Source organism: Coffea arabica, chromosome 1e (assembly GCF_036785885.1).
Source record: "Coffea arabica cultivar ET-39 chromosome 1e, Coffea Arabica ET-39 HiFi, whole genome shotgun sequence".
Lineage (NCBI taxonomy): Eukaryota > Viridiplantae > Streptophyta > Magnoliopsida > Gentianales > Rubiaceae > Coffea > Coffea arabica.
In genome coordinates this window covers 43,096,859-43,213,766 of record NC_092311.1, presented here as the reverse complement: position 1 = coordinate 43,213,766, position 116,908 = coordinate 43,096,859, and the positions used below count along the sequence as shown (strand labels likewise).

Below are 116,908 nucleotides of genomic sequence, written 5' to 3'. Positions count from 1 at the left end.
TCAAAATTATGAAGCTCATCATACCCAGGTACCAACTGCAGAAAATTTTCTTCTTTGGCTTTTGCCATGCAAAACTCATGCAACAAATCATGAATGCAGCAAGTTTTAACCCCCCCCTATGGAGCTTTTTTTGGCAACCATAACCAAGGTTCTACTAATAAGAGCCATCATGTTGTCCTCTGCCATCTCCTCCATGCTCTTCAGCTCACTCTTCTGCACGAATCCCTCAGCAATCCATAACCGCATTAACCTCCAAACCGGAATTTCTTTGTCCACCAAAAATGCTCCAAAATAAAGAAGGCATCGTTTTAGGTAAATAGGTAAATGCTGGTAACTCAACCTAATATACTCATGCACTGGTCCGTCCCAAACACGATGTGTGAACTGAGCCTTTCTGCAACTTCTTTCCAACCATCTAGCTCCAGAGTTCCAAGAATACCTACTATGATTACAACAGTAAGTGGTAGTTCATTACAATTTTTTGCTATTTGCATCCCAAGAACCTGTAAGGCAGGAGGATAGCCTTCTTTGCGCATTAGCTTCTTTTGTAGCAATTCCCAACACTCAATTGTCAGTAAGCTGGCGAAGAGGATAAGGTTTACCTGTAGGCTTGATTAGCAAAGCCACCTCGAAAAGTCGGCTTGTCAAGAGAATTCTACTTCCGTTGGCATCATCTGGGAATGATCTTTCCAGAAGATTCCACACCTCAATATCCCAAACATCATCCAGAACAATGACATACCTTCTACCCTTCAATCGTTTGTAGAGTTGTTCAGCCAAATCATCTTCATTCATCTTATAATATTTATCAGAATTTGTCGAAGCAATACAAACCAGAATGTCAAGTAACAAATCCTTCTTGCAATCTACTTGAGAAATACAGCACCATGCATGAATATAGAAGTGAGACATAATTGAAGGATCATGGAAAACAGTTCTAGCTAAAGTTGTCTTACCAAGTCCAGGCATCCCCACAATGGAAACAATGTCCAAATGCATTGAAACTCTTGTAAGTTGATCAATTATTGCTTGTGTCTCATCATCCAAAACTACCACAGCTTCATTGATTGTTGAGATAGTACCTTGTGATGCCACATGTCTAGGGGTCTTCAAATCTTTTTGGGTTTCCAAGACATAGTTATTGTCAACAATCTCCAAGGTCCTATTTTTTAGAAGCACAATTTCTTGTGTAGTGGTATCAAAACTCACCACAGAAGATGAAAATATCTCTCCAAGCATTAAGGTATCAATGACTAACTCTGCTTTGTGCCCCATCTCTGCAAAATGGCACCAGAGAGCTTGAAGCTGCTCATGCTGGTTGCACTGCTCCAAAATATTCCCAAAGAAAGTCCTTAGGATCACAAGATCTTCTTGGACGGTTTGTAGTCTATCCGTTGTAAAAGCAGTTGAAGAAACTTCATGGCTTGCCAGTTCATTCAAATTTTCTAGTATAAGATCAATGAAGTCCACCTCACTGGCACTAGGATAGTTCAGTGCTGACTTCACCGGATACTTTTCTGCTACTTCTGCCTTAATAATTTCAATCTGTTGTAGTATAGTGAACAGAGCAACATCTATTTCCCTGGCCGATCCTAATTCCATTTCCTGTATATAAAGCGAGAAAATTACAATCCCTGCCTCTTTAATCACACCTTCAATAAGATCCTTGGTTTTTTCATGTACCACAGTAAACTCCTCTTGCTGGTGCTTGAGAATGTTGTTCAAGAACTTCAGTCCCTTATAGAGCATTTGCATTTGATACTTGGCAGAAGCCACAAAAATATTACTGTTATCCTGTAACTCCCAAAGGCAGCCTAGGAGAGAATCAACAAAATTCACCAGGATGCTACAATTACCTGCCTCCACAGTGAGAGAGTGTGATATTTCAAACGACTTTGAATCCATCAAGACATGGATATAGATCTCGCGGACTTGGGGATCAACAGGCTTGATCTTCTCTAGAATCTCAAAGACCTCTCGCCAGTCACTTGTGTCGTGAAGGAACAGAGCTGAAATGACTGCCACGGCTTCACAATGAATCAGAAGTTTTTCCAGTTGACTATGATCAACCCCTCTGATCTCGATGAAACAGATGAAATTTTTTTAAAATCTCAGCTTCTCTTCAAGGGGTTCGATTTCATGCAAAGAACTAAAATGCTTTTCGCCCCAGCTGACAAAATCAACCAGAATCTCCAATAAGGAATCCAAGAATTCCATGACTTCATCTCTGAGAATAGTACATTTACAACTGCAACTGGAACCGGCTTGCTGCATCATGAAATCCATGAAGTTAACGTATAACTCACTAATTCCTGGGTTAAAAGACCCGATCTTTTCTCGAAATTCAGCGACCCTGTCAGGAAAATATTTAGAATAGCATTGAACTCCATCCTCCATTCTATGGGAGTTCAGAGAGTTAAAAAGGTGCTGCCCATCATTCTGAACAGAATCTCCAAGACTAGATGACAACCTGGAACTTACATCATGTTTGCTCCATTTTTTTGCACAAAAAGAGAGAGTTCTGAGAAGTCTTACCTCCAGCTACAGCCCAACCAAGTCCACATCCTTACTGGGGTGGCTGTCCAGCAACTCCAGTTCATCTAAGATTGAATCAATGCAAATGGAGGCCATAATCTCTCTTGGGATGGATCTGCCTTTTATTTTCCTCAGCTCTCCAATCTATGTGTAAAAATTTCATGACTACCTCTGGATTATTGGGAAGAGATGAGGCATATGTTCGCGTCGCACTTCCCACCGCTCCCCTTGCTCTTTTGGTTACTCACTACTCAGAAGTCAATCAATATGTTGTCTTCTTTAAGGTTTTTTATAACTAGTAATAGTTGACGTGCAAAGCACGTGATTGTAATATTTTAAAATATATTATTTTTTAAATACTAAAAATTTTGATCATCAACATCATAATATAGTATTTTTATGTTATTTATTTTTTTAAACTAGTTACTTTTAAAAATTTTATTAAATGAAAAGAGACAGAAAACATTCCAATGTAGTTGACATATCCCTTAAGATTAAATTTAAAATCACGAAGAAACACTTTTTGATTTATAACTTGAACTCTAACATATCAAATATTGATAATATCATGTTTTACCAAAAGTATTGTATATTCATGACATTATTGCATATAAACCACAATCATCAAAATTTTTTATCAACGAAGAATATAATTAAGTTAGAGAAATAAACATACATGTAATTTGAATTCTTTGTATTATGTTAATTCTATTTTTGTCAATAATGGAGTATAAATAATAAGTTTTTTTTGCTTGTACATTCTAACAATTGAATTTTATAGATAGAGATAGTTGGAGTTTTCCTATTTTCCTTTTCTTTTATTCATGTTTTTAGCACAATCCAATGCGAAACAAGAGCAACAAGTCTACTTTTTTCATATGAGGACAATATTTTTTATTTTAATATTAGTTTTTTTGATGATCATGAAATTGGAATGAGAATTGTGGCTAATTAATAATTTTAATATTAAGTTTTTGTATATTACAATGTTTTAGTTTTTAATTGCCAACTTTTAATCCATAACCGCTATCATTATTATCAATTATTGGAATGCATTAAATCTGTTTAATTACAATTATAATTAAAAATTCCTCATTAAAAACTATTTACCTACCCTTGGGACTCCATCTCCTATTATTATACATATCAAAATTTTTTAATTGGGTAGGGTTGGATTTAATTTTTCAAATTCAAACCCTAACTAGACCCAGATCCAATAAAAGAATCATGAGTCTGGATAGGGTTTAGGTAGGATCTAATTTTTCATGATTTATATCCAATTTAAAATGATAAGAGATTTGTAATTTACGCATTTTTCAATTGTTTGAGGCTTAAGGGATTTGGTCATCTTCTTCAGCAACAAAAAGTTTTTGTAGACGCCAACATTATGGCTAGAATGGAAACTTAATTAACGTTGTGCAGTCAACCACTGCTGATTGGGAGGATTAAATACCTACACTCATATTGGGGCGAATTTCTTAGTATATTGTCAATTTTGAAAAAGTTCACAAAATTGGGGGTATTCGGGGTGGAATGCTGAGTAAGGGGTCGCCGCAATTGAGAGTTGAGTCTACTAGTAAAAACACTTTTAATTTTCCTTTATTTTAGTTTCATGTATTTTGGGTCAGTTTTTGTAAAAAAAAAAAAAACATCTTTGGTCAAATCGCTTCGCCGCTCAATTGATGAGCAGCGAAGCTTTTGTCCTTACTAGTGAGACGGCCTGCGCGTTGCGCAGGAGGACTAATATTTCCCGTGTTAATTGTTTTTTGTTGTATGAGTTTATTAGTATATATCTCTGTTATTATTTAATTCATGCGGATCATTAGGGAATTATAATTTTTGTTAAAAGTTAACTATTATGAAATATATAGAATGCATGAGAACAATAATATATAGAATGCATAAGGATAAATTAGAAAATTGTATAAGGTTATTTTGCATTTGGATCAGGATAATTAGAAAATTGTAAAGTGAATCATTCCCAAAGAGTATTAATCATTATTGACACAAAAAATAGGGGATCCTGAAAATCAATTAAACACTTGAACCATAGAACTTGACACTGCTAAAAATTAATCACCACATGTCACAATAATAAAACCCATTTTTTAAAGTTACTAAAGCCAACAATAGTTTATTAATTGTTTCCTCAATAATTGTGCATTTATAGAACACTTAACAATTTTATTCTATGTTAACCCAACAATAATTTATTAATTGTTTCCTCAATAATTGTGCATTTACAGAACATGTATCAATTTTATTTCATGTCACAGTAATAAAAGCCATTTTTAAAGTCACTAAAGCCAACAACAATTTATCAATTATTTCCTTGGTAATTTTGCATTTTCAGAACACTTCAAAAGCAAATAATTAACCACAAAAAATCAACTTTCATAGGTTTCACTTTTTATACCACCAATTATGAATTCAGTCAACATGTCCAATAAATACACCAAAACTATAGCAGCTGTTAAAAAACAAACAAATAATTGATGAAAATAGCCCTAACATCCAATAACAATTGCAGGATAACCGCTTGACAAAAAAAACCACTGTGCATAGGGCAACTTTTCCTTTATATTGTTAGATATGTATATCTCTATTACTCACTAAGTTCAATAAATATAGGCCTATTTCTTTTTCCATTAATATTAGATCATTAATCCACAGTAAAAGACGTGTATTATTACATTATTTTTCAAATTTATAGTACTTTAATTTTCAAATGTAAGAAATAGTCTAATTAATGTTACATGTTTAAATAAATAATATAAAAAGATCAGCACACAATATCGCTTTTCAATTTACAGCAATTTAGAGCTATTAGAGAAAACAAATATGTTAAAATATTTTATAATAATTATATATACACTAAACATGGATATATTAGTAAAATAACAAACTAATTATTCTTTTAAAAAGGAAATAGACTCATAATGTAGCACACATAGAAGACAAAAGTAAGCTCATGTTTATAGAATATATATATATATATATATATATATATATAGAATGAAAAGTATAGTAATAAAAATAAGGGAATTAAAATTTTTCCAATAATTATATAGACTAAATATGTATATATAGACTAATATATATCCTTCTAATTGTACGTTTGAAAAAGCTATAGAATTAGAAACCATTTTTAGTTGAAACCTATGGCATCTTAACCGATTTTGCTTACTTATATGATGATAATGTTGGACTTGTTATTTTTTCCCTCTAGCTCAAGAATTACAGCATAATCGCTTGACCAAAATGGAGTTATTCATTATTCAATTCTCCCTTTTATATATTTAGATTAGATATATATATATTGGAGAGCCTGACAGAGATTTTCTTCTTTTTTTTTTCTTTTTTTTCTGGTTTTCTTGGTGAGGCGGCCCGGGGTGGGTTGTATTGGAGAAGATAAAAGGGCATATGGCAGAGCTCTAAAACAAGGCCTGCAGCATTACTTACAATAGAGAGCGTACAGGTACAGCTCTCTTTTGTGAGTCCTAGCCCCTGTAGCCCACATAGCACAATAATACAGCTAACAAGCCTCAGCCACAGCCAGACCTTTTTATTGAAATATAATGCCAAGAGCCATCTTAATAATTGTTGTCTTTTTCCGGCAAAAGAGAATCAATGAAATAGCCAGCTTAACCGATTCTTCCTAAAGCCAGAGCCAGCCACATGACAAAAGACCAAAATGCCGCTTGACAATTGCCCTCAAAGTTGCCCAAAATTACGTGATAACCGCTTGACCAAAATTGCACTGTTCCTTCTCCAACTCCCGCTTTTATATAGTTAGATGTTCTAGTTTTTTTCCTTTTTTTTTCCGAAGCATTCTTCCTACCCTTTTATTATTTTTTTTCGAAGCATTCTTCCTATCTTTTTATTATTTCATATGTAACTTTTAATAAGTTATTTATTATTTCATATGTAATTTTTAATAAGTGTCACCGCTCATTCTAATTTTTTTTTTTTGCGAAGCATTCTTCCTACCTTTTATTATTTCATATGTAATTTTTAATAAGTTATTTAATGTTTAATAAAGGTAGCGCGACCAAGTTTTTTCCTGCCCTTTTTACGTAACCCTTAAATAGGTGTAATTAGAATTTTACGTTTTACATGAAATACTAATTTTCAAATTACAATGTAATACTTTTTAAATTAAAATTCTTAAATCATATTACTAAAATTCTATTATAAACCAAAATCATCAAAAATTTAAAATATGATATAAGCATAATGAGAAATTTATAAATTAACATGATAATCAAGTATGCTATTAAATTACTAATAAAATTTACTTAAGTCATATTTTTAAATTTTATAATATTATTATCGCAATCAATAATGATAAATAATACAATATTTACAGAATGTAATAATTAGTATATAAACTTAAATAATAATAAATTAGGCATAGTTAGAGTTTAGGATTTAAATAATTGGTATGGTATTAAAAATATTCTAAAAATTTACGTAAGCCATATTTTTAAAAGTTTTAATGGTAATGCTAAATTGAATAATAATAAATAATGCAACATTAAACAATATTTATAGAATGTAATAATTAGCAATAATTTGCATTATGTATTAGCAATATTTATAGAATCTATAAATATTGTTTAATGTTGCATTATGTATTATTATTCAATTTAGCATTACCATTAAAATTTTTAAAAATATGACTTAGGTAAATTTTAGAATGTTTTTAATACCATACCAATTATTTAAATCCTAAACTATAATTATACCTGATTTATTATTATTTAAGTTTATATACTAATTATTACATTCTATAAATATTGTATTATTTATCATTATTGATTGTGATAATAATATTATAAAATTTAAAAACATGACTTAAGTAAATTTTATTAGTAATTTAATAGCATACTCCATTATCATGTTAATTTATAAATTTCACATTATTCTAATATTATATTTTAATTTTTTTATAATTTTGATTTATAATAGAATTTTAGTAATATGATTTAAGAATTTTAATTTAAAAAGTGTTACACTGTAATTTGAAAATTAGTATTTCATGTAAAACGTAAAATCCTAATTACGTCTATTTAAGGTTACATAAAAATGCCAGGAAAAAACTTGGTTGCTCTGCCTTTTGTTAAACATTAAATAACTTATTAAAAATTACATATGAAATAATAAAAGGTAGGGAGAATGCTTCGCAAAAAAAATAAACTAGAATGAGCGGCGACACTTATTAAAAATTACATATGAAATAATAAATAATTTATTATATATGAAATTAAACATTAAATAACTTATTAAAAATTACATATAAAATAATAAAAATTAGGAGAATGCTTCGAAAAAGGGAAATTTGACCAAGTCACCTACTCGGTCCCATCACCAAATTCACCAAATTCGATTAGCAAATAAGGACAAAAGCTTAGCCGCTCATCTGATGAGCGGCGAAGCAATTTGACCAAGATTCCTTCGCCGCTCGTGAAGGGGTTTTGAAAAGAAAAAGAAAAAAAAGAATCGATCCAAAATACATGAAACCAAAATAAATGAAAATGAAAATTATTTTTATTAGTAGCCTCACTTCTCACTTGGGCGACCCCTTATTCGGCAATTCCCTCTAAATAACCCTAATTTTCTAAACTTTTTCAAATTGAACAATATTCTAAGAAATTCGCCTTACAGTGGATCATCTTATCTTGTAAAAATTTAAAAAAAAAAACATAGAAATACTGCAAGCGAAGGGTTAGAGAAACACGACAAGACACTAGGATAAGTAACATTATCTGCCTAGTTCCATCAGGCCAAACAAGAAGGCTTAGGTAGAAAACACCAAGGAAATTCCGTTACTGCACAATTTTGTCACCTGTAGAAGTGTTTTCTGTTGCAGCTTCCTTGTAACATTTTGAGAACTTATTCATCAACCAACCAAACATAATGAAGTTACATCAAGAGTACATTTCTCTTACTTTGAGAGACAAAACAGAAACAGTAAAAAACAAAGAAAATCACCAGAGTGAAACATTAAATAGAAAATAAAATGACAAACAAGCAATGAAAAACTAAAACCAGATATCAAGGAAACACTCTGATAGACCAAGAAATCTGATCATTGGTGAATGGCTTGCTAGACATAATTTCTTAAGAAAGAATATGACACCCTGGAGTAGAAACTGCTGCAGATGGAGATTTCTTCTTGTCCTCTGTCGATGAACGATCGCCTTCTATTTCTTTATGTTGCTGGATTGGCAAACCAGGAAATGAACCATCCTCTCGACTGTTAGATAAGAATTACAAATTCCCAATAATACTCAACTTGCCAAATATTAAGAGCCAAGGTCCTCTGTTGAACTGTTACAGGACAACAACAACTCCTTCCAATATGTCTTCAGCTCCTCGTGACTGACTTTTTTGTATCTTAAAGCCAAAGTAAAAGCAACATATTGATCAGTGTCAAGTTATTACAAAAGTAATCACCTATATCATAACATGTAACACAGTTATCTATTGCGTGAAACGAAGAGATTTTTAGAGATTTTAAGAAAAACTAATGTGCAGCTTGATCAGCTGTGGAAATGTTGTGCTCTTCCTTAAACAGTGGCTATTTAGACAAACAAGTTTGGTATGGTCTGAGTCATGCAATACCAAAAGGAGGATATTTGGTCCTTTTTCTAGTATCCCCTCCTGCAGATTGAATGAGAAAGAAAAGAGGCTGGAAGATTTACAGGAACATGGCTTCAGGAGAAATCGATTCATCGTTAAAATTAACAGATTGGTTTGATGCTAAAACGGATATGTTTATATAACTCTTACAGTGAAAAAAAATTAGCCACAAATTCCAGAGATGGTCATCTAGCCCCAAAATTGTGCAAGTTCTTCTTTTCTCTAAATACAAAATCCTACTAATTATTTACAAGCTCTAGCATCTCATGCGTTAATATCACAATAAAATTCATGATTCAGTGAGTAAAATCTAGAGAAGATACTCAATCTCTTTTTGTTTCCTCCTCCATTTTTCTGTCTAACAAAATTTTGAGTATGCAAGATACTCCTGCCAAATATCTTCTTCATGAATCAAAAGCTAGGAATGATTTTACCACTTACATCTGACATGAGTACAAATTTATTCTGCTTCAGAACCGCTCTTCTCCTCTGGAATGATGTGAACCTTGAGATCTTCATTTCCCATGCTCCTCTGCTCATCCTCAATCTCGCATACTAAGCTTGTAAGAAAGTCAGAACACTGCTGCACCATGATAACTTCAAGAGTGGAAGCATACCATAAGCAAGACGGGATCTCTGTCAGTTTTTCACATCTCGAGAGCACTAGCTTCTCAAGACAGGGAAGGCTATCATCACAAGGGAAGGCTATCATCACATCCTATCCATCTCAATGTGCACAATGCGCCCATTCTCAAGGTTTTGAGTTTAGGGAATTCCCCTTCTTTCATTTCCCATATTTTCCAATCATGGGGTCCATAGGACAAATTGAGGACCTCAAGATTGGGTAGTTTTCCAAGTGTGGAGACTGTACCACAAGGGAAGTAAGAAAGAGTCAACTTTTTTAGATTCAAAGGGAAATGATACTCAATCTTACATATTGTAGCATAGTCATCATGAATAATATTGAGGGACTCCAGTCTATTCAGAAAACTTAAATCCACAATGCTGCCTCTGTTCTCAGTAGATGCCGCTAATTCCTCATAATCGAGCTCGCATTTTAGTTCACGGATATTTGGGAACTTTCTCACAATCTTTTCAATGCCTTGTCCATAAGAAATCCATGCAGTGCTCAAGGTGTCTAAACTATGAAGAATGGATGAGCTGTCAAGATTGACTTTCTCGAAAGAAAACCTCGTATGCTGAGCAATTGTGTGAAGATGCCTCAATTTGTTCATGTTCAATATTGTATCGGGCAATGCAGCATCATTTGAATCCAACAGAAAAGTTTCCAAATTAGAAAGGTTAGCTATGGATGATGGGATGGAGCGCATGGTACCTTTTATTGCCAAAAAACGCAACTCCACAAGCAATTCTACTTCACTTGGAAAACAATCACCTACATTGAACTGCCCCAAATCCAATACCCTGAGGAGTTTGAAGATGTGAAAGACAAATGAGATGTTTGGCTGTTGAAATGGGTACCTGCAGCCATCAGCAGAGAGCAACAGACAGCGCAGTCGAGGACAAAATAGGATCGACCTCTCGAACAGCTCTAGTTTGGAGTAAATGCCCAAACGATGTATATTGCTTGACACATTATAGATACACGAGTCATCATTCCCATGCAAGAACCGCAAAAAGTTTTCTTCTTTAGCTTTTAGGACACAAAACTCATGCAACAGATCGTGAATATGGCAAGTCTTAATCTTGCCTAGGGATCTTCTTTTGGCAACCATGACCAAGCTTCTGTCAATTAGATCAATCATGTACTCTTCAGCCACATCCTCTAAACTCTTCATTTCAGTTTCTTGCACAAACCCTTCAGCTATCCATAAATACTTCAACCTCCAAATTGGAATTTCTTGGTCTTCTTTAAATGCTCCGAAGTAAAGAAGGCATCGCTGCAGATAATCAGGCAAATTTCTATAGCTCAGCTCTAGTATATCCCTGCACTCTTCTGTGCCCAAAACAGTGTAGGAGCTCAACCTTTGAGCAACTTCTTCCCAGCCATCAGGCTCTCTCGTTGCAAGAATTCCAGCTATGATGATAACTATAAGAGGTAGCCCCTTACAGTTTTTCGCTATTTGCACTCCAAGCTCATGTAGTGCTGGAGGACACTCCTCATTATGAAATACCTTCTTTCGTAACAATTCCCAGCTCTCTTCATCAGTGAGTGAGCGAAGATGGTGAAGTTTATTAGTAGGTCCAACATTTAAAGCCACCTTGTGATTTCTACTTGTTAAGAGAATTCTACTACCATTAGCATCATCAGGAAATGATTTTTCCATGAGTGTCCAAGCTTCACCATCCCACAAATCATCCAAAATTATGAGATACCTATTTCTCTTCAAACGCTTGTAGAGTTCTTCAACCAAATCAACTTCTTTCATTTTAGTAGGAACAATACAAACCAAAATCTCAAGTAACAAATTTTTTCCGTTATATACTTGAGAAACCGTAGACCAAGCAAAAGTATGAAAATGGCATCTGACAGAAGGATCATTGTAAAGTTTCTTGGCTAAAGTTGTCTTGCCCAGTCCAGGCATACCCAGAATGGAAACAATTTCCAATTTCTTTGATCCTCTTACAAGTAAAGTGGTCACTATCTCTATCTGATCAGAGAGAGGTACCATAACTTCATTTGTTTTTGAGATACCACTTTCTGATGGCACAGAACTCGAAATCTTGACAGCTTTCTTGGATATGAAGCCTTGTTCTTGGTCATCAATCTCTAAGACCTCAGCCTTGATAAGCTTAATATCTTCTGCGATGGTGTTAAAAGGAATGCAACAAGAATCAGATAGATCTCCTCCTCTCAAGGAATGAATGACAAACTCTGCCCTGATTGTCACTTCCATAATGCTACTCCAAAGAACTTGGGGCTTTTCATGCTGGTTGTAATACTTCGCAACATTCTCAAAGCGAGATTTTAAGAATTCAAGATCTTCTTCCACTTCTTGAACTCTATCCTTTGTAAGAGAAACTGAATAGACTATATTGTTTGCCAGTCCCTTTAGATTCTCTAGGAGAAGATCAATGAAGTCCAGTTCTCTGGTACTTGGAAAGCTGAATATTGATGTTCTAGGATAGATGGGGGCTAAGTCTGCCTTAACAAGTTTGATCTTTTCCAAAAATTCAGTGACTGCCAGATCCATTCCCTTGGCTATGTGGTTTGGAAAAAGAGAGCAAATTATAATCCCTGCCTCATTGACAACAACTACGATAAGATCGATCATTTGTTCATCCAACTCATCGAACTTCACCTGCTGATTCTTGAGAATGGTTCTCAAGAATCGTAGTCCCTCATAAAGTATCTTCATGGAAACCATAAAACTCCTACCGCAGTGTAGTAGGTCCCAAATATTTCCCAGGAGAGAATCAACAAAGTCCCCCAATACACTGCTGATTGTCACCAAATTCAGAGTGGGCGGTGATCCTGATAATCCTGGAGCAGTCAGGACTTGGATATAAATCTCATGGGCTCTGGGATCAATGGGCTTGATCCCTTCCAAGAGGTCAGAAATCTTCAACTTCACTTTATCATGGACTTCTTCTTCATCCTTGTCAAACCAACACAGGCAAGAGAGGTATGCTGCATTGACAGCTACAACTTGAGAGTGAGCCAAGACATCTGCCAACTGCCTTTCCTCAACCCCTCGATAAATGGCAAAGACAATAAAACTTTTCAAGAATTTTATCTTTTCTTGAAGAGCATGAATTAGTAGCTGCACATCTCCATAACAATCATCCTGTAAGAGAATATTGACTAGATTCTCTAACAGGGAATCCATGAATTCCATGAGTTCATGATCTCTTAAAGCAGCCGAGCTGGATTGCGATAAGCAACCCAACAAAGTGATGTAGAATTTTTCAAAATCTTGTTTAAAAGAATAGATGTTATTTTGACAATCCTGGACCAACTTAAAGGCATCACTAAGTAATGAGAATGCATCCTCTTCCAGTCTAAGGGAAAGAGAGTGCGACTCCATAGCATTTTTTTTAACAGAATCTTGGTGGCTAAACAAGAAAGATCCCAGACGTACCAAACGATCAATAATCTTCTCTGCAGGTTCTGGATTGCTCCATAATATTCTGGCACAGATAAAAAATGTTCTGACAAGTCTCAACTCCAGCTTCAGGACTTCCAAATTATCTTCTATCTCCAATAGCTGCTCGAATGCATCGATTTCTGCATTGTTATCCAGCAACTCCTGAACATCCATTTTAGCAAAAAAAATCTCCAGATTGAGTAAGATCGAATCAACACAAGTGGGGGAGAAGGCCATCAGAGATTTTCCGTGCAGCAATACAAGAATTCAAAATGCCACACTTGTTTGGTCAACCCTTCTGTTTTCAGAGTGAAAAGCTCAGTGGAATGATGATTCAATATCATCAAAATGTGAACAAAATCAACAAGACAAACTATATCAGGCAATTTCTGCCACCCAAATGGACTTTCAACCACTGAAAACATTATTATATTAGTAATACTGACTATATGAAAGGAATTGAATGATTAAGAAAGACTAGAGAAAGATTAACATAGAAATCACGTCAATTTGTTGGAAGGAGACATATAAGCAAAGGTCACTGCCAATAGTCTAATACCATAAAATAGTGTCCACTTGATTTATTAAAATTAAAAATCTAGGAGGAAGGAAATTAGCAAACACGTTTCTTTTGAATTATTTTCTTTTGGTTCAGAATTTCGGCCGTCTTTTCAACACCTAGCAGTCAATAATGTGTTATGGATTTTACATAGTTCTACTGTATATGCACCCTTTTGCTATGTTCATTTTTTCATTTTGGTTCTTTTTTTCTTTTCGTTTCCATTTTGAGGCAAGAAGGTGAACTGAGTCTCTCAACTATAAAATTGAAGCTACATCATTTCTGTTTATCTGGATTTGAGATGCTACTAGTCTGTACCTATGAGGTAGCAATACAATTTAAACATGTTATACTTGTGTGTTGCTGTTTTTCTAAGAAGCGGCACATTTTAGGCCTTCTATAGGCCATATCTGAGACATGTATCAATGAAGGAATAAATGAAGGAAAATAATAAACACTAATTTGCATTACCGATCAGCTGAGATTGTCAAAAACAGCAAAAGAAGGAAAGAAACTTAGCAAACATCTTCCCTTCTATTTCCTGATATACACATCAGGATTGAGAATAAAAAGGGACTGGATCTAAAATGTTTGACGGTAGGTAACTAGACAGAACCAGTCTATGAAAAATTGATTATGTAGAGGAGCGAACTTATTTTTAAGTTTTGAACTTTTGTATGTTACTCTTTGACATTCTTTTGAACCTGGCTGAGTTGTCCGTAGAATTTTTTATTTGCTTTTGCAATTGATGGTTCTCAACATCCACCAGATAAAATAATATGAACTCTACACATTTGATATTTTCAATTTTGTCTTTCTGTGCTGGTTCAACAGTTCAAGTACAACTCCCAGCCATACTTCCATTGCAACAGGGTTGATGTTCTACCAGCTGAGCTAGATTTAAACAATTTACCACACCACTTTTGCGGTCAAATATGAAGTGCTAGTTTATGTGCATGTACAATGAATTCTTTCATCCTTCTTCTCATACAGCAACAATTGTTTTGTCATTTTAACATTGAGGATGCTCACCTCGGCAACCCCGCAATTCCGAGGCGAACCCACCTCGTCCCTCATCGGAGCTCATCCGTGTCTTGGGCATATCTCCTGAGCTCGGCCGGATCCCTAGTCTACCGTGTAGGTGACCTCGGCACCTCCACCTCAGCTGCACGCTGACGAGGTCAAGCCACCTGACATCACCCGGGACCAGTGCTTTATCTGAAAAGCACTGGAGGCACTTAATGGCACCTGCACAATACTCTCCGTCATCATACCCAGAAGGCTACAGTGTCAGAGTCAGGCCACCTGACAGGGAGCAGAGCCGTAATGGCAAGGCATGGGTCCCACCGGCATAAGACCCCTGTCCTGCCCTCCACTCTCACTCTATAAATACCCCTCATGTACTCCTAACAAGTAAGCACACTGTTCATTCTCATATTCTACTATCTTTCTCGTTCTCATACTAACTTAATCGTCGGAGTGATACCAGGGGAGAAGCCCCGCCATCCACTTTGAACGTGCAACCTCACTTCATTCCACCCGAGGTGAGATAATCGAGTCCACCTCACCACCTCAACAAGAGAGCTGATTTCGGTTGGACTAATTACCCGCCAAAAATCACCTCTTCAACTGGCGCCGTCTGTGGGAACGAGATTACCGTTAAAATGAGATCCACGCGCTCCAGGAGTGGAAGAGTTCCCTCAACTGGGGCTGGGCAGGCATCAGGAGCCCAGCAAGATCATATTTCTGAAGAACAAGGGTCCCCAAGGACCCAGCCCAACAACGAAGATGTCATCGCCAAGATGGCCGAGTTCGTGGCTGATAACCCAAACATCTTCGAGGAACTGGGGAGGTACTTCAAGAGACAGGGGAAGGAGAAGGCTGAATCCTCCAAGAGGAGACCGACGAAATCCCCTGAAGTGTCTTCCGGCGAAGATTCCGATGAGGGGCACCTCTCTCGGAGCACTTCCAGGCGCGCCTCTTCCAAGGCGACCTCTAAAATCTTCCCGGACATTTTCCCGGTGTCTTCTGGGAAAACGAGCTGAGGACCCACCTCGGCGTCCCGGAGGCTTAGCAGCCGAATACCTGAGAGCACCGCCCTTCACGGATGACATCAATAGGGAGATGGTCCCCCCAAATTTCAAACTTCCCGCCCTACGTTCCTACGATGGCCGAGGTGACCCCGAGGATCACCTCCGCACCTTCCTTTCTGCATTTCGGCTCTATTGCGTCCCCGACGCAGTAATTTGCCGAGCTTTCCCCATCTTCCTACAGGGCACGGCCCGAAAGTGGTTCTGGAGTTTAGAACCGAGGAGCATTGCCTCACTAGATGAGTTGATAGATCGGTTCATCCACCGCTTTGTATCATCTCGTCCGATCACGAAGACTTCGGCCTACCTCTTGAACCTGCAGCAAGCCCCCGGCGAGTCACTGCGCTCCTACGTGCAGAGGTTCAATGAGGAAAACGTGCAGATACCTGATCAGCATGAGCAGGTAACCATAGCTGCCTTCACCAATGGGCTGATCGCGGGAATCTTCAATACTGAGATACACCGGGATTACCCCCGCACACTTCGGGAACTCTGGGATCGAGTAGATCAGGGAATCCGAAGTGAAGATCTAAACCGCATGAAGCGAGAGGCTCAAGCCACTCGTACCGGGCAAGATTCCCGGAGGAAAAAGGATGCCGGCCGGGCCGAACAAGGCCCCAGCGGATCGTCGGGTCAGTTCCGAGACCGCCGAAGTGTCTTTGATTGGATCGTCAAAGGCAGGTCGTCCACCTCGGACGCCGAGCTTACACCACTCAACTCCAGCCGTACTCATGTCCTGACTGTGATGAGGCAGAATCACATCGGCCGAAACCCACCTGAAATTCCGAGGAGGAGAGATAAGAGAAACTCAAACCTCTACTGCGCCTACCACCGGGACGTTGGGCACGAGACGGAAGACTGCAATGATCTGAAGCGAGAGATCGAGAATTTGATCCGACAGGGATACCTGAAGCAATTCGTCCGCAAGGATGGAGGCTTCAACCGAAGAGTCTCCCACCGGGAGAACCGGGGCCCCCGCCGAGACGACCGGCGGGACACGAACATGCTTTGCCGAGGTCCCGAAAATCGTAAGGAGGACAAGCCGCCTCCACGCGATGGATCACCGGGCTACGGCCCCAACATCGTCGGGGTGATAAACACCATCGCGGGAGGACCAACGGGAGGAGACAGCCAGAACTCCCGGAAGCGGACCTACCGCCAGGCCGGGATGGAGGTGGCCGAGCCGAGCTCTCGGCTGTCCGAGGTCATCACCTATGGTCCCACTGACCCAGTTCCTGCGGCCTCCAGCAATTACGAATCTCTTGTGATTGAAGTCCTCACCAATAACTACATAGTCAAAAAGGTCTATGTTGACCCCGGAAGCTCGGTGGACGTCTTGTACTACCGAACTTTCGAGAGTTTGAAACTGACCAAGGAGCAACTCACTCCTGTCAGAACTCCCCTCGTTGGATTCGGGGGACACGTCGTCCATCCGGAGGGCATGGTGACCCTGATGGTAACAATCGGGCGACATCCATGCTGCCGAAATGTGCCTGTCAGTTTTGCGGTGGTCAAAGCAGACTCTCCCTACAACATGCTGATAGGCCGGCCCACGATCAACGCCTTGAGAGCCGTATACTCCACCTACCACCTGAGTTTTAAATTCCCAACACCTGAGGGGGTGGCCGAGGTGAGCAGCAACGTGGGTGCCGCCCGGGAATGCTACCTCGCCACCATTCAAGCAGCAGTCACACCCCGGCCCTCGCCGAAGTCAGAAGAAAAGAGGCCAGCGGTCCTCTCCATAGACTGCATCGACCCTCAGAAGGCAGGAGAGCCCAACAGGCTTGAGCCTGGGGATGAGGTGGAACAAGTGGTCTTGGATGAAGCGAAACCTGACCAAGTGATCCAAGTAGGGGCCGGACTCCCCTCACCCCTGAAAGAAGAAATGATCTCCCTGATCAAGGACCACCGAGACGTCTTCGCGTGGTCCGCAGATGAAGTGGTCGGAGTGCCACTCGAGCTCATGATTCATCAACTCAACGTTAACCCACAGGCGGACCTGTGCGACAGAAACGAAGGCACTTCGGCCCCGAACGTAGCAAGGCCATATCGGATGAGGTCGACAAGCTCTTGCCTGCCAAGATGATTCATGAGGTCCAGTAACCCACCTGGCTGTCCAACCCTGTTATGGTCAAAAAGGATACCAGTGGATGGAGGATGTGCGTCGACTTCACCGACCTTAACAAGGCCTGCCCCAAAGATTGCTACCTCCTGCCGAGGATAGACGCCCTCGTCGACTCAGCAATGGGACATGAAGTCCTCTGCTTCCTAGATGCCTTCAAGGGGTATCACCAAATAGGAATGAGTGAGGAGGACCAAGAGAAAACGGCATTCTACACCGACCAAGGTGTCTACTGCTATACCACCATGCCGTTTGGGCTAAAAAATGCCAGGGCAACCTATCAAAGGTTGATCAACCGCATCTTCAAGGATCAGATCGGGCGAAACGTGGAAGCCTATGTGGACGATATCCTAGTCAAAAGTTTAATCACTTCGGCTAGCTTATCAGATGTCAAGGAGGTCTTCGGCGTTCTGCGGGACTCAAGGATGAAGTTAAATCCCAAGAAGTTAAATCTCAAGTGGTGTCACCTCGGGAAAATTTTTGGGGTATCTGATTTCCCGCCGGGGAATTGAAGCTAACCCCGACAAATTCAAGGCCATCCAGGACATGTCCCCACCTCGGAACCTCCGGGAAGTCCAGAGGCTGAATGGACGCCTGGCTGCACTGAACCGCTTCCTATCCCAGTCCGCAGAAAAAGCTTTGCCCTTTTTCAAGGTGCTTAAGAAGGCCGATCAGTTCTCCTGGACTGAGGAGTGTCAGGCTGCTTTCGACAGGCTGAAGCAATACCTGCACTACCTACCCACCCTCGCTTCACCTCGGCTCGAGGAGAAGCTGTACCTCTACCTCTCCGCAGCGGACGAGGCTGTCAGCGCTGTGCTCATCCGGGATGAGGGCACTCAAGTGCCAGTCTACTATGTCAGCCGAGCTCTCCGTGGGCCGGAGACTCGATACACTCAAGTGGAAAAACTTGTGCTAGGACTAGTCCACGCCGCCCGACGGCTGAAACCCTATTTCTTAGCTCATCCCATCTCCGTCAGGACCGACCAGCCCCTCCGACAGATACTGGTGCGGCCCGATGCCTCCGGGCGCCTCACTAAGTGGGCCGTTGAGTTGGGGGAGTACGACCTGTCGTATGAGCCGCGTACCGCCATAAAAGCTCAAGGCTTAGCTGATTTCTTGGCCGAGCTCACCTTCACGGAAGGTCGAGAATCCACCTCCGCCATTGCCGAAGTGTCCACCCCACACCTGTGGACATTGTATGTGGACGGATCCTCTAATGGAGATGGCAGTGGAGCAGGACTGCTCCTGGAGGGCCCCCAGGGTGAAGTGTGCTCGTACGCCCTCCGCTTTGACTTCCTGGCCACCAACAATGAGGCCGAGTATGAGGCCTTGATCGCGGGGCTCCAACTAGCCCGCAGGCTTGGTGCACAGCGGATCTACGTCCGCAGCGACTCCCAACTCGTAGTCTGCCAAGTCCATGGTGAGTATGAGGCCAAGGACGAAACCATGCAACGGTATCTATCCAAAGTCCACCAACTCATCGCATACTTCGAATCTTTCGAAATTCAGAGAATCCCCCGCTCCCAGAATAGGCGGGCCGACGCCTTATCCGGGTTGGCTTCCACCTCATTCTCTGACCTCAACAAGACCATTTTGGTGGAAGTGTTGAGCGAGCTGGGATACATGGAAGAGGTAGCCTGCCCTGTGAACACGGGAGAAACATGGATGAGCCCGTTCATCCTTTTCTTAGGACAGGGAGTCCTCCCCGAGAACCGAGCCGAGGCGAGAAAGATACAACGCAAATCTGCTCGATACGCGCTCCGCGATGGAGAACTGTATAAACGCTCATACCTTGGCCCATGGCTGAGATACGTCACGCCCAAGGCAGGACGCCAGGTCCTCCGTGAGATACATGAACGCCTATGTGGGGCTCACGTCGGCCATAGGATGTTAGCCAGAAAGACCTTACTTCTTGGGTACTTCTGGCCTTCCGTTCGACAGGACGCTCAAAATCTTGTTCTCAGCTGCCCGTCCTGCCAAGTCCACGCCCCTGAGTTTCACCAACCCTCTAACTTCATTGTTCCAATCACCTCACCCTGGCCGTTTGAGCAATGGGGGACAGACATCATCGGTCCTTTCCCTAAAGCGGTCGGGGGCTATACCTTCCTGGTAACCGCTGTGGATTATTTCACTAAGTGGGTTGAGGCCGAGCCTCTACGGACCATCACAGGGCTGGCCATTCAAAAATTCTTTTGGAAATGCATTATTTGCCGCTTCGGCGTACCCCAGATCATTATCTCGGACAATGGGAGACAGTTTGCCGAGAACCCATTCAAGGCTTGGTGCCAGAACCTTGGCATCAAACAACATTTCACTTCGGTAGGCCACCCTCAGGCCAATGGTCAGGCAGAAAATTTCAACCGCACTCTCTTGCATGGCCTCAAGACCCGACTACACCGAGCTGGATCATCTTGGGTGGAGTAACTCCCCAGTGTTCTGTGGTCATATCGGACCACGCCGAGGTCATCCACGCAAGAGACCCCCTTCTCCTTGACCTATGGAACCGAGGCTGTCATCCCTGCGGAGCTCCTCACACCCAGTCCTCGGCTAACAGCCTATGTAGCCGAGGTGAACGGAGAGGAGAGGCAGCTAGATCTCGACCACATTGACGAGAAAAGAGACCTTGCCTCAGCTCGGACAGCTTCCTACAAGAACACCCTGACACACTACTACAATGCCCGCGTCAAGTATCGGCGATTCCTGCCAGGAGACTTGGTGCTTAGAAAAAACTCGGTCAGCAGAGCTGAACTACAAGGGAAATTAGGCCCGAAATGGGAAGGGCTTTACCGAGTTGTGGAATCTAGTCTAAGTGGGTATTGTAAACTAAGTTACCGAGATGGCACTCTAGTGCCGAGGACTTGGCACGCCGAGAACCTCAGACTGTATTATGCTTGAAAATTTTACTAAGTTATCACTTCAGCCGCTTAGTTATTTTTCAATACCAAGATGCTACACATCCGCTATTCAAAAATAAGGGGGACAAATAGGGGACGAAGCAAGAAATCAAAGGAGTCGAAGTGAGAAGAAATAAATCTTTCATTCAATAAAGAAAAGGCATTACAAGAAGAATATAAAAGACCGAGGTCAGGAGTATTCTAATAATCTCCCCACCTCGAATTTACATTTAAAGCCCTATGAGCTAAGCTTCCGCCTCGGCTCCCTCTTGGCCAGTTGCCTCCCCGGCTTCTTCCCCGCCGGGGTGAGCATCTCCTCCTCCTCCTCCTTGCTCTTCGGCACCCTCCTCGCCGACGTTGCCCCCAACTTCTTCTCCTCCTTCCTCCTCAAAGACCTCGTCGAGCTCAGCTAGCCATTTGTTGAACTCATCTTGGATTTCGGCCAAGTTCCTTCCGGCTTGGATGCCCTCGGCCATCCGATCACACAGTTCCTTGGAGTCCTCGTTATAGTTGGCACTGTTCCTCAAAGACTCCAAAGCCTCAGAGGGTAGATGAGCTGCGGCCTCATCTATAGCCGACGTGAAGCCAAGCATGAAGTTCGGCCTTGTCAGCTGGCCGAGATCCCCAATGAAGGTCTCGGACCTCCGGAAATCTTCTACAGCCGAGGTCCTCGCACTCTCGAGAGCCTGCTCGTGGGCCTTCTTCGCTTCCTCTGACCTCTTCTGCTCTTCTTCCAGAGCCGACCTCAGGCTGTTGGCAGTGGCCTCGGCCTCCTCCTCCTTAGTCTCGGCTTCTTGAAGGCGTCTCTGAAGCTCGGACTTCTCGGAATCAGACACAACCAGCTTTTTCTTTAGCTTGGCAATCTGATCTTGTATTTTGCCGGTGTCCTGCTCCTCGAGCAGTTCACAATACCGATGTGCCATCTCGGCCACAAAGGCGGTGTTGGAGGCCGTGGTCACCATGACGCTTTGGAGCATCTCGGCCGGAGTCAGCTTCCTTGTGAACGCCAAGTCCCTCGGCAAGGTGGACTGCATCACCAGGTATTGTGCGACCCGAGGATGGCTGCATCGGTCGTTAACCTTGAGCGACCAGTCCGGACACCAATGCTCACCGGGGTGAGATTTATCTTCCCCAGAAAACATTGGGGGGCATTGGTAACGGTTCCATAGTGAAGACGCCGTCACCGCGTTGACTGGAGCCTTCAACTGTTTGTCTCGGCCGTGTGGAGGTGGAAGTGCCGTGGTCACCCCTAATGGCACCCCTTCCGGAACTGAAGAAGTGGACCCTGTGGCCGCAGTAGCCGAGCTGCTCTGGTCTGCCGTGGTGGGGGTGGTCTTCTCCGCCGAGGTCTTAGAAGATTGCCCTTGTGATTTCTTCTTGGGCGGAGGCGCCGATGTCTCGTCCGAGCTCTTCCTTTTCGACCTCTTTGCCACCTCGGCACCTGAGCTCGACGTGATAATGTCCGACAACTTAGTCACTGCACAAGAAGCAAATATTATCATATGCCTTAGCCGAAGTAAAAGGAAAGCAATGAAAGAAAAATTACAGGGTTTCTTAAGTTTAATGGAAAAGAAGGGAGTCTTGTTGGGAGGCAGTAGAGCTCGGCTAATTCCCCCATCGACCAGCACGGCCTCGGGGTGGTCCCAGCTGAAGATCCGAAGTCCGGACCCCATCAATTTCTGGAAAGACTCCTCTTCGAGATCCCCCGCGGAGGCGTCGGCCTTCGATTTGATGGGCCTCCACCAAAAACCCCGTGGGAAGTCCACGGCCGAGACGAAGATGAAGTCACGCTTCCAATTTTTTATTGAAGTGGGGGCGCCGATGACTAGCTTCGGGATGGTGTTGTTCCGGTTGCAGACGTAGAACCACCCCTTGTCTGTCCCATGCGCCTTGGAGGTGTAGCATCGGCGGAATAGATCCACAGTTGGAGTCACTTCTTGATGTCGGCACAGCATCTCGAAACCTACGAGAATGCGGACCGCGTTTGGGACGAGCTGAGTAATCCTCATACCGAAGTGACGAAGTGTGTCCCTGAAGAACCTCGACGTCGGCATCCTCAGCCCGGCTTCCAGTTGCTGGATGTAGACTGCCACCGTCCCCATGGGGGGCTTCTCGGCTGAGTCATCTGGTCCGGGCGAGGTGATGATGTACCCCGGTCTGAAAGGGTACTTTCTTATCACCTTCTGAGCCCTGTCTTCCCCCACTCGACTTCTGAACTTCGGCATCTTGCCGAAGTCAATCTTGGCCGCGTTTTTCGGAGCTACTGGCTCCAGTACTCCCTCATCATGGGGTATCTGAGCTCCGTGCTCGTTATTGAAGACAACCTCGGAACCAGCTTCACTCATCTCGGACGACTCTGACACCGAGGCTGCCTCGGCGATCTCCACCTCGGTTGAACCCTCCGCAGCACCGGACGTCGATCCCCCAGAGCTGGATGAAGTCGCTTTTTCCGAAGTGTCAGGCACCACCTCGGCCTGGTAGCTCGGTTTCACGGTCTCCTTATGGATTTTAGCCGTTTTGGCCATATGTGAATGATGAGATGAAAATAGAAATACTTACTGTTGACTACGGAATCTGACGAAGTGGATGGCTTCGGCTGTGATTTCGCCTGGCAGAGCTGGACTCACCTCGGCAACACTCGAGAATTTTACAAGTCGAAGGCTGAAAGATAAAGTGAGGGGCCATGCGGTGAAAAGGACCCCCTATTTATAGGGATTCGGCGAGAATCCGAAGAGGCGGCAAGAAGGCGAAAAGGCAGCCACGTTCGAATTTGAAAAGACGTGCTTCCCTCTCTCTTCATTAATGCCCCGTCCTTTCAACTGACACCCTCTGCACGAAACGTCCCACTACTTCACGACGCGACGGTTACCAGTGACCACGTCCTGTCAACTGACTCGCCCACGTGTCTCGTCCCCGCATCTTCCGGAGCAGTTTCGGGACCCCGACTCTTGACGACTTCGGCACAAAGAAGCCTCGGTACCTCCCTAGCCCGGAGCTCCCGAGGCTTGGGGGGCTTATTGAGGATGCTCACCTCGGCAACCCCGCAATTCCGAGGTGAACCCACCTCGTCCCTCATCGGAGCTCATCCGTGTCTTGGGCATATCCCCTGAGCTCGGCCGGATCCCTAGTCTACCGTGTAGGTGACCTCGGCACCTCCACCTCAGTTGCACGCTGACGAGGTCAAGCCACCTGACATCACCCGGGACCAGTTTTTATCTGAAAAGCACTGGAGGCACTTAATGGCACCTGCACAATACTCTCCGTCATCATACCCAGAAGGCTACAGTGTCAGAGTCAGGCCACCTGACAGGGAGTAGAGCCGTAATGGCAGGGCATGGGTCCCACCGGCATAAGACCCCCGTCCTGCCCTCCACTCTCACTCTATAAATACCCCTCATGTACTCCTAACAAGTAAGCACACTGTTCATTCTCATATTCTACTATCTTTCTCGTTCTCATACTAACTTGATCGTCGGAGTGATACCAGGGGAGAAGCCCCGCCATCCACTTTGAACGTGCAACCTCACTTCATTCCACCCGAGGTGAGATAATCGAGTCCACCTCACCACCTCAACAAGAGAGCTGATTTCGGTTGGACTAATTACCCGCCAAAAATCACCTCTTCAAACATCAATATAGCTTTTGTAAACTTGATGAAAACATCCAGATCAATTCATCTTCTGATTTACAGCCATCCGCAGGTTTATGAACCTAATACTACAGTAGTGAAACACCATCAATTCTGTTCATCCTGTACATGAAGAGTCATCTTTTAGTTATCTTCTTTGCTTGGACCATTAGCCTTACAGCAAATGAGGAAATAAATCACGTTAAGCATATATACTTAAGCCAGCGAGACTGCAGTAGTAATAATCATAATGACCTTTATTGACATTGATTGAAATCTAACTTTCGTTTCCTCCTCGTTTTGCGAATTCATCAATGGTGTTCATAAGAAAACATGCAACCAAACTTGCCACAGACATCCCAAGTGTGAACAAAGTGGAAGCCACACTTGAAATGCTACTGGGAAGCTCAGAATAGTAGAACTCATTTTGTACAGCTACACTCAAAGCTTCACAGAAGCCGAGCAGGAAATATTGTGGAAGAAGCCAGAGTGCTGGCATGTCCAACACTGCTTCTGGATCATCTGAATTTCCTTCACTTATAGCCAGACTACGTCATTTACCCTCTACAATTGCTGTCGCTATCATGGAGAAAAGGGACAGGAGCATTCCACCTCCCATTCTTTTCCTTGTCGAGAAATGAACATGTTTCCCCATGATTCTTGATGTAATAGGAAGGATTATACGATCATAAAGAGCTACCCAATGTATTAGAAAGATAACATTAAACATACTAAAAGAATCTGCTGATATTTCAAAGCTTGAACCAATTTTCCGATTGATGGACTTTGCTTGAAAAAAATAGTTCTGGCTGATATTTGCTGACATTATCATTCCTGAGGACCCTAATTTTTCTTTTTTGGGTAAATCATACTTAAGCCTCTTGTAGTTCATCCTTTTTCGTATTACCATCTCATAAATTTAGGATAACATTTATCACGTTGAAACTTTAATCCAAAGTATGGGGCAGTTATCCATGACATTTGCTTCAAACTGCTTTCCTTTAGTTTATCATTAACAGCTAGACAAGAATTAAAAAAAAAATCTCTTTTTGGAATCACTGCTATAAATTTGTAATCCCTAAAAAATTCCCGTAAGAAAATGGAAAAGAAAAATCCGAAATCGGTCAACTTTTTGTTGAACGAAATAATATGAGGCTTACGGGGCAATAATGAAATGTAACATCAAAAGAGAGGGTTCAAGCCTAATGGGTTTTATTTGCTGAAAAAGAATGATTAAGGGAGTGAATACATAATCAACGAGACTGAAGTTTTAGAAACTTTTGCAGAAGTGTTTTTTCACGCATGTGCATGGAGAGAAATTGTTCCTGAAAATGAAATAAAGAAACAAAGGAAAAGATTCCAGCTAAAATACCTCAATGTCTACATAGAGTCTTGCCTGTTAATGAAATCAGTAGAACCAGAACAAGGAAAGGGGAGGATAAATGTCCATGCTGTGGGGAGGCAACAGAAACTTTGGAGCACATGATGTTTTTCTGCCAACATGCTGAATGGATATGGAAGGCTGCACCAATTAAGTGGGATGGTTTGCTTTCCTTTAGGCAGAATTTCTGGTTATGGTGGACCACTTTGATGGAGGCAAAGGGAAGAGAGGATGGCGAGCAACATAGTGCATTAACTGTAAATATCCTGTGGCAGATATGGAAATCCAGGAATCAAATGCAATTTAAAAAGGTAAGGAAATGTCCGGCTTGACAGCACAAAAGGCAACATATGAATGGCAGGAGTATAGGGGAGGATCACGAACAAGATGAAGAAGAAAGCAAGCAAGGAGCTGGAATCAGAGGAACAACACCTGAAAGGAGGGTGATAAAGATAAATACAGCAGCCCTCAACCAAAGGAAGGAAGTGGCAGGGTGGGGAATTGTGGCAAGGGATGACAGTGGTAAGTTAGTGTGTGCTTGGGCTGGCAAAAAAGTGTACTGAACCAGTAATAGAGGAAGCAACCGCGATTAGAACTGCCCTGTTAAAGGCCAAAAGGTTGGAGAAACATCTGGATACAATCAGACTGCAATGTGGCTGTAGCAAGGATTGAAGAAGACTGCACTGGGGATCCAGTGATTGGAACGATAGTCGAAGACATCCAAAAGCTTAAGCAAGAGTTCCAGAAATGTTATTTTTCCTTTATTGGCAGGGAAGGTAACTATTTTAGTCACCATTGGCAAAGTTTGCCTTAAACTTGGTTAGTGAAGTGAGTTGGGAACAATCTTTCCCTCTTTGGCTCAGTAGTCTAGCCAGAAATGATGTAGGAGCAGTTGCTCCAACTTTGTAAGTTCATTTTATCTGCAATATAAGTTCTGCTATCGTTTGGAGAAAAAAAAAAAAAGGCACCTTTTGGAGAGGAAAGAAACGGATGGCAAAAAATGACACTATGGAACAGAGGGGACAAGCTATACTATGGACGGAGTATTTGAAGCCCTTTCTTTTTTTTTTTTAAGGTGAAAAATAGACAGAAAGTACCTCTGTCTTTTATGATTATAAAATTCAGTCTGGACACTAATCCAATGGGGTGATTGGTCGACGGGTCAACAATGGTTTTGATAGGTGGGTTGATCGGTTGATTCAGTGATTATATAATATAATAAAGGTTAAATTGCTTGTCATCCCCATGTGATTTTACACAATGCTGGATAATTTACCTAAAGTTTTAAAATAATCACGTAACCTTCTTGTGATTTTATATAAATTGAAAAATGAATTAGTTACGGCATTTATATCAAATGTACTTTTAAAACGCGCATTATAAAATCTTAATATCCATATAACCCTCTTATAATTTATATAAGTATCCACTTTACTCCTTGTGGCTTTTACATTTATCAACGTAATCTTTCAATACTTTTATACAAGGTGATTAAGTGGTCAATTAATTTAATATTTAAGTAAGAGTACTATTGGTATTTCAACTAATGTCTAACGATGTTACATAAGTTATTTTCTATTAATTTTTTACTTTACATAAAATTATAGGAGGTGAGTTGGATATTTTGAAACGTTACACGGAGGTTATATGTAATTTAATCTATAATAAATAATATATTTAACTCATAATAATGTTTGAATTAGGGGTTCAATTGACAATTCAACGGTGTTTTTTTTTCTTTTTTTTTTTGAAATTTTACCGGTAGAATCACCGACTTATGGATTGATCAATAGGTTTATTCCTTATTCGGTCTAAAAATATTCACCTGAAATACCACCTATGCCTTTGCTCAAATGCTTAGTATAACAAGGAGGTATAAGTGAATATTATTGAACAATAAGGTGCTCACCAGGAAAATGTGAAACCATAAGGGTAACTAGTAATTCAACCAAAATTATTTCTCTCAGTCCAGCCAAAACACTGGAAAATTATGAGGAAGACGTTCTGTTTATTAAGAAATGTTTTCTTTGGAGAACATGATAGGAACTATGTTACATCCAACCAAAAGAAAAAAAAAATCAGCCTTCAACGTGGAAGAAGCTATGAGCTTCTGATGAGGATAAATGTTTGTGCCAAGGAGACAGTAAACAAGGCAATCTCTATGATTCTGAGGTGAGGTAAGATGGGCCGGCAACGTAGTCTGAGTTTTGCCCAGACTGATTGACTGCTAATATTGACATCTTCAATTAGCTCATGAAGGTAGCATCTGTCCATGTCAAACACAAGTTGCTTAACAAGGCTGTTGAAAAAATTCACTACTTCTTCTTCATCATTCTCTGGTTGTCTGATGATCCCTGCTTTCATCAGAACTCTAGCATCATCTCTTGAGCACAGCAGATTGCCGAGGAAAACTACTAGGGACGTAAAATATGGTGCAGAACCTCTATCACCCTGCTCATGAGCCATCAAATTTCTCAACACAATGCCTGTGTTATCATCAATGAACAATTGGGAAATCTTCAGCACTCCGTCCTCGAATTCCAAATCTAACATGTTACCGGACTTTTTCTTGAATGTCAGCCCACAAAGGCTGAGTGATTTAGCGCTGTAGATCCAGCCTTTCCCACTATATGTATTATAGGTACAGGACCTTCTTGCTTGGGTATTAGAACAGTAAGTTTCAGTTGGAGCAAAGCTAGCATGAAAGAGAGCAAGTAAATGTGTGTATTTCCTGTCTGCATGATCAGTTGTTTCGCTGGTAATGGCATCTTTCCCTGGCCTGAGCGACTCGAAAAATTGGAGAGCGAGCTTGTTGAGAGAATCTTTTTCATCACCCAACCTGGTAAGATCAAAAAGCCTTTGGAGTACAAATAGAGGAAGTTGATTTTCAATCAGCAGGAGATCAAGGCCAAGATTGGATGGCATCCAACGAGTAGCAAAGATGGGATCATCTGCCAGCTTTCCCTGTTCAAGAAATTTTTGTCTTCATATAAACCCACTTGGAAAAGAACAAGAGTGTGAAAACTTGAACCTAAAACACTAGGAGATATTAAGACTATACCTGGTAACTTTTTCCACCGAGGCGCAAGAGCTCTATCACAAAGCAACCATCAACTAGCATCATTTTTGTGAAGCTATCACTGTCAATGTGTGTTAAGTCCTCTGCATAGCATTCTCTTGTTTCTGCTTCCAATTCTTTCATAGCATCACTGAGAACATTGAGTACATAAATACCATGATGTCTGCCTCTTTCCAAAAGGGAATCAAAAAGTCTCAACTTTTGAGCTTGCATAAACTCTAAACCAGGCCTCTTGTGATGAAGTGGACCAATGGAGACTAATCTGGGAGCATAAGCTTTCTCGTTATCTTCGCGAACGTGCAATGGGATCCTGCAGATAGGCCATTTTCTGCAAGGAAGAGGCTCTTGCCTGACAGGATCAATGCTGATCACAGCATGAGCCTTGCCACCTGCTTCTTTGATAAGCGGAAACACTGAGTGAGTTATTTGTACAGACCTATTTTTGCCATTGGTGAACTTGGAACTCTTCGCTTCCGTGAAGGTATTCTTCACGATATCCAATACTGGACTTGGATCCATTTTTGCTGACAATCCTGCATCATTCGAAGTTCTATATAAAGCAGCACAACCCTTTTTTTCTAATCCAAAAAGTTGAAAAAGGTAGCATATATAAATACACGTTATTGCACACAAAGCAGCTTTTTGGCTGTAAAGTTGCACCATATAAAGTAACTACAATATTAAAACACGGGATTCAACACGTTGAAGGTTATTTTAATTCGCTATCCTTTGTACTATTTCACTTTTAAAAAGCATGTCAAACTTCAGAAAACGAAGAAAAAGCATGTCAAAGTTAGGATATGTCGTCTCTGTTTCTTTTCCGTCCTTGTCTTTTTGATTTCCGGACTGGTTTCCAATTTTGCTGTAAAAAGCGGTAATCAGGAACCAGGAAGGTGGAGATAGGAAGTTTCCATTTACACATTCTTGTTAAACAATTCCAACTAAATTAAATTTGTTAGAGACAGAAAAGTATCCTGGTTGAACATCTTAATGACTGTGCGTCCATACAGTGCTATGCTTGGAAAGATAATGAGTGGACTGGCTGGAGCAATTTATAGCAGTGGGCTCCCTCCTCCTTTGCATTGCTAGCTTTCTGTGCGTTCACACAGTCGCAATATCCAACTAAATCAAGCTAGTAATAAAATAGTTTCCAGCAAACATAAATAAAGCGTTTGCAGACCTATATTTTTCAAAGAATAAAATACACTTTACCTCTTGTGTTTCGGTGATTTTTGATATAACCCCCCCTCGCGCAGGTAGTTTTATAAGGTCTACATAACTCTCTCTCATAGTTTGGACTAAAGTGTCAAAGTCACGAAATTTGCATTTCATAATGGAGTCAATTAAGATATCAAAAATACGCCTTTGTGAAGTTGAAAATTATTAATTAATCACAGGGGGTTATGTATATATTTTGAAAACAATAAGAGAGTTATGTGATAAAATATTAAATCACAAGGGGATTACGTAGTAAAATATAAAACTATAAGGAGTTAAGGGCAATGCTACAGTGCCTATAGTTATGGTAACGATATTAGGAAAATCTGCTATTATAGGTTTCTATTACCTTTAGTGACAGATCCAATTTTTTAGCGACTTTTTAAATATTATATTAAAATAATTAATATTAAATTTAGTAAGTTTTTAATTAAAACTAGTAAGTTTATGCCTGAAAGATAAGTTTTAGTCAGAAATAGAAATTTACACTTTGAGTAATTTAATTTACTTATTATTTGACGAAAATTACTTATTTTTGAATTAAACTTACTAATACTACAAGTAAAAAATGTTCATATTTAAGTAAAAAAGTTACCAGTTTCTGAAAACAGTTTTGGGTTCCTGAAACACTTTCGGATATCATCTCTTTAAAGTCATCTGCCTTCTTATTACTTAGTTCTCAGTTCCAACATACGATTGAATTCCCAGGCAAAGGTTTCCACTTTGATCCACACTTTCTCTTGGTTACAATTGAATAAATTTTCTCACTTCAAATTTTCATCTTCAGTTCCCACTTTCCCTCTATCCTTTCTCATCGATTGGTTGTTTTTGGGTGCTGCCATATGCAGACACAATAAAAGGGGTAGCGACGGTGGTAGCCAACCAAAGAGCGTATGAAAAATAGCAGTGACGAGGTTAGACCATCATGTCCTCTTGAAATCGTTTGATTATATTGCTGTAATTTATTTATAGTTCATTTGTTTTGTTTGTCAAGATTTTCTTGCGAAATCAAGGCTGAGAATTTGAAGATTTTATTGCAATTTTGGGGCTGAAAATGTCCACTGAAACATCTAGGAAATGGTTGTAGTTTTGATTGTCTACGGTAAAATATGCTTTATAGCCATATGAAACATCTAGGAAAGGACTTGAGACTAGGCGTTTAAGTTAAATGTGATTAATTTGTGAATGCATATAAGATGTTTGGTGAAATGTCAAAGAGAAATCTGTGTGTTATGATTGCTACTCTGTGCTCTTCAGCAGCCAGAGATGAGACCAGCTCTTAAAGAAATCACCCTCGTCAGTCGACAACAGCGCTCAAGATCACCCTTGGGATTCGCTGAAAATAGGCCTATTTCTGTTGGAAACTAAATAATCATATTAGAGACAGTGATTTCATCTTCCTTGTACCTGCTTTCTTCCTCTTCTTCTTCTTCTGTTCCCCCCCCCCCTTTTTGTCTTGTGGGTTTTTCTAGCTTTTCTTTTTTTTTTTTGTTGTTGGGGTTAATCAGATGTACATATTTAGATGAGAAGCACTAATACTCTCTTTCCAGTCTTGTTTGTGGTGATGGGATGAGTGCAGCTTCATCAGTTTCTTATAATATAACTTGAAATTTTGCAGAGAGGGATAAGATATTAATATACCTTCTTCAATTTTGCATAAAGGGATGTTTTCCTATCTTCCTTTTTTGCTTGATTCTGCCTTTTTTGCCTTTTTAATTTCTGGTGTTCCAATATATATATATTTTTTTTAAGCTTTAAGTTCTTGAATCTAAGGTTGTGATTTTGCTGCGTCCTGATTCTTCCTCCAACCGACAAAACAGAGGTCCTTGATGTTTTCTTTGTTTTTATTTTTTTTGTCCTTTATTGTTGTGGCTGTTTTGCAAAACGTGGAAGTTAAGGCCCCCTCAACGGTGGGTTTGGCCGGTGCAATTCAATACTAAGAAATGAAAATAAGTAGAAATGACTTGCAGACAATGACTACCCATGCAGACAATGACTACCCATTTCCTGGAAAACGGTTTTGTCCTTTTTCTCTGGATATTTTTTGATCTTTCATTTTTTATTCCCACTTGAAAAATGAAACACATTAATTGTTAGTTATCATATTGTCTCTGGTTGGCTGGTGCTTAAATTTTAAAAATTAGAAGTCATAAAGCAGACTTTGATTGTTTCTTATTTCTATTAATTTTCGATATGTATAAAAATTACCGCAATTATTTTCTATTAAAATATGCATAAGTATCCGTTAACATTTTTGATGAATGAATTCTGTACTTATTTTCTATTAAAATATGCATAAGTATCCGTTTGTATATCCTCTTTCCTTTCCTCTTGCTCTCAATCCAGTGATCGGTAATGGGGGTAGGTTGGTACTGATTGAAATAATTTTCTCGCAAAAAGTCTTAAACCAGAATTTTAAAAGGAAACCTAAGGTTTTGATGTTGCCTTGGTCTTTCTTTTGTGTTTTATCCGCTCGAGTTGTTGAGGCCTCCCTCTTTCTATCTCAGTCAAGCCAGATTCTTTGCTCCTGCCTTGTATGTTCTTGTTTCAGAAACTTTGTTTATCAGGTTGGGTAGTTTAGCTCATGTTCTTGATGCTAGAGGGATGGAATTGTTTTTCTTATCAAAATGGCATGTTGTAGTTCCCTTTTCGTTCATTGTTGTGCGATAGATTTAGGTGATGAATAGCCGAGAGCTACGGAAAGCTTGTAAATGTGATTTTGCAGAGAAAGCTCCTGCTGCATTTTTTTTCTTTTGCTGATTAGTTCCCTTTGTCCTTGACGGTCAGCTCAGATTTTTGCTTTAATCCTGCAACAAAATGTAGCTTTTGATTTAGTTGATAATTGAGAGTTAAGATCCTGGTAGTTGGTGAACATGTCTGCATGCTGAAATGGAAAGAAAGTTGCGGTATGGAAAGTTGCAGAACCTTGCGGATAAGAAATTGCAGAAGCATAAGAAAGCTTCGTAACATGCATGCAACAAATTTCAGAAATTGCATGTTTAACCCTCGAATTTTGGCTTAATGTTACTAAAGCCCATAACAATTAGGAAAATACAATCAATTTTGTCCCTTCAAAATCTGAATTGTTGTTGGCATGCTTTAATATGTTTTTTGGACAGATTTTTCGTGAATTTTAGGATGAAATAGGGAAGGTTTAATAATTTTGAAGAATTTATAGTTTTGATTTTCATTTGATTAATATTTTAGCTAATTTTGTCATTTAATCCTAATAAATCAGTTTCCATTCATCATTTTGTGAAGTTTAGCATTTGATCTTGACAATGCTACAGTGCCTATAGTTATGGTAACGATATTAGGGAAACCTGCTATTATAGGTTTCTATTACCTTTAGTGACAGATCAAATTTTTTAGCAACCTTTTTAAATATTATATTAAAGTAATTAATATTAACTTTAGTAAGTTTTTAATTAAAACTAGTAAGTATATGCCTGAAAGATAAGTTTTAGTCCGAAATAGAAATTTACACTTTGAGTAATTTAATTTACTTATTATTTGACAAAATTTACTTATGTTTAAATTAAACTTACTAATACTAAAAGTAAAAAATGTTCATATTTAAGTAAAAAAGTTACCAATTTCTGAAAACGGTTTTGGGTTCCTGAAACACTTTCAGGTATCATCTCTTTAAAGTCATCTGCCTTATTCTTACTTAGTTCTCAGTTCCAATGATACGATTGAATTCCCAGGCAAAGGTTTCCACTTTTGTCCACACTTTCTCTTGGTTACAATTGAATAAATTTTCTCACTTCAATATTTTCATCTTTAGTTCACACTTTCCCTCTATCCTTTCTCATCGATCGGTTGTTTTTGGGTGCTGCCATATGCAGACACAATAAAAGGGTTAGCGACGGTGGTAGCCAACCAAAGAGCGTATGAAAAATAGCAGTGACGAGATTAAACCATCATGTCCTCTTGAAATCGTTTGATTATATTGCTGTAATTTATTTATAGTTCATTTGTTTTGTTTGTCAAGATTTTCTTGCGAAATCAGGGCTGAGAATTTGAAGATTTAATTGCAATTTTGGGGCTGAAAATGTCCACCGAAACATCTAGGAAATGGTTGTAGTTTTGATTGTCTACCGGTGAAATATGCTTAATAGCCATATGAAACATCTAGGAAAGGACTTGAGACTAGGCGTTTAAGTTAAATGTGATTAATTTGTGAATGCATATAAGATGTTTGGTGCGTAAGTATCAGTTATTAAAGGTCGGTAAATGATATTAAATCTCAGGTTGCTATTTTTGTTAGTGGTTAAACATTCAAACTGTATGCATGAACCTGGACAAGCAATAGCGACATAAGCCAATGTAAGCATCAAATGATTGATTTTCCTTATGATGATATGCTCTGATTCTTTGCAGGCCGTTGCTTCTTCCAGATTAATCTAGTTGCTGCAAATGAGGTTCATTATAATTAGGCTGGAATTCCGATGTTTAAGGTCTTAGGTGGAAGAACACGTTGCATACGAAACTTTAAATCCAGCATTGCATTTCAATGTAAGGAGGTGAAATTCTAAGAAATAAGCATTGACATGAAGTGCTGCGATTCGTTTTTTGCTCTGTTAACCAAGTGCCTGTGCGTTTATGTGCTTTGCTTGTCTCCATAAAGCAGGAACTTTCGAAACTCTGCAGCTTTCGAAATGAGTTTTGGAGTTTGAAACCAAGCACATGGTTTGGATGCTTTTTGTGTTCCTGTTCAAGTGGATGCCCTTACCACATTAATGGCGGTGTAACATCCATTCTGTTGTAGGAGCACGTACGCTTATTTATTTCTGCGAGCATTAGAAGTTTTTACTCCTAAACGAGGAGTTTATTGCTAAACTAACTCTTTTTTTGAAACATATACCCAAAGTTACTTAATTTTAAATTTTATTACCTTTCTAATTCTTTTTTTGCCACATAGGTTGCATATGTGGCAGGATAGAGATAGAGACACATTCCATCTCTCTTTCCCAACTAATATCTTTCCAACTCTCTTTTCCAACTAATATCTTTCCCATTCTCTTTCTTAACCTTCCTTTTTTTTTGGGATAATTTCAGATACCTTCCCTGAAGTTTCTGACAGTCTCACTCCCCTCTCCTGTGGTTTGAAAAATACCACAAACTTCCCCTAAAACTAAATAGGCAGTCTCAAAGTAGACCCAATTCAAAAATACAAACAATAAAAAATGGAGAGTTGGAGAGAGAAACAACTATATACCACAAATGCCCTGATTATCTTGCATTAATGATTTTATTTTTATGACTAATACTAATTTACCTATAAACACCTTACACGGGGTGATATATGAGGTACAATCAGTTTACAAACATATATATTATGTTAGATGTTAGTTACTTGCCTGTTTCTATATTGGTTAAAGGATTCTAATTTATCGTTAATTACGTTAATTGTGTTTATAACTAACTTCAACAAATTTGTCCTGATAATCACGAAATATTAGAGAGATAGTTTACTTCAATAAGTAGCATGTATATAAATAATTAATAAATGTACAATCTGGTTGAAATAATGTACACCGTGTTATTGACCAAGTACGATGCATAGAAATTGGAGGCTTCACCTTGCTTCCAAAAGAAATAGAACGGAAATAACTTTTAGCAAATCTAGCAATAAATATTCACAAAATATGGTGAATATAAAAAAATACCTATAATAGAACATGCCTATGAGAGGGAATAAAATATACAAAAGATTTTACAAGCATACAATCTCACACCATAATTTACTTACATCATTTATTTGCCGCTCATCCATAATTCACAAATTCTTATCCCAAGCAAGTAGTAGTGGTGGTGGTGGAGGAGGAGACTTTCGTCTGATGTACTTTCAACATCCTAGAGGCAAGGGTCAAACAGCACATCGGATGAGGCAGCAGCTAGGATGACGGACCAAACAGAGACTGAAAGTGGTTAATTGGCTAGCTAGCTCATCTATTCAATTTATTGTCTTCGTTATAGGGTGAGGGGAAAAAATATAGATTGAACCTAATTTTTGTGCTTGATTAATAAATAGGGAGAGAGCAGCGGGGGAATTGGAATTTTGGATTAGTTGGTGGGAACTAGTTCCGACTTTTTTTGTCCATTATCGTAACTGAGGAAACAATAATGGTGGGGGTCTCATAAATACCTTCAATGAATCTGGAAAAAAGTTACCAGCTTTAGGTACTATGAATTCTTTGGCATAAAGAAATTCAAGCATTACTAGTGCATCGACCTTTCCTATTCTAACTAGAACTAATGGCTAATAAAAGTCACCTTGTTTCTTATCTCTTGAATTCTTAACCGTTTCAAATTTTAATAAAGAATTCTAGCACAACCACAACACTTTTGAATTCAAAACTACAAAAAAGCCTATCCTTTTTTTTCTAATTTTGGGTTAAAATTAGCAAAAGTTCTACTTATTTGCACCTTTCCTGTAAAAATTATTTTTTTGTTGCAATTTCCTATTTTAGTTATCCATTCGACACTAGTACGGGCATAGATACGGATTAAGCAACTAGTTTGAGGAATAATATTTTTTATTATAAAATTAATTTGAATTGAATTAACAATTTGATATGTTCACAAAAAAGTGTAATTTTTTTTGTCATTTTTCAAAAAATTTTAAGAAACCTATATTTTAGCAATTGTTGTCATTGACACTTAATTGAAGTTCATTAAGAATAATTGAAGTTCCCATATCAATAGAACATTCAAATGTAAATATTCAACCTAAGTAACAAAATAAATGATAGCTAAACAAACAAAATATGAGTTCAATTGATCGTGTTCAAACTACATATTCTGTTAATGGTTAGTATATATGAAATTGTATTTTCCATTTGTAGAAAAATAATATGCATTTTATATCTACTAACGAATAAATTACCTATGTTTTGAACAAATCAAACCTAGACTTATGGTGTGATATGTATATAGTTGCTCACATTTATACTTATGCAATCATCCTTTCTTCCACTTGCTTTTTAATAGTGCAAATTTCTTTTGATTATATTTAGGGGTGGTAATTTCCGATACGACCTAAAAACACGATATGAACCTAACACGAAATTAATGGATTCGGATTGAGGTTTCGCGGGTCCGGATAAAAATCGAGTCGAATCCGACGAACCCGAAAAGACAACGGGTCGAATTCGGGTCAAACAGTGGGTGATCCGATACACCCGATACCCTGTTTATGAATTAAAAATTATTTTATCTAACTAAACTAAGTTATTCTTTTTTTCCAAATGCATTAATCACTTAATCCTAAATGAATTTATTTAACTTATTTGAAGTTGAAATTATTATATTTGGACAAATAATGTATTATAGTATTTTTTACTTTTATACTGCTTTAATTTATTTTATATTTCGTTTGGAATAAAACACTTTTACGGTGTTTTTAATTTATTTTAGATTTGGTTTGGGATTATTTATTTAAATTTTTATTACTTGATTATGTAATTAGTCTTGTGCGAATTAGAAATTACAGTGGTGAATTAATAAATTAAAATTAAGTTTTGGGTCATTCGGATCGTCCCGTCAACCCGACAACCTGAAATTTTCATATTCGGGTCAGATATCCTGACCCGTTCGGGTTGGCAGGTTAGGTTCGGGTATGCGAGTTTTCTATTATACCTGGGTCTCAATCCGACCCGCCAATCTGATTTGGACCCGATTGCCACCCCTAATTATATTGGTAAAAAAAATAACATATTTTACAAATTATTCCAATTTATTTAGGAAATGTTACTAATTTCATTAGAAATTATGAAATGTAATCATGGTTCATTAATTTTTTAATAAATATAAATACTACATACAAAAGAAAAAGATATTTGACTTTGTTTTACTTTGATTAGAAATACTTGTGGTAGTAATAACGAAATAGTGACAAGGGTGCAAATTTCAAATCAACAACCAACGTACACTTAATTACGATAATTTTTTTAGTTGATCAAACTAATATATGCCATAAAGTAGTAAGATTTGATAATTTATAAATTGGCAATTTTAGCAGTTTATATACCATTCACCTATAAAAAATTATGATTATTATAAAATGACATTTTATAATAATTTACATACTATTTGCCAATTAAAAGTAAGTTTGATAAAAAAAATGTGCGGCATATAAATCCATATTGTAAATGATACATAATATGTTTGAAACTCATGAAACTTAATATATGGGTAAATTTACTATAGTTTTCAAAGATTATGCTACATTAGTACAAATTTAACTTTTATACTTGTGACTTAGAAAATAAATTTATTAGAACATATAACATTTATAAATGATACATACATTTATTAAAATGCTTAAACACATAACATTTATGAATGATACATACAATCATATATTATACATTTACGTTACCAACAATTACTAACTATAATATTAAGTTTCAATCATTAATAAAAAAATCTTAGCATTATTTTAAATAAACTTCCTAATACTTGTTTCATATAAGTTTCTTTAAGTAAAATAGTAAATTTATGCCACAAACTAGTAACTTTTGATGATTAACCAAATTTACTATTCTATCAACAAGATTTACTATTAATCTATAAAAACTTAATATTACTTGAACTAAACTTACTCTCCAAAAAGTAAGTTTCGAATACAGAGTACTAATTTATTTTTTTTAAAAAGTAACTTTCATTTTTATTTCAATTTACTTTTTAAGACATAAATAGGATAACACTTATATGACCATTTTTTATTTACTTTTAGCAGCCATTTGATTATTTGATAGGCCTATCCACCTAAATAGGATAACACTTAAAAATAAGAAAGTAAGTTTTCTATCTAAAATAATAAGTTAACAGTAATAAATTAGTAACTTTTATACTTCAAAAGGTAAGTTAGAATAAATATTAAACTTACTTTTTAAATAAATAAATTACTACTTTATATCCCAAACTTACTTTTTAGCGAGTAAGTTTAATTCAGGTAATAGTAAGTTTTTATACATAAATAGTAATTCTTACTAATAACATGGTAAATTGATTAATAATCAAAACTTACTGATTTATGGGACACATGTACTATTTTATTTTAAAACATATTTCAAACTAGTATTAGGAAATTTATTTGAAATAACGATAAGATGTTTTATTAATGATTAATTCTTAGTACCTTAGTTAGTAAGTATGCATAATATACCTGTATAATACATGATTATAGGTATAATTTAAAAAATTTACTTATATATTTTAAATTACTATGAAAATTAGTTTGACTTTTCACATAATCTGGTAAAATATGTAATAAAATTTTGTCGTATTATAAGCTTTTAATCATTTTTAATTTTTGAAAAGTTTGAAAGTTTGAATAACAATAACAACAAATCTTCCTAGTTATATATAGAATATTACTTGTTTATATATCAAAATTTTTATAATTTAACACCTATGAATATAATAAGATGATAAAGTTTTAATAAATTTAAATCTGAGACACAAGAAATAATAAGCGTAAAAGCCTAAACAAAATGAAAAATAATATAATAATAAAAATGACAAAATTAGTATAACAATTAATATAAGAAAATCAGTATGATCTGGATTTTTTCCCTTGGGAGATTGTTCATACGAATAGGATCCAATAATTATAAATGAAAATCACATGCATATATAATCTATTGTATAATTTATATTAAATTTAGTTCACCTATAAAATGGTCCTAAAATAATTAGTACACTATGATATATGTTATTTTAACAACAAAATTTTTTTTTACTAAAAGTCTAAAATATCCATGACATATGTATAAGGGATATTTTACCATATTTGTATCTCACATCTAATCATGAAAGTTAATTTGAGAAAAAATATTTTTGACACTAGAATTATTTTGAATTTAACCAACAAGTTGAGATTTTTTAAACAATAAAAGTGAAATATTTTGGGAACTTAGTTGTTTATTTTCCCATAATTAAAAATTTAAAATATGACAAATTATTCTTACATATTTTATAAGGTCATATGCAAAAAAAAAAAAAAAAAAGTTTTCATAGCATATTTAAAATGCTTCAAACATATAACATTTATAAATGATACGTACAATTGTGTATCATATATTTACATTGCGAGTAATTACTAACTATAATACTAAGCTTCAATTATTAATAAAAAAATCTTAGCATTATTTCAAATAAACTTCCTAATACTTGTTTCATATAAGTTTCTTCAAGTAAAATAGTAAATTTATGCCACAAACTAGTAAGTTTTGATGATTAACCAAATTTACTATTCTATCAACAATATTTACTATTAATCTATAAAAACTTACTATTACTTGAACTAAACTTACTCTCCAAAAAGTAAGTTTCGGATATAGAGTAGTAAGTTACTTCAAAAAAAAAAGTAAGTTCCATATTTATTCAAATTTACTTTTTGAGACATAAAAGTTACTAATTTATTGAGTTAACTTACTATTTTTAATGTAAAACTTACTAACCATATTTTTAGGTACTATTTTATTTAGATGACCAGTACAACAGGTAATCAAATGGTCGCTAAAAGTGTTTTTACCTGCTATATCAGGTAAAAATAGTTTCGTTACCATAACGATCGTTACTTCAGACTTTTCCAGGAGTTAAAAGTGTCATACATATTAAGTTTATATATTTTGATCACTTCAATCATTTTAGTTTTTAAACAAAGATATACTCGACATTTCCTTGGGTTTCGTTGTAGAGGATCATTTCTGTCACATTGACATTTGTACTTCAAACTATAAGGGGGTAATGTATAGTTTTTGAAACTATGATAGGGTAATATGAAAAATTACCAAACCACATGGGGTAAAATGTATTTTGCCCTTTTTCAAATGTACATTAACATAAACACTGGTGCCACATCATTATAAGTTCTGAGAAATCAACAAGTGAGTGCAATAATTTTTTTCTTTCATTTCATTTTTCTTTTGTACAAAAAAAAAAAAAAGAAAGATGCCATTATTACAGATGAAACTGAGAGATATATAACTCTGATTTCGTAAAATTCAGAAATCGGAGAACAAAATAGATACACATGAAATTGAGCTCCGTTTGATGCAGTTTATTTCATAATTTAATAAATTTTTGAAGTGACACATAATGTTGCTTATAATAAAGTTAGAGAAAAGTTCAGATTCTAGCACATAACAACTATAATTTTCAGTTAAGAGCTGATTGACGCTTTGACAATTTTTCCACTCAAAAATTGTGCTGGATTACTTGATCCATCCAAGACTGCTAAGAACTGCTAAATTTAGAGAAAGGCCCATTCCAAAGGTTTTTCCTACACATCTTCATGGTTATGGGGTAATGAGAATTATTGTACTTTTCCATGTTTAAATTGACTAAATATTAATGTAAAAGGAATCCAAGTTGAACAAATTTAAAAAGTTAAGCTGCTCAATTTTCTAACTAAAACATAATCTTGCAATTAAACATTGAAACTTGACAAAAAAAAAAAACTTTGAAACTTATTTAGTGACAAATGCTATAAAAAATTAACAAGTTTATGAGTACGCGACAAAAAACTTTTAATTTTACAAAATAAATTTTGAATGGTAGTTAAAAAGTATTAAGTGTGTCAAGGCTACACAGAAGAAAAGTACATGAGAAAATACATTTTTGTCCACCAAATTACTCAAATATGGTTCTAAGTCCATCGTTGGTTTTAAGTTTTTCTACATGAGATATTCAATCAATTAAACTTGATTTGCATCAAATCAACAATAATTAAGAGAATATAAATGTCTCCTAGAACATATTTTTATCATAATAAATATAATATTTCGGCGAAGTGAAGCATTATCTGTAAAGTACGTACGTAAAAAAAAAAAAAAAAAAAGCTTTCTTTATCTATTTACAGTTCATGTCACAAAACTATGAATCATTCTTTAATGAGCTTTAGGAAAGGTTTTGTTTAATAATGTGGCATTTTCTTTTAGCAACATGTATTATACCCTTATAATACTGCTAATATTAACTAACTAGACATTCAAATTAAGTCATCGGAAAATAAATCAAATTAATCTGTTTCAGTTGTTAATCAAGTATTCCATGCTTCTACATGTAGGAGTGTGCAAACTTTTCAAACCGAAAAAACCAAACTAATGGCTTCTTTGCTGTCTTATATTAGTTTATGATTGTGGAGTTCTCAGAACCTTGGCTTTTCGGTTTGATTGTTGTGTTTTAACCAAATGAAAATCGACCAAAGTTCAGGACTTTAACCCGGAAGTAATATCATTGATGATAAATAGTATAACATATTCTGCTAGTTGACAAATGGCAACCTCGGCCTAAATTTCGAACTTTAAAAAAATTAATTTTTAATTTAAACAACAAATTGATCAAATTTAGATTTGGTAGAGTTATTTAATTCGAGAATGGGATTGCAAACGAGTTTTATCGGGTCGAAAACTTTAGTATTTAAATTTGTTTGATTATTTTAATAAATTTGAAATTGTATTTAAATTTGACTTATTTAGTTACTAAATTGAACTCAAATTAACATTTATTGAATCGAATTCGAATTGAGTTTGAATAACTTGAACTTTTTATATATAAATTTTATTTCTATACTCATCGAGCCAAGGTCGAGCCGAGTTTAAAAGTTTACCATATACAAAATATTGCTCAAATTTAACTTGATTAATTGACGAAACAAGTTCAAATGAGTTCTTATCAAATCAAATATATTGAGTAATTTGATTTGTCTTTCAGGCCTATTCGAGAATAATCGTTGTTATTTTATTAAAATATAAAAAAGCAATACTAAACCGGACTTTAAAATGCAAAAGATTATCAAACAATAATCATCTCTTTGCGTGTTTAAGGGGATTCAGCTTCTGTTAAGAGAGTCAAAAACTACTTCAAAAACATTGATTTTCGACTATTTACTAAACTAATTTGTGTTCAAATTTTTTCGGGGAGGGAAGGCAAAGCGCATCGACTAAGGTACATGAGAAATAATCATCTGTTTTTAAGGTTCAGTATTCAAATGTCTTCCAAAACAGGATTTCAGATAGCTTTTAGCTTAAAAAGTCAGAATCTTCTTAATCTTTGGAAGCCTAAGTTTGAAGCAGCCATATAAATCCAATTCCTTTTTAAAAATCTTCCATGTTTGGAGCCGAAAATTCCAGGTTTAACCTAGTTGCTCTGATTTAAAAAAAGAAAAAGAAAATAAGAGGTAAAAGGAAACTTTGGCCCAAAATCTGAATTTTTAAAAAAAATTCAAACCGATTAACAATGGAAAATTTGGACTGATCAGGGATTATGGTTAACTGGTTTTTGCATGAATCTGGGAATTGCAGATGGCATGGGAGCAAAGATTTGGAAAAAATTGGCAGGGGCTTATTAGTATTGCTTGGGAATTAGGGGTGCAAAAATTGGAAACAGAGACTGATTCTCAGCTTAGTCTTCATGTAATCTCAAAGGCATCTGTAGGCCACTCTTTTTTCAACTCGGAACATGATCATGATCTTTTTCCAGAAAAATCATACTGGAACAGGATACAAGAACCCCAAAGAATATGAAGTATAAGAAAAATCTCAGCAAATTATGAGAAATGGTGCTGGTACTGAGTATCACTTGGCATGAAAAAGTCGAAGAAACACTGAAATTTGCAGGCATGTAAATCAAATTCGAGAATTTAAGTCAAAGTAGTGTTAAATTCTTTCTTCATTTCTGCATCATTTCCTCGGTAACTAGTGCCAAAATAAGTCTCGATAGGTAACATGGAACTACTTTTTCAATATTTCTTATTCTAGATTGCAATATAATGTTCCAAGAAGTGAACATAAAGAATAAGGGCAGACGAAAACAAGAATAGCTTGAGAAACTCTATCAATTAGAAATGCCATAAGAAACAGGAGAGGAAGACTCTAGTTACTGGACTAAGAAACCTAGGGGAGGTTAGTCACTAAAATTGTTGCTCCTAGCATGTCCAAGAAAGAGGAGGCCAGCTGAAATTCAACCTGAGAAAATGTGAGCTTTTCTCAAAAGAATATTTATTTCTAGGTTGCATCATAAGTAACCTCCAAGTTCTAATATTACTAGTAGAAAGAAGTTTCTACTTCCTTCGTTTCCCAAACTAGATGAAGTGAATACAGTGCAGAAAGCAAACCTTTTGGGACAGACAAGTCTATCAGACAAAGTGGAATTTCCCAAAATGCAGAATTTTTCATGCAGAAAATGACAAGGGAAAGAAGTAAACCTTGCGCTGGATCTTTCTAATCAGGATATACTGTGGCTTTATTACAATGATATTCACTTCAAGGGCATACCTAGTGTTGAAGTTCTTGGACTGCAAGCACGAGTTACAGACAAGTTCATACCAAATGCAACATAATTTAGATGGAAGTAAATGCAATAGCATCAACAGATTAAACAAGCACTAGGTAGTTATCCTACAACAAAACAAAAGAAACTTGTGCTCAAGAAGACGTTCTATCCCCTTCAAGGATAAGGATCTTCAGATCCATATTTCCCCCATCCTTCTGCTCTTCCTCAACCTCTCGCACCAACCTTCCAGTGGATGGCGAACACCAGAGCACTTCAATTGTCTCGAGATTTTTAGTACATCTTAAACACAAAGGGATCTCTTCCAATTTCCAACATTGCTGCAGTACTAATTTCTGAAGATTGGGAAAATGATCATCAGAACCTGTCCACTTAACTATTTTGGAATTTATCAATTTCAAGATTCTGAGCTTAGGAAATTCACCTTCTTCCATGTCCCATGTTACTGCCTCGAAGAGTGGGGTGTGCAACTTGAGAACCTCAAGATTAGGAAGTTTACCAATCATGGAAATTATACTCCAAGGAAAGTACTCTAGACTCAACTTCTTTAGATTCTCAGGGAACTGAAACTTAATTTGATAGTGTCCCAGAAACAACTTAAGAGATTCTAGTTGACTCAGGATGTCCATTTGCACAGTCTTGCTGCACCCATCTGTGGATTCCACTGATGCAGAGATTCTGCATTTAAGTTTGCGAATGCTTGGAAACTTTTTCAGTATCTTTTCCAAAGATGGACCAGCAGAAAGAGTTAAAGTGGAAAAGGTAACTAGATTAAATAGACCGGGATAGCTGTCAAGCCTGTCTTCCGACAAGCTAATGTCCACACAATCACCAATTCCAAATAGATGCCTCAGTTTCTCCAATTTCCAGATGGTGGCTGGCAATAAAGCCTCAAGACCATACGTTCTCACACGAAAAGTTTCTAATTTTGAGAGGTTGGACACTGACAATGGTATGTATTTAATATCACCATAAATTGCCAAGTATCTCAACTCACCAAGCAACTCTATCTCAGTTGGAAAAGTATTCCCTATATCAAATTGCTCAAGATCCAGCACTTTAAGGAGCTTGCAGATGCGGAAAATGAATGAAATATTGCACGTCTGGGCCATATTACCATGAGGAAAGTATAATAGGCAATTTATTTGGGGATGACAGGTGTCGAGCCTGTGCAATAATAAATACCTACTCGAGAAAAATGAATTTTCTGTGTATAGTAGTGAGTAGGGTCGAATCCACAGGGACTGGGAAAAATTTGATTCCTTTCAAGTTCGGGACACGGGGGATTTTTATCAGAAATAAACTAAAAATAATTAAACAATTTAACTAAAAATAATTAAATAATTTAACCAAAAATAAATAATTAATTAATACAATTGTAAATAGCAATTAGATAAATGATAAATAAATTCTAGCCAAGGATACAACTACGCAGACACAGTCCATTCATCCGATCATTGATGCAAAGAAGGTTCACTTAATTTTATTAATAGGCTAGTTATAGTCGCCGATAAACTCTAACGACCAGCTTTTCCTTAATTTATTGATAACCAAGGTACGACCGTTGATTACTTCTAACCAGGAAATACTCTTAGGTACGACCGTAGGAATTAATTTCCTAATTGCATTAAAAACTAGAAAAGCCTAACCCAAATTAATAACACGCTACGAGGGTTATTTAAATCAGATTGCATGTTCTCCTAGTATGTGAAAATACTAGTTGTCACTAATATTAACCAACTAAACAATTACGGATTTAATTGATTAATTTGACAGGAGATTAATAAGTCAAATTGCACATCGGGCCCTTGATATCCAATTAACAAAATAATCCCATGGAAATTAAAATAGAAAACATGCAAATATTAACAAATTAAGGAACACGTAAAATTAATTAGATCTCACAGATATTTGGGACTGCGTCTTCGCGTTGATCCTTGACTAGAGGAGAAAATTAGCCACGCCTCATAAGAAAATTCCCACGCAATTTAATTGAACTCAAAGACATTTATCTCTTACTAATAATTAAAAATAAGGATTATATTCTCTGTAGTCTAATACAATAAAAATAGTCTCATGGAAGAGACGGAAGAAAACAAGACACGCAAGAAATCTTCACCCCAAAACTAAAAACTCCTCTTTCCAGACGGAAGAGAAGAAGAAAAACTGAGCTGCGGAAATGTGCGACTCTCCCACATATAAAAACAAGCCAATTCGAAACTTCACTCCACGCTTACAAAAGAAAACATTCCTTCCCTACCTAATCAACTCCACCGAAAACAAAAGCAAAGCCAACTATGGTTTGTCGGTTTCCTTTGACCAAGTGCACACGTTCACAAATAAGAAAGCAAACCAAAAATGTGTCTTTACACAATGATCAAGTCTTCGCGGTCCCCACCTAATTGAGATGTTGGCCAGCCAAATGCAATTCAATTCCTTTTCATCATAGAAAGAAAAGGACGTTGGTTTACACCATGCATATGGGCCAATTGTATAGAGTTTCACAATAATCTTCTCAAGAAGGTTTCTGCTCCACTTTCTGAAAGTATATCCAAATATCAAATATAAATATATATTGACAATTAAAGCAATATTTGGCAAGGATAAAGAGGAGAATTAACAATAAAATTACTAACAATTAACACCCTATCAATTCCCCCCACACTTAAATCATGCTTGTCCTCAAGCATGGGAACACTAAACTCAACAATGGCTAACTCTCATTTCATTTACTGCCAAGCTACGCTTATCCCAAAATCAAGTTTTAGTGGCTAAGTGTCAAGACATATTTCTCCCGATTAGCTCCTGAAATCATAGACTCGTCCAATTCATGGCTAAGTCGTCTAAGAAATCAAAATATTAAACTAGCAAAAGTTAGCAATTGGGTCAACTGAAAATCAAAATCTCAACATTGAAGAACAAGGATCGGCAGGCCAACATGATCATAAACTTACTTATTATTATTATTATTTTTTTTTTTTTTTTTTATAAATGCTCAGTCCCAAGCTATTCAAGTCTTTTGACGTGAACTCTGACATTTTTAGATGAAAGAGCCCAGTTACTCAACTCTTCACAGCTTCAGGACTAACTACTCATATATATAGTCACTTTTTGACGCGAAAGTCGACACTTGTGGTGAAGACTCCCGGTTACTGGGTGACGACACTAGCGGAGTAGGGTCATTTATTACTCACAATTAAAGCACCAGAAAACCAGATAATTAAAGATCATGGCCCACGTCATCTCCTAATATGGAGAACTAAGATCAACAATTGCCTAATCCACACAACAATTGCTAGGAAAATATTTATATTGCCTAATCAATTTAACCACAATTTGCACCAAGTCATTAAACTCATGATATTCACCAAGATAACATGCTTTTACTTGCCACTTAAACTAAATTCATAGAATAAATCATAACCAGCAATAGACGAGTGAGATGCCACATTTATTCATCAAAACACTAGTAAGAAAGGCAGCAAATTAAAGAAACACCAATCAAAACTAAACCCAAATCCCCCCCACACTTGAATCACACATTGCCCTCAATGTGATAATGAAACAGTAAAAATAAGAAGAAGGACAACGAAACTCCCCTGAAGCTGGTGCCAGCTATTAGCACCTGTAGTTGGAGGAGGTGAAGCGGAGGTCAAAGGGTCGGGATCGTGGTTTCACCATTCTTTCCAAATTGCACTCCAAACCACAATAGACAACAGTTGCTAACGAATAATGGAAACAAGAAATTCAAAGCACTAACAAATGAAAAATCAAGTCAATGAACAAAATGCACACTGCATTCACTCGCAAGTTATACAGATATTTCAACACTTATAACAAATGCAATCAATAAACACTTGTGGTTCCAAACTTAGCCAAATGTAATAATAATGCACCTCAAAATCACCCCAATCAATGTAGTAATTGAAATGCAAACAGACAAAAGGCTCTCATATAAGGCAATTGAAGGCAATGTACTTCAATAAGTAAATTTAAGTGTTAAAGGCACCTCCCAATTGAACAAACAACTGTAGCAAATTACCCACAGTTAGACACAAAGTACAGCAGAATAAGTAAATCACACGACTAACCACAAGTCAATCTACTAAATAAATAAAAATCAAGCAAAGTGAAAAGAAACAAGCAAAGTAACACAGAAGTACCCAACTAAGGAGGAATAGAAATGTCAGGTAGTCCAAACACGCAAAATTTTCAAAAACGTACTGTAATAAAAATAATAAAAACATACTGCAATAATAAAATAAGAAAATGAAAAAAAATAATAGAAAGAGATTGAGGCAGGCGCGTGCATACGAAGCCAGTGGTGCGATGAAGGTGGTGGCTGTGAGAGAGAAGAGTTTGCGGCAGCTGGATCTGGTGGTGCGCGGCTTTCGGGGCTTCAGGCGGATCTTGGAGGCGGTGGCTATGGCAAGGGTGAAGGAGGTCAGATGAGCTGGTGGTCACCCTTGGCGAGGAGAGCCGAGGCAGCGGCGAGAAGAGCTGGGGTGGGCGGCGGTTGCGGCAGCAGCGTCCGGCGTGGGCAGCGTCGACGAGCGGCAGGGAGGAGCGGCGCGCGAGCCAGTTGCCGCGACTGTCGTGGGTCAGCGGAGCTTCTGGCGGCGGCGAATGAAGAAGAAAAGAAAAGGGGGAAAAAGGGCAAGCAGCGGGGAAGAAAAGAAGAAAGAAAGAAGAAAAGAAGGAAAGAAAGAATACAAATTTTTTTTTTTTTTTCGAGCATTCTGGACAGAATCCGGATTTATGGCCGGATTTGCTGCAGAAAAAGCTGTTTTCTGTAGTTTTTCCTCCAAATTTGCTTGGCCAACCTTCCACATTCAACCTACTTCATGTTCTTTGAATAAAATTCAAATTTAATATGATCATGCATGAATATAACTTAAACATGAAACACTTTAAATGCATGAAATGCAGCAATTGAACATGAAAACTCCCTTTTTGTCTTAATATAAACACCCTTGCAATTGAGATCATTTGCATGAACTCTTGCCATTGCCTCCTACAAAACACACAAACATTAATCGAAGAACTAAAACTTACTAAAAACAAGCCAACATGAAGAAAAGTAAAGTTGAAAAGTGATCCAAGCCTTCGTTTTTAAAAGGATCCGAGGTCGTATCATTGTGCTCAGAAAACGCGGCTCAAGAAAACGCGCCTCAAGGTGCGTTTTGTGAAGTCGCGTTTCTTCACCAAATTTGCAGCATTGAAAACGCGACTACGTGAGAAAACGCGACTTTAAGTCGCGTATTTGAAGGCGCGTTTTTGGTTTCTGAACAGGCTGAAAAACGCGACTGGGTAGAAAACGCGACTTCCTGTCGCGTTTTGAAGGCGCGTTTTCTTAATTATAGGAGCAGATTTGAAAACGCGATTCTATGAAAACGCGATTCAGTGGCGCGTTTCATTGAAAAACGCGTTTTCTGCTGCAAAATTTAGCAGAAATTCAACTTTTGAATATTTACAAATGATACCCCAATTTCCCAAAATGCATCATAGATCATTTCTATGTCAAAATAAATCATTCACGCATATGTAAAATGATCTATACATGCATTCTAAACCTCTTTAATGCATCAAAAACCACAATTACTGAATTTGAGGTATTGAGATCTTTGATCAAATTTCGCCTTTTTTGCCTCATTTGGTCACTTTTCCAAAACCTACAAATGAAAAATAACAAAATTACTCAAACTTATACTTTAAACATAAAATCACTCCAAAGTAACAGCAACTTAAAAAAAAAATTGGGTTGCCTCCCAAAAGCGCCTTTCTTTAACGTCTTTGGCTAGACGGAGTCCAGAATTTGCTTAAACTAAGCAAATCGGGTCTTCCAGTTGCATCATCTCCACCCGTTCAATTGGAAATCTTTCATAATACGGCTTGTGACGATGACCATTCACCACAAATTTCTTCTCCGTTTTCAAACTTTGGATCTCTACTGCACCATAATGAAAGACATTAGTCACAACAAAAGGGCCAATCCAACGAGAACGTAATTTACCTGAAAATAGTTTCAATTTGGAGTGGTATAGTAAAACTTTTTGCCCGCAGACGAATGTCTTCCTAGAGATCTGTTGGTCATGAAAGATCCGATTCTTCTCCTTATAGATCACTGCATTCTCGTATGCTTCATTTCGAATTTCTTCCAACTCTAGTAATTGTAACTTTCTTTGAATTCCGCCTTCCTCGATATCCATGTTGCATTGTTTGACCGCCCAAAATGCTCTATGCTCAAACTCGACCGGGAGATGACATGGCTTTCCAAATACCAATCGGTAAGGGGACATGCCAATGGGTGTCTTGTATGCCGTCCTATATGCCCATAGTGCATCATCTAGTCTCACACTCCAATCCTTCCTATCGGGTCGGACCATCTTTTCTAGAATTGATTTGATCTCTCGGTTTGATGCTTCCGCCTGACCATTTGTTTGAGGATGGTAGGATGTAGAGACTTTGTGCAAGACACCATATCTCCTAAAAATTGCAGCGATCGTTTTGTTGCAGAAATGAGTACCCCGATCACTTACAATTGCTCGCGGCATCCCAAAGCGAACAAAAATATTAGACTTAACGAATTCTGCAACCACTTTGGAATCATTAGTGCGGGTAGCCTTTGCTTCTACCCACTTCGAAACATAATCTACAGCAAGCAATATATACAAAAAACCAAAGGACGAAGGAAAAGGACCCATAAAATCAATGCCCCAAACGTCAAAAATTTCAACAAAAATCATTGGGGTTTGAGTCATTTGATCCCTACGAGAGATATTACCCACTCTTTGACACTTATCACATGACTTACAAAATGAGTAGGCATCCTTGAATAGAGTTGGCCAATAGAATCCACTCTCTAGCACCTTACGAGCCGTTCTCTTTGGTCCAAAGTGACCTCCACATGCAAAAGAGTGACAATAGGCTAGAATAGATTGAAATTCAACTTCACTTACACATCTACGGATGATTTGATCGGCACCCCGCTTCCAGAGGTAAGGATCATCCCAAATGTAGAACTTTGCATCGCTCCTCAACTTGTCTCTCTTTGCCTTAGGCCATCCTGTAGGAAATTTGTCAGTGACTAGAAAATTAACAATATCTGCATACCAAGGTAAAGATGAGTTAATAGAAAATAAATGCTCCTCGGGGAATGCTTCTCTCAATGGGATGTCATCTTCGACGACTTGTACTCGACTCAAGTGATCTGCTACCAGATTCTCCGCCCCTTTCTTATCTCGGATCTCCAGGTCGAACTCCTGTAGCAATAATATCCACCGTATCAATCGCGGTTTTGCCTCTTTTTTTGTCAACAAATACCGCAAAGCTGCATGATCAGAAAAAATAATAACTTTAGCACCAAGTAAATAAGACCGAAATTTTTCTAAGGCAAAAACAACTGCTAAAAGCTCTTTTTCGGTGGTTGAATAGTTCAATTGAGCTCCGTTCAAGGCTCGAGATGCGTAGTAGATAGCATGAGCTGCCTTTCCTACTCTTTGACCCAATACCGCACCCACTGCATAGTCGCTGGCGTCACACATGATCTCGAATGGGAGGTTCCAGTCAGGGGGTTGGATAATAGGTGAGGTGGTCAATAACTCCTTTAACTTATTGAATGCCCCCTTACATGTTTCATCAAATTCGAAGGATACATCTTTTTGCAAAAGTTGGAACAAGGGTGCTCCAATTTTCGAGAAGTCCTTGATGAACCTTCTATAGAAACCTGCGTGACCCAAGAAGGAACGAACTTCCCGCACACTCGCGGGGTAAGGTAAAGTAGATATAACATCTATTTTTGCCTTATCAACCTCAATACCTGTAGATGATACAACATGACCCAAAACTATCCCGTGTTCAACCATAAAATGACATTTTTCCCAATTAAGCACGAGATTAGTTTCTATACACCTTACTAAGATCAATTTCAGGTTATCTAGACAGTTTTCAAAACTTTCACCATATACACTGAAATCGTCCATGAAAACCTCAATAATTTTCTCAACATATTCTGAAAAAATACTTACCATGCATCTTTGGAAGGTAGCAGGTGCATTGCACAATCCAAATGGCATCCTTCGGTATGCAAATGTCCCAAATGGGCAGGTGAAAGTAGTCTTCTCTTGGTCTTCGGGTGCGATGGCAATTTGAAAATAACCTGAAAATCCATCCAAGAAACAATAGTAAGCTCGACATGCTAATCGCTCCACCATCTGATCAATGAAAGGGAGGGGAAAATGGTCCTTTTTCGTGACGGCATTTAGCTTTCGGTAATCGATACACTGTCGCCATCCGGTGGGCTTTCGAATTGGTACGAGCTCACCCTCTTGGTTTGATTCCACTGTCACCCCTGCCTTCTTCGGGACCACCTGTACTGGACTTACCCACGGGCTATCTGATATTGCAAATATAATTCCAACGTCCAGCAGTTTTAAAATCTCTTTCTTTACGACCTCCATCATGAGAGGATTTAATCTCCGTTGAGCTTGCCGTACGGGTTTAGCATTCTCCTCGAGTCGAATTCGGTGCATACACACCGCAGGGCTAATTCCCTTGATGTCGGCGATGGTCCATCCTATCGCCTGCTTATGTTCCCTAAGAACTCGAAGTAGTTTCTCTTCTTGAACCTTTGATAAACCCGCGGAGATGATCACTGGAAGTGTCTCCCCTTCACCTAAGTATACATACTTTAGGTGTTTCGGCAGTGGTTTTAGTTCCAAGACAGGTGCCTGCACCACAGATGGAAGTAACCTTTGGTGAGGTTCGGGTATGAAAATCGGTGCAAGATCATACCTTGTTTTCGTGGTTGGTAATGTTTGCAACGATCCAATCACGCATTTAAGCTCTTCACTCAACTCTACCCTAGAGGTCGTTTCGGACTCAAAGTGCCTGGTCAGGACGACCTCTAGTTCATCCCTGCCTTCAATTTCAAAAACCTCCTGTATAGCATGGTCAATAACATTTATCGAGAAAACAGAGCCAATATTTGAATCGGATGGATATTTCATGGTCTCAAAGATGTTAAAGTGAACAATCTCACCATCAAATTCCATAGACAAAGTACCCTTATTAACATCAATTTTGGTTCGGGCTGTGCTCAAAAAGGGTCTACCTAACAACAAAGGTGACGGATCACGGAAGTGTTCATCCTCCATGTCGAGCACATAAAAATCAGCTGGAAAAACCAATTCGTTAATTTTTACCAAAACATCTTCAATCAACCCGTCAGGGTATGCATTGGTCCTGTCAGCTAATTGGATTATTATCCCAGTCTCTTTCAAAGGGCCTAAGTTTAAGGAAGCATAAATGGACTTTGGCATGACATTAATTGAGGCTCCCAGGTCTAACATGGCCTTTCCAATCAAAGTATTACCTATCCTACAAGGAATAGTAAACATACCTGGATCTCCGCATTTTGGTGGAAGTTTCCTTTGTAGAATTGCTGAAACATTCTCCCCAACTATAACTCGTTCATCCCCCTTCAACCGCTTGCGGTTGGCACACAGGTCCCTCAAAAATTTTGCGTACCTGGGTACTTGTTTAATCGCATCCAGCAGGGGTATGTTGATCTCCACCTTGCGAAAGATCTCCAAGACCTCTTTTTCCTTGTCTTGCTTCTTTGGTTTCTCTAACCTGCTAGGAAAGGGAGGTGGATTAGTTTTAGTTGTAGGAATTGGGTTCGAGGGTACCTTTGCATTTTTGTTGTCTGTGCCCTCCTCTTCCAATTCTTTCTCAATCCGTTCCTCGTCCTTGTCTTTAGGAATCACCGGTTCGGGTCCTTGAACTTCCTTGCCACTCCTTAAGGTCATTGCGCTTACATTCTTTGGATTTGCCTCAGGTTGAGATGGCAACTTTCCTTGAACTTGGGACTCCAACCGGTTGATTGTTATAGCCATTTGATTCATTTGATTTTGCAATGATTGCACCTGTCCCAGTTGATTCCTCATACTTTGCAAGTCTGAATCCGTCTTTTGTTGATTAGCAAGTAATTGCTTCATCATCTCTTCCATGGACGGACTTGAGTTTGAAAGTGGTGGTGGTGGTGGTGGGCGATGATGGTACTGCTGTTGGTGTCCTTGCTGTCTATTTGGCACAAAGTTAGACTGCCTATTTCCTCCATAACTAAGGTTGGGGTGATCCCTCCAACCAGGATTGTAGGTACTTGAGTATGGGTCGTACGGCTTTCTTGGCGCGGGCGCGTGGCCAGCCATGTTCACCTGTTCAGCAGTTTCTTCTTGAACCAATGGACACATTTCGGTAGGATGACCCACGGCAGTGCATACCCCGCACACTTTGGCTTGCGATGTATTCCCCACAGCTAGTTGTCGTACAAAAGATGTCAATTCGGAGAGTTGCTGTTGAATAGAGGATGTTTCTACCTCATTCACCCTACGCGTCGGGATGTCCTCTCTTGAACCAAACTGCTGTGAGTTCTCAGCCATCCCTTCAATCAACTCCCAGGCTCCTCGAGGAGTCTTGTTCACCAATGCCCCTCCACTTGCAGCATCGATTATGCTTCTGTCCCTGAAAAGCAACCCCTCATAGAAATATTGAATGAGCAGTTGCTCACTTATCTGATGCTGAGGGCATTTGGTGCACAGTTTCTTAAACCTCTCCCAGTACTCATAGAGTGACTCGCCTGGGTGTTGTTTAATGCCACATATCTCCTTCCTTAGGCTCGCAGCTCGAGACGCAGGAAAGTACTTGTCCAAGAATTTTTTCTTTAGTTGGTCCCACGTGGTGATACTACCAGGCGGTAGGTAGTAGAGCCAGTCTTTTGCGGAATCCTTCAAAGAGAAGGGGAAGGCCCTCATCTTTATTTGCTCTTCAGTAATTCCCGGAGGCTTCATACTGTTGCAAACGACGTCAAACTCTTGCAAGTGCTTGTAGGGCTCCTCACCTGGTAGACCATGAAAAGATGGCAAGAGATGAATTAGACCAGATTTTAGTTCAAAGGGAGTGTCATCATTTAAATGTGGAAAAGTAATGCACAAGGGCTGCTGATTTAAATCTGGAGCAGCCAACTCCCTTAGTGTTCGTGCATTTGCCATAGTGACTTCCTCTTGGTCTGAATCACTTGAATTGTCACCAGACAAATTTGTCGGCTCAACCTCTGGATCAAGTCCCTGAGGTGCAATATCGTATTGCTCCTCCCTGAGCCGCCTGGTTTCTTTCCTCGTTCTACGCGCGGTCTTCTCTACTTCAGGGTCGAAAATTAATTCGCCTGTACGAGAAGAGCGAGGCATAAACTAGAAAAATAACAGAAAAAAATGAACTTAAAAAGAAACAAATGATTAACGCCAGTCCCCGGCAACGGCGCCAAAAATTGACAGGTGTCGAGCCTGTGCAATAATAAATACCTACTCGAGAAAAATGAATTTTCTGTGTATAGTAGTGAGTAGGGTCGAATCCACAGGGACTGGGAAAAATTTGATTCCTTTCAAGTTCGGGACACGGGGGATTTTTATCGGAAATAAACTAAAAATAATTAAACAATTTAACTAAAAATAATTAAATAATTTAACCAAAAATAAATAATTAATTAATACAATTGTAAATAGCAATTAGATAAATGATAAATAAATTCTAGCCAAGGATACAACTACGCAGACACAGTCCATTCATCCGATCATTGATGCAAAGAAGGTTCACTTAATTTTATTAATAGGCTAGTTATAGTCGCCGATAAACTCTAACGACCAGCTTTTCCTTAATTTATTGATAACCAAGGTACGACCGTTGATTACTTCTAACCAGGAAATACTCCTAGGTACGACCGTAGGAATTAATTTCCTAATTGCATTAAAAACTAGAAAAGCCTAACCCAAATTAATAACACGCTACGAGGGTTATTTAAATCAGATTGCATGTTCTCCTAGTATGTGAAAATACTAGTTGTCACTAATATTAACCAACTAAACAATTACGGATTTAATTGATTAATTTGACAGGAGATTAATAAGTCAAATTGCACATCGGGCCCTTGATATCCAATTAACAAAATAATCCCATGGAAATTAAAATAGAAAACATGCAAATATTAACAAATTAAGGAACACGTAAAATTAATTAGATCTCACAGATATTTGGGATTGCGTCTTCGCGTTGATCCTTGACTAGAGGAGAAAATTAGCCACGCCTCATAAGAAAATTCCCACGCAATTTAATTGAACTCAAAGACATTTATCTCTTACTAATAATTAAAAATAAGGATTATATTCTCTGTAGTCTAATACAATAAAAATAGTCTCATGGAAGAGACGGAAGAAAACAAGACACGCAAGAAATCTTCACCCCAAAACTAAAAACTCCTCTTTCCAGACGGAAGAGAAGAAGAAAAACTGAGCTGCGGAAATGTGCGACTCTCCCACATATAAAAACAAGCCAATTCGAAACTTCACTCCACGCTTACAAAAGAAAACATTCCTTCCCTACCTAATCAACTCCACCGAAAACAAAAGCAAAGCCAACTATGGTTTGTCGGTTTCCTTTGACCAAGTGCACACGTTCACAAATAAGAAAGCAAACCAAAAATGTGTCTTTACACAATGATCAAGTCTTCGCGGTCCCCACCTAATTGAGATGTTGGCCAGCCAAATGCAATTCAATTCCTTTTCATCATAGAAAGAAAAGGACGTTGGTTTACACCATGCATATGGGCCAATTGTATAGAGTTTCACAATAATCTTCTCAAGAAGGTTTCTGCTCCACTTTCTGAAAGTATATCCAAATATCAAATATAAATATATATTGACAATTAAAGCAATATTTGGCAAGGATAAAGAGGAGAATTAACAATAAAATTACTAACAATTAACACCCTATCAGGGGACAATATAACCTCGACATCAGAAAATCTTTTACCTTGGTATGAATGCACAACCGGTGACAGTTGCCTGGCTCATTAAAGGTGAAAAGCTCTTCAGACCCATGTAATACGCAAAGAAACTTTTCTTCTTTGGCTTTCGCCACACAAAATTCAACTAACAAATCATGAATGCTACAAGTTTTAACCCTAGTAAAGGATCTCTTTTCCGCAACCATGACCAAGCTTCTATTAATCAGATCCATCATGTATGCCTCTGCCACCTCCTCTAAGCTCCTTGACCCACTTTTTTGCACAAAATTTTCAGCGATCCATAAGCTTGTCAACTTCCAAACAGGAACTTCTTGGACCTTTGGAAATGCTGCAAAGTAGAGAAAGCATGGTTTCAAGTAATCAGGTAAGTTTTTGTAACTTAGCTCCAAGGCATCCATGCACTCTTTTGTACCACAAACAGTGTTTGAACCTAACCTTGTTGCAACTTCTTCCCAACCATCTTGGTTTGTTGTTGCAAGAATTCCAGCAATGATGACAATTATGAGAGGTAATCCATTGCAATTTTTTGCTATTTTCTGCCCAAGAATGACAAGCCCTGGAGGAAACTCTGCATTGCGACATATCTTCTTTTGTAATAATTCCCAACTCTCATCGTAAGCGAGCTGGCGAAGAGGGTGTAGTTTACTATCAGTTTTAACTTCTTCAGCCACCTTATGAAGTCGACTTGTTAACAGAATTCTACTTCCATTTTTATCATCTGGGAATGATATATGCAAGCCATTCCATGCCTCAATGTCCCAAATGTCATCCAAAACTATGAGATATCTATTCTTCTTCAAAGATTGGAACAGCTCCAGGGCCAAATCATCTTCATCCTTCCCAGAATATTGAGCCGTCTGTACAATACAACCCAGAATCTCAAGTAACAAGTTTTTCATGCAATATGCTTGAGAAACATGACACCATGCTTGAACATGAAAGTGACGTCTAATTCTGGGATCATTATAGATTTTTTTGGCTAAAGTTGTCTTACCAAGCCCAGGCATTCCCAAGATCGAGACCATGTCCAGCTTCATCGATCCTCGAGTAAGTTGATTGACTATTGTTTCTGTCTCATCGTGCAAGCCAACTATAACTTCGTCAATTGTTTGGATACTACCTTGTGGCGGCTCATGACTTAGCACCTTGGCATCTTTTACAGCTACAAAACCATAATTACTATTATCTGTGAAACCAACTTTGTTGATTCTTGGAGAGTTCAGTATTGATGTTGCAGGGTGCTTATTTAGAATTCCTGTTTTAAGAAGTTTAACTTTTCCCAGCAAATTGAAAAGGGAATGATCCACTTCCTTGGCCAAGACTGACTTCAGATTGCTCAGAAAAAGAGAGCAAACTACTACACCTGCATCACTAACCACAACCGGAACAAGATCCTTTAGATTTTCATCTAGGTCATTGAGCTTCTCCTGCTGCTTCATGAGAATGGTTCTCAGGAATCTCAAATGCTCATAGAGTACCTGCAGTTGATCCTTCAGAGAAATCATGACACTAGTACGGCAATGAAGTATCTCAAAAAGATTAACCAGGTGAGAATCAACAAACTGCCCCAATATATGCAGATCCTTCTCTGAAGGCTGAGTGTTAGATGATTCTGATGAAGTTGAAGCTATCAGGAGTTGGACATAAATCTCAAGAACTCCAAGATCATCAGCCTTAATCTTCTGTAGCAATTCAGGAATCAACTGACTATCAGCTTTGACTTGGGGATCATCAGCTCTGATCTCCTGTAGTTCTACAAATATCAAGAACATTTTATCCTTTCTATCAAACCAATACATGCAAGTAGCCAATGCTGCTCTCAAAGCAAGTACTTCAAATTGAGTCGAGAGATTTTCCAATTGCCCATGCCTAACACCTCGCCATGTGACATAGAGGATAAAATTTCTAAAGAACATCAGCCTCTCTTCAAGGGCTTCAATAAATTCTGGAAAGACTTTATCATAAGCTCTTACCATATAAAAAGCTTGATCATAAGGCTTGCTCCATTTGAGATCCTCCAGATTTTTAAGCAGTGAGTCAATGGTCTCCATAAGTTCACCTCTTGCAGGAGAACTGGAACGCACGGGGCAATCCACCAGAGTGGAATACAATTCTTTGATTTCTTCCTTGAATGAACCGATGATTTTTCGGAATTCAGAGACTACTTTCTCCAAGTCACTCGATGAGAACTCTTCCCCTGATATTTGCAGGAATTTCTGAAGAGCATCTTGAAGTCTAGCCAAGGAAGATCTCAGACTTACATGCTTATTATCATCAGATTCCAAACAGACATCTTTTCCACATTTTCTCGAACAGAGAAAGAGTGTTCTCAGAAGTCTTAACTCCAACTTCAGCATCCCCAACTCATCCCTCTTTTTCACTAAATATTTATCCAGCAACTCGAGATTATGCAAGATTGCATCGATACAAGCGGAACCCATCTCAGGAGAATTTGAATAAACTTCAAACTTGGAACTAAATGAAATGAAATCTTAACTCTGGAACTTGAAGCGATTCTCCTCTCTCCCTCTCAAGTTTTGGGTCAACCCTTTCATTTACAAATGAAAAAGACAGCGGGATTAGGCCAACATCCACACATTCCGCGGTTGAAAATGAACAGGTCAACTGTTATCCTACTGATTCCGCCGTAGCTAAATTTACAGTATTGTAGGTCTATTTTTATCTGTAACCATTTTGGGGTGGGGGTACAAAAAAGGATCTGTAGTTAAAATTAATCCATAGGCTCGTTTGAAAATCGGGAAATTTTGGTTGGAAGACAGGGGGAGAAAGAAATGGGAGTGAAATGAGGTGACAGATAAAAGGAAATTGAAAGACATTTCCCGCTCAAGTTCGGTAATTCCGTTAAACAGGAAAACTTGAGAATAGGAAATATTTGAATAATTTAAAGAGGATATAAAGTTTGGGAAGCTATGGACATGTGGAACAAAGTTACTATTCAAAATATTAGGAAACTATCAATTATAGTTTTCTCTTCACCTAAAATATGTTTATAAGAGAAGTTTAAGGTAAAATATTATATGTAAAATATTAGCTAAACTGTACGCGTCACGTGACAACACATTAATATCAATCAAAAGTCACCAACTAACGTCATAGGTCATTCTACTAAATAAGAAATTGATCACCATTATTATTTAGTGATATATGATTGTTATTAGTGTATCACGTGACATAGCACATAACATATGGCTTCGAGAGTTGAAATATGCCTTAAACAATCAGGCACCTGAATCAGCTGCATACAGTTCTGCACTACTAATTTCTGAAGAAAGGGAAACTGATCGTCTGGACCTGTCCACCTGACAATGTCCAGTAATTCCAATACCAAGATTCTAAGTTTAGGGAAATCCCCTTCTTTCATTTCCCAAACTTCTCCCCCATGATCTCCTCGTAGTTTGAGAACCTCAAGGTTGGGTAGCTTTCCTACCGGGGGGAATTGCACTCCAGGAAAAGCTCGATAGAGTTAACTTTTTTAGGTTCAAGGGAAAACAAAACTCGCAATGGTTCTCTTTCATATCATACAGAGAAAGTTTTAGTGATTCTAATCTGACTCAAAAAGTCCAGGTCCACAATCTTATTGCAATCTTCCATGGTTCCTTGGCTTCAGAGACTCTGCATTTTAGTCTTTGGATTTTTGGAAATTTTCTCATTATTGTTTCCATCTGTTGTCCAACATACAGAATTGGAGTGAAAAAGGTGTCTATATTCTTCAGATCATGGGAGTTTTCAAGATTCTCTCCGGCCAAAGTAAGGTGTAAAAAGCCACCACTTATGTGGAGATGCCTCAATTTCGTCACATTCCAGATGGTATCTGGCAAGGAAACAGAACAATAATATACTTCCAACAGGAAAGTTTCCAAGTTTGATAGGTTCGCTATTGATGATGGGATGGATTGCATTGCACCTAGAACTGCCAGATATCTCAAGTGAACAAGCAATTCAATCTCGGTAAAAAGTCACCTAGATGAACTTGCTGTAGATCCAAAACTTTAAGAAGTTTGAAGATGCGAAAAATGAATGAGATATTACACCGATTAAGAGGGTACCCATCGTCACAAGTAAAGAACAGTAGGCTGCGTAGTTGGCTACAAAATGGCCTCGACTTCTCAAGATGCTCTCCTTCAGAATAAGTGCACAACCTGCGTATATTGTGTGGCTCATCAAATGTAAGAAGCTCATCATATCCATGCAAAAATTGCAGGAAATTTTCCTCTTTCGCTTTTGCCAAACAAAACTCATGTAACAAATCATGAATGTGGCAAGTTTTGACCCCTCCTGTGGAGCTGCGTTTTGCCAACATAACCAAGCTTTTGCCAATTAGACCCATCACGTAATCCTCTGCTATGTCCTTTAAGCTCCTTCCCTCTGATTTTTGCACAAATCCTTCCGCGATCCATAACCACATCAACCTCCAAATAGGAATTTCTTGGTCTTTTAAATATGCTCCAAATTAGAGAAAGCATGGCTTCAAACAATCAGGTAGATATCTGTAGCTCATCTCTAATATGTTCATGCAGCGCTCTGTGCCACAAACAATATCAGAACTTAGCCCTTCTGCAACTGCTTCCCAACCATCTTCCTCCATAGTTGCAAGAATCCCAGCTATGATGACAACTGATAGAGGTAGCCCATTACAATTCTTAGCTATTTGGATTCCAAGATCACATAGTTCTTGTGGAAAAGCTTTTCCAGGAAATAGCTTCTTTCACAATAGTTCCCAGCTCTCATCATAACTAAGTTGGCGAAGAGGGTAAGGTCTACCATCGGGTTTAATCTGCAAAGCCACCTCTTGAAGTCGACTTGTCAAGAGTACTAGCATCATTGGTGAATGACCTTTCCAACCCATTCCTTGCATCTATATCCCAAACATCATCCAAAATGATGAGATGCCTATTTCCTTTCAAACATCTGTAGAGTTTTTCCACCAAACCATCTTCATTCATTGCAAAATATTCATGACAAAGCTTCGGAACAATACAATCCAGAATCTCGAGAAATATATCTTTCGTACGATACTTGAGAAATGCAACACCATACTTCTTACCATCATAAATCTTCAAGGCTTCAGTCTTAATATGTTTGATTTCTTCTCTAAGGCTACTAAGTAACATAGCAGAAGAATAAGTAGTGTCTCCAACCAGTAACGAGTCAATGACAAACTCAAGCCTTGTGTCCCACCTCTGTAACAGGATTCCAAAGAGCTTGAAGCTTTTCATCCAGGCTGCACTGCTCCACAATACTCTCCAGTAAAGATCTTAGAAATACAAGATCTTCCTGCACTGTTTGAATCTGATCCTTTGCAAAAGCAATTGATTCAACCTTGCAGCTTAGTAGTTCCTTCATATTTTCAAGGAGATAATCGTCAAAGCCCGGCTCATTTGTCTTGGAAAGTCAAATTCTGACGTTAATGGGCACTTGTCTGCAATTTTGGGCGTCAAAAGCGTAACTATTTCGAGCCAAGCAAAGAGCACAAGCTCCATTTCCACGGCTGACCCTTGTTCCAATTCATGAGTAAAAAGCCAGCAAGTTATAGTACCAGCACTATTTACAAAAAATTATCATACAAGTATGCTCTCAAACGCTAGAAATAAGTATTTATTAAGTACTTTTTGTAACAATTCTATTAAACAAAGTACTTTATTATAAATTACCGCAATCCTGAATTGGCTCTAAATATGCAAGAGGAATCTGGGAATTTGGGAAGCATAACTGAAAAAGGGTTGAAAATTATGGCAAAATGTAATGAAAATTAATCATCACGAAATTGATTCTACGTTTTGTGTAATTATTTTTATACTTGATAAACTTTGTACATCTGGTCAAATTCTGCCACAATGAAGAAATAATGAAGGAATTGCGTCTGAATCACATTTTTTTATGGATGGTTTTCTTTTTCTTTTTTCTTTTTTTTTTTCAATTTGTGGTAACTTTTTGGTATCTCATTTACAATTCAAAGTTGCAACCTAAAAGGATAACTTTTATGTTCTAAATTGTGTCACCCTAAATGGTAAAGTTATAAACTTTTTTTTTTTCTTATCTTCACTTTATCCTTGTGGTAAAACGTATTGGGATACTTGGTCAAAAACTTTGGCAAGTTTAATTAGCAACTCACTATTGCTTTGGAAATGCTTTTTCTCTAATGTTTGGTCTCATTGTTTTTGCTTCAAATTACCCCTTTTTTTATTCAATTTTTTGCCTTTCATATGAGCACTTCCTAGTTTGATCAATTCCAAAAATTTCGCTCTGCAACTTTAGTCCATCTGCTGGAGAAATGAACTTCAAAATATAGACAGATGAAGGAGAAAATTGTGGTGCAGACAAAGAAATCCAGACAAACATGAAGAGAAATTGTTGGAGCAAATGAGGAAAGGTCACCAGAAATAGCAATTTCAAAACTTCATTGTCAAACCACTAGCAATAGAAGAATTCAACTGTGGCTGCACTTTCATTACAGAAGGCAGTGAAAACAAATTCAAAGTATCAGAAGTAGCAAGAAAATGAAGAAAAACAAAGAGTGTCCTAAGCTGAAACCATTGCCAGGTGCTGAAGTGAAACACAGAAGCTAATAGATGATAACAGATGAAACACTCAGCAATATTCTTTATTCACAAAAATCCACTACAGTCATGCATTTATTAGTACAAAGCATCCTTCTTCAAACAAGAACTAAACTTGGTAACAGGTGGTCATCACAACTTCATTTATTAATTAGTACATTGATTTCATATCCAAATCTCTGTCAACAATGAAAAACATAAATAGATTCAACCACTTGACATGTTATGCGACATGTGAGGGCGAATTCTTGCTTCTGAACAGAACATCCATGGTCTCGTATCACTGGAAGATAAAGATCTTGAAATCATAATTTCCTGAGCTGTTCTGTTCCTCCTCAATCTTCAAAAGTAAACTTCTATCCAAGACTGGGCAGTCACGCACCTCAATCATTCCTAGATGTTCAATAACCTCTAAGCAAGAAGGGATCTCTTCTAGTTTGCGACATTCCTGCAGCACTAATTTCTCAAGACAGGGGAAATGATCGCTCGTGCTGGTCCATCTCACAATGTCCAAGGAGCCTAACTTCAAGAATCTGAGTTTTGGGAGTTCCCATTCTTCTTCCATGTCCCAAGTATTCTCCTCACAGTGGATGGAAAGTAGTTTGAGTACCTCAAGATTGGGTAGATCTCTCAGTTCTGGAATTATACTCGAATGCAAGTATGACAGAGACAGCTTCCTTAGGTTCGAGGGAAAATGAAGCTCGCTATGATACTTTACTCTTCCAAATGATGAGGACAGGTGGAGTGATTGTAGTCGACTCAAAAACTGCACTGCCACGGTCCTGTTGCAATCCCCAGTAGATTTCCCTGATTCAAAGAGTGTGCATTTTAGTCTGCGGATGTTTGGCAACTTCCTCAGTATCTTTTCAATGCTTTGCCCAGAAGAAAGGCTAAGCACAGAAAAGGTCTCTAAATTGTGTAAGACAGAGGACATTTCAAGGTTTTCTGTGGCCAAACTAGACCCAAGCAAGCTAAAACCACCATGCAGATGTCTTAATTTCTGCATATTCCAGATAGTATCTGGCAATACAGCTGTACTATGACTTTTGACAAGAAGAGTTTCTAAATTTGAGAGGTTGGATATTGATGATGGGATCGAATCGAATTCACCCTGAGCTGCCAAGTACCTCAACTCAACAAGCAATAGCGTTTCACTTGGAAAGCAAAATCCTAGACGGATTTGCTCCAAATTCAACACATTAAGAAGTTTGAAGATGCACAGATTGAATAAGAGACGACAATGCTTCGGTCCATACGCATTATCAAGAGGAAAGAATAGTATAGAACGTACACTGGGACAAAATATCCTTGACCTCTCAAAATGTTCTTGGAGAGAATACACGCACAACCATTGCTGATTACACTGCCCATTGAAGGTGAGAAGCTCATCATACCCACTTACCAAAGACAAAAATTTCTCCTTTTTCGCTGTTACCACACAAAACTCATGCAACAGATCATGAACACAACAGGCTTTAATGCCTCCTAAGGATCTTTCTTTGGAGATCATAACCAAGCTTCTGCCAATCAGATCATTGATGTAGTCCCCGGCCACATCTTCTAAGCTCTTTCCATCACTTAGTTGAACAAATCCTTCGGCGATCCATAATCTCATCAGCTTCCCAAAAGGAATCTCCTGGCCTACTGGAAATGCACCGAAGTAAAGAAAGGATGGTTTCAGATAATCAGGTAAGTTTCTGTAACTCAACTTTATTATGTCCATGCACTGTCCTGTGATAGAAAGAGTATTTAAGCTTAGCCTTCCTGCAATCTCTTCCCAACCATCCTGCCCTGAATTTGAAAGAATTCCAGCTACGGTGACTACTGTGAGGGGTAATCCCTTACAATTTTTTGCTATTTCCCTCCCTAGTTTCTCATCATAGCTATCCCTGCAAGATAGCCTCTTTTGTAACAGTTCCCAGCTCTCATCATCAGTGAGTTGGCGAAGGTAGTGAGACTCACGGTTAGGATTAATTTTTTGGCTACTTCAGGATGTCTACTTGTGAAGAGGATCCTGCTTCCATTGGCATCATTGGGCAGCGATCTTTCCAACCCACTCCATGTGTCAGCATCCCAGACATCATCCAAAACAATGAGATACTTATTTTTCAGTAAACGCCTTTTGAGCTCTTCCTCCAAATAGACTTCACTCTTGTTCAGATATTGATCAGAAAGTTCAGGAACAATCCATCCCAAAATCTGAAGAACCAAATCTTTCTTTGTATATACTTGAGAAACAATGCACCATGCATGACTATGAAATGTGCGTGTAACTGAAGGATCATTAAAAACACTTCTGGCCAAAGTAGTCTTACCTAGTCCTGGCATACCTACAACAGAAATGATATCCAACTGTTTTGATCCACTTACAAGTTGATCAATTATCTTCTTTGCCTCGTCATTCAAACTCACCACAGCTTTGTTGATTGCTGGCGTTCTACCCTGTGCTGGCAAAGAATTGGAAGACCTGATAGGTTTTTGGGATGCCAAGCTACACCTATTGTCACCAATCTTCAAGGCCTCCATCTTAATAAAATTAATTTCTTCTGTGAGTGGACCAAATATCGTTGGAGAATAATCAGGATCATTTCCGACAACTAAGGATTGAATCATAAGTTGTGCTTTGTACGCCACCTCTACAGCATGACGGGAAAGAGCTTGAAGCTTTTCATCCTGATTACGTTCTTCCAGATTATTCTCCAACAAGGATCTCAAGGATATAAGATCATCTAGTACTGTCTGAATTTCATTGCTTGCAAAAACATTTGAATCAACCTTACAACCTGGCAAATCTTTGAGATTTTGTAGAAAAAAGTTCATAAAGCCAAGCTCATCTGTCTTAGGAAAGATAAGTGCTGATGTTACTACCTTGATAAGCTTAATATTTCCCAGCAGGTTGACAAGTGCAGAATCCATTTCCTTGGCCAAGCCTTCTTTCAATCCTTGCACAAATAGTGAGCAAATTACGATCCCTGCCTCACTGACAGCAGCTCGAATGAGATCCTTAACTTTGTTAGGCAACTTCCCAAAGTACTTCTTGAGAATGGTTCTCAAGAATCTGAGCCCCTCATAGAGAATTGGCATTTGATCCTCCAAAGAAACCACACAAGTAATACTGTGCGTCAGTCCTTCCCAAATCCGATATAGGAGGGAATCAACAAAATCCCCTAGTATATGCTCTTCTATCTCCAATGTCCGAGCATGTGGCGATCCAGATAGCAAGACTTGGATGTATGTCTCACGGATTTGTGGATCAACAGCCGCCATCTTTTGTAGCAGCTCAGAAAAGATCAACCGCATTTTATCATCCCGTGCTTCTTTATCATCATATGGGTAAAACACCCACATGTGGAAGACTCTTGCTGCTGCATCGATAGCCACAACTTGTAAACGCATGAAGAGAACTTCCAACTGCCCATACTCAAAGCCTCGCCATTCTGCAAAGCGAATGAAGTTCTTCAAGAAAGCCACCTTCTCTTTGAGGGCTTCGAGTAAATCTCGCACATCTTGGTCATCAACATTTACCCAAGTTTGGACATCCTCTATATTCACTAGCAGGAAGTCGATGAAATCCATAATTTTTGGGCCCCAGCTGGAATGGTTTTGCAATGAATTGTAGTAATCCAACAAATTGATATAGGATCGGCTGATTTCTTGCCTCAAATTGTAGATGCAAGTGGTTCTTATTTCGCCAACCTTGTGATCAAACTTGGACTTCCAATCGAAAGTCCCTTCTTCCTCTCCTCCAAGACCATAAAAGTACTTATCTTTTCCCTTCAAGAGATTGAAAGAGGCTTTGCTGCCCATCCCCATGAAACCTTGACCATAGCTGAATCGTTCTTTTCCCATATAAGAACGATTATACGAGTACGGTCCCTGTTTCAAGGGGAAGAACTGTTCCTGTTTCAGGCGGATCAAATGGGAATTCAAACCCAGTTTGCGGAATCTTTCTTCACTAAGACAATCATTATACAAGTCCAGAATTTTTTTCTCTACTGCAGGTTCAAGGCTAGTCAAGAAAGATGCCAGATTATTGTTGTTACCAGGTTTGGAATACAGATCGTAGTTCCACTCTCTTGCACACCAAAAGAGGGTTCTCAGAAGTCTCAACTCCGCCTTCAGGTCCAACACCCTGTTATATTGTACACCAAAATCTTTCACCAGCAACTCTAGATCACGCAAGACTGTAGCAATGATATCAGAGGCCATCTCTGTCTCTTTCAGATCAGATCCCTCGGCTCTTCAGCAGCAATAGAGAAAACTGAAATGAAAACTTGAACAGCTAAAGCTAATGCTGGCTATTCCACTCTGCCAATGGAGTATTCAGTCAAATTCCATAGGAAAAGAGATAGGTTTTGTGGCAAGTTTCGGCTTTTGCAATGAACAGAAATAATTGTAGTAACTTAATACTCCCAGAATGGACAAAGTGGCCGGCTTTCGCAAGTTCCGGTTATTGCTAAAGATTCCACACCCGAAATGGACACCATAATAATGGTGGTAACTAAAATTTCCCGTTCATCGAGGGGGCGCCACATTTTTCATTTTAAAACATTTAAAATATTTGTCAGGCTGAAAAGATCAAAATATATTTTAATTTTAATTTTTAATATAATCTTTCTTTTTAATCATATCCATGCTATTCATTCAACTTTTAATTTTAAATTTATAAAAATAAAATTAAAAAAAATGTAAACATCATAATTAAATTATTATTTTTAAAATGTTAAATTCTTAAAATATAACTGAATAATCGAAACGGAGGGAGTAATTGCAATACTGCACTGCATCAATCAAGCTTGACTTTTCTTAAGGTGATTGGAGCCCTACGTTACTATTTCTTGATGCTTTTTTGACAGGTGGATGGGAGACCAAATGCTAGATTTTGGTGGGGTAAGGGAGAAAAGGAAAACGCTGTACACTGGACAAGTTGGAAGAGAATCTCTGAACTAAAAGGAAAATGAGGGTTGGGATTTAGGGATTTAGTGGCTTTCAACACAGCCCTGCTTGCAAAAAAAAATTGGAGATTCAGAACATTTCCAAATTTGTTAGCAAGCACGGTAATGACAGCTAAATAGTAGCTGTGTTTTCAAATTCGGATCGGATCGGTCGGTCCGACCAGTTGAACCGAGAATCGGTCAAGTGTTCGGTCCGAGTTGGTCATCAGAACCGAGAGATTTAAAACCCGGTCAACTCCGGTCAAAAACCGGGTTTGACCGGTATAGAACCAGAAAAACCGGTCCAACTGGAGATTTTGTAAAAAAAGTTTAAATTTTTTTAATATTATGTTTTAACCCCCTAAATTGTGAAAACTTATTAATATACCTCAAATATTTTATACTTTATAAATATTGTCCTAAAATTTGATGTTATTTTTCAATTAAATCCATAATTTTAATTCTAAACTTGTTAATGTTTATTAAATAATATAAATTGTTACTTGATTGTTCTAATTTCTTTGTATTTTCTTGTTAAATATATTTGAAACATCAAATATATATAAATATACCTTTATTAATATCAATATGTTATTAGATATTTTATATACAATAATTTAATTTTTAAATAATTTTTATTTATGACGTCATCCGGTTCGACCCCTATCGACCCCCGGTCGAACCCATTGACCCCTGACCCCTGACCTCAGCCGAGTCGATATCCGGTCCGGTTCTGAAAACATAGCTAAATACATTAGAGATCCAAGCTGGTTGGAGAAGGAACCCCCAAAGACAGCATCATGGTGCTGGAAAAGCATCCACAGTGCAAGGAAACTACTGCTTGAAGGATTATGGAAAAGAATTGGTGATGGAACAAATGTAAACATTTGGAAGGATAAGTGGGTAATGGGATCAGAAATGGGTATAGTGACCACAAAAAGACCTGCAAATTGTCATTTAGAATATGTAAGTGATTTGATAGAGGATGGCAGATGGAAAAGGAGACAATACTGCAACTGTTCTGCGAAAAGAAGGCAGAGCTGATAGAAAACATCCCTCTTAGCCTGCACAGAAGGATGGACAGATCATTCTAGAGATTTTCCAAAACTGGAGTGTATACCGTCAAATCTGGATATGCAATGGCTAAAGAGGAGGAAGACCAGCATAAGAAAACGAAGGGGATGAATGCTGAAACTAGTAGGGAGATTAGGAAGCACAGCGTTTGGAAGAGGCTATGGGGACTCAACATAAAGGCAAAATTGAAGCACTTCATCTGGAAATGCCTGCAAAACTGTATCCTTGTTATGAGGTGACCTTTAGAAGAATAGGAAAGCGAGATGCAAGATGTGATTGCTGTGGACAAAATTTGAAACTATAGAACATATGTTTTTCTTTTGTGCAAATGCTGAGCTAGTTTGGAAATTGGCCCCAGTTAAATGGGGGGACTAAAAGAGCAACAACACTTGTGGAAATGGTGGGAAATGGTAATGCAAGCAAGCTCAATGGACCATGGACAAGACAGGATTAACATCACAATCAGCATATTATGGCAAATCTGGAAAGCTCGGAACAAAAAGGTGTTTGAAAGAATCAATCCAAACTCAAACAAAATTGTGAAGAAGGCACAAGAAGAATGGATAGAGTATGAACTGACAAAGGAAACTGAAAGGGAAGAACCAGGCAATGCTGCTATGTCGCAACAACAACAACAAAGCAGGAGAAAAATATCAAAGGAAGGAGTGATCAAGTTGCATATTGATGCAGCAATATCTGCAAGAATGATAAGAACGAGGCAAGGCATAATAGCAAGGAACTGGATAGGAGAAATTGTGAAGGCAAAAGGGATAGTACATCAAAGAAAGAGTGAAGCCAGCATGGTGGAAGCACTAGCTATGAGAAATGCATTAGTGATGGCCAAAGATGCAGGGTGGACCAAGATAGAGGTCTACACAGACTGCAAATCAGTGGTGGATCAAATCAACACATGCAATGTAAATAACTACAACATTGCAACCATTTTGGAAGATATTCAGGAATTAAGGCAATGGTTTCAAAGCTGCAGCTTTTCTTTTGTGCATAGAGCAGAAAATAGATGCAGCCATGAACTAGCTCAATTTGCAGTACAGTTAGTCCAGGACATAGAATAAGAATGTGATTTCCCAGTATTGCTGCTAGAATTAGCAAGAAAGGAAATGAGGGCAGTGTCCCCTTTTGTTATTAAATTTTGTAATATCAAGTTTAATATATAAAAAGCTGTTAATGTTTGTTGGAAAAAAGATAGGACCAAATGCTGTACACTTCTTGCAGAGAATCAAATAGTAAACTATTTTGCTGTCGCTTCACATATGCAAAAATATATATATACACTAGAGTCAATGTACAAGATACACAGGGATTTGGTCTTTGGTTCTCTTGCGAATGCCAAGTAACGCCCATGCAATAGGGTTGCGAACGAATCAAGTCAAATCGAATTTTGGTCTAATCAAGTTCATTCTCGACTTGATTTTATCAAACTCGAATTCGATCTCGAACTCGACAAGCTCTCAATATAAAGTTCGAATTAGAGATCGACCTCAAATTTGAACCGAGTCGAGCTCGAGCTCGAAATTAAAAAAATAAAAAATAATTATTTTTTATTTTTTTTAAATGGATAAAATAGTAAATTTTCTTAACAAATAATAAAATATTAGAAATTTATATGTAATTTCATTATTAAAATAAAAATAAATATGTGTGTGTGTATGTATATATGTGATCGAACCGATTTATAAGTTGAGTATCTTTGAACTCAAATTTAAATTCGAACTCGACTTGATCGACTCGAATTCGGTGTTGACCAGTCGAATTGAGTTTTAACTCAAACTGCTTCTCGCTCGACTCGTATGCGGCCCTACTGTGCAATGGACAATCCAAGATCAGGTAAACCAGACTCGACTCATCTCCACTATTGATTTCAAAATCAGTTGATTTTAAAATAACGGATTCTTTGTGCTTCAAAAAACAGAGGGTTATCTAAATGAAAAGAATAACGGAAGAAGAAAACAGCAAGTAAGTATTAGAAATCACAAAAAATTTTCACAATGATACAAAAGTTGAGGAAGGTTAACGTACATTATCCTTTTAATAGTAAAATTGCAATTTTACATAAAGTATGGAATCTTGTGTTGCAATGATATTCCATATCCGGATAAATAAACCGTGCCATGTCAAATACACCTCATGCGATATTATTACTATTAGGGGATTTTGAGCACATCATTGTGGAGAAAAAAATGTACAAGTCATCACTATCAAATATAAGAGCAAAATACATGGTAATCATGTTGGTTACCTCTACCTAAATCTGGGCCAACCTATGAAACTGTCCGTGACGATCAAAACGTGCAAGTCTTCCTCAAACAAAAATCTGGAAATCCTCATTTCCAGAGTCTTTTTGCTCTTCCTCAATCTCCCAAACTGAACGTACAGCCGAATCTGAACAGCCGTGTACATCAATCATTTCAAGAGTTGAAACTTCCCCAAAACAAGAAGGGACTTCTTTCAGTCTCCAGCATCGAACCAAGACTAGTTTCCGTAGACGCGGGAACTGATCAGATGAGCATTTCCATCGAAATATACGCAACTGTTCCAGTTTCAAGTACTTGAGCCGAGGAAACTCAAATCCTTCCATGTCCCATGTATCCTGCCGAGAGATTTCATGACCTAATTTGAACACCTCAAGGTTGCATAGTTTCCCAATCATTGGAATTTCACTCCAATGGAAATATAAGAGACTTAACTTCTTTAGACTGATCAACGGAAAACGAAACTCAAGAGTGTACCTCCTGCGCTGATCCAGCATGAGCTTGAGCGATTCCAATTGGCTCAGAAAATCCATTGCCACAATCTTATTACAATCTCCATTATATTCCTCAGATTTGAAGAGCTTGCATTTTAGTCTGCGGATGTTTGGGAATTTTTCTAATATCCTTTCGCTTTGTACCGAACTAAGAAACAAAACAGAAATGCTGTCTAAATTATGTAAACTCCCCAGGTTCTCTTCAGCCAAATTAAAAGTAAAACCATTTCTTGCGTCTAGTCGCCTCAATTTCTTCAAATTCCATATAGTATCTGGCAGTAGGACATTTCTGTCTGCTTGGACGATAAAAGTTTCTAAATATGAGAGATTGCCTACTGATGAAGGGATGGAATTGGCTGAAAGATGAATTGCCAAGTACCTCAGCTCAGAAAGCAACCCTATTTTACTTGGAAGTTCACCATGTAGACAAAATTGTTCCAAGTCCAAGACTCTCAGACGTTTGAAAAAGACAAATAGGAATTTAGGAAAACCACTTCGGACCATCTCATCCTCCTGAGCATAGAACATCAGAGAGTTCGCACGGGTTGAGCATAGCCTTGAGTACGCAAAAATATCCTGCCCTGAAAAAATGCATAACCTTCTCAGATTGCGTGGCTCATCAAAGGTGAAAAGCTTATCATCTCCATGTAAAAACTGCAGAAAATTTTCTTTCTGGGCTTTTACCAAACAAAACTCGTGCAACAAATCATGAATGCGGCAAGTTCTAACACCACCTAGGGATCTTTCTTTGGAAACCATAACCAAGCTTCTGCTTATGAGTTCATATATGTACTCCTCAGCTACATCCTCCAAGCTCTTTATCACACTTTTCTGGACAAATCCTTCAGCGATCCATAAACTCATCAACCTCCAAGAGGGAATCTCTGTGTCTTCGGGAAATGCTGCGAAGTAGAGAAAGCATGGTTTTAGATATTCAGGTAAATGCCGGTAACTCAGCTCTAATACATTCATGCAATGATCTGTAGCACAAACAGCACTTAATCTTAGTCTTTCCACGATCTCTATCCAGCCATCTTTCTCCAGTTTAGCAAGAATTCCAGCTACCGTAACAATTGTGAGAGGTAGTCCCTGACAATGTTTGGCTATCTGCATCCCTAGATCACTGTGCGCTGAAGGATAGCCTTCTTCTTCAGGTAGCTTCTTCTGCAGTAATTCCCAGCTCTCCTTATCAGTAAGTCGTTGAAGATGGTGAATTGTAACATTTTCGTTGATTTCTAGAGCCACCATAGGAAGTCGACTGGTTAAGAGGATTTTACTTCCATTGGCATTATCTGGGAAAGATCTTTCCAACGTATTCCAGACCTCACTACTCCACACATCATCAAGAACAATGAGATACCTATTTTTCATCAAACGCTGCCTTAGCTTTTGTTCCATCTCATCTTCAGTCTTCTTTGAATATTCATCACCACAGTGGTGTTTTTTTCTTTGTAGCTGATCATCAAAAAGGTCAGGATCCATACAACTCAAAATCTGAAGCAGCAAATCCTTTTGCTGATAGAGTTGAGAAACAGTACACCATGCACGGACATGAAAAAAGCATCTAATTGAAAGATCATTATAAACATTTTGGGCCAAAGTCGTTTTACCTATTCCAGGCATACCAACAATGGAAACAAACCCCAACTGCTTATGTCCTCTTGTAAGTTTGTGAATTATTCTGGCTTCATCTTCCAACCTCACCCGAACTTTGTTGGTTGTCCTGCTCACACTATGGGCTTCCAACCTATACTTATTGTCACAAACCTTCATGGCTTCAATCTTAGCAAGATTAATCTCTTTAAGCTCTTCCCTGATGGAATCAAATATGATTGGAGACCAAAAATCTGGAAAGTCTCCAATGAACAAGGATTTAACCGTCAGCTGTGTCTTGTGCGCCACCTCCATGACCGGTCTCCGAAGGGCTTGGTTGCTCTGGTCCACACTGATCTCCAAGAAAGATCTTACTGATACAAGATCTTCTCGGATAGTTTGAATTTGATCCTTTGGAAAAGCAATTGAACCAACCTCACAACTCGGCAGCTCTTTCAGCTTTTCAAGGAGAAAATCCATAAAACCAAGCTCATTGTTTCTTGAAAAGATGAATGTCGATGTAACTACTTTTACAAGCTTAATCTTTCCCATGAAGTTGAAAAGTGACAAATCGAATTCCTTGGCCAAGATATTTTTCAAGTTGTGCAAAACAAGTATGTAAATCATGATTACTGCTTCTTTGACCGCAGCTCGAATGAGATCCAAGATTTCTTTCAAGTCGTGCAAAAAAAGTAGGCAAATTATGATTCCTGCTTCGTTGACCGCAGCTCGAATGAGATCCTTCTCTTTTTCATGAAGCTCATCAAACTTCTCCGGGTACTTCATAAGAATGGTTTCCAAGAATCTTAGTCCCTTATAGAGCAGTGGTATTTGCTCCTCAAAACAGATAATCAACACGGCATCACGATTTAGTAGCTTATCAAGACTGTCCAGGAGAAAATGAACATGGCCCTCCAATCGATCCTTGTTGGTCTCCAGAATGTTGGATGATCTTTTCCAGTGTGTAGCTGTCAAGACTTTGATGTAACTCTCACGGATCTGGGGTTCAAAAAACACGAATTTTGCCAGCACCCCAGAAATCTTTGTTTTCATTTCGTCACGCACGATCGCATCCCTTTTGCGACCCGTGGAAATGAAAAAGACGCTTGCCGCTGCATTGACTGCCACAAGTTCCAAATGAGTCAAGAGAACCTTCAACTGCTTGTGCTGAAACCCTTTCAATTCTGCAAAGTGAATGAATCGTTTGAAGAATTCCAGCTTCTCTTTAAAGCTTGAGATCAGAGCTCGCAAGTGGACATCGCCCAAGTCGTCCAAGTCGACAAGATCTTCCATATTTGCTAACAGCGAGTCAATGAATTCCATAAGTTCGTCTCTGGATTGCAAGGAGTAACCCACCGCAGTGATGCTGGAATAGGATTCGCTGATTTTTTGTGTGAAAGACCATAAGCTTCCCCGAAAATCTTCCGCCATCCCAATAAAATAAGCTTTCATGTGAGATTGTGGATAGAATCGTTCCTCTACTCCAAAACGAATGAAGTCCAACTCCTTTCCTATTCGGTCAACTGCATCTTCAAGGCTATGCAACAGAGATCCAAGACTTGCATTTTCATCTGATTTAAAGTAGAGAAATATGCTACGCATGAAAGATCCAAGAGATTCCCAACTGATCAAACGATTGCTGCTCCTAGCACACAAAACAAATGTTCTCAGAAGTCTTAGATCCATCCTCAGCCCCGTCCACAGATGAGATTCTACGTCCAGATCTTTTGCCAGATGCTCTAGAGCATTTAAGACTATATCAACGAAAGCACAGCCCATCTTTGATTCTTTCTATCCTCTGCAGCAATGGAAGACACTTGAAACTTTACCTCTTTTTTTCAACTTCAGTGAACACGAACTCCAGGAACTAATCCATGCTATTCTCAGCGGTTCTTGTCTCAATATTTCGGTAAACCCCTTCCTACAATGAATGGAACAAGATCTCTCTCTTCCCTTCTCTCTCTCTCTCTCTCTCTCTCTCTCTCACTTTTTTTTTTTTTTTTTGTACACAGGTGCAACTGTAGAGCGACTCTATGGCCGCAGGGGAAAGGTCGTTTATACGCTCAACAACACACGGTGGTGTTTGGAATTGTACCCAAAAAATTTTACATTTTTTTTAAATTTTTTACATGTATTAAATTGTTATAGTATATTTTTTTCATACAAATTTCAAAAAATTACAATTCAAATGGAATGGAACCCTCCTCTTTTGGTAAAAAGAAAAAAGGAGCATTTGCACAAGGGAAAAATCATTTAAAATTTAGTCTCAATCTAAATTTTTTATCATTTTTTACTCTAAATGATCAATTTTTTTTAAGAGCAAAAGGATTAAATCTCATTTATAACCAAACAAACAACTGGATCCATTATTCAATTTTGCTCTCTAAAGAAGTAGAATTTGACTCTTACCATATTCATTTTTAACCCAAAAAAAAAAAAAAGAAATCGGATCAAAATTATATTAATCTTTGTCACTACAAAAGCAAGATCTGACATTTATATACATAAAAAATGATAACATGTGAATCATTTTGTGATTTCAACTAAAAAGAAATTAAAAATTTAGGTTAGAACCAAATTTTACTTATTTAAATTTATAAGAAATATAAAATTAATATTTTAAAAATAAAAAACAAAAAAATTTATTTAACAAAATGTCATGATGGTTGTTTTGAATGGTTTCCTTTTCCAAAATGTGCCCGCAAACATATATTATAATCGCTATTACTTTCTACTACCAAATGACTCTCTTAACATTTCGAAGTTTCCAAATAACCCCACATAATTTTATATAAAGGGAAAACTTGACTAAAAGCAGCTTCCTATTAGTTGAAATGCTAGTGTTAACCAAATGAGAACTAAATAGATATGTATGTTAAACTATATGGAATTAAGTGGATATTATAGACCACTTGGCTTCTTATCTTTCTGAGCAAAGAAAAGTAGAGAGCTCACATTGGTACAACATAGCCTTGAGTTTGCAAAAACATCTTGCTCCGAGAAAAGGCATGGCCTCTGTAGATTTCATGGCTCATCAAAGGTGAAAAGCTCATCATGCCCATGCAGAGAAACTGCAGAAAATTTTCTTTTCTGGCTTTTACCACACAGAACTCATGCAACAAATCATGTATGTGGCAAATTCTTACACCTCCTAGGGATCTTTCTTTCCAGACCATAACCAAGCTTCTCCTTATCAGTTCACACACATAATCCTGAGCCACATCTTCTAAGCTCTTTACATCACTTTTTTCCACAAGCCCTTCAGCGATCCATAAACTCATCAACCTCCGAAAAGGAATCTCTTGGTCTTCAAGAAATGTCCCAAAATAAAGAAAGCACGGCTTTAGATAATCAGGTAAATGCCCATAACCAGCTCTAAAACATCCATACACTGATCGGTGGCACAAACAGCAGCGCTTAAACTCAGTCTTTCTGCAATCTCTTTCCAACCATCTTGCTTCAGATTTGCAAGAATTCCAGCTACTGTTAACAACTTTGAGTGGTAGCCCCTGACAATGTTTTGCCATTTGCATCCCCAGATCACTCTGTGCTAAAGGATAGCCTTCTTCTTCACAAGCTATCTGTTTCTGCAGTAATTCCCAGCTCTCCTTATCAGTAACTCCTCGAAGATGGTGAATTTTACCATTCTGGTTAATCTCAAAAGCCACCTTAGGAAGTCGACTTGTTAAAAGGATTCTACTGCCATTGGCATTATCAGGGGAAGATCATTGCAAGCCACTCCAGGCCTCGCTATTCCACACATCATCCAAAACAATGAGATATGTAATTCTCATCAAACTTTGTCTTAGCTTTTTCTTCCAACTCATCTTGAGTCATCTTACTATAGTCACCATCAGAAGGGTCAGAATTCATACAACCCAAAATCTGAAGCAGTAAATTTTTCTGTTGATGAATTTTAGAAACATTACACCATGCACGTGCATGAAAAAAGCGTCTGACTGAATGATCATTGTAAACATTTCTTGCCAAAGTTGTCTTACCTAGTCCCGCCATACCCACAATAGAAACAACGTCTAACTGCTTTGGTCCTCTGGTAAGTTTCTGAGTTACTGTGGTTACCTCAGCGTCCAATTTCACCACAATTTTGTTGGTTGTCCTGCTTGCACTATGGGTTTCCAATCTTAACTTACTATGACTAATCTTCAAAGCTTCCATCTTAAGAAGATTAACCTCATTAACTTCTTCTCTGATGGAATCAAACAGGATTGGAGAATAACCAGGAATATCTCCAACAAACAAGGATTTTACCAAAAATGTGTCTTCCGTGCCACCTCCATGACACAGCTCCAAAGAGCTTGGTTGCACTGGTCCGTACTATTCTCATAGAAAGATCCTAATAATGCAAGATCTTCTTGGATGTCTTGAATTTGATCCTCTGCACAAGCAATTGAATCAACCTCACAACTTGGCAGATCCTTCAGATTTTCTGAGAGAAAGTCCATAAAACCAAGTTCGTTGGTGCTGGGAAAGATGAATGTTGACGTTGAAACTTTAACAAGCTGAATCTTTCCTCAAAATTGAAAAGCGCAGAATCAAATTCCTTCGCCAAGCCTTCTTTCAATTCGTGCACAAAAAGCAGCCAAATTATGATCCCTGCCTTGTTGACTGCAGCTCCAATAAGATCCTTTTCTTTTTCATGTAGCTTATCAAACTTCTCCTGGTGCTTCTTAAGAATGGTTCTCAAGAATCCTAGTCCCTTATACAGGGGTGGTATTTGATCCTTCAAATAGAACATCAGATCGTTACCACGATTTACTAGGTCGCTAAGATTGTCAAGAAGAAAACATACATAGTCCTCCAATACATCCTTACCCATCTCCAGAGTGTCTGATAATCTTGGCACGTGTGAAGCCATCAAGACTTGGACGTAACCCTCATGGAGTTGGCAGTCAACAGACACGATCATTTGCAGCAGTTCAGAAGTCTTATTCTGCATTTCATCGCACACTGTCTCATCCTCTGTGCTAGCTTGATACATGCAAAATACTCCTGCTGCTGCATTGACAGAGGCAGCTTCCAAATGAGTCAAGAGAATTTCCAACTGCTTCTTCTCAAATCCTCGCAATTCTGCGAACTGAGTAAATCATTTGAAGAATGTCAACTTCTCTTCTAGACCTCTAATCAGATTTCTCAAACTCTGATCATAAACATCTCCCCAGTAGATTAGATCCACCACATTTACTATAGGGTGTAGATGAATCCCATAAGCCTGTCCCAGGATTGCACCGAGCAGTCCAACACAGTGATGTAGGAATCAGATTCATTGATCTTTTGGTTAACAGACCCCATGCTTCCCTTAAAATCATAGATTATGTCCTGTAAATCCCATTTCAATTCAGTGAGAGAAGAGAATCCTTAGTCTACTCTAAGACGAAAGGAGTAAAAGACTTCTCCATTTTTGTGGACTGCTTATGCAATACTGTGCAACAAAGATCCCAGACTTGCATTTTCATCAGAGTTGCAACTGTGGTCGTTGCTGCTCCAGTACGTCCTAGCACACGAGACGAATGTTCGCTGAATTCTTAGCTACATCTTCAGGCTCGTCAACCGACAATCATCTACATACAGATCTTTCGCCAGCATCTCTAGAGCATTCAAGACTTCATCAATGGAATCAAAATCCATCTTTCTGAGGTTCCACTGCAGCAATGGAAGATTTTTTATTTTTTTTTTTTTGGTTGCTTTTACGGATAAACTTTCGAACTTCAGTTGAACAAGAACTGTTCTAAGTATTCTATGCTGCTGAAAATCAATTGTTTTTCTTTTTTTTTTTTTTTTTGGTTTTGCAGAAAAACTTTGAACTCCATTTGAACAAGAACTATAGAATGTATCCTATGCTGCTGTTTTTGGGTGCTTTTACTTTAAAATTGAACTGCAATTGAGCAAGAACTGCAGGAAGCCTGCCATGCTGCAGGAAATGAGGTGATTCTTACTTCTCTTACTTCTATGAATATTTTGGTCAACCCTCTCTTTTTCTTAGTGAAATTATGAGTAGAATGAAACAAGATCCGCCAATTCAGGCAGCCATGTTAAACAACCAGGGAAATCATTAATGGACCAAAAAAAAATTTGTTCTCAAGTCTCATTTCCATCTTTCCACCGATAACACTATTTGACCAGAGCATTAATTTCTCAAGTTTTTTTTATTAAGTAGTCCTCAACTTGACTCAATGATGCAGCATTTTTCATTAAACTAATGAATGAAGCAATCTCTAAGCTTTAATAAAGAAAGGAAAACAACTTCGTTATCTCTTGTATCAATTCTATCCTACGTACCGTCATCTCTTGTATCAACCTGTATTCCACCCTTTTATTTTCTTGCAGGTATTCACGGTATATCAAAATATATGGAAAGTGAAAATACAGGTACTAAACAAAATGTTGAATAGAATTGGGATTTGACACATGAAGATAAGGATGCAAAGCCAAAGAGAACTGACTCATGGGAGGCCAATTTGAGGTGCTAGAAAGAGCAATAAAGCTCAAACCATGAATGAGAAGGGGGAAGATAACTGTAAGAAGTAGAAATGCAAGAATCATGGGGAGAAAGGTGGGGAGGGCAATACCGTTAATCACTACCATGGTCGTCTATTCGCCCTTAATCTTGTACATTTGTCTCAAATGTATCTCAAGAATATATGTATTAACCAACCAATATCATCACATGATATTGATGTACTTAACTAACCTTTATTTCCCAGGTAATCTTACGAATTTTAGAGCACAAACATGTACCAAAAGAGAAATTTGTTGAGGAAAATAACTAAATCACAGCGAGCTAAACGTTCAAGAGAAAATGCGCCTAATAATCTCTCCTTTGGTTTTTTGGTTTATCTTTTAGACACTCTTTCTTCTGATGTAGATGGGATGTGAAGGACCAATTTATTGGTGGTATTGATAGGGTGTTAATTGTTAGTAATTTTATTATTAATTTTTCTTTTTACCGTTGCCAAATATTGCTTTAATTTGCTTTAATTGTCAATATATATTTATATTTAGTATTTAAATATAATTTCAGAAATTGGAGCAGAAACCTCTTGAGAAGATTATTGTAAAGCTTTACACAATTCCGGTGCAAACCAACGAAGAAGAATGGAATTGCATTTGGGAATTCAATTTGGCTAGACAACATATCAAAGTTGGTGGGGACCGCAAATAAGTTGTATTGTCTAAAGTTTGCTTTCTTTGCACATTTGTGGTTTTGCTTTCTTGTTGGTGAACGTGTGCACTTGGTCAAAAAGAAAACCGACACTTGCTTTTGTTTTGAGTGGAGTTGAATTGATTGCGTAGAGAAATGATGACCTCTTTGGTGGACGTGGGGTCATGTCTCCATTTGGCTGGTTTTTTTATGTATGAAGACATTAGACGTGAAAGGGAGCTATTAGACTAGTTTTGAGTTTTCTCTCCAAATAAGCTCCATTGGAGGATAGAGGTAGTTTTTGGTTTTCAGAGGAGGAGTTCTTCCTTCTCTTGTTGCGTGGTGTGCAACTTTTTTTCAAAGAGTCTACGGAGACTCAAGTTGCTTTCTAAATTCTTAGTCAGTTATTTATGTATTTGATTCCAATTAAATTGCGTGGGAATTTTATCATGAGACTTAACTAATCTTCTCATCTAGTCAAGGATCAACGCGAAGACGCAGTCCCAAATATCTGTGAGATCTAATTAATTTTACGTGTTTCTTAATTTGTTAATATTTGCATGTTTTCTATTTTAATTTTCATGGGATTATTTTGTTAATTGGATATCAAGGGCCCGATGTGCAATTTGACTTTTTAATCTTCTGTCAAATTAATCAATTAAATCCGTAATTGTTTAATTGGTTAATATTAGTAGCAACTAGTATTTTCACATACTAGGGGAACATGCAATCTGATTTAAATAACCCTCGTAACGTGTTATTAATTTGGGTTAGGCTTTTCTAGTTTTTAATGCAATTAGGAAATTAATTCCTACGTTCGTACCTAGGAGTATTTCCTGGTTAGGGGTAATCAACGGTCGTACCTTGGTTATCAATAAATTAAGGAAAAGCTGGTCGTTAGAGCTTATCGGCGACTATAACTAACCTGTTAATAAAATTAAGTGAACCTTCTTTGCATCAATGATCGGATGAATGGACTGTGTCTGCGTAGTTGTATCCTTGGTTAGAATTTATTTATTATTTATTTAATTGCTATTTACATTCCTATTAATTAATTATTTATTTTTGGTTAAATTGTTTAATTATTTTTAGTTTATTTCTGATAAAAATCCCCCGTGAAAAGAATCGAATTTTTCCCAGTCTCTGTGGATTCGACCCTATTCACTACTATACACAGAAAATTTATTTTTCTCGAATAGATATTTATTATTGCACAGGCTCGACACCTGTCAGGTATTGTGGACTTCTTCACCCTGGTGAAGCACTCTTGACTTCAGGTATAATAAGAACCAGTAAATCACTAACCATAGGCCTGGCAGCCAGCCGTTGTTTAATGAGGTAAGATGTTTTACTCTCTCGTGCTTTTAGGCTTTAATTCCGGAAATATATATTCTTGGATACAGATTATGCAAGTTATGTGCACTTGTGCTTAACCTAGGTTACAAGAAGAGAGATATTATCAGAACCAGGTTGATGAATTTATCAGAACCATACAACTGTGTTCTACTTATCGAACAGACTACAAGAGCAAGTTCAAAATATCTGTTCTTACAACTTGGATGCAACATAGGATGTCATCAATACTCATTAAACTGTAAAGAAAAAGAACAAGTTGATGCACTTGTTAGTCAGTCACTGACAAAATGAGGAAAAACCAATGAAAATATTGACACTGATAATTTCCTTTAGAGATCATTTCCTTCTCTTAGATAATTTTTTCCCGTGGAAAGGAAGAAAATAGGAATCATGATAAAATTTCATTGAAAAGTACAATTAATAGCTGTTACTGTGTCATACCTACAAAAGTCTATAGCAAAAAGTTTCAAATTGTCAAAAGTAATAAATAAGTTGTAAAATACATTAAATACATGTATGAATATGATTTAAACCATATTAAATAATCTAGACGACAATGTTAGAGCTCTATATAGAAGAAGAAAAAGAACCATATTCATTTGTGTATTAACGCAAACAAGTTTGCAAGATTTAAAACTGATAAAACAAACCCTACAGTGTCTCAGTATTTGAGTGTTAAGACCTACCCTTCAGTATTTTTACCTTGGCAAACAGTCTTGGAGATTTATATAGGACTAACATTTAGAGTTTTTGTTAGTCTTATTAAATTTTAATTATAATAGTTCATGCAAATTATAAAATATGAAAATCAGTGGCACAAAAAATCATTTTCATTTTAGTCAAAGTGAGTAAAATTTTACTTTTTGAAGGCTGGAAATGACATTCTTGATTGAAATGGTGAAAGAATGAACTTAACTTGCAATTTGGCATTTCTCTCTCTTCTTTACTAGCACTTAAATAGAAAGGTCTTCTTGAATTTTGTTCATCAATCTCTTGGGTTATTAAGGATTACAATCTACCATTTTTTAATTTAGTTAGTTAAGGCTTTGATTGATGCACTATGTTCTTAATCACTGATCATATTTTTTCCTTTGAAGAAAAAGAAAAATACTAAAACTATATTTAAAAATAGAAAGCACAAACTTTTATTGTTAGGAAAAGTGAAGTAAGAAAAAATAAGGAAAAAAAACTGATAGCCTGGTAGGAGCTACAAAGATAATGCTTCATTTCTTCAAATTAAGTCACATGATGTTTTAGTTTCAAGATTGAGACAATAGATGATTAGTTGCAATAGTGAATAACTAATTAGTCTCAAAGAGTTTTCAAAAAGTATACATTGATCAAATGGTTGAGGAAAATCTAGAAACTAGATGACCACAAATATTGATGAGAAACTATTCACAACAAAGAATAAATTTACATGTACAAGTAACATAACTTTGTCAAGGTAATTAAACATCTAGTAGAAAGAAACAAAATAAGTTTTCATCAGACGTTCTTCGTACTGCGTATTACATGAGATAAAATAAAAAAGAATTTGAGCTTTGTGGTTAATATGAACTAAGACTTGAAACAAATGTCAAAATGTGTATATTCCAAAATTAGAGGGAAATGCATTTCTAAAAGTCAAAATAAAATATTTATGAATGCAAATAACATTTATTAATATGGCGTTGTCACATACATTTATTATTGTAGTACTTTTTTGACGTAATATATATAGGAAAAAGGTAGTTAAAAAAGATAAAAATATGATTTGAGAACGTTTTTATGATGTAATTAAAATTTTATTTTCAAATAATTACATATCCAAACAATCCCATAATGTGCATGCTTGCTTCATCTTTATAAATTTTATTATGAAGGAAATGTATGAAATTGAAACAAATTAGATAAAAAGAAGTTTACGCTTCCCGCGCAATATTTGGAACCATATTATACTAAAAAATGTGCGGATTGATTCTCTCTCATATGGATAGTGAATCATTTATTAGGTTACTAATGTATTATATTCTCATTAAAAGCAATATATTTCTATAATTCATGTTATCCACGACTAAACTATACTATAACCAAAAGATAAACATTTCAAAAGAATATGAACAAATCCAAAAAAAACTAGGATAGGAAATAATGAAAGAAAAAAAATTTTAATCAACCATTAAATAGTTTGCCTAATTGAGGATGCAATTTAAGAAGTTTATGAGTTTTAAATTTTTTTAGCTTCCAATCGTATTACATAAATTTAAAAGTTAAACGAGTTTTGCGCAACAATATACACGTGCAATGCACCTGCTCTTTCCTAGTGTGTGTATGTGACTATATAGTGACTATATATATATATAAATGTATATATGTATGTATAGATAATCGTGTCAACTCACGAACTAATAAGTTAAATATCTTTGAATTCAAATTCGAACTCGAGCTTGAACTCGAGCTACTACTTGCTCGACTCGTATGCAGCCCTACCGTGCAACGGATAGTTTGAGATCAAGTAAACTAGACACCAACTCATCTCCACTTCATTTCAAAATCTGTTGATTTTAAAATAATGGATTCTTTGTGCTTCAAAAAACAGAGGGTTATCTAAATGAAAAGAATAACGGAAGAAGAAGACTGCAAATAAGTACTAGAACTCACAAAAATTTTTCACAATGATACAAAAGTTGAGGAAGGTTAACGTTCATTATCCTTTTAATAGTAAAATGGCAATTTTACATCAAGTATGGTATCTTGTATTGCAATGATATTCCATATCCGGATAAATAAACCGTGCCATGTCAAATATACCTCAAGCGATATTATTACTATTAAGGGATTTTGAACACATCATTGTGGAGAAAAAAATGTACAAGTCATCACTATCAAATATAAGAGCAAAATACATGGTAATCATGTTGGTTACCTCTACCTAAATCTGGGCCAACCTATGAAACTGTCCGTGGTGATCAAAGCACACAAGTAGATTACGTATTGGTTCTTCCTCAAACAAAAATCTGGAAATCCTCATTTCCAGAGTCTTTTTGCTCTTCCTCAATCTCCCAAAGTGAACTTACAACCGAATCTGAACAGCCGTGCACCTCAATCATTTCAAGAGTTGAAACTTCCCCAAAACAAGAAGGGACTTCTTTCAGTCTCCAGCATTGAACCAAGACTAATTTCCGCAGACGCGGGAACTGATCAGATGAGCATTTCCATCGAGATATACGCAACTGTTCCAGTTTCAAGTATTTGAGCTGAGGAAACTCAAATCCTTCCAGGTCCCATGTGCCCTGCGGAGAGACTTCACGATCTAATTTGATCACCTCAAGACTGCACAGTTTCCCAATCAATGGAATTTCACTCCAATGGAAATATGACAGACTCAACTTCTTTAGACTCATCAACTGAAAACGAAACTCAAGATGGTACCTTCTCGGGTGATCCAGCATGAGCTTGAGCGATTCCAATTGGCTCAGAAAGCCCATTGCCACAATCTTATTACAATCTCCATTATATTCCTCAGATTTGAAGAGCCTGCATTTTAGTCTGCGGATGTTTGGGAATTTTTCCAATATCTTTTCGCTTTGTACTGAACTAAGAACCAGAACAGAAATGCTGTCTAAATTATGTAAACTCCCCAGGTTCTCTTCAGCCCAGTTAAAAGTAAAACCATTTCTTGCGTCTAGTCGCCTCAATTTCTTCAAATTCCATATAGTATCTGGCAGTAGGACATTTCCGCCTGCTTGGACGATAAAAGTTTCTAAATGTGAGAGATTGCCTACTGATGAAGGAATGGAGTTGGCTGAAAGATGAATTGCCAAGTACCTCAGCTCAGAAAGCAACTCTATCTCGCTTGGAAGTTCACCATGTAGACAAAATTGTCTCAAGTCCAATACTCTCAGACGCTTGAAAAAGAGAAATAGGAATTTAGGAAAACCACTTCGGAGCATCTCATCCTCCTGAGCATAGAACATCAGAGAGTTCACACGGGTTGAGCATAGCCTTGAGTCCGCAAAAATATCCTGCCCTGAAAAAATGCATAACCTTTGCAGATTGCGTGGCTCATCAAAGGTGAAAAGTTTATCATCTCCATGTAAAAACTGCAGAAAATTTTCTTTCTGGGCTTTTACCAAACAAAACTCGTGCAACAAATCATGAATGCGGCAAGTTCTAACACCACCTAGGGATCTTTCTTTGGAAACCATAACCAAGCTTCTGCTTGTCAGTTCATATATGTACTCCTCAGCTACATCCTCCAAGCTCTTTATCTCACTTTCCTGGACAAATCCTTCAGCGATCCATAAACTCATCAACCTCCAAGAGGGAATCTCTCTGTCTTCGGGAAATGCTGCGAAGTAGAGAAAGCATGGCTTTAGATATTCAGGTAAATGCTGGTAACTCAGCTCTAATACATCCATGCACTGATCTGTAGCACAAACAGCACTTAAGCTTAGTCTTTCCGCGACCTCTATCCAACCATCATCTTTCTCCAATCTAGCAAGAATTCCAGCTACCGTAACAATCGTGAGAGGTAAACCCTGACAATGTCTGGCTATCTGCATCCCTAGATCACTGTGCGCTAAAGGAAAGCCATTTTCTTCAGGTAGCTTCTTCTGCAGTAATTCCCAACTCTCCTTATCAGTGAGTCGTTGAAGATGGTGAATTGTAACATTCTGGTTGATTTCCAAAGCCACCATAGGAAGTCGACTGGTTAAGAGGATTCTACTTCCATTGGCATTATCTGGGAAAGATCTTTCCAACGCATTCCAAGCCTCACTACTCCACACATCATCAAGAACAATGAGATACCTAATTTTCATCAAACGTTGCTTTAGTTTTTCTTCCAACTCATCTTCATTCTTCTTTGAATATTCATCACCAGAGTGGTGTTTTTTTCTTTGTAGCTGATCCTCAAAAAGGTCAGGATCCATACAACTCAAAATCTGAAGCAGCACATCTTTATGCTGATAGAGCTGAGAAACAGCACACCATGCACGGATATGAAAAACGCATCTAATTGAAGGATCATCATAAACATTTTGGGCCAAAGTCGTCTTACCTATTCCAGGCATACCAACAATGGAAACAAACCCCAACTGCTTTTGTCCTCTTGTAAGTTTGTGAATTATTGTGGCTTCATCTTCCAGCCTCACCCGAACTTTGTTGGTTGTCCTGCTCACACTATGGGCTTCCAATCTATACTTATTGTCACAAATGTTCATGGCTTCCATCTTAGCAAGATTAATCTCTTTAAGTTCTTCCCTGATGGAATCAAATATGATTGGAGACCTAAAATCTGGAATGTCTCCAATGAACAAGGATTTAACCGTCAGCTGTGTCTTATGCGCCGCCACCATGACACGTCTCCGAAGGGCTTGGTTGCTCTGGTCCACACTGATCTCCATCAAAGATCTTAATGATGCAAGATCTTCTCGGATAGTTTGAATTTGATCCTTTGCAAAAGCAATTGAACCAACCTCACAACTCGGCAGCTCTTTCAGATTTTCTAGGAGAAAATCCATAAAACCAAGCTCATTGTTTCTTGGAAAGATGAATGTCGATGTAACTACTTTTACAAGCTTAATCTTTCCCACGAAGTTGAGAAGTGCCAAATCAAATTCCTTGGCCAAGCCTTCTTTCAAGACGTGCAAAAAAATTAGGCAAATTATGATTCCTGCTTCGTTGACCGCAGCTCGAATGAGATCCTTCACCTTTTCATGAAGCCCATCAAACTTCTCCGGGTACTTCATAAGAATGGTTTTCAAGAATCTTAGTCCCTTATAGAGCAGTGGTATTTGCTCCTCAAAATTGATAATCAACACAGCATCACGACATAGTAGCTTATCAAGACTGTCCAGGAGAAAAAAAACATGGTGCTCCAATAGACGTCTGTTCGTCGCCAGAATGTTGGATGATCTTTTCCAGTCTGTAGCTGTCAAGACTTTGATGTAACTCTCAAGCATCTGGGGTTCAACAGACATGACTTTTGCCAGCACCCCAGAAATCTTTGTTTTCATTTCGTCACGCACGATCGCATCCCTTTTGCGACCCGTGGAAATGAAAAAGACGCTTGCCGCTGCATTGACTGCCACAAGTTCCAAATGAGTCAAGAGAACCTTCAACTGCCTGTGCTGAAACCCTTTCAATTCTGCAAAGAGAATGAATCGTTTGAAGAATTCTAGCTTCTCTTTAATGTATGAGATCAGAGTTCCCAGGTAGACATTGCCCAAGTCGAGAAGATCTTCCATATTTGCCAACAGCAGGTCAATGAATTCCATAAGTTCGTCTCTGGATTGCAAGGAGTAACCCAACGCAGTGATGTTGGAATAGGATTCGTTGATTTTTTGTGTGAAAGACCACAAGCTTCCCCGAAAATCTTCCACCATCCCAATAAAATAAGCTTTCATGTGAGATCGTGGATAGAATCGTTCCTCTACTCCAAGACGAATGGAGTCCAACTCCTTTCCTATTCGGTTAACTGCATCTTCAAGGCTATGCAACAGAGATCCAAGACTTGCATTTTCATCAGATTTAAAGTAGAGAAATATGCTACGCATGAAAGATCCAAGAGATTCCCAACTGATCAAACGATTGCTGCTCCTCCAGTACTTCCGAGCACACAAAACAAATGTTCTCACAAGTCTTAGATCCGTCCTCAGCCCCGTCCACAGATGAGATTCTACGTCCAGATCTTTTGCCAGATGCTCTAGAGCATTTAAGACTCTATCAACCGAAGCACAGCCCATCTTTGATTCTTTCTATCCTCTGCAGCAATGGAAGACACTCGAAACCTTACCTCCTTTTTTTCAACTTCAGCCAACACGAACTCCAGGAACTAATCTACGCTGCTGAAAATTAAGCGGTTCCTCTCTCAATATTTCGGTAAACCCCTTCCTACAATGAATGAATGGAACAAGATCTCTATCTTCTATCTTCTTTTTTTTTTTTTTTTGGTTGGGTACACAAGGGCAACTGTAGAGTGACTGCCTGGCTCCTTTCTTCCGTGGCCGCAGGGGAAAGGTCGCTTTTACGCGCAACACAGCAGGGGGGCGTTTCCAGTGGAGTTTTCTACCAAAAATTTTTTACATTTTTCATTCATCTTTTTTTTTATTTTTCGCATGTATTAAATCACAACAGTATATTTTTCACAAAAACTTCAAAAAATTGCAATTCAAATGGAATCAAACCCTCCTCTTTTGATAAAAGAAAAAGGAACATTTGCAAAAGGGAAAATCGTTTAAAATTTAGTCTCAATCTAAGTTTTGAATCACTTCTTACTCTAAATTTTTCAAATAATTCACACATGGTCATTGTTTTAAGACAAATGACTTGATTCATTATAAAAACAAATGACTGGATCCATTATTCATTTTTGTCCCCTCAGAAGTAGGATTTGACTTATATCATATTCATTTTTCTTTAAAAGGTGAAATTGGATCCAAATATTAATCTTTGTCACTAAAAAAGAAAAAAAAAAAAAAGTAGGATCTGACCTTTTTATACATAAAAATGACAGCATGTGGGTCACTTTGCAATTTCAACTAAAAAGCAATTAAAAATTTAAGTTAGGACCAAATTTTGCTTATTTAAATTTATAAGGAATACAAAATTAATATTTAAAAATAAAGAACAAAAAATTTTATTTGACTAAGGTTCCGTTTGATAAAATTGAATATGAATTCTGAAATCTGAATACTGAAACAATTGCTTTGCTGAATTTTAAGCACTAAAAAGAAATATATGAATACCTGAATTTTAATGTTAAATCTATTTATACTATTTGATAAACATTTTATAACTGAATGCTTAGTAAGTTAAATTTGATAATTTTGCCCTTATATGTTTTCATCCAAAAATAAATAGAACCTGTGATTTAATTAGCATAAAATTGTTAGGTATGAAAATGACAATATTTATTTTTAAATCAAATTAATATAAAAATGAAATATATTATATGAGGAGTATAGAGAAGATGTGAAAGTCATTAAAAATGGAAAAAAGAGAATAGAAAACCATTAGATAAAGAATATCAAGCTGTTAAATTAGATAAGAATTTTGAATATAATTAATAAATAAGAATAGATTCGGGAGATAAGATAAGGTAATTGAAATAATTCTATTGATTTTTATCAAAATTAAGCAATCAGTTAACATTCTTGTACTCAAAAAATATACACAAGTTCAGCACTGCTTAACAAATTCAGCAGATGGATTTTCATTTATCAAATACTCAAAATATTTGAATGTCTCAAAAAGTTCAGTTTCAGCACTTTTTTATATTATTAAATAGACCCTAAATGTTATGCACTTTTTGGATAGAAGATTATTTGGGATAATTTTTAAAAAAAAAATATTGTAGTACTTTTTTGATATGCTGTATGTGAGATAAAAAGATGATTAAAAAATATATTGATAATGTAAGAAAATCAATGTATGTAAATAAGGTATAAATAAGGTGCAAACCAACGATACCGTAAATTTCTACTCCTACAATCACTGCTTTACAGTTTGATTGCACTATCACTTGCACAGTTATTAAACCCGGCCCGGCCCGGCGGTCGGACCGGTCAAACCGGTGGCCCGGTCATGAAACCGGGCTGATTTTCTAGTTGGATCGGAGTTGCAAAGAACCCGCCTTGACCCGTTCGACCCGGACGGTTTAACCATAGAACCGCTAGAACCGGCGGTTATTGATAAACCCGGTGGGTTTTGGTAATTTTTTTGAAGTTACCGTTTTATCCAATTTTTTTATTTAGACCATTCATACTACATGGGCATTATCGTCTTTTTAGCCAAATAAAAGAGAAAATCAGAAAAATTGAAGAATGAAGAGGGAATCGGACATTTGGCCGTCATTGGGGATTTAGGCATTAGGGATTGTTTTCTTCTTTGTTTCTCTGAGAAGCGAGAACAAATGGAGAACTTTTTAAGCATTTAGGCATTCGGCCATTGTTTTGTCGGCACTGGCAGGTTTGAACAATTTTTCTTTCGGCACTGGCAGGTTTGAACAATTTGTCGGCACTGGCCATTGTTTTGTCGGCACTGGAACTTGGAAGTTCGAAGTTCTTCAAGGAAGCCGCCGCTGCTACTGAAGCTGCCGTTGCTACTGAAGCTGCCGCTGCCGTTGCTACTGAAGCTGCCGCAGCCACCGAAGCTCCAGGTACTCGAAGCTACCACTGCCGCTACCAGGTACTCGAGGCTGCCGCTGCCGCTGCCGCTGCCGCCGCTACTGAAGCTGCTGCTACCACCGAAGCTCCAGGTACTCGAGGCTGCCGCTGCCGCTGCCGCTGCCGCCGCCACCGAAGCTGCCGCTTCCAGGAAGCTTTGTTCCTCTCAATCCTCTTGTGGAGTTTGACGGTCTCTCTCCCTATTCTCTTAAGGAGTTAAGTCTCTCCGAATTCTCTGACCGCAGGCAATATTTTGTTTCTTCTTTCTTTTTGGATGATTATTTATTTCTTCTTCCTCTGCATCGAACTTCAACATGTGTAGTTACATAAATTTTCAGTGCCATTTAATACTCTTTGCTTCTGAGAATTTAATTTCAACATGGTTAAATTCATTACCTGTATTTAATCACTTGCCTCGAACCCGTCATTGATATATTAGTTCAAAATGTAGATATTGTTGCCAGTGTCTTTTTAAGGTTTCAAATTGTCAAATCAAATTTAGATTCATTCACTGATGAGCTACAAACAACCTTGGAGCAATTCTATGATGCTCTGTAATTGCCAACTATGAAGAATTAAATCAGTAAGGGTAGAGCAAAAACACATTTGGGATAAAATATTCTTCTTGAATATTCACAGCACGAGAATCAGTTGAGGAAGGCTTTATGTTTTGCCAGTTCTTGCGGTACAATAGCCGTAACAAAAAATGGAGTTACCCCTGCCCTTCCAACAATTGAAGCTATCCTGCAACTTCTAACCAAGGTCACTGCATGAATAGAATATTATACAATTAGTGATTCTTATCTTGTTTCTTCTACGTAGTTTGACTTGTATAAAGTAATTTGGTTCCACTGCTCCAGCTATTATAAGTCCTTCTTTATCTACTTTTCATAAACAATGATCGGCACTTCACCTGTCGTAAAACACGGTCGTATTTTCACGTGAGCAAGTTTCTAGTAGTTTAATTGCATCATTGAACTTAACCTGTAGCTAATTTTTTTAAATAAAAGATATGTTTTATTATTTTTCAGATATTTCATATTTGTAATGGACTCTATTGGAGAAACACCGTCTCAAACACCAAGTACAGAACCAACACCTAGTACATCAAATTCTCAAAATCAACCTCTAACAAGGGGAAAGACGGACCCTGCATGGTCCCATTGTAGAGAAGATTCTGTGTCCAACAAAAAAGTTAAGTGCTTGGTATGTATTCATTGTGGAAAAAGAATTCGAGGAGGTGGTATCAATCGATTCAAGCAGCACCTTGCAGGCGTAAAAGGAGAGACAGCACCTTGTCCGAAGGTTGATGAACAAATCAGATTTGAAATGCTAGAAAACTTGAAAGCTGTGGAAAGTAAGAAAAGAAGCTTGAAAGAACGCTCAAGGGGAAGTGATTTATATGGTCAAGATCTAAGACAACATGAAGAGGAGGTATACATGCAAGATGCAGAAGATATTCAAGAGATTCAACCACCTCCTACTACTGAAGTTTCAAAAGGAAAAAAAGTTCTTCAACAGCACAAAAAAGGAAAAACAATAGGAACTTTTTTTATGCCAAGAGCTACTCCAGGAGGTCAACCATCCATCAAAAGTGTGATGCAAAGCAAAGAAGCTAAAGAGAAGGTTGACATGGCAGTTGCGAAGTGGATGATTGATGCTTCCATCCCCTTCAATGCAGCAAACTCTGCATATTATCAAATAATGTTTGATGCTGCTTGTTCTTTTGGAGCTGGTTACAAAGCGCCTAATTTCTATGACTTGCGTGGCTATTTGTTGACAAAAAATGTTGAGCAAGTTAAGAATTTTGTTAATAGCTTTCGTACAACTTGGAAAGAAACTGGATGTACTATTATGGCTGATGGATGGACTGACCAACAAAGGAGAACTCTCATCAACTTTCTAGCTTATTGCCCTAGAGGAACTGTTTTTCTAAAATCAGTTGATGCCTCGGATGCTTCTAAGACTGCAGAGATGTTGTATAAGCTGTTTAGAGAAGTGGTTTTATTTGTTGGGGTGCAAAATGTGGTACACTTCGTCACTGACAATGCTGCCAATTATGTTGCTGCTGGAAGATTATTAGAAAGGGAATTTCCAACACTTTATTGGTCTCCATGTGCTGCTCATTGTCTAAATTTGATGCTACATGATATGGGCAAGTTAGATGAGGTTAGTAAAGTGGTTGGACATGCTTCAAAAATAACAAAATACATTTATAATCATTGTTATCCATTGCATTTGATGAGAAAACACACTGGTGGAAGAGAAATTATTCGGCCTGCTCCTACACGTTTTGCTACTAATTTCATTGCATTGCAAAGTATTTTAGTGCAAAAAGATGCTTTAAGAGCTATGGTGACTTCAAAAGAATGGACTCTATCAGCATATGCTAAGGAGAGTAAAGCAAAAAAATTTGTGGATCTTGTGCTAGATTCTATATTTTGGAAAGAATGTGCTATAATAGTTCAATTAACTGAGCCTCTTGTTCGAGTTCTAAGAATTGTTGATAGTGATGAAAGGCCTGCTATGGGATACTTGTATGCTGCCATGCATAGAGCCAGAGAAGAGCTTTTGAGAAGATTCACAAGAAAAAAGAAAGCAGTTGATCCTTACTTAAGAATAATTGATTCAAGATGGGATAGTCAGCTTCACAAAAATCTTCATGCTGCCGGTTATTGGCTCAATCCTGCTTATCAATATAATTCTCTTGATTTGGAAAAGCACAGGCATGCAACATCAGGACTTTTGGATGTGATTGAGAGATATTCTTATGCAAATCCTGATTTGATGAGTAATTTGACCGGAGAGATGAGATTATTTCGTAAAGCTGAAGGTGATTTTGGTAGAGTCTCTGCTATACGAGATCGTGATGTCATGCTTCCAGGTACCCAAAAATTAACTTCATTTTTATTGATGATTTGATTTTAATTGTAAAATATTATAATCTGACTTTTTTCCTTTATTTATTGCAATAGATGAATGGTGGACATGTTATGGTAGCACTGCACCTAATTTGCAAAAACTAGCTATACGTGTTCTAAGCCAAACTTGCAGTGCTTCTGGCTGTGAAAGAAATTGGAGTTTATTTGAGCATATCCACTCAAAGAAGAGAAATAGATTGGAGCATCAAAGACTAAATGATTTGGTTTATGTACACTACAATTTAAGACTACAACAAAGGTAAACTACATTTTGCAATCAGATTTTTGTTTTAATATGATGACATTTGTTATTTAACTAGTTTTAATGTTTTGTATCATTAGAAATGCAAGGGGTAGAAATTATGATCCTATTGATTTTGAGGACTTCAGCATCAATGAAACTTGGATTTTGGATGATGAACCTTCACAATTAACTCCAGTTGAATTAGAAAGCTTTAGGAATGAAATAGCTACATTTGCTATCAGCCGACAAAGTGGTGAGTTATTTTTTTTGAGCCATATGTTTGCTTATTCTTTGTTTTTCGTTTTTGGCTAAATATTATCCAAATTTAGTGAATGATTCATTGATTTTTGTACTTATGTAGATGAAACTCTAAATTTGGATGATTTGGACACTGGAGATGAAGATGAGACCAATAATGAAGAGAATGTTGAAAGAAATGATCTTAATGTGGGCTGTGATGTAAATGAACTTGGTGGTATTGAATTTGGCAGAAGTTGGGAACCATGGGCATGAATAATAGATGGAGTGAACTACTCAAGTGATAATTGTGGTGTTGTTTATGTTCATGACTTTATGTTTGGTTGTATTGAATTTGTCGTTTATGACTTATGTTTCATGGTTTGATACTTCTATTTATGTGTGTGAAATGAATTATGAACTATGAACAGGTTATAACTTGTTGAGATTTAAGAATTTCTGCACTTATATTATAATTTACATGTTTATTTAATTATATTATATATATTTTTTATTATATATTGTGACCCAACGGTTCAACCAGTGACCCACCGGTTGAACCACTGACCCGTCAACCCGGTCCTCTTGCCGGGTTGATGTCCGGGTTGGTTTTAATAACTATGATCACTTGTCTCCATCCTTCTTCTTTGCGCTTTCCACGATGCTATTATATTAAACCATTAGGGAAATTGTCAATGCGGAAACCAAAACTTTTTAGGCTAAATAACCAACTACTCCCATGTGGTTTCGCATACTACCAAATGACTCTCTTAACATTTTGAAGTTTCCAAATAACCCCACATAATTTTATATAAAGGGAAAACTTGACGAAAAGCAATTTCCTATTAGTTGAAATGCTAGTATTAACCAAATGAGAACTGAATAGATATTTATGTTAAATTATATGGAATCAAGTGGATATTATATTATAATTTTACCATATGCACTTTAGGATGGTGCCTAGATACAGAGATGCACTTTTCGCTCACTTTTTACTTTGCATAAAACCACATATGAGTAACGTGAATATTCTAAAACATTAGAAAAGTAGCATGGTAATATGCAAAAACATAGGGTGTTTCTAGTAATTTAATCCAATTTGTACATAAAAGCATAGTTATTAAATTCGATCCCGATAAACTTTTGAACTTCAGTTGAACAAGAACTGTAGTAAGTATTCTATGCTGCTGAAAATCAATTGTTTTCCTTCTTTTTTCGCAGAAAAACTTTGAACTTCTGTCGAACGGGAACTAGGAGGTATCCTATCCTATGCTGCTGTTTTTGGGTGCTTAGTGCTCTTACTTCTATGAATATTTTGGTCAACCCCTTCTTTTTCTTAGTGAAATTATGAGCAGAATGAAACAAATCCGCCGATTCAGGCAGCCATGTCAAACAATCAGGGAAATCATTAATGGCGCAAAAAAGAAAAAAAAAATCTTCTCAAGCCTCATTTCCATCTCAATTCCACGGATAACAGCCTATTTGACCAGAGCATTAATTTCTTTAAGTTTTTTTTTTTTTGTTAAGTAGTACCCAACTAAATTAATAAAGATGTTAAACTTTGACTCAATGATGAATAATTTTTTATGCATTTAATGTCAACTTGACAGACGAAGCATTCTCTACCCCTTGAAAATAGAAGGTATTCACAGTACACCAAAATACAAGGAATGTGAAAATGCAGATGCCAAACAAAACGTTGAATAGAATTGGGATTGACGCATGAAGATAACAAGGATTCAAAGCCAAAGAAAACTGACTCATGGGAGGCCAATTTGAGGTGCTAGAAAAAGAAGTAAAGCTTAAACCATGAAAGAGAAGGGGGAAGATTACTGTAAGAAGTAGAAATGCAAGAAAACTGGGGAGAAAGGTGGGGAGGGCAATAATGCGCAAATACCGTTCGTTAGATCCCCCCTAAAAGAGTAGAGTAGAACCCACTTGTACCTTTTTTTTGTACATTCGTCTCAAATGCATCTCAGGTAATCTCACGAATTTTTATAGCACAAACTAACATGTACAAAAACAGCAATTTGTTGAGGAAAATAACTAAATTATGGCGAGCTAAACGCTCGAGAGAAAATGCACCCAATAATCACCCCCTTGGTTTTTTGGTTCCATCTTTCTGACACTCATTTTCTTCTGGGATGTGAAGGACCAATTTGCTGGTGGTATTTGTGGACTTCTTCACCCTGGTGAAGCACTCTGGACTTCAGGTATGATAAGAACCAGTAGTAAATCACTAACCATAGGCCCGGCAGCCAGCCGTTGTTTAATGAAGGTAAGATGTAGTACTATATCATTTCTCTCTGTGCTTTTAGCTCCAGAAATGCATATTCTTGGATACAGATTATGCAAGGTCATGTGCACTTGTGCTTAACCTAGGTTACAAGAAGAGAGATATTCTACTTATCGAACAGACTACAAGAGCAAGATCAAAATCTCTGTTCTTACAACGTTCATGCAAAGTCATCAACCCTCATTTAACTGTAAAGAAAAAGGGAAAGGAAAGGAAAAAGTTGATGCACTTCTCATTGCTAGTCAAGTCACTGGCAAAAACCAGGAAAAACCAATGAAAATGTTGACATTGATTCCCAGTAAAATTAAGGTTGCACCATAACAAAGTACTCCTAAGTGTTGGTCACTGGCAAATGTCTTCTGGGCGTCCATTTGATGCACAAATGAAGTTTCAAAACTAGGACCGACATTACTCTAAAACTGAGAATTTAACTTAGAAAGAGGCAAGAAATCATTACAATTAAGCCAAATGACAGGTATCACTTCAACAAAAAAAACTCCCTCGAGGTTTAAACGACGGGAAAGCCAAGATATTCTTGTCACCATACGCGAAGGCCCTTCCTAACTTTGCCATCACCGTGTAGATAAAATTTCTTTAACAGTGTAAAATAAGACAAAAAGCCAATAACAATACAGGAAAAAGACAACACAAAGGAAAAGCCAATTTAATCCCTTGGGACAGAGAAGCAAAACATTTAACGACCAAAGACAGCAATAAGCAAGGCTTTCTAAAGCTTGTATAATTCATAACAAAATCTTTTACATCAGTTCACCAAGCATAATAAGATACCAACCGTATCTTCATTTGACTTAGACGTCAATCAATTTACAGCTACTGTCATATATTCTAATTACAAGGTTCAAGAGCTCTGCCCTTTACTTATTTCATTGTATCAGAATCAATCAATGCACTTTTGACCAGTACTAGATACTTTGTCATGACGGCTAAGCATCACCAGGCCTCCATTGATGCATGAAAATGCTTCTACACCTGACACTGGATACAAAATTCACAAGATTATGAATAAATTTAACCTCGACTGGTGCAGGAAAATGCTTCCATACAAATGTCCATATAAATTGAGCATCATTCACAGAAAAGTTTCTATCAAGCTACAGAAGTCAGGAATCTGTTAACTTCAAGTAACCAGTCTGCAGACTGCAACTATTTTCACAGGTCACAACCTCCAAAGTTGCATAGGAAGAATATAAACAAAACTAAGGCCTCTGCAAAACACAAAACTAAGAGTAAATTGCACTGACCTCCCTTGAGGTCTGATTGGATTAAAAGATAAACCCCTCAAAGGCTTGAAGAACTGAACCAGCCTCCATTAAGGCTTCACACATTTATGCTTGCCCTTGATAAAATGTAATGGCATCAAAAAGATTGGCAAAGACTGTACAGCAGCCACAGAGAGAGAACAAGAGAGAGAGAGAGAGAGGAAAACTGACACTGGTCACTGAACACAAAATTCACAAGATTATGCCCTTACCAATGTCCAAACAAATAGAACATCATTCACAGAAAATTTTTTACCAAGCTACAAAAATCAGGAATCTGTAACTTCAAGTAGCCAGTCTACAGACTGCAACTATTTCCATAGGTTACAACCTTCCAAAGCTGCATAGGAAGAATATAAACAGAACTGAGGCGTCTGTAAAACATAAAACTAAGAGTAATTTGCACTGACCTCCCCTGAGGTCTGATTGGATTTATAGATAAACCCCTCAAAGGCTTGAAGAATTGAACCAGCCCCCTTTAAGACTTTACATAACCTATGCTCCACGGTAATAAAATGTAATGGCATCAAAAAGATTGGCAAAGACTGTACAGCAGCCACAAAGAGAGAACAAGAAAGGGGGTGGGGAGAATAACTTTACCCCACAGCTCTCTCTCCCTCCTAATCACAATCTTATCCACTGCTCGTCCTTCCTCCCTCCCTCTCCACCCCTTCACCAGCTCCCCTTCCTTTGACTCTTCCTCCCCGTTTCCTCTTGCTTTCCCTTCCCTCTCTCCCCTACTAACCGATTTTTGCTTCTCCATGGTACCTGCAGCTGCTCTGCAATCTGTTCCCTCATTACTCTCGCTGGTCTATTCTTCAGTCTCCCAGTCTTGGATACCAAATTTTGTGGAATTTTTGTAAATGATTTGGAAAAGTTGCACGTTGCAGTCATGGAGGCCTGCTGTCATGCGCAGCTGACAGTGGCAATTGTGTCATCAGGTAAGAATGGAAAACGAAGAAAAACAAAATTAGGACCCCTTTTGGAGTGCTTAATTTATGTCAAGGTCTTTTGTTTGGTTAAAGCCATTACCAGCAAATTTATCAAGGGAATGCAACACAACTCTTTAAAACAGAGGACTATCCATAATTCAAGCAAACCCCTGGCGATGTCAATGCATCATACTCCGGCTATCCATATTTTTGCAACACCTAGACAGCCCAAATCCAGGCAGTTCAGTTGTCCAATTAACACTGATCAGAACCCAGACTATATCTACCATCAGATTTCATTAGATAATTTTATCATCTCAAAATCATTGATTCCTGCATCATTTGGCTAATTACTAACTGCAATTTAGCTTATCAAAATAAAAATTATTGAGAATCAAAGTGCATGGCCTTCAATTTAGGGGCCTAAGACTTTCACTGCAAGGGATTGACTGTTCGTAAGCCTTTAGCACATTCCAACTTTTAGACAGAGCTGCTCAAAAAAAAAATAAACTTTTAGACAGGTGGAAATTTCCACGTTTTTTATATAACCACTGATTGGAGAAGACCATTCCAGCCTCTCATGGGGATAGTGCACCATTCAATGGCGAGAGAGCAACCAGCAAGATAGACCATAAGCTCTACTACACCTTCCCCCCTCCCCCCCCCCCCCAAATGCCCTCCCCTCCAAAAAAAGATGCAAGGAACTCCAGTTCAATCTTAGACTTGTCCTTATGGAGCTACACAGACACCGCAATGACCTGATATATAAATGCGACACCATGATCTAAGTCAAATGGCTTTCACCATTACAAGGAGTCAAACCTATATGATCAAATGACATAGAACAATAACATGAATCCACAAATTATACCAGTTTCCATGTATCGATCTGATGTACAAAATCCTAAACGCGCAAGGAAACTAATTTAAAATGAATGGTCTGAATTCCATTAACCTACACTGTCCTACCAAAATTCGCTACTGTGTTTCCAACATACTCTTAGTAAACAAGACACACACCACAGGCATGCTTCTCTTGCTTGGTATTGTAGACATTGCTTTATCCACAACTTCTGAACTTGTTTCCTATCAAATTTATCATAAACTATACTGCAAAATGCATATTACTTCAGAACACCATCAAACCACCCATACATCAACCTCCACCAAGATTGCTAATGACATTCAGAAAAAAGAAAAAGGTATAAATAAACAAAAAAATAGAAAACAATAGGAAAGAACAAGCTAACCAATAGGAGAGTAGAACAGGTACAAAAGTCAAACCACAGGCTATTAGATTAAAAACTCACCACATAGATGAAGTGCAATGGTAGATATTCTTCTCAATCAACATTTAATTTGAAGCAGAACTTGCAGCACATGGAGCTTGACTACCATCCTCAGATGAAGACTGGTTAGCTGATATATCCACATGTTGCTGCTGGTCAGCCAGACCAGAAGTTGGGCTATCCTCTTCACTATTTGATACAGAAGCTATAGTATTTCTTCTACTATCTCTGGTTTCTAGATGACCCATCAGGTCCGTCACAGTAGCAATACCTGGATCACTTTCTCTTCTACCTTCAGAACTAAGGTCCTGTGTCGTACTGTTTCTCGAGAAAAATCTCTCCTTCCAACCTCTTGTGCTCTTGGTGATAGACTCTTTGTACCTATAACAATGAATTTGGCAAAGATCAGTTGAAAGACTGTTATGAAACTAATTAGCAATTGTCGGTAGCACATAGCAACGTTCTGTTCTACCTCATTGACATTGCACTAAACCGTGATTTTAACGATTCAGAGAAAGACTGGAAATCTGATGGCCCAGCTCTGTCCTGACTGCTAGGGGAAGATTGATTAGGAGACCTCCTAAAAGAAGATAATTTGACATCAGAATAAAAAGAAAAGCAGAAGATAGAATCGTATCTAGAATACAAGTTGAAATATAATAAAGCAATTGCCATACATTCTCATGCTAATGGGCTAAGGAAAAACTTAAAATCAACGTAAATATCACTACCTATTTGTCAATGGCACATGCTGATTAGCAACAGGGCTTGATCCTGATGCTGGAGCAGGCACTTGATCCGCTTGGCCAGAAGTAGGTGGAATTAATTGCGTAGAATCTCCTCCTATGGCGAGCAATGGAGATGCTGAACCAGCTATCATAGCTGCAGGTTCATTCCCCCCAACACCCTGTAGAGGTGGAGGCGAAGCAGCAGCCGTCGTAGGAGGGGCATTAGGATTAGTAGAGAACACAAGAAAGTGAGGACGGCCTTGAGCTGATGACCTACTCCTCTGGCCTTCCCTCCTAGCAATATGACGAGCCCTTCCCATGGCAGCAGCAGCAGCTAAATGCTGAATAATACGTTCTTCAAGCTCGGATTCAGTTGCACTAACTGGTAACTGGAATTTCAAAATGAAAAATAGATGTATAAAAGAAAATTTTAATAACTGAGCAAAAAGGGAGCCACAGTTGAAAAAGTACAAACATGCTGCAACTCAAAATCCCCCAAAGTCGGATGATGAAATATAGTGGTGTTCCTAGGTGGATTCATCCGGATATTTCTTTCATGCTCTACAGCATCAAGGAGTTCCTGGCTGCCAACAAGAAAATATGACTGCTTCTATCCAGGTAACAAAATATGGAGGATGGGCAGAAATATAGTAGGTTCACTGAGAGAAAGGACCATGGAAGGGGAGCACTTACCTGCCAGGGTCCTTCAGACTGATAGGCTGCCAACACATTGGGCACTTGGAGCTTCTCTGACACCTACAAGATAAAGTCACTAATTATGCATAACAATGGCCCACATTTTCTATGTCAATCATGAGGCACGAATCTAGGCAAAGTATGAGCTTCTACCAAAAAGAAGGTCAATATTAGGTTGCCACCAACTTGAGAAACTTTAAACAAAATCAATGAACAAAATGTTCTAGTTCAAAGGTAGATCATCCATCACTTGAGAAAAGAATCAGTAAAACAAAAAAACCACAGAAAAATACCACGGGACACAGAAATATACTAACAACAATGTTCAGAAACATTATGATGAGAGAACTGCCATAATCCAAAAAGATGGAAGAAAGCAAAAAAGGAGAAAAAAGCATAGAATCTGAGGGAAAGTTTTTATCAATCTTTTCTCCAAAAAAAATTACCAAAGCAGAAAGGATCAAGCGACTTAGATCAGAACCTTCCACAAGACCAAAAACGAAATGGAAGTGGAAAAGAGTGAGAGAATTGTCTTTAAATGGATAGGCACTATTACAGGGTTAGCGAGCTTTTACTTTTGTCATTGGCAGGAGATGGTCACATGCATCTAAAATCACTGTACTTTCTTGCTTTGAATGTGAGTAGACTACACATCCATTTTCCTACATGTCAGAAATTTTACATAATAAGCTCTACTGTGCACAATATCCAGATATCTTGCTTAATCTATTCCCCCATGTTGGCTGCTCAAGTTTGTATTGTGCAACAGGGGAAAAAAGCAAACAAAGGGGGAATCCACTTTTAACATGGCTGATTACAAACTTCTTAAGAGGACTGATGGCAGCCCCTGCATTTTTATTCACTTCTCAATTAATTTAGTTAAAGTACTCCAATTTCTATATTTACAGACAGAAAGAACAATTTCCTACCAATGCCAAAACAAAAAATGATCCTAAAAGAGAAGTATTATCTATCTTCATCAAACGCCATGGCAGTGAAAAGACTGAAGCAGTTTTATGGCAACACTTAAGTAATAAAATACATAATAAGTTCTAATGGATGGCATCATATTATGTAGGATGGTATCCCCCTCAAATTACTACCAAACAAAGAGCACAGAATTAGAGAATAGAATAAAGCATTCTGAAGCCTCAGGCTTAAAATAAATATCTTTCAGTTAATGCTGCATTTCCGTCAATCCACAAATGCATATTGTTAAAGAATGAGAAACATCATCATCTTTGACCCAAACATATCACACCCTTAGAAGCATACTATCAAATCTCGTTTAACGAAGATAGAAAGGTCAAATGTTCAGAAGGGTAGGCTATCAGTCTATTTACTAATGCAATAATGATTAGACCCAAAAAAGACCTCAAGTTCAACAAATAATTATCATTTACTTCACATGAGAGAAACAGCATGTCTGCTATAAAAATGTATGATTTTTGAGCGTTGAAGACATCTTTAAAGTTATTAAAAGCAACCAACTTCAAGATAAGATTTTTCTTTAACAGATTAAGAGAGTACCATTCAAGAACACATTGAAGATGAAATTCATGCTTGCAATTTGTCACCTGCAACAGAAACATAATCAAACGTCACCTAGTTGGACAGAGTTACAATCACAATTTCAATTGAGCACGCAAATGCCTCATCAATATGTACATACAGTCGAAGGATCACTTTCAACAAATTCTTCAAGGCATATGCTGCAAGTATCATCACAGGCATCCTGAATTCCACCTTCCACGAAAGCTGCCGCTGATGTCAAATGACTCTCGGGTGCTTTACCCTCTTCCATCTGCAAAAAAGTTGCAATCTTTAGAATTAAACTACTTAAAAAAGTAACTCCCGGGTTGCAAAAAACTTTTCCTTCTTATTATTAGATTAAAATCTCAACAATGTATTGGACATACAATAGATAAGTGCCTAAAAAAATTAATGTCTCGTCTACACAGACAAATATAGCAGCTCACAAAAAGAACACCTCACTGAATTAAGAGAAACCAAAGGTGGACTAACCCTACTTTAAAAGATACCAACTTTACAAAATTGCTAGTCAAAATTAAGCAAAGGGTTCGATTATCAAAAGAACAAGTGGCAGTTTATTGAAGGCCTGTATGGTTCCTTTTGTTCCAATGCCTATTGGTTCCCAAAAACAAAAGAAAAAGAGAAACTGGCTGTATTTTCACGTGAACTAACATTCTTCAGCCAATTATTCATAAACTAGAAGACTGCAAATGGGAGAAAAAGGAAGCTTTATTGTAATCAATTTACAATCTAGCCCTGTGATACAAATTCCAGGCAAAACCCAGAACAGAAAATAAAAAACCCCACAGCTTAAAAAGAGAAGAATAAATATATAAAGCTCAGGTCCAGACCAGCAAAGGATATAAATCCAAAAATCGAAATGGATAAGCAATTTAACAAGTGCCCACTAAGCAAACTGGTTAGAATTCACCAAATCCACCCAAAAAAATTTTAAAACTCACCTCAGAGTAGAAAAGTGACCTAATCTGGCAGATCAAAACTAATCAAAACCCAAAATACTGATTCAAAATTTTACCTTTATTCAAGAGATATATATACCAGGCCTAAAAGATTATGATGAGATTATCTAGATGAAGTGGGAACGGTATATATTTTGGAGGGCAAGAGTAAGAAGAAGAGGAAAAAGGGAACGAAGACTTTGTAGAGTCTCTCCCTTCTGGATGATTTATTGGTAGAAATTACAGTAGAATTCTTGATGGGTTTTTCTTTTTCTTTTTACTTTTCCTTCTTCTTTTTTTTTTTTTTTTGGGAGTGGGATTAACCACTTCTTCTTATGGACGGTGATGACTGATGACTGAGCCCACACAGACCAGCTTAGCAGGGAAGGACTCAGGAGAGAGCCAAAGAGGTGACCGCAGCTCGGTCTTCTGCTAGCCAATGTTGCAACACGTGGCTTAGATATCTCATCTCTTTGAATTTTCTATAGTTTGGGGGAAAAAGTTTCTTTTTTCTTTTTTCAAAATTTTTCAAAAAGAAAAAGTTGAAAGTTGGATATTTGAAAAAAAGTAGGATTGTGCTAATGGATAAACAGATTCTGATTCTGATTCTGCTTTGCTGTATTATTGTGTATTTTCCACCGTCCAAATGTAATTTAGAGATTGGGATTTGACCTTATTTATGGGATTTTAAGGTAAGGTTTGCTGTCAAATATCATAGATTAGTTAATAATCACTGTATTAGGGTGAGGATTTGGTGTCTTTTCACTAATTTAGAAGAAAAGTTAGTTGTTTCACTTTCAATATTTTATTTCATAGCTACAATAATTGAGGCTTTTAGAGTAGGGATTGGTGTATTTTGAGTACTTTTGTTGACAAGATTCGAGTACTTTCGAATTTCATTTCTCGAAAATTTTTAAGATTACGTTTGGATTGAGAGATTCAATAAAGGATTTAAAATCTTCTCAAATCCGACTAATTGTTTAGAAAATTTATGCAGTACATATTTTAGTTTGTAATTTATCGATAATTTTAATATATTTTAAACACTAAAATAATTGATGAATTACAAATTCAAATACCTCTTAAGTAATTCAAATAATTAGAAGATTTGAGAGGATTTTAAATCATCCACCAAATCCCCCAATCCAAACGAACTTGTGATATAATATATGTGATACAAAAATATTATTAAAAATATGTAAAAAGAAATTTTTAAAATAAAAAACAAAATATATTTTCCACGAAGATACAATCCAATCAATGCCATATGTATTATGTAATGCCTTTTAGGGGCATGCGTGTTTACATCTTTCAAGTTTCAACGGGAAGGTTCACTTGTCGCCGTAAACTCTATTTTTGGGTAGTTGATTTGGCACCATTTGCCTATTTTAGGCTTTGGAAATGACGAATTTTGGTGATAATTATGGTTCTATGTTAGATTTGGTGTCTTGGATTTTCTGACCACCAAGTCACGAAAATGGCTAATTGGTTTATTATTGTAAAAGTGGTCCACTATCAATTCACATGATACCCTTCCAACCCAAACCCAAACCCAAATCCAAATATATATGGCCTTGCTTGCGGATTGCTCCATTCTTTAGTCTTTTTAGTATTAACTATAAATTTTGACCCAGAAAACACTTTATAATTCAAGAGTATCAGTTCAATTTAGTAATTTACACTTTCTTATCATAATTTGAAAGCTCCATGATTGGTCAAAAAAAAAGTTTCAACAATTGAATAGGCATATATATATTTGTTGGTGTAATTTCAAGAATTTATCGCAGTTTATACTTTGTGTTTATTCTTGAGGAATTTTTTTAAGGGTTAAACGTACTAAACGCCCCTAACATTTGGTGTCATTTGCATTTTCATATTTTTGTTGCACTTTCCTCCCCTTTGATTAATGGTCAACACTGGCAATTTAACTAAAAGAGATTAACAACATCAAAGTAACAATTAGTGGAAACAATACTTGAAAAAGAATTTTGCTTCGAGAGAATGTCAATAAAAATGGGATTCGACCACTTAAAAAGAAAAAATGACATGCCGGTAGAATCTATTGTAGAATTTAAAATAAAATCATTTTGTATAAAAAAAATTATAAAATAATCACCCAAAAAGAATATCATGTAATTTTAACAACAAAAAAAAAAAATTATTGAAAATTTTAGGTTGTGTTTGGATTGCATTTTCCATCATTTTTCATGGAAAAATTACTGTAGCGATTTGATATATGTGAGAGAAAAAGGTGATAGAGAAATGTGATCACGGAAAACGACAATATTTTCTGACAGAAACAAGCAATCCAAGCATGGCCTTAGATGTCCGTGACATGCATATGAGAGATATTTTATTACATTTGTATCTCACCTCGACTATATATTAACATTAAAATACCCAACTTTTAAATTTTTTTTTTAACTTTTAATAAGTGCCCAATTTGTAGCATCTTTTACACCGCACAAGACTTCACAGTTTTGTCATTTGTGTGTTTTGGCAACAAAATGGAGAAGTCAAGGTCCTGGTATGCCGTGTGAGTGTGGAATGTAGATCAAATGTCATCCCATATGATCTAAAGCACCAATTTCAATGGTAGCTGTCAGAAGATATTTATTTTTAGCATAAAAAAGGCAAAACCATTATTTACTAAAGTGCTTATTTTTTCTTTTTTTTTTTTTTGTTTTAACTTTGATCATTCCAAATGTTCTAGGAAAAGGAAAGGGAAAAATAGGTTCAAAAACATGAAGAAATATGACGTCCAAATGAATGCGCATTTTTCTCCAGTAAAATCTTGATTGATTATATTACATTAGAATTTTCTCATTTCATATTCTTTTTTTAGTACACTATATTAAAAAATTGATTATTGGAAAAGTTAAAGAAAATTAAAGTGCGTTTTCGTTTTAAAAGGTTTAAAATCCTGAAACTCTTGTCAAAAAGTACATCGATGCTTGTTCCTAATTTGGACTCACTTGGATCAACTTTTTTGAAGCCATGATAAGTTTGAAAATAAAAAAAAAAAGAAAAAAGAAAAAGAGAACAATTTGAGGCAACTTTTACTAAAAGAAGAAAAAAGTAATACCGTTTGACCAAAAACCACGAAAAGGGCCCTAGAAAGAATGCCACGATTGGAGCTCAATTAAAGTAATTAGGCCGTTGTTTTCTTGATTTATCCAAAATAAATACTCTCACCATCTCATTTTGATATTCTTGTTTTCCTCTTTTTATTCGTCCCAGATTATAATTCGCTTTTAGTTGAAAAATATAATTAACTTTTAAATTCTCTAAAATATCATAATTTAATATATTTTGTTATCAGTGGGTATAACTTATCTTATTCAATAATTGTTATGATTCATGACTTGAATGGTGCAACTTTCCATCAATATTGTTATCGTAATTAATGTAAAGGCATAGAGAGAGAGGAATGAATCGGGTGGTATAGAATAGAGAGTATAAATGAAAGATCTCAGATTCAGAACCTCTCACTTACACTAATCAAAAAAATGTAAAGATATTCTTCGTTTGGATTGACTTATTTTTCAAAAATAAGTTTTTCAAATACAATACTACAATAATATACAAACAAAAACAACTCAAAAAACATTTCATCCATATAATATATCAAATATTTTAAAAAATATTTATAGTAAAAGTTTTTCATATACACTATTATAGTAAAATATTTCAAAAACACAACAAAAAACAACTAATACAAACGGAACGATAGTGATTAGTTATACTCCAAATATTAATATGAGGATATTTTAGAAAAATAGTATGTTAGATTAATTTTTTCAATAAAGGTAACTAATTTTTCTTAAATTGTGTGGAAAAAAAAAACATAACTATCAAAATTAGACGGGGAGAATGGTTGAATTGATTTGAAGCTCATTTTGCTTTGTAGGGATGTACTCCAAAATCTGAAAGTATCACATGAAAGTGCTAAAAAAAACAAATGTCATTACTTATTTAGCAAATCATCACGAAGTGGTCAGAATGCCCAAAAACAGAAGAACCAGAAATAAATGAGAGCTTTTACGCTGGAGTTTGCATAGGAGCTGAATTTTCAGTGTTTCATCACTGATTATGCACGTTAATGCATTGAAACTGTTATGTGGGTGAAAATTTTCGAGCCATTCTCAAGCTTTTTTACTGCAGTAACAAATGGAAAGAATAGCATTGAAGCCAATTTACTAGTTACATAAAATCATGATTCTTCTGGTTCCACTTTCAATCCCTCTTCATTTTTCTTTCTTTTGTAAGATATTTTAGAACCAAACAAATGAAAGGTTTAACATCTTATGAATTTCTACCAAAAAAGTGTCCTATTCAAATGCATGTGACATTCAAACGACATTCATAAAAGATGAATGTTTGACGGGCTACAACAATTAGAACAAACATTTACCAATTAGTGGCAAGATTTCAAACGATGTTTTGAAATCATACAAGACTTGCAGAAAGCTTAGGAATAATTGGACACTAAGTTTGAAATAGTGCGCGTTTTCCACTTGAGACGATTTCAAGCAAGACTTGCAGAAAGCTTAGGAATAAAAGAGTAGTGGCAAAAATGTATCACCGAAGAAGTCAAGAGTAGTTGCTAAATAGTACTCCCTCCGTCCCACTTTGATAGTTCTCGTTGTTTTTTCACATAATTTAAGAAAAAGTAGTTAACTTTGTTGGAACAATCAATTTAGGTAGCTATTTTTCTAAAATACCCTCACATTAATTAGAGTATAACTTTATGGGAACTTGAATTGATGGTAAAAAAAGAATCAACTCTCATTAAATAGAGTAGGTTTATAGTAACAACAACTTACATTGAATAAGAGTATTTTAGGAAAATTAAAATACAACTACATTCTTCAATTGGAAACTGGACTACAATTTGGGACAGACGAAAAAGAAAAACTGGACTATCAAAGTGGAACGGAGGGAGTACATTAATTTCTCTGTCTGCGTTTGGATAGTGTATTTTATGAGGGTTTGTACCAAATTTTATTATAATTTACTGTAACATTATTAAAAAACTTTTTCGTATTTGAGTGTTTGGGGAATTTGTGAAATTTTTTTTATATTTTTATTTTTCTTTTCTTCTATTGCTTTTTTTCTCCTTCTTTCCTTTCTTCATTTTCCTCTCTACTTCCTTCTTCAGTCCCACTACTGCCACCCTCTTCCTCCCCCCTACCATCAAATGGTGGCGTTGGCACTTCACTCTCCCTACCATTTTTTTTCCTTATACCTCTCTCCCTCGCTCTCCTTCTCTCTCTTTCCCCCTCTTCTCCTTCATTGATCTAGCTACATAAAAGGGAGAGAAGGAGGCGTGCTGGATAAAGGGAGAGGAGGGAGAGAGGGTAACGGGGGAAGGAGAAGGGAGGGAGAGAAAAGAGAAAAAGGAGGAAGGAAAGGAGGAGAAGGGAAAAGAGGGAGAAGGAGAGGGAGGGAGAGAAGGGAAAACAAAGGGAGGGCGAAGTGCTCGCGCCGATGTTGGTAGTGGTGGTGGGAGGGTAATATGGGGGCGGCAGTGATGAAAGTGTAAATGGTTAGGAATGGTAGAAGTAAAAGAGGAAAATGGGTGTGTGTTTTTTGAGTATTTTGAAATGTGTATTTTCAAAATTGTGTGTGATTTTAGAGGATTGCTATAGATAAAATTATTTAAAAATTTTGTCTATTAAAAAAAGCTAAAAAAATAAGGATGCCAAACACACCCTATATTTTGGTTTGTCTCATACAAATGTATTGGAAGAAAAGAAAATATAATAAAAGAAGGTAAAAAAAAATTGAACTATACTAGTCTTAAAATCTTCAAAACTAAGACCTCAAATCCAACTGTACAGCTGACCTCAAACGGAAAAGTTCACTAGTTTTTTTTTTCCCCTTTGATTTGAAAGTGAAACCACTCCCCCAAAAACCACGAAAGAAAAAACAAAGTAGTCCAAAGGGAAGAAAAGGAACATATGATATACCAAAAAATAGCCGAAAAACGATTAGAATGAGGAATGAAATATCGGACAAGACAAGATTCTCTCTGCTATAGGAATTGCACGTACTATTTAGCAAAGAGGAGAAGATTACTCCTAATAAACAAGGAAATGTAAAACCAAAAATTATATATGAAACTAATGCATAATCTAAAAAACATAAGCACACTGCGTTGTGAGTACATTGCATTTCATGTGCACAGCAAATCATCACATTGAATGTCCAAAATTTTCAAAATGGGAAGGTATGAAATTTGTAATAGGATTTATATTGGATATATATATATATATATATACACACCAATAGAAGCAATCATGGCTAGAACTTCTTAACAGGGCACTATAGGTTCCAAAAAGTTGTTGGTGAGACCAGCAGGGTTCTGCCACATTATGAATTTTTTTTTTCTTGTTGCCATTTTCTGAGTACGGCTTTCTTTTTCTGGCTTTCTTTGAAATCATTTGGATGAACTGATTGTCATCGATATCTTGGTCTCTGTCACTTTTTGTAAGTGATTTTCATCTTCATTGGAGATCAACATAATGTCTTTCCCTTACCGGTTAATAAAAGTGAAAAAGAGATATATATTCCTAATTATGTGGGTGTCCCAAGTAAATTTTTTTTTTCCTTGGAACATGTTTTATGAAAACTAACATGAAATCTTGGTAAACCAAATTATTAAAAATTGCAGAAGTAACTAAAACAACATCCAATTTTTTCCAAAAAAAAAAAAAACAAGTTGGACAAGAGCTTTCTTCTTGCTTCCATCTTTCAATGGAGTTTTTGAGTTACCAATACGGTGATTAATTGATCCTTTTTTTTTTGTTTTTAAAATTTCTAGAAGACTATCATCATTCAATATGGAATTGTGGATTGACTTGGTAAAAGGATCCATTCATTTCAAAATCTCTACTACTAAAAGTCCTCATTCCAACACCTTAATCCTAAATTTCAGCCATGACTTTTTTGTCACAAGTGCAATAATAGACAGCTACTATAGTGACAATACAGCGGCATACAACTATACATAATTCAAAATAGCTTTCAAACCCTTTTACCTTTTTCCAGTTCCGTGTGATATGCAATTAAAATCTTGCCAAAGGAAGACGAGAAAAAAAGAAAGAAGTCATGAGAACACAAAAAAAAAGTTGGGGAGAACAATCAATAAACCCAGAAGACAAAATCTTCCATGCATATGTAAAAAGGAGTTATGGGATAATTGTTGACAATTTTCATCTGCCCCATGGAAGGGCAATTTGGTGGTCTGACATTTGGTATCTTGACTTGGTTGAGCAGATTGTACAACAATTTAATACATGGGAGCCTCCTAGTAAGTACTTGCAATTACATTCTTACCCTTAAAGTGACTATTTATGCTTTCTTGTGCATTTATTTGTCACTGAAGAAACAAACTGCTTTTATTACAAAGCTAATCAATCATCTGTTAGAATTAAGACACAATCAATGAGAATTAGTGGAGGAGCCATTTGTCATGTATGATATGATATCAATGGATTATTATGTATGATATCATATCATTGGATTGCACCTTCTTTTCTTTAAAAAAACAAAAAAAAAAAATTGGGAATCTGCATTTGTATAGTCGTTCGACTTCTTTTTTTGGTGGAAGCAGAGGTTTATCCACTCACTGATGATTGCAGTGCTAATATTTGCTCTTCATGTCCCCATATACTCATAATGACATTCTGAATACAGATACACAATTCTGATCTCGTTTTTTCTGTCTTATTATCAGCTGTGGATGATCATGACAAAAGTTGTCTCCAGATGCTTGACGAAGGCCACAATGCTTCAGGTGTGTGTTTTCATCCTAAACTTCCTATGATAATCACCAATACAGTTGATGGTATTGGTACCATCCACGTATGGCATGCAATGCAACCACCTGAAGGTAATCTATACATTCATCCAGGCCATACGATGGATGCTCTCTAATCTTGTGAATTAGGTTCTTACATCACAACATTTTTTTTTTGCATGTAAAAGGTTTACTTGAAAAGATACAAGTTTATCACGCTTGTTTTGGTGTATCAGAAATTTGACTTGTACCATTTAGAAACTCTTAACATTTCAATTATTGACCTTGTGGGAGTACTGTCTTCAATTCGTTTGGATTAGCTGTTTTTGGGTGTGTTTTTAAAAAAAAATTACTGTAACATTGTATATGAATTTTTTTTTTGAGATTTTTTTGAGTTGTACATGTTTATGTATTACTGTAATATTATAATTGAAAACAGGCAAATCCAAATAGAGCTCCATGCTATATTTGGCTGTGAATTTACAATTAAAGCACATCTACTTATTATGACTAATGATTTCGTCATATTCAAAAAATAGGTCAACTTTCTTCTTAAATGAACATTACAAATTCATTAATCGCAACTTTAATTACTCTATTGCAACACAGGATTCTACCCTAGTTAAAAGACTAATAACAAGCACTCAAAATCTCCCCATGTACCAAAATCACAAATTAAAGATTATAATTTAGCAGCACTAGAAAGTGATTATTCCACTCATATCAAACGGCTAAATTTCTACACTTTATTGATCAAATAACTCTTGATCGAGTTGCAATACTCCCAGGGCTAGGCAAGCCTACAATGGATTGATCAATACAAGTTTTGGGTATAAATTTTCATGTTTTCAATTTAGCAACTTGAAAATAAGAAAGATACAACAAAGAACAGACACAAAGTCCACAACAAAAGCAAAAGCCCTTGCTGCAAATGTTTAGCATAGACAGATTTCTACTACTAAAAGGGGGGATCCTTTGTTATCTATGTCTTGTTAGTCAATTAACCACCCTATTCCAATGGGAAAACTTGACAGGCAGATCCCCAAAACAGCATCCACTACAAAATTTGGAGCCACCCCAATAGAAGAAATTACAGCTTCAAGAATCATATTCTCATAATCATAGCCTACTGCAATTGTCTCTGCACCTTGGGATTACCTCAATGCAGAAAAGGAGCAAGAATGAGTCCTAGTAAATTAAAGATGAAACATCAGAGATATCGAAAACCCTTTGACCTAAAACTAGCAAAAAGATTGTCACCAAAAAAAAAAAAAAAAAAAAAAACCACCAATAGTAGCAGGGTGTCTAAATCAAGAAGAAAATGCATAGGCTACACATTTTCACACTTCAATAGAGTATCAAACTTCATAATTTGGATGTCTAGTTGAATTTTTATAAGATATCAACATGCTCAAACGTAATCAAAATTGGCAGAAAAAAAAGCTCGAAATACCTAAAAGGCACTTGAGAAAGAAAATGAAAATGTCAAAGCAAGATTTTGGATAAGAGATGCATTTTGAATTTTTGATGGAGAGCAAAAGAAGCCCTTCATTCACTACATAAAACAAGAAGACAGAAAATACCTTTGAAGACCTTTCGGTTCACTCTTTACAGTTGCCATATATACGTAACATTTCAAGTTTTTGGCCTGTTGCCTATACATTGCATACCTTGAAGAAAAACAAGTGATCAATCAAAATTCAGAACTCCAAACAAAATCACAACCGCCTACCACCACTCATCTTTGATCAATCACAATCAAATCCCTTTCTCAACTACTCTTTTTTTCTTTTTCTTTTTTTTTTTTTGAGCCAACTACTCATTTTTCATCATCCCAAAAATCCCCTTACCTTTTTTTTTTGCGGAAAAAAAACCCCAAAATTTACCTCTCAAAGAAAAAGGGAAAAATCTTGGGGGAAAAAAAATCATTAATCAATTAATCTTCCCTTTGAGAATGACTTCTCCAAAACCCAGCCCCGTAAAACCGGTCCCACATTTCAGAATCAAGATCAACGGCGTCCATTACACCAACGCCCTTCTGATTATCATCATAATCGTCAGATGATGATTCATCATCATCATGATGATGAGTGCCATTCGGCCCACTTTTATTTTCCTCCAAATTCTTCTTCTTTTTCTTTAATAATCTTTTCCTCTTATTTTTCTTCCAGGCCTTTTTACACAGCCCCTTGGGAACTTTATAGACGGCCAAGATGAGCAGGTGCATCACCGCGCATGGACAGCAGCAGCACACGGCGGCGCACTCCGCCGTAGTCACACCTGCAACTTCCCCTATCGTCCTCCCACTCGGGCACTCCCTCTCGTCCTTCACCGCCGCAGTCGCAGCCGCCGCAGCCGCAGAGCCACCCGGTAACAACGGTTGCCTCCTATTCATCGTGGGCGACTCAATCATAACATGCTGAGCCATCGTCGTCGCCGTCGCCATCTCTCTCTACCACTGAGTCAACTCACTACAATCAAAGGAAGGAAAAAAAAAAAAAGACAAAACGATTCTTCACCCCAAGGCAAAATCCAAATGGGTTTTTGTTTCTTCTCCTTTTCTTAATCTGGGTTTTCGACCTAAGCCATGCTTAAGCCCATCTAAGGGGAAAAAAATGATGGGTTCTTAAAAGAGATCAGATTTATGGGGGCAAATTCCAGAAAGCATTAAAATAGGAAGAGGAGATGACGTTAAATTTGGCTAGAAGCGGAGAAAATAGGGGGAAAATCTTGTGGATGGAGAATTATAGCAACCTGAATCTTCAATTATAGGAAGATATTTCAATTAGTGCTTGAGTTACAGTGGCAAGAAACAAATTGGGAGGACAAGTGGGAGACGCGTCAGCAGGTGTGCGGAGGGAGACATTTGAGGGCCAGACGAAAGACAGATAAAAGAAGAAACACGCAAGTGCGAATTTAACGCATAGATATCACGATTTTGGAAGTTAGTTCTTATATTATGTGATTTTGACCGGTCACGCAACTGAAGTCTGCTTGTGGGTTCGAGTTCGACATTAATGGGACCATTCCAATGAACCATGGAAACTGCGTTTATTACAATGAGCTCCTTGAGTTTTACCATATTTACAATGGATCGATTTAGGGTATGTATTTGTTGGAGGATTTGTCAATTGGTATGTATTTGTTGAAAAATAAAAAAGATTATTAGTACACAATTTAATCTTGATCGTGTAATTAATAAGGATACCAATTCATCAAGATTAGCTGAAGTCCACTATTATTATCTCATAAGTGCACAAAAAATGAACAAGGTATAAAACGCGAAAAATTTATGTAAATTGGTATCTTTTCTTGCCATAATATTGCCTGTACGACAACTATTACAAAATTCCCGCATATGAATGTTGTTAACTTGGTATTCTTGGCCTTGTAAAATTGTTTAGGCTCTCAATTGCGATGACGTCCCTCTCTATTATCCTTGCAAACTATAAGAGTGGTTTAAAATTTAAGAAATTTTAGGAGAGATCATCGTAATATTTTAAAATTTGGGGAAATTTTTCATTACATTGAGCTCGAGCAAGAGCTAGTCTTGTTCGCCATGAAGAATAAACTAGATAGTATTTCCTTCGAGAAGAATTAGTTTTTGTTTCCAACTTGAAAATTTTTGTTGGAGACAAATTAGGGATGTTTTAATGGTTAGGGACGTGACCATAATATTGGAGCTGAAATTTTGATTTCATTGGCCCTATTAGGCTGTGAATTTGTTAAAAAAAGTCAAGGTAGCCACCTCCGTTTTTAAAGAAAACATTTGGTATACTTGTTCTAGAATTTGTTCATTTTCAATCTTGTAGTGTCTAAGCATGAAGTACTTCTTCTTTTTTCAAATTCTAATTATATGATCCAGCTATCAACTGCAGTCTCTTTTTAAGTGTTGCCATCAGTGGCTGGAATTTCAAGGATTGCCACAAACAAAAGGCGTTGAATTGGTCATCTAATTACCATCATGATAATCACTAAGTCAGCAACCATATTCCCATTTTCCATTCGTTTTT

General features: G+C 37.4%; 14 protein-coding genes, 3 long non-coding RNA genes and 1 other non-coding gene across 22 annotated transcripts; 7 read left to right on the top strand and 11 right to left on the bottom strand.

Moving 5' to 3' along the window:
* Nucleotides 1-564: 564 nt before the first annotated feature.
* Nucleotides 565-2,631, bottom strand: LOC113694943 (putative late blight resistance protein homolog R1B-17). Its single transcript, XM_072071508.1, has 3 exons — nucleotides 2,546-2,631; nucleotides 2,176-2,268; nucleotides 565-2,074 (listed from the first exon to the last, which is right to left on the bottom strand). The coding sequence occupies exons 1-3, from the start codon at nucleotides 2,629-2,631 to the stop codon at nucleotides 565-567; spliced, it is 1,689 nt and encodes a 562-aa protein (XP_071927609.1).
* A 5,704-nt stretch (nucleotides 2,632-8,335) lies between these two features.
* On the bottom strand, nucleotides 8,336-13,578 carry LOC113694937 (putative late blight resistance protein homolog R1A-3). The gene is made up of 2 exons (XM_027213860.2): nucleotides 9,622-13,578; nucleotides 8,336-8,934 (listed from the first exon to the last, which is right to left on the bottom strand). Exon 1 carries the CDS (start codon nucleotides 13,464-13,466, stop codon nucleotides 9,873-9,875), a length of 3,594 nt encoding a protein of 1,197 aa, XP_027069661.2. The 5' UTR covers nucleotides 13,467-13,578; the 3' UTR covers nucleotides 8,336-8,934; nucleotides 9,622-9,872.
* Nucleotides 13,579-15,912: 2,334 nt separating this feature from the next.
* On the top strand, nucleotides 15,913-17,964 carry LOC113694927 (uncharacterized). The gene has a single exon (XM_027213850.1). It carries the CDS (start codon nucleotides 15,913-15,915, stop codon nucleotides 17,962-17,964), a length of 2,052 nt encoding a protein of 683 aa, XP_027069651.1.
* A 582-nt stretch (nucleotides 17,965-18,546) lies between these two features.
* On the top strand, nucleotides 18,547-20,895 carry LOC113694911 (uncharacterized). The gene is made up of 2 exons (XM_027213830.1): nucleotides 18,547-19,916; nucleotides 20,433-20,895. The coding sequence occupies exons 1-2, from the start codon at nucleotides 18,547-18,549 to the stop codon at nucleotides 20,893-20,895; spliced, it is 1,833 nt and encodes a 610-aa protein (XP_027069631.1).
* A 6,996-nt stretch (nucleotides 20,896-27,891) lies between these two features.
* On the bottom strand, nucleotides 27,892-29,501 carry LOC113694905 (UPF0481 protein At3g47200-like). The gene is made up of 2 exons (XM_027213817.2): nucleotides 28,965-29,501; nucleotides 27,892-28,867 (listed from the first exon to the last, which is right to left on the bottom strand). The coding sequence occupies exons 1-2, from the start codon at nucleotides 29,499-29,501 to the stop codon at nucleotides 28,004-28,006; spliced, it is 1,401 nt and encodes a 466-aa protein (XP_027069618.1). The 3' UTR covers nucleotides 27,892-28,003.
* A 1,275-nt stretch (nucleotides 29,502-30,776) lies between these two features.
* LOC140021503 (uncharacterized) lies at nucleotides 30,777-34,845 on the top strand. Its single transcript, XR_011825335.1, has 3 exons — nucleotides 30,777-30,914; nucleotides 31,049-31,114; nucleotides 34,584-34,845. It is a non-coding gene; the product is annotated as an uncharacterized lncRNA (long non-coding RNA).
* Nucleotides 34,846-44,434: 9,589 nt separating this feature from the next.
* Nucleotides 44,435-45,167, bottom strand: LOC140021501 (uncharacterized). The gene is made up of 2 exons (XR_011825332.1): nucleotides 44,932-45,167; nucleotides 44,435-44,842 (listed from the first exon to the last, which is right to left on the bottom strand). It is a non-coding gene; the product is annotated as an uncharacterized lncRNA (long non-coding RNA).
* A 9,912-nt stretch (nucleotides 45,168-55,079) lies between these two features.
* On the top strand, nucleotides 55,080-55,186 carry LOC113702578 (small nucleolar RNA R71). The gene has a single exon (XR_003451215.2). It is a non-coding gene; the product is annotated as a small nucleolar RNA R71 (small nucleolar RNA).
* A 9,038-nt stretch (nucleotides 55,187-64,224) lies between these two features.
* LOC113694802 (putative late blight resistance protein homolog R1B-16) lies at nucleotides 64,225-65,667 on the bottom strand. Its single transcript, XM_027213679.1, has one exon. It carries the CDS (start codon nucleotides 65,665-65,667, stop codon nucleotides 64,225-64,227), a length of 1,443 nt encoding a protein of 480 aa, XP_027069480.1.
* A 143-nt stretch (nucleotides 65,668-65,810) lies between these two features.
* Nucleotides 65,811-68,153, bottom strand: LOC140018183 (putative late blight resistance protein homolog R1B-23). Its single transcript, XM_072071506.1, has one exon. The coding sequence runs from the start codon at nucleotides 68,151-68,153 to the stop codon at nucleotides 65,811-65,813; it is 2,343 nt and encodes a 780-aa protein (XP_071927607.1).
* A 2,161-nt stretch (nucleotides 68,154-70,314) lies between these two features.
* LOC113694808 (uncharacterized) lies at nucleotides 70,315-71,025 on the top strand. Its single transcript, XM_027213692.1, has one exon. It carries the CDS (start codon nucleotides 70,315-70,317, stop codon nucleotides 71,023-71,025), a length of 711 nt encoding a protein of 236 aa, XP_027069493.1.
* Nucleotides 71,026-72,272: 1,247 nt separating this feature from the next.
* On the bottom strand, nucleotides 72,273-76,088 carry LOC113694816 (putative late blight resistance protein homolog R1A-3). Its single transcript, XM_027213704.1, has one exon. The coding sequence runs from the start codon at nucleotides 76,086-76,088 to the stop codon at nucleotides 72,273-72,275; it is 3,816 nt and encodes a 1,271-aa protein (XP_027069505.1).
* Nucleotides 76,089-77,260: 1,172 nt separating this feature from the next.
* On the bottom strand, nucleotides 77,261-78,772 carry LOC113694824 (putative late blight resistance protein homolog R1B-17). The gene is made up of 3 exons (XM_072071505.1): nucleotides 78,636-78,772; nucleotides 78,109-78,516; nucleotides 77,261-78,008 (listed from the first exon to the last, which is right to left on the bottom strand). The coding sequence occupies exons 1-3, from the start codon at nucleotides 78,770-78,772 to the stop codon at nucleotides 77,261-77,263; spliced, it is 1,293 nt and encodes a 430-aa protein (XP_071927606.1).
* A 6,833-nt stretch (nucleotides 78,773-85,605) lies between these two features.
* LOC113704525 (putative late blight resistance protein homolog R1A-3) lies at nucleotides 85,606-89,865 on the bottom strand. Of its 2 annotated transcripts, none has more exons than XM_027226423.2 (2): nucleotides 86,239-89,862; nucleotides 85,606-86,139 (listed from the first exon to the last, which is right to left on the bottom strand). In XM_027226423.2, the coding sequence occupies exons 1-2, from the start codon at nucleotides 89,553-89,555 to the stop codon at nucleotides 85,812-85,814; spliced, it is 3,645 nt and encodes a 1,214-aa protein (XP_027082224.1). In that variant the 5' UTR covers nucleotides 89,556-89,862; the 3' UTR covers nucleotides 85,606-85,811. The 2 variants fall into 2 exon arrangements, with proteins under 2 accessions (XP_027082224.1, XP_071912832.1); XM_072056731.1 differs by lacking the exon at nucleotides 85,606-86,139 and having other exon boundaries at nucleotides 86,349-86,548; nucleotides 86,635-89,865.
* Nucleotides 89,866-90,318: 453 nt separating this feature from the next.
* Nucleotides 90,319-95,160, top strand: LOC113694833 (uncharacterized). The gene is made up of 5 exons (XM_072071504.1): nucleotides 90,319-90,328; nucleotides 91,811-92,068; nucleotides 92,479-92,530; nucleotides 93,008-94,860; nucleotides 94,952-95,160. Exons 1-5 carry the CDS (start codon nucleotides 90,319-90,321, stop codon nucleotides 95,158-95,160), a joined length of 2,382 nt encoding a protein of 793 aa, XP_071927605.1.
* A 97-nt stretch (nucleotides 95,161-95,257) lies between these two features.
* Nucleotides 95,258-95,755, top strand: LOC140021500 (uncharacterized). Its single transcript, XR_011825328.1, has 2 exons — nucleotides 95,258-95,394; nucleotides 95,503-95,755. It is a non-coding gene; the product is annotated as an uncharacterized lncRNA (long non-coding RNA).
* A 2,633-nt stretch (nucleotides 95,756-98,388) lies between these two features.
* LOC140004000 (E3 ubiquitin-protein ligase RHF2A-like) lies at nucleotides 98,389-105,450 on the bottom strand. Of its 4 annotated transcripts, XR_011817484.1 has the most exons (10): nucleotides 105,169-105,449; nucleotides 104,272-104,403; nucleotides 104,130-104,176; nucleotides 102,597-102,659; nucleotides 102,379-102,487; nucleotides 101,907-102,292; nucleotides 101,648-101,755; nucleotides 101,197-101,556; nucleotides 98,937-99,031; nucleotides 98,389-98,670 (listed from the first exon to the last, which is right to left on the bottom strand). XR_011817484.1 is itself a non-coding variant. In XM_072056727.1 (9 exons), the coding sequence occupies exons 2-8, from the start codon at nucleotides 104,401-104,403 to the stop codon at nucleotides 101,241-101,243; spliced, it is 1,161 nt and encodes a 386-aa protein (XP_071912828.1). In that variant the 5' UTR covers nucleotides 105,095-105,450; the 3' UTR covers nucleotides 98,389-98,670; nucleotides 101,197-101,240. The 4 variants fall into 4 exon arrangements, 3 of the variants coding, with proteins under 3 accessions (XP_071912828.1, XP_071912823.1, XP_071912826.1); XM_072056727.1 differs by lacking the exon at nucleotides 98,937-99,031 and having other exon boundaries at nucleotides 105,095-105,450; XM_072056722.1 differs by lacking the exon at nucleotides 98,937-99,031 and having other exon boundaries at nucleotides 105,169-105,447.
* An 8,166-nt stretch (nucleotides 105,451-113,616) lies between these two features.
* LOC140010204 (uncharacterized) lies at nucleotides 113,617-115,796 on the bottom strand. The gene is made up of 2 exons (XM_072056718.1): nucleotides 114,479-115,796; nucleotides 113,617-114,083 (listed from the first exon to the last, which is right to left on the bottom strand). Exon 1 carries the CDS (start codon nucleotides 115,339-115,341, stop codon nucleotides 114,832-114,834), a length of 510 nt encoding a protein of 169 aa, XP_071912819.1. The 5' UTR covers nucleotides 115,342-115,796; the 3' UTR covers nucleotides 113,617-114,083; nucleotides 114,479-114,831.
* Nucleotides 115,797-116,908: the final 1,112 nt, after the last annotated feature.

Excerpts from the sequence above, each read along its gene's own strand:
- LOC113694943 (XM_072071508.1), bottom strand. The coding sequence starts at position 2,631 with ATGGCCTCCATTTGCATTGATTCAATCTTAGATGAACTGGAGTTGCTG. Across the intron at positions 2,269-2,545 it reads GATGTGGACTTGGTTGGGCT|CAAGCCGGTTCCAGTTGCAG; the intron begins GTAGCTGGAGGT and ends TTCATGATGCAG. Across the intron at positions 2,075-2,175 it reads TGGAGATTCTGGTTGATTTT|AGGGGTTGATCATAGTCAAC; the intron begins GTCAGCTGGGGC and ends CATCGAGATCAG.
- LOC113694937 (XM_027213860.2), bottom strand. The coding sequence starts at position 13,466 with ATGGCCTTCTCCCCCACTTGTGTTGATTCGATCTTACTCAATCTGGAG.
- LOC113694927 (XM_027213850.1), top strand. The coding sequence starts at position 15,913 with ATGGTCCCCCCAAATTTCAAACTTCCCGCCCTACGTTCCTACGATGGC.
- LOC113694911 (XM_027213830.1), top strand. The coding sequence starts at position 18,547 with ATGTCCCCACCTCGGAACCTCCGGGAAGTCCAGAGGCTGAATGGACGC. Across the intron at positions 19,917-20,432 it reads AGAAAGACCTTACTTCTTGG|TGTTCTGTGGTCATATCGGA; the intron begins GTACTTCTGGCC and ends GTAACTCCCCAG.
- LOC113694905 (XM_027213817.2), bottom strand. The coding sequence starts at position 29,501 with ATGGATCCAAGTCCAGTATTGGATATCGTGAAGAATACCTTCACGGAA. Across the intron at positions 28,868-28,964 it reads TCGGTGGAAAAAGTTACCAG|GGAAAGCTGGCAGATGATCC; the intron begins GTATAGTCTTAA and ends TTTCTTGAACAG.
- LOC113694802 (XM_027213679.1), bottom strand. The coding sequence starts at position 65,667 with ATGGACATAATAAAGTTGAGTTACAGAAACTTACCTGATTATCTGAAA.
- LOC140018183 (XM_072071506.1), bottom strand. The coding sequence starts at position 68,153 with ATGGCCTCTGATATCATTGCTACAGTCTTGCGTGATCTAGAGTTGCTG.
- LOC113694808 (XM_027213692.1), top strand. The coding sequence starts at position 70,315 with ATGGGGGGACTAAAAGAGCAACAACACTTGTGGAAATGGTGGGAAATG.
- LOC113694816 (XM_027213704.1), bottom strand. The coding sequence starts at position 76,088 with ATGGGCTGTGCTTTCGTTGATATAGTCTTAAATGCTCTAGAGCATCTG.
- LOC113694824 (XM_072071505.1), bottom strand. The coding sequence starts at position 78,772 with ATGGACTTTCTCTCAGAAAATCTGAAGGATCTGCCAAGTTGTGAGGTT. Across the intron at positions 78,517-78,635 it reads TATGAGAATAGTACGGACCA|AGAAGAAGTTAATGAGGTTA; the intron begins GTGCAACCAAGC and ends TGATTCCATCAG. Across the intron at positions 78,009-78,108 it reads GAAGAAAAAGCTAAGACAAA|TAGAATCCTTTTAACAAGTC; the intron begins GTTTGATGAGAA and ends TGCCAATGGCAG.
- LOC113704525 (XM_027226423.2), bottom strand. The coding sequence starts at position 89,555 with ATGGGCTGTGCTTCGGTTGATAGAGTCTTAAATGCTCTAGAGCATCTG. Across the intron at positions 86,140-86,238 it reads ATGCTGGATCACCCGAGAAG|TCTTGAGGTGATCAAATTAG; the intron begins GTACCATCTTGA and ends GAAACTGTGCAG.
- LOC113694833 (XM_072071504.1), top strand. Across the intron at positions 92,069-92,478 it reads TGCTACCACCGAAGCTCCAG|ATTCATTCACTGATGAGCTA; the intron begins GTACTCGAGGCT and ends AATCAAATTTAG. Across the intron at positions 92,531-93,007 it reads GAGCAATTCTATGATGCTCT|ATATTTCATATTTGTAATGG; the intron begins GTAATTGCCAAC and ends ATTATTTTTCAG.
- LOC140004000 (XM_072056727.1), bottom strand. The coding sequence starts at position 104,403 with ATGGAAGAGGGTAAAGCACCCGAGAGTCATTTGACATCAGCGGCAGCT. Across the intron at positions 101,756-101,906 it reads CATGTGCCATTGACAAATAG|GAGGTCTCCTAATCAATCTT; the intron begins GTAGTGATATTT and ends ATCTTCTTTTAG. Across the intron at positions 101,557-101,647 it reads TTTAGTGCAATGTCAATGAG|GTACAAAGAGTCTATCACCA; the intron begins GTAGAACAGAAC and ends TCATTGTTATAG.
- LOC140010204 (XM_072056718.1), bottom strand. The coding sequence starts at position 115,341 with ATGGCGACGGCGACGACGATGGCTCAGCATGTTATGATTGAGTCGCCC.